Here is a 142,076-nt window from a genome sequence, read left to right as displayed (position 1 = left end):
GGGATTATTTATGTTCACCTCAATCTAATTAACGCTGCCGTTCCAAGTATCCTTCCGGGGGACTGAGGACCGGTGTTGCCGTACGCTATGTCCACTGGTGTTTCAAAGAAGTTGAAATTCACAAAGCTCGCTAAGTGCTCCGTGATGCCTGGCGGCAATTACATGTCACTCAACGCTACAAAGTGGACTCGAGTTTTACCATGAAAGCATTGCTAGTATTTTCAAGATGGTGGCCATGATTACACTTAATTCATAACTAAAACTTTGTATGGATCCAGCTGAATCCAGTTCGATTTAGGTGGTGCCTAAAAAGTTTTTGGTCAGCTATTCAAGTTGGTCAGAACAACTGGAACCTCGAACAGCAGGATTGTACTGTAGAACAGTAAATGCAATTTGCTCTGATTCGATCGTTGTTTGCCTTAATTTGAAGATGGAAAAACATTTCATCTGATTGGTAATTGGCAGTATTTCAGCTCAAATATGTCAGATCTTCCGATCATTTTAAAGCAGATAAGGATTGGTGAGTCGATATGTGAACGCCATGAATGGCAAGCCTGTACAGTATAGACACGTATAATATCTTGTACTTTATTAGAGTAAAAAGAAAGGGTTGGGTTGTTTTGCAAAAAATAAAAAAAGGAAGTTTGGTCCAAATTTTTAACTTGAATTGTGTTTTTGACTAAGCAAATTTAAGCGTGTATGTTTATACTTGAATATGTGCACACTGCAAACAAATGTAGTATTTTATAATTTAACTTTGGAATTAATTTAAAACAAAAGATTGACAACATTACTATATGTTGTAAGTGTCTGCTTAGCAAGCTTTCCGATGATACCAATCTTTCGAAAAATAGGGTAAAGCTCAACAAGGGTATGAATGTTGTGAACGCCTCACTTGCAGCTTCAGATCTCCACAGATTCACAGAAATCATAATGGATGCTTTTCACAACCACAGCAAAAGCGTATGCGCTTGTATAGTATGCTTTTAATCGACTACTGTGTACAATCAACAAACATGTCAAATGTTCATTTTGACCTACATTATGCATGAAACACTGGAAAAAAAATGTTTTTGGATGGCATAGGTACCTTTAAAGACCCAACAGCCATCCGTTGGATACTGAAGCACATAGCAAATGTGTCCCATTCGATCAAAGAAAAAAAGGAAATTGGGTCCAACATGGGCATCTTTTCAATCCCAGTACAATCTGGACACCACATTTCAATTTAACCTTTAACTCACTCTTCTACTCGTACTAGGTGAGATAACTCCTCTGTATGAAAAAAATAAGCCCTTTCCTGTATCCCTTAAACACCACTCACTCAATTTAGCTGGAGGGCTTGAAATTGGAGAGCAAAGCTGAGGGGCTCAATATGAAGAAGTGGAAAGGAAATGAAATTTTAATTAACCTGCAATGTGGTGGCAATGAAAATAAAGCAGGGTGAGAAAACAAGGTAATTCTAAAAAGAAACTTATTGAAAAGAGTTAATAAAGAAAATACATACCTCTAACGGTGAATCACAGAGAAATCGCCGGAACTATAGTGGGATGCAGAGGAGAGAAAAAGTGAGTCATCACCAAAACATCAGAAAGAATATAAAATACGTATTTCTACTACTGTTATAGAAACAAGTCAATCATCAAAGTTTTCTTTTTACTCAACCTGGTCTCTATTTTCTCCATCCTTATAGGTCTAGGTAGTCGGGACAATAATTGCTATTTCATCAGGGAGTGCGAGAGTTCTTTTTCAACAAATGTTTGGCAGACTCACATTGCATGACAACAGTAAAGAATTCCAATTTGAGTCTTTTGTGCCAGGGTTGAGAGCAGTGTTTGCAGGTGATCTACATCTTGAGGATATAATTCTATAAAGAACCGGTAAAAACAGAAAAGCCCTTATGTTAATTTGTTTTGATATCATCACGACTTTAAAATGTATAGACGCATACGTAGTGTGATCACATTTTAAAGAGATACAAGTACACCACTTGAGTTGGCCTGGCGGTTTGTGTATTTATCCAACAAGTGGCTCTTGGTGGAAAAGGTTTGGACATCCCTGCTTTAGATTATGTGAATGGTGTGCTCAATTGATATTTTCATGACAAGAACAATAGTTACAATACTAAGAATGCCAGTAAACTGTAATTTTCCACAACTAATTTTACAGTCAACACATTACCAACAGTAAAGAACCCCAATGGGCAGTACCCTCAGAAGGCAAAAACAATAACACTTTTTATTGAAAACTCACAAAAAACAGTTACTAAAAACAGCTATGGGTAATGAATTGTCATTTAAACTTTACTGTGCTAAAGTAAGCGGTATGCATGAGTCTCCAAACAACAACTTATTCATCCATTTATTTGATTGTAAATAAAAGAAACTTTCACAAAGGCATTTCTGAGTTTGTAAAACCCTTAAAATAATTGCCACACCTCTACTTTTGCTTGTGTAGTGATTTCGCAATCACTGTCTGGTTACTGGACGACATTCAGTTCGAATTAAATAATCTTAACAGGGGTGCAATATTTCTAGCATGAACTAAGTGTGTAAAAAAAAAAAGAATATTTTTCAACCGTTTAATATGCAGGTCCAGGGCCTGCTGTGAATACAATCCCAGTCTCCCATGTATGATGCAACCGCACAACAGTCTGCAAACAGATTGTGTCTCGAGTACCCTCTGGAACATCCTCATTGGCAACACATGGAGCACATCACTTCCTATTTTTTCCCCTTTCCAACAGTAAACACTCATCTGCACACGATTAGAGTCTACAATGCACACATACGGTATGTATAAACACTCATTTGTTCAGACCTAATTCCTCGGACCCTACATAATTGTGCTCTTTAAACATGGTGTGTTTTTCACAATGGATTAAACGCACACACAAACACAGTCAGCGTACTTCTCCAAGGCTATATAATGGTAGATTCATCTGTAATGGTGCTCAGTGCACCAGATCATCAAATAGAACCAAAATAATAAAATAATAACAATAAAAGAAAATTCAGATTTATTCTGTGCTATATGACTCAATTAAATTTGCAGAGAAAGGCAGTGTTTTGTTTTTTTATATGTGCCATATGAGAAAAGGCGGTGGACACAGATCTTTGTTTTTATACTAAAGTTAAACCCATTTCTTAATAGCTTTGAACATCCTACTAAACTAAAAAGATAATCTTAATAAATGAAATATTTTCTTTTCTCCCTCACCCCATCTACTTATCCGCCTTATCACCATTCTTAAGAGTTTTTGCTCCCTTTCATGTGTACCTCTTTAAGTTAAGGTTCTTTTCCAAGAGTGGGGATACAGTTGCAACCTTTTTTTTTTTTTTCATTTCCTGACAATGAAAGCCACATGTATGGAAGCCAGTCACGGCTCACCAAAACAGGTAGGCACGATAAGTGAACTGTGTGCTTTGTAGTGCTTTTTAAAGCATGTGCATCAACTTTGAGTGAATGTGGAAGGAATAACGCCTGTTGCCTTTCCAGGTATGTTATGACAGCAAATATATGACTTCGTATCGGTTTGGGGGAGAAAAGAGATGAGACAAACACTGCCAATCAAAGCAGTTCACCTCTGCCTTGCCTTCATGAAAGGTTGGTTGGCATTAAAATGCATCCCATTAGCAACTGTTACATTCAGCTACTATAAAAGTCACTACGAAAATCAGTCAAATGATGAGCCACCTTGAAAGCGGTTGCTGACCAAACATCTCCAACTAATTTGATGGTTATAAAATAGAGCTGAAGCTGGTTCAAGTGTAAAGCACTAGGAAAGAATCTGCCATTGCCTCCTTCCCAAATCATGCTGCCATTATAATTAATAAATTGCTTTATTTTTTTTACAAGACAAAGAATTTGGTTGTTTACTCAGCCCTTCTGGCAGAAAGTTTGGGGAGTTCGTTATTTTTCCAGCCCTCAGGAAAAATTGGCCTACTCAGGTTTGTGGAAAATGTTTCACAGTTCGGCATGCTGACTGGACTTTATGTTCTCCATTTATTGGGGAAGGTGCACACAGGTACAAACCATAAGAAAGGTTGATATTTAATTTATTGATCACGCACCGAGGATGTAAAGCTCACATTGTTTAATGGGTCTTGGTTTAATATGCATTCTACTTTGGAATTTCACTCTTTTGCAGTAAATTTTCAAAAAGAAGTACACATTATAAGTAGAATAGGAGAATAGTATAACTTTGTTTGGATTTATTTACCAACAGATTCCCACAGTAAATTAAACCCAGGTATGTATATCCGACAGAGAGTGCAGAATAAAAATCGTGCAGTACCTTACTCTCACTACATTCGCTGGGGTCATCCCCATGAATGGCCATCTGGTATCGGCTGTACAGGGCCACAGACTCCTGATAGGATGCGGTAAATTGGGGGTCCTCAAAGTTGACTGGTACTAGCCTCACCTTCAAGCACAAAGTGTAAAAGGGGAAACAATGAGGGTCAGCCAGTGCTGTGTTACGTTACTTGGAGGTGGATACAGCCAGAATTGATGTAAAGTATATTTCTTCTTTTGCTGTAGAAAAAGTAGAAATGAATGGAATAAAATGATCGAATTCTAGGTGACTGAATATACACTATTTTTTTCAAAAGGCTCACATTTGGACAAGCAACTTGAAGATGAGGCTAGTGCATGGACCAATAATTTTCACAGACTGAGCTATCTAGCCCTTTATCTGACTTGACCCTTCTTATAGAAGCATATTGTGAAGATGTAATAACTCCTTTTCCACAAACGACTGGACCGTAGACCATGAACAAGACTCCAGCGCTAATCTGAGACTCCTTTCTGTGTCACTTTTATGGAGTGGCAAGCTGCTACTGTGGCATAACATTCCCAACATGATTGTGTAGAAAGTCCTAATAAAATTGAATTATTCTGCCCTTTTACCAGATATTCTATCCACCTAATTTAGCATGAATTTGGGCACAAGAAGGAGCACCAATGAGATTATTGTTAAAACTGGGAGGGGGTTAGGTTGTCAAGACAGCCCTCAAAATCCAAACCACAACAAATAGCCTACCGACTGACTCAAGGCCAAGTCGAGACACCTGGAGAAACACTGCTCTCAACCATGGCGTATGGAAACATTTTCATCTCATTAACTCCCTTTTTGGTTGTCGGGTTTTTTTTTCCCGACACGTACATGTGATTTCAACTGAAACGTAATGGTTTTCACTTATACTGACATCTTTGATACTCCGTGAAGAGGTATGAATCATCGACAAATATGTAGTACACTTAAGTAAGAGTCGAGACAATACGTCTCTCCCAAATAAAAGAAAGGACTCCTTAAAAAGACCGAAGGAATGATTGTACTCAAAATAATTCTGATTATATAACTATTATTATTTTGTTTTTGTTCCTCTGGATGCCGATCTATCATCTCCCACCCGCAATGGGAAGGCCAACAGCAGCTTGACCTATGCCACCCCCTGACCTGGCTCTCGGAGGGTTTGTCAGGAGGGTCCTTGTGAATTGCCATCTGGTAGAGTTTGTACACCTGGTAGGAGGCGTCGAAAGAGGCTTTGAATTGCGGGCAAGGGGGATTGGCGCGCACTAGCCTCACCTTCAAAAAAAATGGGCAGATAATAGTTAACATCAAAATGGGGAGCAGGGAGGTACAAATATTAAAAAAAGAAACATTTCAAAAGCATTGTGACATGTGTAAGTCAAAAGTCAAAGTATTCACTTGCTAAGACTCTTCCTCTGTGTCACTAGCCACTCCTTCAACCAGAAGCTTTTACTGGCCAAAGAAGACACTCTGTCAATTGAGTCTTCTCAGATGATAGAATGGGGGCTTGAAGCTACAGTTTAATGGGTTTGGACCGAAGAAGGCTAGTCTCATGTGAATATTGGCATCCATTTTTCTAAGTTTAATGGTTCCTTATAAAAGAAAGGAAATTTCCCAAGCTCAATCTTTTTAATTATGCTCCAGTGCTGAAGATGTGTTTTGACAGGATGAACTACTTGAGGCTCGCCACAAGTCACACCATAGTGGTGAGATGTTTTTGGATGTTGGGGTCGGGCTATCATAATAGTACTACATTACACAATTAGTTGGATACTTGACAGGCCAAGAATGTTTAAATAGAGCCAAACATATTCATGTAAGTTTGATTATAAGTTGATGAATTGAAAATGTCATCCAACTTGCACCTTTCCCTATCCATACATGGACAAAACCCCAGTCTATAACAAAAAAATATATTTTTTTTATACTAGTGGGGACCGACAAAAATAATTACTCCGCTGAAAGTTTTTCACTCTAGATTTCTTTATTATTTGCTCATTTGACCACATTGTAAAATGGAGTTAGTTAAGAGACCCTTCTAGACTGTGTTTCACTTCATTTGAGGTGTCACATTAACGCCAAATCACTGACTAAACTATTTTGCCTTAGTTTTTTTTTTTTTTTAAACAAATTATAAAGCTGTATTACCAGTGAAAATGGCATTTGAAAGCGTTATCTTGTCATGAGGGCGCAGATTTCATGACATCACATTGCCCTCTAGTGGCTGAGAGCTGAACATCACCAGCACAAACGGACACAGGAAAAATATATTGGGATACATATATACCAATTGAGTTAGTGACAAACAATAACCCCACGGATTTCACAGCAGTCATGTTAAAATGTGAATGTCAATTAAGCCATCTAAATTTCACGCAAAGCCACGCCAAACTTTTGTTTTGTTTTTGCTTTTACTGCTTGCCGATTGTTTTTAAATATGGTCAACATTTCACAAATATGTGGTCACAAAATCTTGATTTTTTCAAATCCATTTTACAAACTAACTTTCTAACAATTCTCTTGTCAGTGCTTTATGACCATTCCCAATTTGTTTATTAGACAAAGGCCTTATTCTAAAGAATAAGCATTTATTCAAAGCATTGCGTGTTGTAAATCAAAAGTCTTGATCCAGGATTGCATACAATATTTTAGACATGAATGTCCAGGAATAATGAGATACATAAAGTATAGCATGTCAAGAGTGGCGATTAAATTAAGAGTGTACTTTTCAGTATAAAGTGTTGTGCTTGGCCAGAGGTACTCATTCTGAGCTAGTAAAGTTAAAGGCCCTGAATTCAGATTCTTTATGCATCCTCAAGATTCCATGGGAAGGGTGTGTCAACAAAAAGAAAGCGTTTGCATCTGTTTTGAGTCGTGGTTATGACCAAGAATGACGTGACTATGCCAACCTCATATTAGGTCCTTTGCCAGGGATATTTCCAAAATCATTTGGACTCTCTACTAAAGGTTCATTTTCATGTCTTTTCATTTATACTGATGTGGGATCTGTGGTTTTAATGTCCTCATCGGTGTAACGTGACCCATTCAGTGATGCGTCTAATTCCATTGATCTTGATTGAATGGGAACATGGCCCTTTTTTCTCCCTCACTAGGCTTTGGCCAGCTAGCTTCTGTATATAATAAACATTGTGAGGTCACTGAACCGAATGATGATGGATGTAAGAATTTAGCTTTGTTGGAATCACCACGACAGACAAATGCTTATTGCAAGTTATACAAAATCAGAACGGAAACCACTATTGTTTACCTCAAAGCGATGAGATGAAGTGTCAGGGCATATCTCTGTGAGAAAATCTTCCAGGGTTTTGGTTCGGTTTGTCTGAGTGGCAGCAGGAGGGCGAGTGGTCAAAGTGGAGGAGACCCCAACGCTGCTATGTTTCATCTGCTCCTTCTGGTGATGCCGCTCTTTCCTTAACTCTTTGGCCTTTCGGCAAGGGGGTCGGTTGGGGTCTAGTCCTATACCTGCACCCCAGAGAGAGCAGACAGTAATAAATCAATGCTCGTGTGTGTGTGTGTGTGTGTGTGTGTGTGTGTGTGTTTGTGTGTGTGTGTGTGTGTGTGTGTGTGTGTGTGTGTGTTTGCGTGCGTGCGTGCGTGCGTGCGTGTTGCCATTATCATAAAAACACATTCTCCAGTTTCATTATCTGCTTTTGACGTCACCATCACAAATTGTGACTTATAATATTAACATTCTCTGTGGTGACGCAGTCTTGTCTCCACCCCCTTTTCTTTTGCTCTTCCTTTTCCACCACCATCTTTTGCCAAGACCTCCCGCTCTCCGGGCATCCCATGTCAACAGTTTACACGCCCACATCCTGTTTGGAGCAATAAGGAAACGAGGACCATTTCCTGCTTGTCAAATTGCCAGACGCAACTATCAGTTCACTTTGCAACTTTCCCTTCCGTCAACGTAAGCGAGGAATATCCTCATCAAAAGGACAATCACTAAGTCATGTTAAGTATTACGTTTGAAATATGATTTCCCGTGAAAGACAGCACAAAATAAAGAAATGACATTCACATTTTCAGGCTCCCCTGTCGGTGCAGCCTGACAATTTTTAAGTCTACAAAGGGGTCAGCCAGTGTCAGTTCCGGGCTCAAGTGTAGAGTTTGTTTATGCTTCTCTTCTAATTCGTGAGAAGTGAGCGCAGTCTTCACACATTAAAATGTAGAACCGGAACTTCCTGTGTTTAATGGGACTGTATTATCTGTATTAACTATTAAAATAATAGCAGAGGATTAATAAGAAGCTACACACATATAAAAAGTGGCTGCAAAGTTATAACACCGCCTCCTTCTGGCACAAACCGGTATGTCACAATAACGCAATCCTCCAATATGACAAAGTCTGATCACATTTTTAAAGCGTAACTTTAGGATCAGAATAAATGACTGTTCAATACTTGGTAGTTTAGCTGTGTTTTTGGAGGCAAAAAAACTTTTTGGGGATGACAAAATTTTCCTCAGGTAGGTTAAAATGGAAAATCATCCTCAACAAAAGGATAATAACAAAGTCCATTAAGTATTACATTTGAAATATGATTTTCTGTGAAAGCTAGATTCTTCCACACCACCAGTTTTTTTTACCTTTTTGTTTTTGTTTGTTTGAAACAGAGCGTGGGCACAGTGATACTGAAAAAAATTTGACTGAGCGGGTTATACATTAATTACACAGAAGGCCTTTTGTTAAACAAATAAATTGTGAAAGTGTAAATAGAGCAGTATTACATGATTAGACAGACTAGTATTAGGCATGTGAGTTGTATTGTGATAACTGCATTGTAAGAACTTTGCACTTACAGTGTGGTATCAAGAAAAGGCTGATGTGTGATTTGTTTGTTGTGGTATATTTATTTAAGAAATATGCTTGAAGCCAGTTCTAATGGGTCAACTTGCCTTCAGAATAAACTAAACCTCTGTTCAAAATGAGTGCCAGAAAGTACAAAAGTGCTCAAAAAACAGATTGTTGGTGTCTAAAGTGCACAAAGGGAAATCAGTTCACCATCTGACTGTCTGCTGTATGCACACTTGCTCCATTTCAACCATGTTGCTCTTACCTATTTATTAATTTATTATTTTTTATTCATCTGTGTGTCTTTTATATACCCACTCTGTGTCATGAATGCTGCTGGGAACCTGATTCCCCCCGGTCAATAAAGTATCAATCAATCAAACAATCAAAACAAGAACCTAGAAGTACTGCTTTCACTGTGGTCACTGTAACTCTACTATTCTTTGCCTTTTTTCTCCACAACCCATCACATATCCCACACTGTTACCTTCACGACATTGCAAATTATTGAAACGTAGAGCTCATGAACAACTCCCTCAATGCAACTGCAGGCTTGCAACAATATTCAATAATTATTTTACATATCGTCAGAGAGAAGCCCTGCATACCATTGGTACCAAACTTTGAAAATCGGATTCACTGGCTATTTACACAGTCGCGTTGTTTGCAGCGTTCATGTACTTTTGGTGATCTGACATTAGCGCCGCACCCAGAATTGAAATAGAGTCACTCTTTGATGGAAACATACCAAAATGTAATTAAAGCTACCTAGTGGCACCACCTATAATTTTTTGGGAGATAAGATGACAATGTAATAAGGACATACAATAAAACCGCCGCTCCAATTTCAGCTACATTTACCACCCAAGAGCAGGACTGTTACATAATATGTAACTTGATTTCTTACCAGGTTTTGGGGCTGTGGTTGTTCTGCCCTCCGTGACAGAGTCTAGCTCTTTTCTCGATGGCTCTGAGCCAGTTGGAGTGACGTCTGCCTCATTCCTCTCAACGTTTATCACAGCCGGACACTCTGCTAACTCCTTTTGGACGTCCGTAATAGCACATTCCATTTTTTTACTTGGCTCTTTAAAACCTGCAACTTCACACACTGAATCCATTGGTTGCCCTACAAAAAGTAAAAAAAAAAATCTACATAATACAAGTGGGGGATAAAATTATGCAATAAAAACAGGCACAAAAAATATTCACAAGAAATATTTACAAGAATACTCACCGAGTTCATGCTCTTTTGGTATTACTCCTTTACAAATGAATTTATTGAACTTTTTCAAGATTTTCTTATGGGATTTGGAAGGCTGAAATTTCCCAGCTTGGCATCTTGAAGAGCACAGATAATCAGTTCTGGTTACAATGCTTTCAAACAAATATTTCCAGTAGTCATCTAATTAATAGAAATATTGAGCATACAAGATTACACGATTATATTTGGAGATCCATTACCTGATAGGATATTGTGGACAGCATGTCTTGTTCAGGATGGGCTTGTAAACATATTTTCCGCTTCTATTCAAAATGAAAAGAGAAGGATAAAATCAAGCGAAAAAATATATAAATAAGCTTAAATTGGGCTTCACTATGGTAGTGTGTGACGTTTGTGAGTTGAAAATAGTTGAAAGCCATCAATAAATTGCTTGGTACCTTCTCCATCCTCGGTCTATGAGGTCTTGGTAGTCTTGTACTGTCATGGAGTGAGACCACATACCTGAAGAAGAAAAAATAGCATCATCAAGCCACGATGCTGAAATACATTGTAATTGTTGTTGATCTTCGAGATCAGAGCCAAAGAAGTCATATGAAAATATATTTATATGCTCTTCATAATTCTCACATTATAGTACATTTGCCAATGGTCGAGTCTGCCTACATGCACATTATTGCTACCTGCGCTCTAAATGAATCAAATCCAAATAAAAAACAGTATTTTGAGATGCACCTCAGGAAAATAGTAGTGTGTAAAAAGACTGGCATGACCATGTTTGGTGAATCTATATAAAATGGAAAAAAAAATTGGAATGTAACTTGTCCATGTTGATAAACCGGTTGACGAACAACACCCCGCCCCTCCGCCCCCACGTCCAAAGAAATCGTCAGCCGATACACCGATGAAAAAACATCTCGCTATTTGTCACGCCGATGAAAAGGAAATCTCCCTATTTTTGTATATCCGGTGCAAGTAGGCTAGCTCGATGCTAGTTGCAATACCAGCTGTCGATGACTGTTCATGTTGCAGCGTTTGTCATGAGCAAACGAAAGCATCAATGTGCCAAATAAATAACATTGCACACAAGACTGATCTGATTTTAAGCCGCATGTTATCTGAATCGATGCTGACGGATTCGTATTCGGGATGGAATTAGAAAGTTTAGGGTAAATATAAAATAATAAAGGTTAAAATGGTAACATTCCCAGTCCTGCCCGAACAACGTCATCCGTCACTGCAATATGCATTTAAAACATATTTTTTCATATTTTAATGATTGACAATATTACAACATAAAAGGGATTGGCAAATATGTTCGCTGACAGGAAGGGCTAGTTTGTTAGCATGGTCATTTCTAAATTAGACACTGACTTACCGTGAGAAAAGTTTCCCTTTTCGTTTTTGCAGTAACCACAGCGGTAACCATAGTCTCCTCCAAAATATTCGACAATAGTATAATTGTTTAGTGCCATGTTTAGAGCGAAAACTGATGACGGATGAATGGAGGGGGACGCAGGTCAGACAACTACAGTAGCGCAGGAGCGTCGTGCAAAAAAAAAAAAGGAAAAACTTTATTTAGACAATACCTACAAATGCAACTTTGCAAAGAACGCTTTGCCGTTATAATAAACAAATCAAATTGAAATGAACCGATAGGGTTATGACACCATTATGAAAAACAAAAATGCGTTTAAGATTTTAATATTTTATTATCGCTATTATTTTGTTCCCGAGCCGGTGGCAGCCCACACTAGTGACGTCATTAGCAAGCAACGGGGATTTTCCTTTTTCCTCATAATAAACTAGGTTAAGTCAACACAGACCCTCACATTCTTTCTGCACAGATAATTGTGGAACTACAGCGTGATCAAAAATATAAAAATAAAATTTAAAAAAACCAGTGATTCAACCTTTCACTTAAAAAAGAGACAGAAGTACAGATGTACAAACGAAATACATAGTACTACTTAATTATTAAATTGCATTTTGCTCTTACAAAGAAAAACAAGCTGACTGGAGAATCAGGACTGGAGACAACAAAATTAAACAGCAAAAAATTGCTAAATTAGCTAATAGCAACCATAAAAAAAAAAACCTTGCCTGTATGTTTTTAGTTTTTTTGTTTTTTTTAAATGAGATGGATGAATTGAGTGAATACCCAAAGCTCGCTATGAGGCTGTCACCAGACAACGCAATGGGCACAGATCATCCTCACAGCTGGGACGTGGGACGGTGGGAAACGTAATTTCGATCTCTTTGTGTGTCTTAACATGTGAAGGAATTGACAATAAAGCAGACTTTGAGCTGACACACCATAAGAAATAATCTTAAATTTAGGTCACCGTTGGGGAAGATCTCTGTTTAATGTTCATATTTCTCCATGGTTATATTGATTTGTGAGTGCATAATAAAACAGGAACTATAATAACTAACAGGAATAAAACAAGAAATAAACAAATTAATCAAAGTTACCAAAGTAAATATTTATTCAAATAATCCATAACAGGAAGATAGGGCGTAAAACAAAACCGGCAACACAGCACTGCAAAATTCTCTCGTTAATTACAAAAAGGCGACAATAGAGTTTGTAGAAAAATAAGTTAAAACCCCCCACTGTGTCACTGATGACCTTTTCATCACTGGGGATAAAACTGAGTTGTTGGGTGTATATGCTTGGACATCCAATTTTTCCTTATTTGAGTCCAAGTGTTTGCACAGGTTTTCAAGAACCATCATTTGCTACAAGTAACCTCGGCTCTGCACACAAGCTTTCTGCAATTACACTTGATTCTTACAAGGAATGAAGAGGTAGCAGCTAACATACTTGCTACTCTCAGACACAAACCTTTGGATGCGACTGACATTGGCAAATTAGAGTCAATGAAAGTAGTTTGGATCAAGAGCCTAGCTGAAGCTCCCCTGTGGAACAGGAATGTTTTCATGAAGGTATTTCATACTTCCTTGCTCAGAGAAGTCAGCCACAGTATGACCTTCTCCTCGAAGGACCCATTTGGTGGTGAGAAGCCCCTCTAAGCCCACTGGACCTCTGGCATGGATGCGTGCTGTACTGATCCCCACCTCAGCACCTGCAAAGAGAAAAATTCAATTGACTTTTACTATTTTCTTTCATCAGTTTTTTTTTTTCCAACTATAAAGTTAAATCAATATCATCCGTACCGAGACCAAAGCGGTAGCCATCGGCAAAGCGAGAGCTCGAATTGAAAAATACGCAAGCGCTATCCACTTGCTGCAGGAACTGCTCAGCTGTCTCTTCGTTTTCTGTAACGATGACATCGGTGTGGGAGCTGCCGTATTTATGGATATGGTCCACAGCCTCCTGCATGCTGTCCACCACTTCGATGCAGCACTCCAGATCGCCGTATTCTGTCCGCAGGGACTTCACCTCAGATGGGCTGAATGTTAAATACGATGCAAACCGGGGACCGGCGTGAATCTTTACCTGAGGGAAATGAAAATGAGCTATCAGAACAGTTCTTTGTTCCAAGCTAAATAAGGGGAAGTGAAAAATATTGCAACCGAATAAAGTTGAATGAAAAGTCGCAGAAATTACAATGTTTGTCTCACTTGTTCTGTTCTGAGCATATCGATGATCTGATCAAACATTGGAGTTCGCAACAAGTCTCTATGAACGAGGAGGGTTTCCATGGCATTGCACGCCGCAGGATAGTCACATTTAGAGTCTCGGACTGGAATCAAATTATACAGAAAAAGTTGATGGTTGCATGTCATACATAAATCACATTTTATTTCTAATCTTTCAAGTTCATTTATCGGGTTTGCACACAAGCCAATTGTGTCTAGAATAGTGATATATATATTATGTAGACACACCAAGGGACTAGTACATACCAATTTCAACAGCTTTGTCAATGCTTGCTTCACTGTCAATGTAGACATGGCAGACACCCTCACTGTGGCCCAGTACAGGAATCCCCTTTGCTGCTCTCTGGATGTCTCGCACCAATTGCGATGAACCTCTCGGAATGATCAAGTCAATGATCTTTTCCAGTCTGCATAAGTCTTCAACTTCTTCTCGTGTGCTAACCTGCAGGATACGGAAAACAAGAACATTCGGAAAAACGAATGTGCCTAAATGCACGTAATTTAACACTTTTATTCTCACCAGTTGAATAGCATCTGCTACGCCATGAATGGAAAGTGCCTCCTGCGTGAGTTGATGGAGAATTCGGTTGGTGTTGGAAGCTTCCTTGCCACCCTTCAGCAGCAAAGCATTCCCGCTTGCAATAGCTAAAGCAGACACCTGAAACGCACATTACAGATACGATTGCCATGAAGACACGATACTATGAGCACAAAAAGCTTCCAGTCATAATTACTTGTGGGAGGCAGTCAGGGCGTGACTCAAAGATCACCAGCAGGACACCAATAGGGACAGTGATCTGCTCTAACTCCAAGTTGTTGGCTATCCTGGTCCTTCGCAGCACCCGGCCCACACTATCCCTGGAGGACACGGCAAGCTGACGCAGGCCGATGGCCAGGCTGTTAAGTTTAGCTGTCGAGAGACTCAGCCGGTCAATCAGAGCCTGGGATAAACGACCTGTGAAGAATTCCAGCGAGAACATGAGGATAATAATTTCAAAATGCCACATTTAGAAAATTCACATGGAGTACTTTTTTGTGCCTGAACTCGTGCATGGGTGGATTTCAGACATTCACATAACCTGTTTATCATCTGTACCTGAAGATGTTGCCAACTCCATGTCTCTCTTGTTGGCACTGAGAATCTCATCTTTTTTCTCTGTAAGCAACTCGGCAAGACTGCAGATGATTTCTCCTCTCTGGGTATGCATAAAATGTGCACAATTATACGACTGTCACTGAAACCGTTTTGAATGGGAATAATTGATTTTAGTTGAGTCTTATGCAAACCTAAAAAAAAATCACAGGTTTCTAGCACTCCAAAATTCTCCAACTATTTTGGAAACATACCCAGAAGGTGTCTTTTTTCTGTAGCTGTCATTAGCTAAATTGCTTGTTATTATTGAGTCAGTTCACAATGTTGGTAGAGCTATAGCAAAACAAGTGAAACAAATATTGTGAATAATTTAAAAAAATCTCTTTTTACATTTGTAATGTGTATGTTTCACATGCTCACCCAATCCTTGCCAGCAATTTGGCAGGATTTTGTGCTGGGAATGAAACTGATTATTTCAATTTCTTTCAATAAAAAAAGAAAACCACAGCTTTTGTTCACTTACAAAGTTTACAAATTTTGTGAACGGAGTTTTCACAGTACAAGCACAGGTTTGGAGGTTTGGTGCTTTGCTCAAGGGCACCTTAATATTTACCAGGGTGACAAGCATCTCTTACAGATAATCTACTGCCACCTCACATGAATTTTAGCTAAATAGGATTTTACGAGGGAGGAGAAATTCACCTGCTCTGGTAAAAGTGAAGCCAAAGTTCTTCCAGCATGACGGGCCATCTCTGTCTGCTGCTCCACAGTGGGACCTGATGGTGACAAGAGTACAGGTAAAATCCACAAATATTAAAAGACCTCATTATGAAAATACATGAACAATTCCCATTTGCATTTAGCCCAACACACCTGCTGGTTTTACTTCGGAGAAAAAGGTCCCGACTTTCTTCCCCTCCACGATGTCTGTTATGACATGGCCCGTGACTTTGGGATCCGTGCCGTTGGCAATGACCACGGATGACCCACCCTGGAGTGCCCACAGTGCTGCTTTTACCTGTATTGGAAAAAATTGTGGAAATTTCATCATCAAGAGCCCATCCTTTTTTTATTAATTTAATCTACAATTTGCGATGAAGTATTGTGTTTGTTGCATGAACCTTGGCTTCCATGCCACCAATGCCAACTCTGGACTTGGTTCCATACGTGATGGATTGTTGGTCTCCGGGGTAGAAGATATCAATAAGTTTAGCATCATCTGTTCCTGGTGGACTGTCATATAGGCCTGCAGAAGAAGGTATTTTTCACAGTTAAGTCTACATTCAGCAATACAGACATTGGCTGAAAAGCAAAAAAAGACCAATTGAGCCATTTGAAGATAAAGACAAACATATTGGACAGATTTTTTTTTTTGCTTTGTAAACGCACTATATTAATAAAGATGGATTGAGTTTAGTTGAATAATGTGTTAATAACGAATAAATATATATATTTATTTTCTAGAGCCATACTATCTGACCTTGGGTGGTAGGTGAGGCACAACTTCAACTGGTTGCCACTCAATAACAACTGAAATCTCCTAACAATAATATTAACATTTCGGACAACCATCTGTACCTTGAACATCCGACAGGGCAATTAGCAGATCCACTTTCATTTCAACAGCCAGACGGGCGGCTAAGCTGTCATTGTCTTTGATGCTTATTACCTGAAATGCATAAAATCATTTGGATTAGGCCAGAAGGAAAAAAAATCTAATTGGAAAAAACAACAACATGTTATTAGACAATAAATGCCAGCAAGTCTCATGAAGTAGTTCAAAGTTCTCCTCCTTCAAGATTACACAAGCAGGAAAATTGAAAATTACAATCCCTGAAAATAAAACTAAACTGGATGTTCCCAACAATGGTGTAACGAGTAAAAACGTAGTGATATTATCCGTTTTTTTTGTTTTTGGCCTTCACCTTAAGAACCCCCCTACCCATACACAACATGTCCCACACTTAGCATTCCCATTATGCCCTTCACACAGTACCCACATTTACTCCCTGTAAGTCACTGTTGGGAACAGGGGGGGGCACAACGGCATCATTGGTGTTAATGATGGGGACAATGTTCATCCGCAGAAGTTCAAGAAGTGTGCTGTTAAGGTTGCGCCGCTTCTGCTCATCATGAAAATCCAAATTTGTGACTAAAATCTGTAGGAATGAACACACATAATAAAGCCTTTAGTGACACTTACTTTCAAACACCTTTTAGCTTTAAAAAAAAAAAAAAAACTCAAATACATACTTGTGCAGTGCAGATGCTATATTGGGTAAACATAGCTTCATACAATGCCATCAGACCACTCTGTCCAGCAGCTGCACAAGCCCTTGCCTCCAAAACTGGAATTGCCTGCAAAAAAAACAAAAACAAATACTCATGAAAATGTCTATGGAATATTTAACAGATGCTTATCTAATAAACTTATACAACACCATTTCTTTCAGCTGGTTCTGGCCTGAATGTAAAGCCTGTCTGACACTTTGGGACAGAAGGATTTCATGTCTTAATCTCTGCTTCCCGAATGCCACGGCACCACTGGTGACAATCATCATCTCCCTCCCTTGATTCTGCAACATGGCCACCTGATGGGATACAGCAATGATGATGAGTTAGTATCTTGAATTGAATTTCTTAACTCGAATCGTGCATTACCTGCTCAACTATGGAGGCAAGTCGCCCCAGCGCCAGGCCACACTCATCTCCTCGTGTTACCACAGCACTTCCTAGTTTCACCACAATGCGCTTGGCTTGCTTCAACTCACTCCGATGGGCAAAAGACTTGCCATGGGAGCGTGGGTGTGAGACTGGAAGTGCACAATGGGGATGAAATGCTTAAAAGTTTACCGGTAAATCGTGAAAGTCATTTAAAAGATCAACTAAAGCTAACTTCAATTCATGAGTTAGCTTGTTGTAAAGCTAGTAAATGCGTGTTACTTACATTTTGCTTGGGAAAATGTTCTGATAGAGGAAGGATTGACTTTCACTTGCCGAATTCTGGATGGCAAGTGAGAACACAAGTGGAGTCTGGCAAACATGGCAGCAAAACCTAAAACCAAGTGTGAGAAACGCAAAGCATTGCCCATTTAATGCAGCACTTCTGGACAAATTTAAAAAGTTGCACCTGCTGGATATGATGTCTGGCCATGAGCAGCAAAGTGTACCCCCGTCTCTCAATCAAAATTTGTAACCAGCTCTAGTTAAAACAAGACCCTAATAGAGACACGCAGTCTAGAAAACAGACAGATGAATGAATGCATGTTTTTTGTCAACAGTGATGATGCTTGAACTTGAGGAAAAGAACTTGACAGGATCTACTGATTAGGGTGTTTTGGTTGATGGACTGCTCATGTAAAGATATAATATCCAGAGAGTTTGTGCCGCTCAAATGAATAAATCTCACGGTGCATAACATAAGCGTGTTTCAGGTTGCACGCTATTCTAAACATGCGAACCCTAGGTTTGCATATGTCAGCTAGCTTAGCATTAGCTCAAGTTATTTTGCCACTGCATGCAAATAGTAAAAAAAAAGAGCAAAAATTGAGGGGAACAGTCCTTACCTCGCAAAGATCAAAAGTGAAATCCCCTGCCCAAACGCACTTTAATAAACTTCGGGAGCAAAGACACGTAGTCAGGCTGGAGGCACAAGCTGCCACATCCACAGCCGGGGTGGCCACGTTTACGGTTAGAACGTTGTGACTTCAATTCACAAAGGAAATTTGCGTAAGATTTCCCGTTACACAGCACCGCTTACGCTATTGTATTTTGTTGTACGCAAAAATACAGTAGTAGAAGGACGTAACTACGGAAATACGTACTGTAACCTTGCAGCTGAAAATTAAAGCTAAATGGATTGTTTCACATAGTGTGGCAAAAAAATATTAGCAATTGTTACCAAGGATCTAATAAATTTGAACGTGCATGGTTAGTTTTTATATTTAAATAATTCAACGTACTGTAACTTTGTTGACTGATAAAGATTGGTGGTTGACATGTAGAGGCTTGAAAATCGACGAAAACTATTATCAAATAGTAGAATTGCGCATAAAATTTATTGTAAATATGCATTATTGCACAAAGTTACTCAAACATATACATTAAAAAAAAGGTATACAAAATATATGTACATTGTGTGTACTGTACATTTGTAAACTGTAAAGGGGGTGCAAAAAGTATGAGTTACATTTAATATGATGAATGAATCTGCATCAATTCAGCCACACTCACGCTCACAATCATATTTGATAACAATTTGGAGTGATCAATTAACCTATTACAAATATTTTTGAATCTCCATCCCCATCTAAGATCATTTATATCTCATTATTTCAATGTCTTTTATTTATGTTTCAGTGTGCAATAAAAATATGTTTTAAATAGTTTTAAAGTCTATGGATATCATCTATCTAACTAACTGTTGCTTGCTAGATCAATATTTGAGTTTCAGTGTACAAAAAAAATATTTGTATGTATTGTGTCACAGTGAGCCAGACCAGGAAACATATCAGCACATTTATAGTAAGGTGATACAGAGGCACGTGATTGGTTGTGCATGCAGAAAGAGGCCTGTGAAACATTCATGAGCAGGAGAAGCAACACAAGGCATTTTTGCTGAGCCACCATTGCAATTCTGAGCAGAGCTATGGGGACTGTCGAAGAAACTCTGAAGTGCCCTGCTTGCCAGGATTTATTTACAGATCCAGTGAAACTCCCATGCAGACATTACTTTTGTCTGACCTGCATACAAGCTGTCTGTGAGGGGGCTCCACTTTTCTGCCCAGAGTGTCAGATCCTGCTACCATCCAACCTCACCCTGGAGATAGATGCAAGCCTACAAAGCAAAGTGAAGGACTTCAGTATCAAATCATCAACGTCGGCGCCACTGACAGAAAAAAAATTGTTGTCAACTATCCGTTGCGACCACTGCATAGAGACGCCATCAGAAGCTATCAGGACCTGCCTGACCTGCGACGCATCTCTGTGCCAGGCTCATGCATTGTTGCACGAGCAAAGATCTGCGCTGAGGGAGCACACTGTGGTGGAGGTGACACAGGATCTGCTGTCTTTGAAATGCAAAGAGCATCGTGATGAGCTTAAGCTCTTTTGCTTGGAGGACAGAGTTCCTGTTTGCTGTTTGTGTGTCCTGGTTGGTGCACACAAGAATCACAGAGCTGCCCAGCTACATGAAGCCTGCAGCGACTTAAAGGTCATTCATGTGTTTGGCATGGCATATTTCCAAGCCAGGATTTCATTCAAAAGAATAACTTGTATTTCTCTTTTTAGAGCATGTTGGAGACAACTGTGAAACAATTGCTCCAGATGAGATGTGAAGCAGAAAACGCCATTAAGGACTTGGAGTTCATGTATACACAAACAGTGGTACAGTCAATTTAAAAAATATAAATAATATGGACATTTTTGTGTATTCTTTTCTTGTTTTTCAGATGTCTGCAGCGGATTTTAGAGAGAGGATCTCAGACAAGTACAACAGGATCCGAGTTGTGCTGGATGGCGACGAGCGTCTGATGATGCAGATCATTGATGCAGAAGAAGAATGCATGAGCGAGTGGCTGGAAGCGCAGAGAGGAATCGTAGAGGCCCGCATCAAGGAGATAGACCAACTCAGAGTTTCTAGTAAATTACTCTTACAAGAAACACATGACTTAAGCTTTATACAGGTATGTTGACACATTGTGGATCACATCAAACATTTATTCCAATGTCATGTGCATACCTCAAGTTCTTTTCTTTCTACAGCAAGTCACCACGCAGAATCTGTGGTGAGTATATTTGTCATTCATGTTTTCATTTTTAAAATCGAGGGACACTTGTTTTGACATCCATTTAATTGTAGTGACCCTCCAAAGTTGGCACCCATTCAACAAATAGACCGAGAGCTGTGTGAGCCTGACAAGTTGAGAACAGTGGAGAAGCTTGTGGATGACCTGTCAGTGGCTCTGTCGCAACATTTTCCTCGAATGTGGTCCTGTAAGTAAAATTATCCTGTATAAGATAATTTTGGAATGGAATTTACAATGTCTTATGCAATCATTTATGTGATGCTGGGTGACTACATGCAGACTATTTGAATTTCAAAATATTTGACTAACAGTAAATGTAAATGAATTTGCTCGGGCTTCAAACAGTTACCATCGTAGAATATTCCGAACTGTACGTAACATTATATTTCAATTGATAATGTTTTGCATTTCAATGAGGAGCCAGGCGCTTTCATTTCATTCCATTTGATTTTTTTTCTCAAAATTATGAAGCATAATTTTTGGTTGTATTCCAAATTGTAACACATTTTGCAGCTTAGATGTTCATTGCGCTGGTTTTGAGTGACAAAGGTGATACCAGCTGAGGTGTACCTACAGCTCAATGATGACAGGAGGCGGAGCTAAAGCTCTGGAAAAAAAGTTGAGGTTCTCAAAGATTAACTTCTTAATTGTCCCCTGGATATTCATTTGTTCTTCCAGATCTAAGTTGCCCTTCTCTCGACTTGAAAACAGCCCACCCAAAGCTGGAGGTATCCCAAGATGGAAAACAAGTGTGCTGGAGAGTGCAACCAAACAGTACATGGGCTCCAACCATTCAACCATATGATTCCCAATACAGCGTTTTGGCTCAAAAGAGTTTTACTACAGGCCGACACTACTGGGAAGTCATCGTACAGGAGAAACCGTACTGGCTGATCGGTGTGACCACCGGTCCAGTCACTAGAGACATTTGTCTGAGTCCGAGACCTTCTGCTCTGGGTGTGAATAAGACTTCCTGGTGCGTCTACCATAGTGAGGGACAATATATGGCGTGCCACGACACGCAGGAGAAACAACTTCAAGTTGGGAAGAAAGTCAGAAAATTGGGCATACTGGCAAATCTCCCAAAGGGGGAATTGTCGTTCTACAATGCGGACACCATGACTCTCCTTCACTCTTTCTACGTGGAGTGCAAAGAGCCACTTTTCCCGATGTTCAACCCTTGCATTGATGTGAATGGACTGAACAGGCAGCCCCTGACCATGTTTTGGATCAATGACCCCTGGGACTGGAGTGTAAACACAGATGGAGGTGACGAGTGACTTTTTAATTTGTCATATTAAAGTCTAAAAAGAATGTTGGATTATTGGATTAATGTTAATGATAATTCTTTTCAGTTTGTGTGTTTTATTTCAGTATTTTACATGATTAGAGTCAGTAACAGACACCACAATAGACTGTAAATATTTAATCCATTCATTTCTGGGGCAAACTACTCTCATGCATGTTTGTGGAGTTACTGACCCCTCGTGGTTTGTTTGTTCTTTTCACTACATAAATGAACACGGAGGTCATTTGTGCCTTTGGTGTCATATGTCAGTTTACCTTGTAGGGGGCGACCCACAGGGAAAATTTAACCAATCAGTATGAGTGTGACACTGCATCTTTGTGTGTATTCTTGTTCATTTCATCAAGAAAATGAGAAATAGCATCCTATTTCATTTTACTTTGAGGTCTTGTGTGCTCATTTGTTCCCTAATAGTTTAATAAAATCACGCGTGTGAACATAGTCAAATTCATAAATCCCTTATAGTCAATTAAACCAAACATGTAAAGCAATTTCTCGGGCATGACTGACTCAAAGCTATTATGGAATTGATGTCATCATCAGAAGCGTCACATTGTTACCAAATATAACAAACCAAACAGTCAACCTAATGAGTGAGGTTCAGTACATCATTGGCCCCAAGTTCTACTGGATGCAGAACGACAGTAGATCCCCCTCATTAAGGTGATGCTTGAGTCTTTGATTTGATCCAGTCCAGGAAGTGAGTGACCCGTGCATAGACCCCCGGCTTATTTTTCTTTCCGCATTGGTCTCCCCAGCTCACCAAACCATAAATAAAATGGGTGGTGTTCTGCTCACAGGTCAGCGGTCCTCCAGAGTCACCCTAGAACAATAAACCCACAACCAAGCTCAACAATTGAAATTGGTCAATCACATATTTCTCTTCGCTCACCTGGCAGGAATCGACCCCTCCTTGTAGATGGCCAGCACAGAACATGCTATCATCCAAAACTGCGCCATAAATACTGCTGTCAGAGCATTTCTCTTGGTTGATCAGCAGAACTTTGGCCTCCAACAAATGGTTGGAACCATACTCAGCTGCAAGTAGAAATGGTACAAGACAACAGGTGTGAGCTGAAAGCACTTTGAATGGAAATGTTTCACCACTGAATTCATCATTTAAGGAAATTAGACTTACATTCTTCAGTAGCACCCCATCCAGAAATGGTACATTCCTCCCCATCATCTAGAGGACCATCGGGCAGACAGGCTGCCTTCACAAACTGGGTTTCATTGGCACAAACACCATTGGTGTCTTCCAGTCGCAGCAAAGCTGTACAGATGCAGTTGTTTTGCATTATTAGGTAATATACAACACAAAAAAATGGTCCCAGAACACCAAGATGTCATTTTAAATGCAGAACATTAAAAATAAATCAAAATGTATCTTATCATTTCAACATACTTCCTTGACACCAATTACACTACTTTCAATCAGCCAGCGCTCAGTGCTCACCGATGTCATTGTGAACTGACGCTGGAGTCTCCCGATAGTTTTCATGCACAATAGCCTCTTCAACATCAAAGATCTGTTCAGTGGGCTCACTGGTGTCCAGAGAGAGTCCTCCCATAATCACCTTCATGTCATCTTGTTTGCGACTGTTCAAATACATAAACCTGATAGTTGAAAAGCTGAAATCCTTAAAATGTGCTTATCAAAAGTGCTCTTACACGCAGTGCCCAGCTGTCAGTATCCAGCAGCTATCAATGAGAACACCTCCGCAGATGTGCTTGTACTTCTGAGTAGATCTCTTGGGTCTCCCTTGCAGGGAGACCTGCCAGGGTAATGCCCCAGGAGGTACCTTCAATCCCCCAAAGATTCTAGAAAAGCGTCTCCTTGGCTCTGGCTTCCCACAAGTGCTGAACCGTTTTTCAGAAAGTGAGGGAGTGGGTGAGGCATCACTAGGTTGTGAAGGCTTGGTTGGCTCTTGGTCTGGGGTAGCTGGTGTTGGCTGGGCCTCTGGAGTAGGGGGCTTAGGAGTATCTGAAGTATCTGAAGGAGCAGGAAGGGCTGGAAGGGCCGGGATAGGTGGAGCATCTGAGGGGGCAATTCCTTCTGATGTCACCCAGAAGAATTTAAAGTCACACATGAATGTAAGTCTTTTGGTTTTGTGTGTGTTAAAAGTTGAATCTTGAAGTCTATGTACCTTCTGAACAATCGTCTACATCGCAGTAACTCCACAGCAGTTTTTGGCCTCTTCTGTAGAAACACCATGGTGACAAGTCGCCATCTGGGTTTCTGGGGTATAGAAAACATCACACTCAACACACATCCCCTTTCCTTTTTTTTTTGTAACTAGGCATTTTCAGTCACATTTAAAGCTGACCTGCAGTGGTTGTGAGGGCCAAGGCCATCACTGTCCTCAAATGTTTTGAAAGGATCTATTCCTCTCTCCAGGATGAAATGAGAGTTCCAATAGAGGCATTCGTCACCATCAATCGTTTCACTCACGTTGCCACGGTATGACTCGCCATCATCCTCATAACAGTCATTAGGGCCTGACATCATAAAACACCCACTTTAATAATTTGTACTATAAAATTCAAACGATGGGGCCGTATCTTGTCCCCATCGCTTGAACCATGAAAATTAAATCTTAGTACTTTCAATAAAGTATTACTGTCATAAGGATGTTAGCATACAATAGTAAACACCATAAGGCTAATGGAAATTAGCATTGCTATGTCAGCCATTTTAAACCTCCAAGTAACTGTGACTTTAACACACCCATTGCCATGACACATACGAATAGAACATAAAACAGTACAAGCAGATGCCAGAATATTGTTCCTACTCTGTAGAAAAAAAATGAAATAGTGAAGTTTAGCTTTCCTTTAGTACAGTGTTGCTGTATCACATAACTACTACTGTCAGGCTATGGCTTGCACACCATATGTGTAATATGTGTGATTTATCAACCACTGCAAAAAGTTCATGTGTGCTGAATAAAGCGCATTTTATAATATGTTGCGGAACTTACCAACGTTGCAGAAACGACCACTGAAGCCTTCAAGACAGTTGCAATCAAAGTCATCACCATCCTTGATGCATTCTCCACCATTCATACATGGATTAGGCTCACAAGTACTATCTGGAGAATAAACGTTGTGTAATCCTCATAAATAACCTTTTGGAAATTAGGCCACTGGTGTGAATAGAGCAACGGTTCCTCACATGTTCTACAGCGTGGCGGCTGAAAGGGATGCTTGCATTTGCACTCAAAATAAGGTGGAGTGGAAGTCAACACACACTCGCCACGACCGCATTTACCCTTCCTGCAAAACTTTGGTCCTGTAACATTGATCGTGTCTTGTATTGGTTATTTCTTGCAAACCACATTCTACATCTGCATACAACAAATGCTTGCTAACGTTTCTCGCAGCGTCTTCCCCTGAAAGGTTTTTCACAGTCACATTTGAATTTTCTTTTCCTTCCTTTTTCCTTGCAAACGCCATTATTTTGGCAAGGGTTTGGGTCACATTGGCCTAAGGAAAAGAAAGGAAGTTAGAAATAGAGCTCTTTATTATATAATGACTGGCATTTTGGTTCTGCAGTCCTCACCCGCTGAGTCTTGAATCTCAAAGAGCCATTCATTTGGGTCATCATCGTCGTCGTCGTCATCTTCTCCAGATATTCCAAAGAACATGTCTAAAAAGCATGACATGATGAACTGTATATGCATCTGTGCCGTGTTAGACCATGAAATATAAATCACTCTTATCACCGTTAATTATGTCTTTAAATAGTTGTCTCCTTTTTTCATGTCGTCCACGTTTATGACCCCTGATTTCTTGACTACCATTTCCATGGTCATGGTCATGGTGGTGGTGGTGATGGTGACGATGATGATGATGATGATGCTCATTACGTTTGTCAGGTTTCGTCTGAGAGGAAAAAAAACAGTTTCAAATAAGGTATATTTTCAAGATCGAAAACATTGAGTGTCTTTTTTGTCTATTTTCACAATGGTTAAATATTTATTGATTATCAATGCAAGGGCATTTTGTGAGGGAATTTGGGAAAATGATTAACTTTTGCAGATCTCCCATGTTTATTTCTGTAATTTCTCATACCTGAAGGAAAACAGCTGGTGAATGGTTCCATTTTATTTCAAAGACATGGCAACAGCAAAATAATAAATAAACAACTATAATAAGCTTCAGTAGTGAATAAGGAATACATACTTGAGCTGGGATGAAGATCACAGCAAGAAAGAGGCAAATGAAGAGGAGCTTCAAATTCATGTTGGCACCAGATGAGAAGACACTCAGACAAATGAAATGAGAGTGTGCAGCAGCAAATCGCTCTCACTTGTGTAAACATTTGCATGTACACAAACCTTTGATTCACCTTAGTCTGGCATCCTAGCGGTCGATGATATCGATTGTTTTCGATAGCTACCTTTCAGGATATATTGCTACAAACACAATTTTGTTCAGCTGACTCATTTTAATCTTGTGCAGGCCGAATTAGATTTCTCTAGAGTTTGCAATCAAAGGACTAAGTAGAAGTTTTTCAAAACATTCACGTCATAGTATTTATGAAATATTACTATTGGGTTCTGATGTGTTTTTTTTTTTTGTTACATTGCAGTTATCGGCTCATGGAATAGTGCATGTCTGCCCCGACAACCACCCCATTTTGTGACCCTAGGGGAAAAGTTCATTTTCAAGGAACCTATTTGTTTGACTGTAGACTTTGGATCAACAAACACTGGCTGACTCTCAAGATAAACGACCACTTCTATTTAAACTCATTTCACCCCAAACCCAGTGCAGTGTAATTTAAAATCCAGACTAATGGACAAGAGGATTCGAGGTGTTATTTATTATATGGTTTGGTTGTATCAAACTATTATTAAATATTCAGAAATCCTAGACATGGGAAAGTATTGTCTTGCAATGCCCCTCTATAATTATTTTTTTTTAGAAGAAGAAGAAAGTAAACCTTTATCAAAACGAAACTGGCCACAGTGTCAACAAAGCTAACAGATTCTTCAATAGATTATCTAAAACACTTTATATAACTGTTGTTATATTATTACGACACTAATAAGATTTGAAGGCTATAAAAATATTGTCCGACTTGTCTGAGGCTGACTCATGTTTAGTCTGTCTGTTAAATATTTGAATTCCAAGAGAAGCTAAATCGACAGACCGCCAGACCACCGACCTTCATTGTTGTTCAAGCAGCATTTGAGCCACTAATTTACCGTAAAGTTCATTCAAAAGTCTGAAAAGTTAAGACGATTAACAACCCCAGTTACTTTTCCTCAAAAGGAGTGATGGAATGGTACTAGGTTATCTGTCTCACAGTCTGTGGTTCTGGGTTTGAATCCCAGCTGCATGTTCTCACTATGCATGTGTGAGCTTTCCCTGCGTTATTCGGTTTCCTTCCATATTTTAAAAACATGTTTGGTGAATTAAAGACAAGCTTGGGAATGAATCTCAAACAAGTGGAGCTGAAGATATTGCATTACATATTACAATAGGTTTTGCATTGGTTCCATTGTGATCGTGGCCAGGACACAAAGCCAAGTGGAGTCTCTCGGAGAAGCTCCCTGCGCAGAAGCAGAACAGCGGTGACATATCGTCTGCACCCAGAAACATCACTGACCCGGCTTGGAAATTACACAGAATTCCAATTCGACAGTACTGTTTTGTGACAAGCAGTCGATGAGGCACACCTCGATGCCAGGCTGTATACTCCCCACCGAAAAACTCCACGCACCACGACTCATCTCCTCGACCCAGCCAGCAGTCCTCAGCGATGCCCTTGCGTGGAATGCTGGGATACGTGACACCAAGTTCCCAGTAGGTCTTGCCCGTCACGTCCATTTCCCAGTAATGACAGCCAAAGCTAAAGCTTTGCAAGCTGATGACATTAAGAGTGGTGTCAAAGCGCAAAGGGGTGTCAGGAAGCTCCTTCCATGTGTCCGTGTAGGTGACACTGTCTCCTTGAGGAGATATGAGCAGCTTGGGATGGGCTGTGTCTGGATCCAAGCACACATCACTTGAATCTGTCGACACATAGTGAGTGAAAATAAACCATGAAGAAGTTATGATCGGTAAAATTTGTGATTAAACTCACAACTTTTCACAAGATGCTTCATGGTAGGAGTGAGAGAGGAGATGAGCAGAAGCATGTTGTCGGTGAGGCTGAGAATCTGCTCAGCTTTGGCGGCGTCCAAGTTCACGCTGCAACACTCTGTCCCATTGAGCGCATGTGGCTCTCTGGAGGTCGTCATTCCGCAAAAGAAACACGGTGAGTCACGCTTAAGATTTTAAATTATGCCTGTTATTTATCACAGTTTAATTGTGGTGATAATACACACCTATCCATCACCCCTGCATCTTTATGGTCTGGCTGAGAAGGAGCAAGAGAATGGGGATAAAATAAAGTGTATTGTACAATCATCATTATAGCTGTGGCTTTTGGAAAACTATAATAATTACACAGAGTGAGAATTTCACTCAGAACAGCACAGCTCATTTATGGATATGCCCCATCATGCTTATTCACCATTGCATGAGCAGGTAAATTCACATGGTCTAGAGTTGCTGTGATTTCTGCCAGGTCCTTTTCCGTCTTCTGCATCAGAGACCAGTTCCTTTCCATGAGCCAGTCCAGAGCTGAGACAGCAGCTCGCTCCTCTGCTTCCAAGTGTGACAGCGTTGTCCTCAGGTCCTTGTCCAGGATGGCTTGGATCTCCAGATGTTTTCTTATTATGCTCTCCTTTATTAGATAGGACTTTTTCTGAAGTACAAACACTCATCATTTTAGAGAATTATTAATGTTTGGTTTTCTTTAAGGTTAAATAATTTAATAATAATTAAACAAATAAATAACAAATGAATTAATAACTTTTTCTGAAGTACAAACACTCATCATTTTAGAGAATTATTAGTGTTTGTTTTTCTTTAAGGTTAAATAATTTAATAATAATTAAACAAATAAATAATGAATTAATAATTTATTGTCACACGAACATCATCAGGGAAGTGAACATTCTGAATGGTCGGTGTAAATTGAGCAACCTAAACTCCAAAGGCTATTACGTGACAAATGAAGGAATATCACTTCATTGTTGTTTCTTGCAGTTTTCAATATATTTTGTGGCAAGAGACTTTACTCATCGAGAACTTACAGAGATTTCCGATTGTTGCTCGGCCAGGTTCTTCTGTCTGTCTTTTGCCACCTCCCTCTGCAACTTTAGACATTCTTGATGACTTTTTAACAACTCCTGTAGAGAATGGTGCAAATATTGAACATGCAACATCTTCAAACTGTTGACTAAACAGTTCATGTTAAGCCTTATTAAGTTGTAACGCAACAAAAAATTGCATTACATTTCTTCGTCAGTTACTCCACTTCTGACCTTGGCTAGGTCATTGATGTTGCTTTTGACAATATACTGATAATTTCAAGAATTACTATACTGCACTGTATGGTCTGTACTACATGAAACAATTATTTGGTTACTATTTTTAGATTATCAGCCAAAGCTATTAGAAGGACCCCTTAATATGACAAATTGCACTCCACCATTGCAAATAATTATCATCATCACTAGATAGCTAACCGTGCCAATCCAATTATTTTGTTATATTGATTTGGATCTCATTTGTCTAATTGAGTTTAGGTGGACGTCACCTATAAATTCAAAATCTATGTCGTACTTTTTTCAGATTTCAATCAACTCAAATCAGTCAACAAATCATTTTCTGTTGATTAGCACATACACACACTGTGTCAATTGATCAGATACTTGCAGAACTAAACCGATTAAAGAATGCCATATTTTAAAATGAAAGCCTCAAAATGTTTACGTGCAGACATTGTGGTTGGCTCCACAAAAGTCACCTAGTCCTCAGACAACGTCTCACCCAGTGTATGTGTGCTTGGTTGAGAAACATGAAGTAAACAGAAGAGAGGCAGTGAGCAGTTTTGGTACAGCTAGCGACGATGTGGTTCATGGTGATTTTAAAGCTTTATTGGCTTTGTGTCCAATACAACAATCGGCAGTGTGGGTTCTCATTTACTGTATAAAACAAGATTTTCAAACACAGGCTTGCTTACATTAGGTGCATTTTCTAATTATCTCTTACTGTATATTGGGTATGGCAATAAAATATATTAAGATTTATATTCCCAATACATGTAAAGGGTAAGCTTCTGGCCATGTTTCAGAGAGCCTGAGAGGACAGCCATTTTCTTTTTTTAAGGATTTAATGAAAGCTGCAATGTCCAGGATTCGAGATGTAGGCTTAATGTACCTGTAGATGCTTGGATCGTTCATTATCATGTAGAGGCAGCAAAAAACTTTTTCACCTGGTCATGTGACTGCTTTTCCCAGGTTTTTTTTTTTTTTGACTCACTGAGCCAATTGATGCAACCTTTGGACCAAATATTTTTTTGGTCCAAGCAAAAGGAAAGCAGATGTATGTTCAGGCGATAAGCATGGACATTCTGTGGCATCATAAGGTTCTACCACACTTACAAAGTTCCACAGGAGTCAACAGCAACAAACAGCAGGAAGCAACAAGCATACAAAGGAAAAAAAGCAAAGCAAGAAAAAAAAAAAAGCGCTATCAATACAAATATCGCGAGCCTATTTAGCATTCATTCTTCGTCACTTTTGAACATGAAACCGATTCTAGATGATGGGTTTCCTGTGGAAGGAGTCGCACCATTCAGCTGACAGTCTCAAGAAGTTCGGAGGAAACATAGTTCATGTTAGAAGGTAGAAAAAAAACAAAAACAAAAGGAAACAAACCAAAGCCTAGCCTACATTATTGTTTTGAATGTGTATGTGTGGAGATGCATGCTGCTGTGAGCGCTAGAAAAGCTTGGCCCTCTTTTTCATGTCGTTGCGTTTCCACAGGGGAAGCCTGTCAAACTCCTGGATCTCCATTCCAAAGATGTCAAAGAACGTTTCAGGTGCTAAGTGGCGCTAAAAAGGTGGAGACAACAAAGGAGGGGGGGAGGTGGGGCGTTAGCACCAAAGCCATTGAAATGATCACTGCAAAAATGATGAGAAGCAATATACTGCACATTCTTGCTAATGCTCTATTTGTATAACATGCTATTTATACAAAGTTTGAAAATCTCGCTTTTAATGGCGGACAAACACCGATACCTCCAGTCTGGTTCTGTCCACGTCCCTGGGCAGTTTAGCTCTCCCTCTACTGGTTATCATGAGCATTTCATAGGGATACACCTTCAGAGGGAAACACTCATCAGTGTACAGGGTCACACACCCAAGTTGCTTAACTATTAACAACTTTAGTTAACTAAAGTTAACAAATTCTACGTGAATTTGATTGTGATCGTGACAGAGGGGAAACTGGGCAAGAGGTATGTGAGAGGAGGCTGACTGAAAGTGAAAGCAGTCGTTTAGTTTGTTGAGGAAATGCTAGTTGGGTGCATACTCTAACGTGCAATAGGTCAAGAAAGAACGGGTAGACATGGTTATAAAAGGGTCACATTAGTAATGCTGGCCAAGTCAACCCTCAAAAAGGAAACTACAAACCTACTTTGTATGAAAAGAAAGCGGCAAATCAAAATTGTGGCGATGTGCTTGATAAGCAATGTGTTTATATTTCTTCTAATTTTCTGACCACACACAAGTGGGAGCTCCATTTCGAGGTGTGTCAGCAAATTTCCAAGACTGCTGTCACAAATGATACATTTCAAACAAGGACAACAAAGTACATGTTTCCCCTTCACTGCCATTGTTATGAAGTACGTAACTGTGATATATTGTAAATATCTTCTGAGTCAGGTTCTCAACTAATACCGGTGTGATTGAGACCAGATTTGCTAGGGAGAGTCAATCCTTCAAGTAGGTACAACCAAATGCCAAAACTCTTAGTGGAAAAGTCCAGTCTGAAGAAAGCAAGGCAAAGTGCAAAGTCAAGTTGATCGCAATTTTCGATGTGAGGAGCATCAAGGATCAACCAGCACGTCCCCAGAAAGATTCTGTAGCGTTAGCTTCGTTCGGTGCATGAGAAGACTCGAGACTTGTGGCGGGAAAACTTGTGGCTGCTTCACCATGTCAACACGTTGGCCCACAGTGCCCTAAGCATCCGACAATTCCTGATCTAGAAGAACATCGGTGTGCTGCAGCGACCTCCAGACTCAAGGGGACTTGTTTTGAACGTGTGGGTAAAAACAATAAGTATGTTCCACTTGAACTTTGAATTTGAAATATATCTTTTGTGACACGATATTTCAAATTTTCGGACATGCTTTATGTACGATATACTCAGTATATAGTGGTATGAGTGCTTTAGATGGGATTTTAGGTGCTGGTTCTCCACTGTATAGCACATACAGTATCCAGCCCCCAGAAATCAAAGCTATGTGCAGATGAACATGAAGAAGCTGGCATGCTAAGCACTAGAGAAATGATCCTGAAGCAGCATGCTAAATCTGGAACTTCTCCAACTTGGATGCTCGATTTAATGTCCCTGCGTACAGTAATTGACTTCTATCAACATATAGGGAAATATTATGTTTAAATATTTTGGTTATATGACAGCTGAAACTTTTAGATATTGACATTGTAGGCTCGCTGTACTTTTTTTTTTGGTTTTGTTTTACACACAATATATGAACATAAGTATTGGGACGTCAGGCCATTTAAGTTTGGAAGTGCGCAAGATTTTGGAGTGTATGGGGATGTTTGTGTCCATTCCAAATGGAAGAACACTAAGACTGTGGGGACAGTTAAGAGTTGTACTTAAAAAATGCCGACACAGTTAAATAGTGAACTAGCGTCTCAGAACGAATTGGGTTCAACTTTGGGGTTCAACTGTCCATTCGAATTCCTGAATTTCTCTTGCAATTTCTTCAAAATTACTTTTTTATACAGATCCTCTCATATAGGCCGGCACAAATGGTTATTACAAGGGCCTGCAACTGAAAACAAAGAATCTTCTTCAGCCTCATCTTTCCTTGTTTACGAGTGTGCCGTTTTTTATATTCTATTTTGTGCAGCTAATACTGTCGGTGTACTTATTCTGTATAAAGGACCAAAGCAAGGTCACAGATACGTATTGTTCTACAATGCATTGAGCACCATGGCAACATGGTGGAACACAGCTTTTGAACATTTGTTTTTTTTCATTTCAGGTCATTTCCAATGTTTTAGACAATATTTCCAAGACATATGAGTAACACTAGAGATGAATGAAGGAATGAATGAATATTTAGGAGTCAAGTCCAACTCCTGACGGACGGGACAATTAACAAGGTGGATGTATCTCAATACTTTTGCCCATACAATGTAGTTCACATGTTGCCATCAGTACAAAAAGAAGAAGATACTTGCTTTGGGCTCCAACATATTAGGCATAGAAACGCCCCTGTCCATCCTTGCAAGTGCTGCACGGCCATCCTTAATGTGCTAAAGAATAGAACATACACAAATATAATATAGTGGGAGGGGACTGGAAGGTTAATGGCATGAGTATTTTGTTGTTTTATGACAGTGGGTATACTTTTCACTGGATGGAGCAAGGAGTTTGACTACCGCTCAGGATCTTAGTATTCATGATTGGCAGGTGTTATTCAGTTGGATGTTTATGTGTCTCTGAGGTGAATTTGTTAAAAAAAAAAAAAAATTCTAAATTTTTTTTAGCCCGGGTTATGACATTGGTATACAGACAAACACAACAACACATGAGGTGGTGCTTGCACTTTGCACGTAGAGTACACTTGCTCAGCTACTGGGCAGTGTATTTCAAATGACTGCATGCCCCGTAGGTGACATCTAGATGACGTACATGTGCGACGACAACGCAAGCGTGTAGCGCGAGTGGATAGTGTGCATTCAGGGCAAAAGGCCTACTGCAAGCAAATCTGTGGTGAGGAGGCATGCCATGTGGAAAAGCAGATGGGGGACATACCTGAAACTCTGCAGGACAAAATGGGACAGAAAATGAGACTCACAGTTAATGGTTTTGCTGTCACTCTCTTATCTCGTCAGTACTAGCTACTACACCGACGTTTGTGTCCCTGACGACACATTGGGGGCACCGTTAAACAGATTTTTAAAAATGCACGGCAAACTCACGTCGGCTACAAGCTATTTCGGAATATTTTAACGACAGGAATATTTCTTGTGAAATATGTTCGGTAAACATGTTTTGCTAGCGATGCTTACCTCTGCCTCCTCCGCACATGTCAGCGTAGCTGTTGTACTGTGTGAAATCTGTTGACTGGGGCTGCAGAGTGGAAGGATGTTGCTTAGTTTGGTTTAAGATATACACCATTGTGAAAATAATATGACACGCTTGAGAGTTCTTTATTCATGCACATATTCTATGGGACAACAATGCTGCCAGAACATGACAATCACAAGGGTGCATAAATAAACATCTATATTACTGAGGTCTCACCCGATGAAGGCCATTCCTCCCATATCCAGGCAAAGAGTTTGTTCTAGTAGGAGAAGTTGGATCTGAAAATTCCAAACATTCATATATACGTTCTATGAAATCATAATTGGATTCAGTTAGACGACGTTGATGCTTCTCTTTACCTGCATCCCCGTTATCTTGCTTGGTGTCATAGCGCTGAGCAGATACACTCCTTACGTGGCGTTCCCGAATCTGCTCTTTTTCCATTTCCTCCCTGAGAATTAACTTCCCCAAACCTGACTGAATCTAAATATGAACACACTTTGGAGTCAAGTACTATTCTGAACAGGACAATTAAGGATACAAAACGTGTACAGCATATCTAATTGTTATGATGAGGACTATCTGATTGACCTTGTTGAGATGTTCTTCCTGAAGCTGCTTTTTTTTCAAGGCATCTTCCTCCTCTTCTTCTCTGGATCGTCTTCTTCCTTCTGTACCTGCAGGACCCAAATATAGCCCGGACAGAATCAATTTCTCAGAACCCCATGTCCATCCCGCAAGACAATATCATGATGCACATTTAGTTAGATAGTGCAACTGATGTAACAATTATAAATAACAGAACGAAAAGGAGCATTGCCACTGGTTGTACGTTATTCATCAAGACTTGGAAGTAAATCATATACAGGGTTTCAAAATGAACACAAATGTGAGACAGAGTTGACAGGACAGACAAACAGGGGACTTTTTGGAATCTTTGGGTGCGCTGACATGATGTGAGTTCAACTTTGGTTCTCCCTGGATTTACCGCACATCTAATACAAAGAACAGCACAGATGTATGACACATGGACACATGTCAGTTTGAAGTCAGTCTCAGTTATCTCTGTCCAAGCCATTTGTGGCTTTATTTTGTACATATGTACATATCACACCGAAGAGGGAAGTAACATAAAAAAGTGAAACTGAAGCTAACGCTACCATAAGCAAAACAAAATAATGTGGTAGCAAAAGAAACCAAGCTTTTTTTTTTTTTTTTTTGTGTGCAAGCGGAACATAATAAATGTGCCAGATACCAAATGTGTCTAAAGCAGGGATGCAGTTAAGAATTTAGAGCAACGACAGGGGGGGAAACAGGAATTAGTTAAGCGAGGTTTGCCATTACATGGCTGCAGTGCAAGCATGCCCGTTAGAAGCCTACTGTACCTAATAGAATGTTAGAGCAGGGCCAACAATCACCCTGGCTCTGCCAGCTGTCATCTGGAGAGGGAGCATGGGCGGCAGGGAAGGTGGCAGATCTGATGATGTCATCAGCCGACTTGCTTTGACGTGCTATGGCAGCTGTATGTATATAGGTTGGTAACCATGGCAACTGAGCTATCAGCGTTTTGGACACTGGCTCAACCGCATAGAGCTTCAACATAAGAGCAATGTGTGCAAAGCCTTTCTTCCGCATGACAAGTCAATAAATGCTACATAGAGTCAACTTCATCTATGTAGGTGACAGCGGGGAGCAATTTTCATAGTAAATGTCACTTCAGATGTGGATTGTCAAAAGTATGGGGACACCTGATGATTAGCAATGTACATAGAAAGAAAGTATAGTGAGGATTTTGTTTTTGTTACATGCTATTGTTACTTTGAAGTGAGAGAAACAAGTCGCAAAAAATGTTCGGGATTAACCTAAACTGCAAGGTAAACCTAATTTCACTTTCTCTATATTGTATGAGCAACTTTCACTTCTATTTTTTGCACAAATTTTCAATTCTAAAGAGGCGTGAGCCATGAAAATTTCCAAGGATGTTCACTTCTATGCCTTTCTGTGACTCTACCAGTCTTTCTCTAAAATCAGTGGTCACTTCCCTCTGACAAGATCCTGTCTGAAAGGTACTGTTGATCGATTGTAAGATGTCTTGTTCTCATGAGATCAAAATTGCAATTCAACTGGAAATTGTATTCGTTGTTCCAAAAGTGCTGAAACACTGGAACGTTGTAAATGTATATTCCAAAAGTGTAGAGAAACTTAAGAAGTTGTAACTTGTCAGGAAGTGCATTGTGGGTTCATTTTGACACTTCACTATAGAGCTAAATATTCCAAACGTTTTGTGAGTAGTGAACTTACCCCTAAAAAAGAAACAGTTCAAATTTGATTTGATTGCCCAAATTGAACAAATTACAAAACGGTCTTCTCAGGGATCACTGGGAAAGTATCAGAGACAGACTTCAAACATACATTGACGATGGGCTACTATAGGTTAAATAAAACGTTTTCAACACAGAACATTCATCATATTATACATTTTGCCTCATAACCCCCTCACATTAGTATTCAGTCACAATTCAGAAGAGAAAACAAGGTAAAAAGAAAAGAAAAAGAAGGTACCATATTGCTTGTAGATGGGTGGTTTTCTGTAGATGTTACTGCCCTGATCTGTAATTTGTCAAATAGAAGAAATCACATTTAAAGAGCCTTCAGCATTTATGTAAAGCCCACTACATAAATAGTTTTACCCATAGAAGCAGCCTAAATAAAGTTCATCTCTATGTTTTTAAATAAAAGAGTTTAAAAGCAACTTAGCAAACCTTCGTATACAGAGAGAAAGAGAGAGAGAGCGAGAGAGAGAGAGAGAGAGAGAGAGAGAGAGAGAGAGAGAGAGAGAGAGAGAGAGAGAGAGAGAGAGAGAAGAAAGGAGAAAGAGATATTGACAAAGAGATAGAAATAGATGAGCAGTGACAGGGTGTGCTCCGACTCCTACCTGGGAGGTGAAAATGTTTAGGGGTCATACAGAGAGGCGGGGTGCCCGGCCTGCTGTCGGGCCTGAGCGGGAGAGGGGAGCTCCGGCCGCTTGGTGGGTCAGTGCCTCCAGTGAGAAGAACCAAAAAAGGAACATAAATAGGGGGATGTATAAGGGCGACCCAAGTGGGGATGGGTGAACAGACAAATTGGCCGAATTTGGGCTCAATGTTAGTCTTGATGGAGCAGATGAATGCTGTTAGGAGAGTGGTAGATTATGGAGATGATTATTGTTTGTGACATGTACGTGACATTTTGCTTGTTCTATGGATTGTGAGTAAAATATGGAGAATGACGTCATTCAACTTCCATGGTAGAGAGTGATTTGTACAACCTCTCAATGGCATGCATGCCAGCGGAAAATACACAGACACCAGGAGTCATGACAGATGGCACAATTTGTCTTTGGAGATTAATGACGGATGAGACCAGCGTGAAGTTGCATCACAGGCTGCAATGGAGATGATGTGCTTTCTTTGGGGGAGTAAGAAGGGCGTGGTGGTTTGGGGGGGGCTTACCTTGACTATGGGGTAGGAAGTGGTGTCTAAAGGGGGAGGTGGGGCGGGAGTCACTATTTCTGGAGCCCACACTGTTACTGCACAAGGAGGAGCAGAGCTTCTGCATGCCTGTCAGAGCTTCTGCGAGGAGGAAGGGAGTGTGGGCCCCAGCAGCAGTCGCCGGCAGAGTGGCCCATTGTGGGAGGGTGGTTGAGGTTGAGAATGTGAGGGGGGAAATGAAAAGGGAAATTTGCAGGCATTGAAAAGAGCAAAGAAATTACAACCGAGGTAAAACTAAATAAATTAAACTGCACTCTTGTATACAATTAAAAAAGGTAGTGTGATGCTGGGGAGGCAAATTGGCTGACTGGCTGTTAGTGAAATATGTTCTTTTAATGACAAAACAACCAATCAGTCAATTTCAGTGAAATTTATTTTTAACATGGTATAAAATAAAAATAGCAGGAAGTGTGAACCCAAACTTAAAAGGCTAATGTTATTCCCTAAAACCACTTCATTAGTCGCAAATACGACTGCACAAACCATTCACAAAGCGCTCACCTGGCCTGTGAAAATGCTGTGGGGACCGTGACAGAGTGGGAGTGTAACCATGGCGATTATAAACTGGCGAGCCTAAGGAACCCTGACTGGTGGACCTCTGGAGAATGCGTTCTCTCTTGTCATAACAGCCCTGTGATATAATAATATACACAGTGTTAGAGAACATAAAAATGTTGATACAAAGATGATATTTTAAACAATATGATACTTAAAATACACATACAAGATGAAAACTGAAGTTTGATAAATCACTAAGCTCACCTCATTGGATAGGGTTGGAGACATGGTTCTAAAATACTGGAAAATAAGACAAAGCAGAACTGTCTTGTCAATCACCATTATCAAATCTCTGCTCCTTAAGAGAAAAAAATACTCAGTCATGATGTGGTAGCATTATAAAATACATTTAATGGAAGTATCATGAAAATGTGTGAAGGTACGCTTCTCCTAGTTTTGGCAGTAATAACAATAAATTTGATTTGTAAACACCTTTCCAGACCCTCAATTACATTGTACATGAAAAAAAAAAAAAATCAACAATCTCTAAGTAAATTCCTCAAACTGTCCCAGCACTTGTGAGTAAATGTCTTATGTGTCCGTATCTAGGATGTACATGTGCACCTCTCTTCGTGAGCGCCTCATAGCTTCCCTATGATTCTGGTTCTAATAATCAGGTTAGAAAATGGATGCATAGATCAGCAACTGACGTAACTCACCTTTTCATCAGGCAAGGGCGAGCGCTCCCTCCTGGCATTAAGGAGCTGTGAGGGACAGTGAAGTTCCATTAGCAGATAAAGAAGGTGCACGCAGCAGTAATCTTGACCAAAAGTGAGATTATTTTCAAATGTTCCCCGGTATTTTACATTTCACAAGTAAACAGAGGATCATCTTAGGAATTAGCATTCTTGCCATTCAACATGACCATAAGGATGCAGTGCGTGCAATGGGAGGGGCATGCAGTCTGCTTTACCTCTCCTACACTTTCTTGTCTCTCCTCTCTCTCCTCCATGGAGGTGGTGTACATAGGTTCATAGGTAATAAGGTCAGGGCGCTCAATGTCATAAATGGCTTTGACTTTTGGAATGGCAGCTAGGTCTCTGTAATCAAGAATCTCATTGTCTACTTTTGCCTAAAGGAGATAAATAAAGACAAACATGCACATATAGACATGAGCAAAGAGATATAAAAGCATTCTCCTCTTGAGTACGTAAATGGGGTGGGGAAAAGATTAATAGGGAAGAAACGCTCATTGACATGCATGACTGAAATATCTTACATAGATTGTGTGACCCGGTGAGCCAGGTATGCTTGAACCAGGTCTGGAACAAATACTTTCAGATGACGACCTCGTCGGCTGCAGGAGGGGAAAGCATACAAACGCGACATTTAGTCATAGCGGCGTACGAGGGCAACCAGTTTGTTTTCACCACCATTGCATATTACACAAAACACTCCAACGTGACATCATTTAGCCGTTATGAGCATGAGTGATGGCAGAAATTTGCAACCCTTGTATTGATGTTTCAGGAATTATGCAAAGTCATTTCAAATCTTTTCAACATCTCACAATGAGGTCATTCATTTGCAAATGTGCAAAGTGAATGAGTGTGCCAAAGCGTTGCCTTGCCTGTTTATGAAAAATGAACTGTTGGGATGACAGCAGCAATCTTGAATGTAGTATAATTAAATGAGCTTTTAACCTAATGGGGCTTTTATAGAAGACAAATTAGTCATTATTCTGAATGGCTTCATGTGCAATCACGGAGAGGGCACTGCAAGCTGTATCCAGCAGATGGAAGCAAACAGTGACCTCCCTGCATGCGATACATATATGTATGGTGGAACACGATGATGCGCCCGCCTCACAGCCCATAGCGAATACAGTACCTGCCTTTCTGTTTTTTGAAGGAATAAATGGGACGGAGGCAGTAGCTGTGGAGGAAGGGAGAAGCGGTTGTTCATCTCCAGTCTGACTCAAAAGTTCACACGTACGCTCAAAGGCGCCACTTGTGATTTGGGGACCGAGAAAGATTTTATATTATTTTCTAGGGTCCCTGCCATTCATGGGACCTTAAATTTGTCATCACTCTTACGACACCCCCGCATACACTTAGCAGCCAGAGATTAGGTACACTCATGCAATCAAACAATCTAAAATGGAATATATGAGCAGATCTAATTTCTGCAATGAGAGTTTAATGATACTGGCAATAATTATGAACTTTGTTTGCACTTTTTAGTTACTACAGTGTCAATAACAATTGATCATTTTTTTCCTTCTGATACATCAAGCAGAGTGTGCAGGTGTACCTAATGGAATGTCAGATAAGTCAAACATTTCCAAAAGTGACGTTTTAAAACCTCAGAAGCTTTTTCATTTCACAAAAAGTCTGCCCTGATAGAAATTGTTTGCCCTTATAGAAATTGTTGCACATGCACAATTGCTCTCCATCCGCATAGAATGTTGTCATGGGACATGAACAGAATGCGCTTTCAGTCAGAATAACAGAACATGCGCATTCCTACCCTCTCCCTGTGTTTCTCCTCTGTTCTCGTTGTGTTCTTGCAGCCAGGATGCCATACTGTTGATCCTGAGAAAACAATGCAATGGATTATTTCCCAAACCCAAGTACTCATCTCTTTATGAGTCCTGCAATTCTGGAAAGGATTCCTGCAGAGTCAGGCTTGCTTCTACCGTGAGAGAAATGTCACTCTATTGGCTAGCCTAGCTTGGCATTAGCGATGAGGCTGGCATCAGCAAAACTGGACAATTAAAAATAATCTAGTCATAATAATATAAAACAAAGACATTCATATTCATTTAATTTGTTGCTTATGCATTATTACAGTATTATTCATCAAAGATGCTTGCGTTTTAAACTTGTAATACTTCACAGAGTAATGATGAATGTGAAGATAACATCAGCGCATGTGCCCCACCTTGCAGGTACATCTCTTCTCCTTCTGTGAACATCTGATTGCACCTGCTGCATCTCGCACAGCTAGGGTGGTAATGTTTATCTCCCGCCTGCAAAACACACAGTGCAAAGAAAAGACCTGACTTCAGAGAATGCGGGAAGATCAATGACATCCGCAGCAGTGCGGGAGGAAATAAACCCAATAATCTGGCTTCACTCAGCTATGCTCGCAACCTCAAAGCCTGCTAAACCCAAGGATGTTGCATTAGATCCAGCGAGGGGAGAGAATAGCTGAGTCAGAAAACATCAAATATCATTTAGGTAGTTATTCACTGTCACTATTGACCAAGAAAACTAGTTTTAGTGGTTGAATGTTACGCTCGATTAAACCCAGTGAACTGGCTCAAATTTGGCTATGATAAACTGAATTCAGTGTCTAATTTCTCATTTCTGTTCAAAATGATTCCACGTGAATAGCTCAGACAAATTTAAGTGTCTGCATTGAAGCGTGTAATCATGCTGGATGGTCTACGAATTGATGATAAGTGCTTTCAATTAAATTTGAACACCTTCCTGTACATCTTGAGTGGCCATTATTCTACTGGAACAGATAATATCTCATAGCAAAGACGTATTTCAAAGAAGAAAAAAAAAAAAAAAAACAGGTCTTAATCAAGTGTTGGACTAGGTCTATTATTAGCACCCTGAATCTTAAATCCACCTCTCAGCAAGATATTTTGGAAGAAGACTGGAAGCTGTCCTGAAATACAGTAAATCTGAGTAACATCTAAATCAAGAAACAATATGTTGTTGTTAGAAAAATTCAAGAATAATTAGATTTTGCATTTCAAATATTATTTCAGTTGGAAAGCTTCTCCTCACCATATTGATACATTAATAAATAACACTGTTAATTTGGAGCAGCTATGTCATAAACCTTATGTACTCTATATTAGCATGTGTTTGATACTGTGCATAGTAAGCGTGGCATTCATTAAGCCAGTAGAGTTCAAGAGATGCTTAACTTGTCGCTTGTATCCCTGATTAAATTGTCAGACAGCCTGGCATCGTTTTGACAGCACAGTTGCTTTAGCAGCAACTCATGAGAGAGATTCAGAGATCTTTTCCCATTGTCATATAGTCCAGCCTTAATGCTGGATTACCGTAAACCGGGCGAGCTGTCAGTGACGTTTTCATACCATTAAATGACTCACTGACTGATTGGATCACTGTCTGCCAGGCAATCGAGCTTGTTCGGGATACGTGTGGCAATAGGTTTGAAACATTGATTATACATTTGCACATATTAATATAGTTGCGGTAATATTTTGAACTCATTTCAGAGATGCTTCAATAATAGTTTCACTGCAGATGCAAAAAAAAAAAAATCACATTTGGCATTTTATGTAATGTTTATGTAATTGGCGGCAAACCATGCTGAGTACGTAAGCATTAAGAGTCATAAAAAGCTGAAAATCTACCCAGAATTAATCTTTTAGAACACTTTCATGTCAAGAGACTGTTTGGCTCCGTGTTGAAGAGATTACAACACAGATTAACAAACTACATTTATAGCAAACTGAATTTAGATTTCAACAGAACATTATATAAATTTTTAAAATAAAGAGAGCAACGACAATTTCACGTAGCCAAATTAGCCAAACACCCTTATCTTTAAAATTCATACTAATGGCTTTCTTTGTCTCTTACCTCAAGTACTTTGCCTGTGATGAATTGATGACACGCTTCGCACTGCACTCCAAAATGAATCTGGTAGTCCTTCTCACAGTACGGTGCACCATCCCTAAGTGGAGGAAGTCAATGTTGAACATCGAGAACATTGTTCTTACAAGCAGTTGCTAAAAATACAGGAATATAAATAAATATGCAGCCAAGTTTCCGCTGAACAGTACAGTTCAATTCAGTTCATTCAACCATTGTACAGTTTCAACAGTAAGTCAGCAACAATTGTGGCCTAGTTTTGCCTGGAATGCCATCCTCGCATAATAATGTTTTTGCGTCAACATTTTTCATGGTGCAATGATTATACTACATGTATCTTCAGTGATATGAAAAAAAAGATTTATTTTGGATCTTCACTCACCCATACAGTGTGTTAAACTTCAATTAGCACGTTTCACCTCAACCAGATGATTGAGGGGCACGACCATCACCGTACTTCATAGTTGCGACAGTGTTCTTAGTTTTAAAGTTCTTAGTTCTCCTTGACGCCTCCATCCAATAAATATCTTGTGATCGCAATCAAGAAGCTTGAGGTTTGTCTCATCTGACCATAAACGTTTTGTCCCGAAAATTATTTTGTCCATGTGGGGAGTGTTTAATTTCCGTTAAGTTTCAAAATGTTCTTATCTCCTGGTTGCCATCTAATACTTGAGCCTGGATGTGTAATTTCAACCTTGTATGGATTAATAAAAAATCTATAATATTTGTCAATATACTTTTTATTTTTACCTAATTTTCACATAGTGGTGAATGCCCAAAAAAAAACGCTACAACACAAATTAGTTATTTTGGTTAGATAATAAAGATCTCAACATTTGTCTATAAAAAAAACAAAACAATGTGCAGTTACTTACTTGCTGATGTACTCTCCAGTTAGAACTTTCCCACAGGCCTTACATTTAAAACAACCAAGATGCCACTGTTTGTCTAATGCTAGAAGAGCCTGTCCATTCTTGATATCTCGACCGCATCCTGCACAATCTAAAAGAACAAACGATACATTGGCTGAGAAAGCTGTCAACTTCATATACACATAAAAAAACATTGTCAAGTAACAAAAGCGGACTGATTACATTCTCACTTCAAGTCATCAATATTAAGACCCCGAACAGCGATAACGACTGCACGCAAAGTGAGCTCCGAGACTCAAGTTGGTGTCAGCGAGGTTCTGACAGCTGCCTCTTTCTATCAATAACATTTCTTTAGCCATTACTTTCAAAACGACCTCCATATTGAAAAAGCCTGCAGACGCTCTCAACAGTCACAGAGGTTGGTTTGACTAATGAACAGCAAACTCAAGTCATCTCTTGTTTAATGAATAGAGGATGAAAGCGCGGCAGAGCCAGCTCCCACCACAGGGGACGAAAGAACGTAAGGCATCACGGGGTTGTGGCAATGACGTGAGGAGAATAAGCATGTCTTATTCATAGGTGACCTTGTCTGAAAGCTCTTCAAATGCCAACAGGGCATACTGCTGGGGATGAGAGCAATGGTAGGAGAGAGAAAGAGAAGAGGAAATGCAGAGGGTGAGCAATCAGAGGATGCAAATTCCCCAAACCTGCCAGGAAAAGAAAATGCCTGCTTAATTTAGAATGGCATTTCTTGAGGAGAACAAATTTCCCTAAATGAAAATCCTTCATTTTTGAGTCTTCTGTGATTGATGACTCTGTTCAATATGCAATATTATACAATCAAAAGGCACAATATTAGCTATAGCTGCATAATTGAAGGTGTCTATAGGTACCAGCGCTCCCCCTCTCCGTGACCTATTCATTCTTCCTGATGCCTGTTGGGCTGGTCCTTGGTGGTCCACGAGGGTGGGGACTGTTTACCCATAGGAGGGGCGGCCTGCTGCGTTTAGAGATGGCTAGGGTCCATGCTAAGGGTGATAAGTGTGTCATCTGGCCCCACATAGATGTCCGGGATTGTGCATACTTCCTCGGATCTGTCTAAATGTGTGTTCTGGTTTCCTTGTAGCACTGCGGCTCCTGCAGGCTGCAGGCTATCCAAGCTTTGCATGATGAGCAGAGCGCTTTCTTTGCACCAGTATGAGGCATGCGGCATCATCCTGGTGCAAACGCTGTGAACCAATTATTAGAGTCAGTTGGACTCGCCAGTGGTAGCTGAGCCAATGTTGGTGGGCTATGACATCACTATCAGGCTAAGATGATGGGGGGCTATACAACAAATTAATACTGTATGATACTGTCTGCCTTTTGAAAAAAACTGTAGTTACAGTTTGTGAATAAAAGATGAGTCACCAGAGGGTTGTTGTAGGTCACAGAATGATACTGTATCAACAATGTCTTTATTATTGTGGCTGTAGTTTGATGTAACATCACGGAGGTTTTTATTTTGTGCAACATAACATATGCCACACCCAGGGACAACACAAAGATTTTTTCTCTCCTGGGGCTAATACAGATGGACTGAGAAAATAATGAATACATATCTTTTAAAATATCAATTAAAATGCTGGGGGTGCTTAATTGGGGCGACATATATTTCTAACGTGCGACCCCCCCAACTTAGTGCCACCTCTGGCCACACCTGAAGATAATACTCAAAATGCATTAGCTGCTGTGATTGATAGTAGACTTAAATACCGTATTTTTTGGACTATATGGTGCACCTAAAAACCCAAAAATTTCTCAAAAGCCGACAGTGCGCCTTATAGTCCGGTGCGCCTTATATATGGACCAAATTCCTAAATTTAAACTGGCCCAAAGCATTGTGTCATGAAATCAATCCTTGTGTCATGAAATCAATCCTAAGTGGCCCACTGAAGACTATGAATCATGAATCAAAAAGACTATGGATCATTATTTTGTGATAATAAAGTAATTTGTTGCATCTGAAGTTGAAATAGAAAAGATAAAATGGAGAATGATTTGATTTGGATTAAAAATCTGACATAATGGATTAATAATGCGCCTTATAGTCTGGTGCGCTTTATATAAGGACAACGTTTTAAAATGGGCCATTCATTGAAGGTGCGCCTTATAGTCTGGAAAATACGGTACTAGTGTGTGAAAGACAATGCCTTCCTATACATTAACCTTGAAAAACGACTTACTGCTGGCGCCCAGGATGTCTTTTGGTCCAGGAGACATGGGCTCAATACAGTACTGACACAGACAGTCCTTGCCGTTGAAGGTCACCCTGTCACCGGCAGGGAACGGCCGTCTGGATGGGGGATGACATCAATAACAAAGTGAGCTGAGATTCTATGGTTAAAATTTATTGAGCGTGGTCAGAGAGGATTGGTCAGAAATACATTAAGTATGCTGGCAATAATGGGACTTAATCTAATATTCTTTATATTTAATAGGAAATGTTTATGTCCCCAATCTAACCATCAGATGAATTCAGCTGCTATTCTTTTTATTACATTTCAACATATATTTGACTCTTACTTGCAAATGGTGCAAACAAAGCAGGCAGGGTGATACGTCTTGCCCAGTGCAGTGACCACTTCCCCCTCCACAAAGTCCCCGCATCCATTGCAGCGAGTACCGTGCATGCGCTGGTAGTCCATTGTGCAGAGATAATCTCCATTCTTCATGAAGAAGCCGCCCTGGGCCAGGTCACATCCACACGCTGAACAGAGCACACACACAGTGGTATGGTCCGTTTACTGCTCAGCCCACCACGCAAGAAACCCCCAGTCAGAGGGTTCAGTTGTCAAGACTTACTAGAGTGAAAGGATCACTGGGTGCTTGAGACAAATACACCGAATATTATTTTATTTCAAATAGAAACATGACGCGAATCATTTTTCAAAGACAAAGCACCAACAAGCTTCAATGGTAAAGGAAATGCAAGGTCCGTCTATTTTTACAGTTGGGTACCTTCTGCAACAATTGTACAATTGTGCAGCTCAGGATACTCGCTTGATATGCCCCCAAAAGATAACTTGCCTAAATATATTTCTCACCGCAGTGAGTTCCGTGTATTCAATTAAGACCTAGTCATTATGACAAACAGGATTGCATATCAAAGACCTAATTAATAAAATTATATTAGAGGGGTTGGGATACAAGCAAGATACTGGCTGACTTATATTTGAAGCGTCTCATGATGACATAATTACGTGAATCGCATTTCCCACTACGCAGCATGCGAGCTTGTGAATTAAAAGGCTTTTGGAAATGTCACACAAAAAGGGAGCAAAATATTTGGATGTTTGAGATAACTTGCTCTAATCATGGTTATGCAATGAGCCACGCTAAAAGCCTGTGGATGAATGGGAGCGAATGAGGGAATGCCTTTTTAATGCTGACTATCATTTCCTATAAAAAGATATCACATTATTGCATAAACATTTTAAGGGTATTTAGAAACAAAAACAAAAAATCCCAGAACTGTGTAGAGCACTACTCCCTCCATTCACAAGCTCTAGCGGTTGAGTCCATCACAAACTGTACCTCCCCGCTAAGGCATGTACATCCACTTGTTGAAGACAGAAATAGGTACTAATCTCAGCATTTGCTTATTTGGAGTTTGTTATTCTAGGTACTTGTTGATAGCTGTAACAGGGCATCAGTCACAGATTAACCACCAAAGGTTTCACTACGACAAGTTGAGCTTTTAAGAAGGAGACAGTGAGGCCAGCCGAGGGCACCGATATAGTAATCATGCCAGGAATTCATCACTAATACGATTCAACATTGAAGTCAAGCTGGAGTGAAGATGAGCCACATCTATTTAAGTTGCGGTTAGGTTAGAATTCAGACCGCTCGCTCCCAATACAATATAGTCGGATCATGCAGTAGCAAAATAGCTCTTCTGCGTCAGCCTTCTACGACGTAATCAGACGTCACTACTCGGTACCGTTTATAATATTTCAGGATAAGGGCAAACATATTTGGATGAAACACATTTCTACTTAACCACGCAGGATTCGCGCCAGAGTCCTACTATTAGAAAAGGGTCAAATTAGCTATGTGGTGAAAAATGTTGCAGGGTTACACCTTCACTGTTGTTTTATAATCAAAATAGATCAAATAAAAATACATCCCATAATTCACCAGAGATATAATTATATAACGTCACATAAAGTACGTATTTTCCTTTGCCTTTACGATTGCACTGAAGCGTCATGTTTCTATTCACATTCACACAGCCGATACGGGTTGTCCTATTCAACGTAATTAGACAGATGGAAATGTCAATGTGACAAATATTTTCAACACAAAAAGTGATAGCGCTGTGAGCGTTGGTTTTAAACTTGACATTTTGCCATGATCCTTACTGGTGGCATTGCATCACTATCTGGCAAATGCCTCCGGAGATTTCAACTCTAATTAGAACTTTACAGTACACACAGAATAACCAGACAGGAAAATGCTAGGTTGGACAATGTGAAAGGGGCTAATGACTCACATTACCAAGATACTGCATTTTGGACAACATTTGACTTTTTTGGGCATCCAGGATGACGGTGCACCCATGCAAAAAAAATATTTTTCAATTATCCATGGTAGGATGAGTTTGGCACGGAGGAGCCGAAAGGAGCAGCAAACATATTTGAATGAACTAATTCAGACCCTCTCACTCATATGAAAGAGTGAAATTTAGTGCTAAGGTCCTTCTTATTGATGCTTACTTAATGTAAAGTACAAAAATAAGACTTTGAGGTTTGTGTATGTTTGTTTGCGTACTTAGCAATGTGTTACTGTACCTTTACAGGTGAAGCACTTTAGGTGAAAGTGTTTGTTTTGCACTCGCAGCACCTCGCCCTTGCATGGTTGCCTGCACTTAAAGCACTGGATCAGGGGCTTCTCTGTAGAGTGGTGGTGCGTATCCTGCGCATGAGCCACTGCAAAGAGAAGACACATTAGCATCACTAATGGCTGATGATGACCATGACTCAACTCGGGTGCTCGCTGTGAGTGTCTGTACTTTTGTTGCTTTTCTTCTTTTCACCGTTGTTGTTCTTGGCACTTGCAGTTGGTAAAAACTGTTTACATTTACCTGGTCAAATGCCAAGTTGTTATTACAAAAGACTTCATTTTGAGAGGGACAGGCTTGAATGAGATTTGTTAATTCGGAATACAGCCATATTTCCACACACATTATGTCAAATATTTTACTTTTTTTAAATTACAGGTTATTAGTTACATTACTGGTGGATCTTTTTAAAAATTATTCATCTTGGTTTCATTTTTTGTGTCATAAGAAAAAGCATTTGATCAGGGGTGTGCTGACCTTTTAGATCCACTCAATGTTGTATATGCTTGACACATGTATAATATAGTTAACTAAATGTAGTAGTACCTTAAACTAACTGTCGTGAGCCTTTTATAGAAAAACGTGGCAGGTCGGCACAACCCAACCCCCCCCCACGAACTGTAATCTAAATATAGTGTGTACCAGTACTTCATCAATGAAGCTGAGAAAAGCAGTGTAAGTCAAAATCTAATAGAATGAATTCTCAACTCCAAACCAGATTTCAATGCGAGTCCAGGGCTCTTGAAGTGTTCAGTTTGGTTGTTTGAGAGCGTGTCAAATATTTGACAGTGTGCAGATTCTGGCACTCAGCTCAGATAAGAATAAAACAGGCTTCCTGTTAAGATAGCAGGGGGATGAAGGATGGAAAGGAACAGAATGTTCACCTAATATATGTTTGTGAAGTTGCATGGGAGACAGTAGGAACATTGCTTTAACAAACTTGTTTTGGACCACATTATAATTAGGGTATGTAAAATAATGTTATGAGTGTATTAAACGGGTGGATTTAAAGTCCTGGTTCAGATTGAATATAGTAGAGAGGATAAAGACACATTTATGGAAAGAACATGGTGACAAAAGAGGGGTGGCCATGTTTTCTTTGATGCAATTACACTCAGCAGGACAATAAGTCATCTGTGGATGAACTAGACAGTGAAGTCCCAGCAGCTCCGCTCCGAGTGTTACGTTGCACCTCCAAACAAAACCACAGGCCATCTGGGTTACTTAGCACTGCAAAAACACATCTTAAGGCTCTTTATCCTTCACCACATTGTAGCTGAACTATTAAAATAAAATTCAGTTCAAACCAGTGATGGGACTGTAATAATAGTGTAATACATTGAAGAGAAGTAACAGTGACAGCCTAAAACATGGAAAAGCTTTTGCTAACATTTCAAAGCTACAATATTCCAAGCGCAAAAGAGTGGGCTGAGTTTTTTCTGTCTCAATGCGGGTTGCTCGCCCCACTTTAAATTGCTGTAGTCCCTCAGTAAAATAGAGGCGGAGACACTGTGACAAAATATAACTCAGACAGGCACGCTACACCGTATGTCATTAAAAATTAAACACACAAAAAGGGCTTTAACTAAAAAAAAAAATAGATTGGGACGTGCGAGTTTAGATACAAACCATTAGCAACATCCTTATTTGCAGCAGCAAATAAAATATATTTATATGAAAAAAATTCTCTGTGGCAATCTAGGTGTTCTCGTGATATATCAGTTTAACAAGAATGTATATGTTATATAACACTATAAATAAATAACGTTATGTTTCATGTAGTAAGCTCAGCACAAAGCAACTCACTCAAATCTACAACAGGGAAAGGAAAAAAAAAAACAGACTTGCGCAGACATTCCTAATCTTTGTTGGAAGTGTTGGCTGTGCTGGCTTTGTGAGCTATCCTGCCTCTTCACCGAGGGTTAACGTGACTGATATGAGCCTAAACACACACACACGCATGCACGCACACAACCATGGTGCTGAGAAAGCAAAAACCAGCAGAGCATCCTGAAGGCTGGTGAAACGGCGTTAAGGGGCGGAGTTTCTCTCCTCACCCTTAAAGCCATTCTGCCCTTCACTCTGAAAAGCAAAACATGGCTGTGTGGACAAGAACAAAAGGAAGATGGTCTAAAGGGGAAAATGAGGAAAACCTTCAATTCCCTGAGGACTGATTCTCCTGCAACATGTGCTCATATCTTCTTGCTAAATGAAAATATTGACAGTGATAGTACCTTCATTTACAAACTCATCGGAATGTACGACCATAGGGGCAGCTTGGGAATACACCAGGGAAAAGGGAATTCAGACAAGAGAGGATAGCGCTGATAAAATATTCATTTGCTCATCGCTACTGTAAGCTATACAAGCGTACAGTCTCCAGCAGAGTCAGACGACAAGAGTGTGTGAATGTTGGTAAGAAAACAGAGAAGGAGGTTGCATCCAAAACAATAGGGACCCAGATGTGACGGATAGTTAGCCCTTGACCTTATTTTCTAAAGTGCATTCTGTGTGACACCTTCACAAAGGAGGGGACAGAATGAGGAAGATGTGACATCTGGGATGGGTCAAAGAAAAACACAAAGCATGGCTAAGTGGGTAGTCTAGGAAGAAATAAAAAATAAATAAATAAATAAATAAATAAGAAAATAAATAAAATGTTCTTATTATCCCTCTAATGATTCTTGATTATGTGAATTTGGGAGACATAAACATAAGGAATATCAATCATATCAATATCAGCATCTTTTGAATTTTTTTGGTTGCTCAGTGGAAATAGTTTGACCATGCCTGTTTTAATACAGTAGCTGTGTCAACCATGCATACAATATGCTTTAATATTCATTTGTGCATTATTTATTGATAAATCTTAGTCTGCAACGTTGGTATAAACTGCATGCTTCATTTGATTTGCACTTAAAAGATTCATAGGATCTTTCTTGGCCCATACCCCAAAGTGAAAGATATGTTAAGTATTGCAGTTTTCATAATACTCTGCTAACTAACGAAAAAACAATGAAAACAGAACATTCTTTACAACAGTGAGCAACTGTACCACACTGTTGTGTTTGGACCCTGATTTAAGTCAGGCATAGTGACAAGACCGTATTAACTGACATTGTGGTCGATGCAAAAAAATGTTGCTATGATTTGTATATTATCTCCCTGAAGAATGACAAATCAAATCACAGTATTAATCACCAACCTCAAAGGTTACAACTAGGTCATCATGGAACTGGGGGATAGCCAGACAAGTATTACGGGTGATGGCTTTTCTGATCCCTTTTTGGACACATCAGCGCTGCAACATTCCAGAGGATAAAAATTCCATTGACCCAATGCTCAAATTGCTACTGACGTGTACTCTTAAGCCAAACGCAGTTTTGGATCACCTGAGCTGGGAATATTTGGTTTCCTTTCAGCAACGAGGAATCGAAAGTCTCCAACATGCACTGTGCGTCAGCAGGAAGTTAAACAAACATGAGATGCGGTATTCAGTTGTAGGGAAGGAATTTCATCTCCTTCGAGTATCTTCACAACAAAAAGTTGGCCTTCGAACAAGGCCTTTGATGTCTAAAGAATGTTCCTTACATTCATTCCAAGAAAATGTCATAATTCGTAACTTCGAGTCTAGTAGCCACGGGGTGGGAGGATTGTTTTTTTTTTTTCACCTCCTTCATTCAAATTGAAGAAATCTGAATTCATACTTTTAGTTTTGTGTCACTGCAATAGACTCAGAACCAACACCCTGATTGTTTACTGCTTTTACACAGACCAGTAAATATTACCATAGAAATGATACCTCCCTTCTGTATAGTTTCTATCATTCTGGGATGTACCAGTAAGAACACTATCAGCTTTTCAAATCAACTGGATGCCTCATGTCCAACATTCCGTTGCTCCTTCCCGTTTTTTGACGGCCACAAGCAAAGTGAAGATTCCAAGCAGAGCTGAGTAGCGGAGTTTGGTATGCAGACATTCCTTACATTATTCAGTTTACATGATCTCATATAAATACTATGTGGTTTCCAAACACATGCTGCTAAATACATACAAATGAACCACATGTAATTTGTAATTAAAACAATACACAAAGTAGTGTCCCTAGTGTAGTATTTAGACAGGAAGTAATCAATCAGGGGTCAGTCATAAAACTTGCCCCATATTTACAGTTCAGTTCAGGCCTATAATGACAGTACTAAATCCCAATGGTCCGATGGTCAGATGCACGTGTGCGTCCATGGGGGAGGGTGCAAAGAGCTCTTTATCACCGAGCCATAACAAGAAGCTCCTAACCCTCATCTCCATGAATATGTATGGCTGCCAGCCTGGCTTCCTGGCCCGCTATACCAGCACCCCAGACAAAGCACTTCAAACACATGCGTGAAATGTGCGTGTGTGTTTGTGGGGGGGGGGTCCTATCAGACTCCACCAGATCCCCCCAAACTACTCCTCAGGGACCTCGGTTTTGGAATAATGATTTAGCAGCATGCAAAGCATTTGTTTTGCAGCAAGTACCATTCAATTTGCTGATAAACACTTTCAATTCATTGGCTCTCTCTGTAATGAGACAATAGTTGGTTCATGAACCAAAGAACCACTGCGCGTGCATACATGGAAATGATAAAAGCTATTGACTTTTGGATTTCAGAATTGACACCTCATTATGTCTCCACAAGAGTAGACAAAGAGGATGTTTGTTAACAAGCACAATGCATGATATTCTTCTGTCTGGTTTGTTATTTTAACTTGTATATTTTAGGTCAATGACTTTCACTTCCTCTCTGACCACTAATCTCATCTGTATATTCTGGTCCAGTGTGGCAGCTGTACAAATATTGTGTCTATACAAATATTGTGTGAGAGTGTGGCATGTTACCTCCAGTGGTTAGCTCTACATTCAGAACCTAGATCACCATGCACACAAATAAGGATAAGATAAATTCCATGGTGCCACCATGGCATTGATGAATCACTAACTATTTAGAGGCTTTGCTTTGCATTGAAAACAGGACAACCACCTGCACACAGTGAGAAAACGCTCACCCTGCAATCTCAACATTCTGATTCATCATTCACAGCACACAGCGTAATTGAGCTAGGTTGAGGTCAGAGCCCATCTGGCCTGAGAAATGCTGCATGATAGGCTTATTGAAAGCTTTGCTCACTTTCTTTATGCATACTAAACAAACACCGATGACGACCTATGAAGAAAAAGGCCTTTGACTGTGGATGACAAAATCAGGCAAGAATCCCTTTTGTGACAGATCCCAAGGATCCACATGGGAAGTAGCAGCTCAACTCTGTGGAAAACTTACTCATTGTGGTGAATGAACATGTGGCTGCCAGAAATTTTGGTTCTTCTGCCAGCACGGGTCTTGGTAGCAAGGCCGTTATTTTGTGGCCTATTGAGTCCACATCAAGAGAAGAATTTCAAGGCTGGACTCAGCCGCTGGCCAGTAGAGCGCTGTCAGATAAATAAACAAACCTACACGCACGGGTCAAGATATGAGTAATCACTTTTTTTAGTTTGTTATAGGAATTATTTTTTTTTCCCTAAAAGAAAGTCCCTAGAAATATCACATTACACCCACACAGCAACCAAAACCGTCTGTACAAGCTCAACTTAGAAAATATTTTGCTAAATCACAGTCAAAACTGACAGCATGACATTACTTAAGGAAAGAATGACAACTCCTGGCAATGTTATTCAAATTGTCATGATTAGCTTCACGGTAATTACTGATCAGGTGACTTAATTTTGAACCCGTGAAATTGTATTTTTCAATTCTATGTTGATATTAAAAGATTTACTGTGTGCTTGTCATATTTTTTATAATTTTAACAAATACCTCGGACGTATTTCTTTATTGTGCCACGGTACTGCTGATCAATTTATTCCGACTAACGTGAGTTTCTTTTTTTTTTAAACACCTGAATCAGTGTTACAGCTGAATCATAACAAACAATAACATCCAACCACAAATCTTAGAAAACGGACATGAAATGAGTGAAATATGCTCCTTGACCTTCATGTATCTAAACCACAGCATAGTGGCCTTGCTTGTGGTTAGTAGAAACCACCTTTTTCTTTTAACAGGGCACTACGAATGAGGCCACATCTGACAACAATGGAGTGTACCTTTTGGATAGTCACCATGGCAACGGCTGCAGACAGAGCATTGGAGGGAGAGGCAAAGAGAAGGGAGAGAGAGCTCTGCGCAGTGTGCTTCCTTCCCTCTATGTGTTCCACTTTTTTACATTTTATAGTTTTAGCTGCATTGAATGTGAGGAGGTTTCTCTTTGAATCAAACGTGCCAATTTTCCACCACAATTCCTCATAACACGCTTACATTTACATAAAGCCTGACACCGCCAAAGTAATCATACTCCATCCCGAGCATCATGCGTTAGTACTGGGAGAGGCATTGCACGTTCTAGTCAGCCAGAGCATGTTTCCACGCCACATGTTTCTTCAAAGTTATAAGCAGCACACACCCCCACAAACCACGTCAATATTCCTTTTTCGGAATCATGCATCTGCCCTATGAATTTGTCAGATCAGACACAAATGTGAGTCAGTCAAATGTAATATAAAAGACGTCGCTTCACAAAGGCACACTCATCCATCCACATTCCAGGGCCGGCAAACACACAATACCTTTTTCTTTGACCATGACCATTGGAATCCAATAAATCTGCAACAGAGAAGCTTCTAAGTATCCTTCGGCAATGACACAGAAGATGCTGGATTCTTTTCAAGTGAAGACAGCACAGAGAGAAAGGGGGAGGTGCAGGTGCTATGCTGTCCTCCTGAAAATACGGCGACAGTGAGGGGTTTGCCTCTGACTGCCTGCTTTGCTGCTACATCGCTCTTCTTCTCCTACTCCTCCTCCTCTGCCTAGTCCTCCTCCCCTCCACTCCCTCACTCTGTCCCTCTGTTGTGTCAGCCACCTCCTCACTGCAGCAATCTGGTGTGCTGCTGCCTCTGTGTGAACTAAGCCCAGAACCCCAAAACCCCAAGAAAACTACTTCCTACATATAAACTGTAAATTAAGCCCATTTGACATTTCAAGGTAATACAAACTAGGCAGAGCTATACATAGAATTAAGATTCATTTCATTTTGTGTTGGTTCCAAATGTTATTCTGCTAAGCAAATTCCTTTTCATTATTTATTGTTTTACATTGGTCATTGTCTGTTTGTTTGTGTGTATTATGCTAAGTATTATGATAAATGTGAAAAATGTGTCCAAGTGATAAATACTACTTTAGCATTTTGACACCAACAAAAAACTTTAGTATTTTTGCGAACCTATGTATAACTGCATACACAGAAATCAAAATATTTGGACAATCTTTCATTGTAAAAAAATTCTCAACATGATTACTTGATTATTAAAATACAAGGCGATTAATTTGATAATCAGTTTGTTGTCAGTTAATTGAAATATTTTGACACCTATCAGTAATAAATGTCACTTCTTGTAAGTTTTTTTATTTTCAGAATAAAGGTTGGAGTATCCACTCTTATTGATTTTTTTTTCTGCTGCCACTTATAGAGAACGAATGATCAACCTTAACGTCTGCAACCTTTTGTAGCATATTGCCGCCATCGGGTTCGAGTTGAAAATCAAACAATCTAAACATTAACATAATGTCCATTTGACCAATAATCCAAGTTTTGCTGCTTTGTGTTGCAAGCAGTCAGAGTGTGCGTAACGTTTGAAAATCTCAAATTGTACTCATGGCCACGTGTAATCCTGATGTAAGCCACCATGTCGCTTGGTCATGTGCTGCTGTTTGGCAAGAAGCAGCAGGTCTGGCCTTACGCGATGGACACACATTATATAACTATCTGTGATTAACTTACTGCCTTTCCCCATTTGCAGCAAGACTTTTGAACCTAGGGAATATGCGATTGCGCAACAAGTGCACAGGACAATTTGTGCACGTACACAGGTCAGATTTCAGCAGCCAATTAAAATGCTGTCATCTGTAACTAACAAGCAAAATAATAACGTGTGGCCACCAAAATAGACACAGAATTCAAGGCAGACGGACAGAAAGCTAAAATAAACAAAGCCGACTGAACAGAAACAGTCTGGTATGTTATTGATTTTTAACTTAGTATCGCAACTGGTGATTAGAAAGCACCCATAACTCACATCCAGACAAGTGACATCATTTCAGACAGATGGACACATTTAATTTCGCTCTCCTACCTGAAACCACATCATGTAGCCTTTCGCTCAGGTAATAGTCGTTTGGGTTGAGGTAGGGCAGCTGCTCCATGTACTGTTTGGGAATGAGGTACAAGACCTCAGCCACATGTCCATCCTCAATGATGGACATGCGCTTGATGGAGCTCTTGCGTTTCACCCGCACGCGATCTACTTCGTGGCTGCGGCTGGAGCTGCATAGCCTCCCCAGGCTGTTGAGATTGGGCAGAGTGGGCATGACGCTTTGCCCTCCCTCAACCGTGCCACAAAGGGAGGTAAAGCACTCCAGGTAGACGTTAAGCACAGTCCTCCTCGAAAACACAGCTTTCTTCCAACATGAGGAAAGTGTAGTGGTCAAAGAAGTCCAAATCCCAACTAAAAATGAACCCCAAATATATAGCGGTACATTATGAAGTCCAGCAGGGTTCTCCTAATGCAGGAGAAGTCAAACATCAGGTAAGATTCAGTGCCCAGTGAAACACTGGCAAAGAAGCTTATGAATGTCTTCAGCCCAACCAGACTGGAGCCTTAAGCAGCTTAAGGCTGACGTTGAGCTTATGATTATCTTCTGGGTGGGGTTAGGTAGTTCCACATCAGGTTTGCTCAATGTACTCTGGGAGACATGCCACCCAATGGGACCTGCCGTCATTTCTCACACGTCTGCCAGAAACGGAAAGCTTATCTGGGTTTACGGGACACTTTCAAAACATTGAAAGCAACCACGTTAGGGGGCTGTTTTAGACGCATCAAGACCAATTCAAGTTATGAATTGAATCCCCAACAAAGGCTGGGGAATTAGTGCAAAGCAAAGGCCAAATGGATGCGGTGCATAAAGATGGTGCAACATGATAATCCAAGAATTTTGTGATAGATTGATATGGAATCATAGATAATGAGTATGAGCAAAGAACTGAAATAAGACAAAATAAACTGTGCTCTTGGAATTTTACAGCAAACTAAAAAAACAACTTAGTTTTGTCCATTAGAACCCCGCCAGCCCAACAGTTATCTGTATTTATGAAATACAAATGAACACAATATATTGAACAATGGTCAATACTGTCTGAAACACACACACACTCGCACCCAAACAGTATTTTCAAAAGAAAGGTAGCACAATATCATAATAATAAAAAAAATACCATAATTGTTGTTTGTCGTTGCCTTGCGCCTGCATTTCAAATTATAAGAATATCTTGTTTGTTAGAGCAAGAACTCAGACTGGCTGAGTGTGCAATTATTAAAATAATGTTGTTTTTTTTCAAATATATTGTCAATCACCCATTCAGGCTTTTGAGAATTAATTTCATATTTAAAAAAAAAAATCTTGTATAATTAGCAGATGATTCTTTAAACGACACATGCAAAAACAATAAGAGTCCATCTTAGGACACGCTACTGCGCTGCAGTGAGGCACTGCCCTCCAACTGTCATCCTCTCCTCAAATCTAGCTACGACACATCTTCCCACATGCTGACATTCACACAGGCATGTTCAGAACAAAAGTCAGCTGAGCCTGAACGCACAAAGACAAAACCACCCCACCCCCTGCATAAACATAACCCTTTTCAGCGCTTCTTACCATCCAGTCCGAAGCAGGAGGTGATTTTTTGGGCGTAGTTGCACAGCCCATCGTAGCTTTGCTCTTGCATCACTGTGTTCCTCTCCCCAATCTCTACACACAGACAATCGCACCCACAAACCGTCCCGTCTACCACAGTGCACACAGCCTTCACTCCTTCGCCTGCTCATGAATTATTCATGCTTTTGCCAGGACACTTGCACACGCGCGTTCATGCAGAGCACCCTGCACAGAAAGTGCTGATGCAGAGGGTGTGCAGCCCTCTTCACTGTCTGGTCCTATATGGAGGAGACAGCGGATTGTGTTACTGCAGGATAAAGCTTTCTTTTTGATCCATCATTGATCGTCACATTAAGTGCAATAGATGAAGTGCGCGGGATGTACTAACCTACCGAGTAATGCGGACTTGGCGTACCAGGAAACTTGCTGGATAATGAGTTGAGGGGCATGAGTCACATGTTAATCACTTAAAATGAGCCCAAATTAAATGGAGATGTTTTCCCCAGTATGCTTTGGGAAACTAATAAAGGTTTCATCTTCTTTCAAAGGACCCAAAGGTATTTTCCTCAAGCATAAATTGAAAATAACCCAGCAAGCATAAATAGAGTATTATTATTTCCAATGAACGGCCTTGTTATCGAGTATACTGTCCGTATCTCCTTGGTCACAGGAGAGGTCAAGTATGAATGTGCTCACAATAAAACAAAGTAGATTTACAGCTGCAATTCACAGCCCAGAAGGTTGTTGATATTACATGAAATCAAATATGACATGTAAACACTACAGACCAGTAGAAGCAAAAATCCAAATGGAATGAAAAACATTGGCTCACCAAGTGTATGTGAGAAATCTGCTGAGTTGAAGATCCCATGATGGAAATGTTCCAATCGACTAAAATGAACAATAAATCTGTCTCAAAAGAGTGAGCAGAAACCAATTTGGTTGTTAATACAGCATAGCAATAAGGTTTTAAAATGACATCATTGCAAGAGGTCTGATACAACTGTAAATGTTTTGAGAAACCTTCAGCTTTCAATGATGACATGAAAATACATTTTCCTAAAGAATAACTCAGACATCAGCACGGTGGAAATATGATGACCCTGAATGAGCAGCAGCCTCACAAAGGGAATATTGTACGTTTATTGGGTCACTAATGGAAGGAAATCACTATCAAGGTAAAAACTGTTGGCCTCGCACTGACTGATACAAGGGGATGGCTAGAAAATAAGAGAGCCCAGTAATGGCTCTGACCAGTTGATGGAATGTCTGATAATCAGAAATTCGAGATCAATCACACAAGGCTCTTAAGAATTCATCTTCTTGCTAATCTTGGGCTATTGTATTTATAATAAAATATTACATTAGAGAACCTACATATAGATTTTCACATTATATAAAGAGCAGAAAATCTTAGCAAGGACACTTGCGAGGTTGCTGCTTATGGATATTGACTGGCTTGCGCTTGGTTTAAGTTGGCTCACCAGAAATGTCTTGCAGTGGACCATGGAGCTTTATCGATTGAACCCACGCAGCCTGCACGGAGGTCAGTCAAGAAGACCTCCGTGTGCTTCAGAGTGATTCTCAAAGGTAGCCTATCAATCTACCCACAAGCAGGTAGTTACACGTGCATCCTGACATTGACATACTCAAAAAGGAGCAAGCACATTGCTCCCTCCAGCATAAAAACGACCACTGGGCAATGCACTTTAGTAAATCTCCTACCTTGAATTCTCTTCATTACCATGAAAAGATGTTGCTGCAAGTGTTGACTCATTTTATTTCACAGCCTTTGTTAAGACAAGAAAAGGTACAGTGTGAATCTCAGATTGTCTTTACTGAAAGAGCAAATGAGGCAAATTTTACAAGTGATGATTTGAAATGTCTGATCTATTTTTAGACACCCGATTACAAAGTGTAGATAGACATCCTGTAATAAATTGTAGGCTGCAGCAGTGTGCTTATTCCAGCTGCAAGGATGTAACCTACTTACACAGGTAGTGTCACCGCTCCCCAGACAGACGACTATAGATTTCTATTCCCAAACGGACCCGCTCTCGAGCCCCCCTCCTAACCAAAAATGAAGAAACCTTTTTTTGCCTCCGCATCAGTTGATATGAAACCTTCTGCGGCACAAGACACTCACCTTTAGCAGACATGCCGGGTAGGTAAACTGTCCTCTGCAGCGATGAACAAGGCGAGCTCAGCGCAGGCAACATTGGACCATTTTGTTTTCATATGGACTTCGTTGGGCATTCTTAATACATGTCGTATCATTTGAACACATGCTAAACCTTGGCTGCAATTTAGCGGATGAGACGATGACACCCTGGCGGCAGGGCGTGTCATCGAATAGGCAGCATCTTTTTGGTTTTCCAAGTTTTCCACTAAATTTGCATGGTTAGATCACTCGATCCTTGTGACGATGATTTTGGAGAAGACTCGCTGTAAATAATAGTCATCGTGGTACGTTAAAATTAAAGCAGGCATTTTTTTTCTTTAATTGTTACATCACTTATATTGTCTAATTGCCGTTATCGTGTGGACGTATGACATTGCAGAATATTTCTACATGCATTTCAACTGGATTAGTGTTGGCCTGTATATGAAAAATGCTATTTTAATTTCAGTGCCGTTTGACTGCTAAAGTGTCATCACATCAGCCTTAAATTAATATAACGTTAGTTGAAAACCGAATGAATGCATTTGTATGCATTGCGAGTCGTTAGTATCAGTGTCCGTGTGTTGTAGTCGAGCGGCCCCTGCTGGTGAAAAACGGAAACGGCGCTGCTTGGTGAGCAAAGTGCCACCGTGTCCAAAGTGAGCTGAGCTCGCCTCGCTCGTGAGACGTTTTGTTTACAGCGGCTGCTGCGCTTATGGCCTGCGAAGTTACGAGGCCAGAAACCCTTTATTATTTTATTACTCACGCAGATTCTCTCGTTACAAGGGTCATTATACGAAAGCTCCAATCTGGATCGAGGCGGCAACAACAGGAAGAAGAAAATAGAGGAATTCTCTAGGTCTTCTCGGGAAAAAATAGTCCAGTCGAAGAACAAAATGTTCTCCAAATTTACGTCGATTCTCCAGCATGCAGTGGAAGCGGTGAGTCTTGAGCAAACGCACGCATAAATCAACTGGTGACTATTTTCTTGGACATATTTTACATACATTCGGCGATCTAGACAGTTTGTATCACGTCAGCAGACACAACGAACTAGCATAGGCTAACACACATTTACTTCTGTCTATTTAATTTGGGAAAGATAGCAAACAAACAATGTTGACACTATTTATTATCTCCCCCCGACATGTTGCAATTTCTCGACTATTCTCGTTCAAATGTAAGACAGCTGTTTGTGTTTAACGTAGCCTGGCAAACGGAGCTAGTTAGCCGCTAACGGCTAGCAGCTTCCTGCAGCCAAGCTCATGTTGCTGCTAGTTAGCGCAACTGGCTTTCCTCTTTTAGGTGTTGCAATAGTGAAAGTTTTCCATTGCGCAAATGTCGTTGCACTGCTGTTCAGTAAACATTCAGTGAGGAATCATGAACATCTGATATATTTTGTGTTATGTGTGTTTTGGACTGTTGTCAAGTTAATCGAGGGACGCTACTTTTCCGAAGCCAGTTTTCAACCAAAAGTCAGTATCTTATCAAGATTAGACGACAAGAAATATAATGATAAATAGTTGAAACTATCCAAACATTGTGATAAATACAAATATACAAAAAAAACGTTTTTATGTAAAATTAAAAGTACAAAACACAGCAACAACAAACAAGCATGCACGTTCACAACAGACACACACTCTTTGCTCTTGTCAGCTGATGAATGTCAACATGTATAATTTATTCTCACCGCTTTCTTTTTATTCCAGCTAGCTCCATCGCTGCCACTGCAGGAGGACTTTGTCTATCACTGGAAAGCCATCACACATTATTACATTGAAACGTCAGGTAAGATCAGTTTTAAGACAAGAAGTTATTAGATTGCATTACTGAATGAAAAATGTCTTTCTGATTTGATATAGTTTGCTTAAGTATAATCATCTATAAGGGTTAAGTGCTGAAGCGGCAGCACTTATACCATTGTTAATGAATGCGAAATGCTTGACATTCTTGGAGTGTTAAACCCTTGCTGTTGTTTCAGCTTGGTACTGTGGTTACTATCCTTGAAAATATTTTACACATGGTTTTGGAAAGCAGTACATGAGGCTGTAGAAAATGTCACTCAAGCAACTTTAGATAATGTGATGGTTGCATCAACTTGCATGTTTGTTTCTGCTCTCAGATGACAAAGCGCCGGTCACAGACACCAATATTCCATCCCACCTGGAACAGATGCTGGAAATTCTCAGTCAGGAGGAACTCGAACGGGAGTCTGGGGAGACTGGGCCCTGCATGGAGTATCTTCTGCACCACAAGATCCTGGAGACACTTTACACGCTGGGCAAGGCAGATGTAAGACACTTTCCTCGAGTGGGCTTCCTAAAACATTTGAACAGTCTAAAGTGTCGTGGGACGTTTTCAGTATAGTCATGTATTGTAAGAGAAATAAATCGGATGGATGTTTGAAGGCTGTTTTTCCCCTAGTGTCCTCCAGGAATGAAGCAGCAGGTCCTGAACTTCTACACGAAGTTGCTAGCACACATCCGTCAACCACTCCTGCCACACATCAATGTTCACAGACCAGTTCAGGTGGGGTGACCGGCATTTCCAGGACTTTTTACGCATTGCAGTTCTCCCCGATACAGTTTGTGTAAGACATTTTCAACGTGTGTCCGCTAGAAACTGATCCGTCTGTGTGGGGACGTACTTGCCGCTCCTACAGAAAATGAAGAGATTCAGTTCCTTTGTATAGTTTGTGCCAAACTGAAGCAGGATCCATATCTTGTCAACTTCTTCCTTGAGGTACGTTGTAGCATTCTTCACCGGAATTTTTACGCAACATTGGAGCTCGCCAAAGTTTATCACTAATCTACACTGGTTGCAATTGTGAACATATCTTAGATCAGCGTTTCGCAACCAGTGAGCTTTGGAACATTGGTGTGCCGCAAGTCTATCGCTAACAAAGTAGCTAAAATTAGAATTGAAAAAAAAAAAAATGTGTCAGCAAAATGAAATGTCAACCGAAAATTCTTTTCAAAAGTTGGGGTTAGAAAATGACATTTTCAAAACATCACAAATTATTTATTTACAACAAATAATGTATGCCAGTGACCTAGGGATAAATGAAAAAATGCAATTTGATGGCAGAAAGTATTAAAATGGACATGTATCCACTCTTGTTTCTAGAACAAGTCAAAACAGAGAAATGAGAACCAGAGTCCAGGCGGGTCAAATGGGCAGAAGGACGCTGTGTTGGCTCCAGACACGGGTCAAGAACACACAGAAGGCAGCGAGGCAGCACAAGCTGCTGCCGCTACCTCAAGTCCAAGCAACAATAACAACAGCAATTATAATCTGGTGACCTCGCTGCTCAACCTTAGCAAGAGCCCCGTGAGTAACCCATCGTCGCACCCTTGGGTGTTGCAAGGCTTCCTTGTCGTCATTTGTGTCCACTCCTGCACTGTCCAGGATGGGCGGATTGTGGTGAAGGCTTGCGAAGGCCTCATGCTGCTAGTCAGTTTACCCGAGCCGGCCGCCGCCAGGTGCTTGACTGAGAACACTGAGCTCTGTGAGCTCCTGACCGACAGACTGGTCAGCCTCTATAAAGCCCTTCCCCCGTCCATGGACCCTTTGGACATTGAGACAGTGGAGTCCATCAACTGGGGGTAAGTAACTTTTCATAGTTTGTTTCTTAAAATGTTAGCAAATGATCTCATATCCTTATTGTTTTGTTTCATGTGGGTTTTTTTTTCCAGCCTTGACGTGTATAATGTGAAGGAGGATGGTGCAGTGTTTGCAGGGAAGAGGCCTCTCATTTCCTTCCTTTCTTGGCTGGATTATTGCGACCAGCTCATAAAAGAGGCTCAAAAGGTTTGCTCGCTGCATTTGGATGGCGTGTCGTTTGTCGTGTGGCTAGAGTTGACTCAATTTGTCATTTCAGTCGGCGGCCTCTGTGATGGCCAAAGCAGTGCGAGAAAGATTTTTTGTTTGCGTAATGGAGCCGCAGCTTATGCAGACGTAAGTTCCCGTCATCGGTCGCCCGCGCTGTCATGATTTGTGTCTTCTAAGTCTGTTCTCGTCCGTAGGTCCGAGGTGGGCATCCTCACCTCGACGGCCCTTCTCAACAGGATCATCCGCCAGGTGACGTCGGAGGCTCTGCTTCAGGAGATGGTGTACTTCCTGTTGGGGGAGGAGAGCGAGGCCGAGACGCCGTCCACCGTGGCTCAGAATCCCGTCAGGCACATACTCATCGAACACTGTGACCACATTTCAGATGAGGTCATTGCCACTTTTCAAGCTTTTTGTTGCTTTTGTCGGGAGAATGTGTTTCTCTTATTCACCACCTGCCTTTGTACCAAAAAAAACCAAACAACAGTGTGGCTGTGACTCATGTTATCAACCAAAAGCACACAAATAACATCTGACAAAGCCAGTGCGCGCATTGTTCAGATGCGCGCGGCGGCTTCTGTCGGCTTTCTTTTCTCGTCAGAAAGCAAACATTTGACACGTTGCCATTGTGCCATGACGACAACTGAGCCTCTTTTTTTTTTTCCGTCTGCAGATCAGCATCATGACTCTGAGGCTCTTTGAGCAGCTCATTCAGAAGCCCAACCAGCACATCCTACACAGCTTAGTGCTACGGAACCTCGAGGAGAGGAACTACCTGGAGAACAAACCTCCCGAGGAACGAGAGCCCATTGAAAATGGCCAGCCTCATGATGCTGTGTAAGGACCCCGCAATGGACAATCTTCCAGTCATGTTTTTGGTTTTTGTCCCCTTCAGAAATCTCATAACACGACTCATAAAAGATCGCTTATTACAATGTAAATTCTTCATGGTTGTGTGCAGAGACCTGGAGGAGGATCCGCTGTTTGGCGATGACCTCTCTCCAAACAGCAGGATGCCGTCTTCCGATTGGCTCAGCCCGTCGCACAGTCCGGACCACTCCAAGTCTGAGGGGAAAACGGAAGTCCACAAGATTGTCAATAGGTTCGCCATCTGCCCGTCATGCTAAATACTCACGTTGAGCTTTTTTAATTTGTTGAACATCATCACTTGTAGTTTCCTGTGTTTGGTGCCCGACGAGGCAAAGTCGTCCCACTACGTGGAAGGAAGCGGCTATGACACGTACCTTCGAGACGCGCATAGACAGGTGAGCCTCACGAGACTCCTCCTTTATCATCAGAGCAGGTTCTAATTCGTACGGATGGCTGTTCTTAGTTCCGGGACTACTGCGGCGTCTGTCATCGCTGGGACTGGAGAGGAATCCCCAAACCCTTTGAGAAATGCAACTTGGAAGTCCCGTTCTTTGAGGGCCACTTCCTGAAGGTCCTCTTTAACAGGATGGGGCGCATTCTAGATCAGGTCAGTTCAGGTCATCTCTTTGAAACATTATTATTTAGTTTCATTCCGTGTGTCATTTTTATAGTTGGTCTTCAGCCATTTTAAACCTTGTAGTTCCATGATGTGGGTCAAACAAATTAATGGTAGTTCAGGCCAATTGGCTTTACTGGGCAAGTGTCAGGACAATGAAAACTGAACTGAAAATATGACTGTTATAGAGAAAATTAGGACTGGACTCAAGAATCTTTTGGAGGCTAATGTGATTCCAAATATTTTATGAATCAGTCAATAATAATAATAAAACAAATCTAATGAATCTATATTTTTTTAATCCTTACAAGAAAGATCAGAATTGAGTTGTAGTCTTGAGCGCTCCTCTGCTCTGCGTCTTGCAGCCGTATGATGTCAACTTGCAAGTGACGGCGGTTTTGTCCAAACTGTCCTTGTTGCCGCACCCCCACCTGCACGAGTACCTGCTGGACCCCTACATTAACTTGGCTCCCGGATGCAGGTCCTTGTTCTCTGTTGTCGTCAGGGTGAGTTTAACCCATTGGTGAAAGGTGTGTGGCTTTGGCACCAGGACTAAACATACATGAATTGCCTTGATTGTGTAACTGGTGTTAAAAGTGTTTCTGGAGTTTGCCGTTTCAAATGTATCATTAATAAGAGTGTGAATTTTGTCGTCAGGTGGTGGGCGACCTCATGTTGAGGATTCAGCGCATCCCAGACTTCACCCCTAAACTGCTGCTGGTGAGGAAGCGATTGTTGGGTCTGGAGCCCGAGGGCATCACGTACGTACGGCGGCTCGTCTGTTGGTCAAACTAGCCACTGGCGTGTTTTAATCCTGCCTCTCCTTCCAGTATCGACCACATGACTCTGCTGGAGGGGGTGATCGTGCTGGAGGAGTTCTGTAAAGAGCTGGCGGCTATCGCTTTCGTCAAATACCACGCCACTGCCTCGTCGTCGCCGTAGCGGCCGCCGTGCCCTTCTCGTCGGGCCGCCTGAACGTTGACGGTGCTTCCGGGCTCTGAGTTCCAACACTGCCAATTCAGCAGAGGAACAAGATACAGACTGAAGATGGGCAACCTCTGCGTGTTCTTTCACTGCCCAGCCACTCATCATCATCATCGTCATCATCATCATAATGTGTGGGACAAACAGATGTGTGTATTTATTTGCAGTCATGGATGTCATCGCCTTCGTGTGGAAGCACACCTTTTCTTTTTAGAACATTTTTATCTTCATCAACATGCAATTGACATTCTCCTTGGACTGTAGTAGTAACAATACTACGCACACCTTTTAAAACGGCAAGTTCACTTTAATTTATTGATTTGCTTTCAGGTCGCCTTTCTTTTTAAACTGTCGTCATATTAGGATGCTTTTAATTCAGTCAACGAACTGAAGCTTTTTCTTCATCATCCAAAGGTGTCACCATCCAGCGTGGTGCGTTTAGGAGCTTTTGCACATGCACTTGTTACATTTTTGCTTGCATTTGTTCAAAAGATACAAGGCCTCTCACAGTATCCACTTCTGTATGTAAATGTTTTCCTCCCTGAGCCACTGAGCTCATTTCTTAAGTTGCTATGCCTTCTTCTACAAACTCTTATTTAAAAAGCAGAGTTGTGTCTCGGATGACCCAAACGTGTACTGTATTCATTTTATGGCGAGGTGTCGGTTGCTTGAAATCAACAACTTGCCCCACTTTTGGGAGACCTCAAGATTGTCCTCCATGTATTTTGGGTGTAGTTATTAGGTTGGTGTTTCAGCACTTGTGTGGGGACTTAAGAGAGATTTGTGTTGCTCTCCTCCTCCAGTATTGAGTTGATGGAAGTGCTCGCACAGGGTCACATTTGCACATTTGTATTTCTTCACACTTGCTCATTATGTAAATATATAACAAATGATGTGTATTTTTTTCCCCCTTTCATAAACCAAATATAGGAGTAATGTTCCTATTTTCCAGGACTTGCTTTTTTTCTGTTTTTTTTTTCTTCTTAAATGGTCAATAATGCATATTTTATTATCAGCCATCTTACCAACTTTGAGTGTTAAGTTGTGTATTGTATGTGTACAACAATAGCAATATACAAATATACTACCTGGTGTCATTGCATGCTGTGGGATTATTTTCTTTGACAAAAGAGAGCAGAAGGCTGATTGGCTGAGTTCTCAGTGACACGTGATGCCTTCTACTCTTCATCTTTTTAGTTACATCATCTCGCCTTGTCATGACTATGACTGATTAGGTTAGCTTTTTTTTAGCTGACAGTGACCGGTCACTGTTGTTTGTAATAGCATCCATACTCTGTTGTTTCTTTCCTGATATGAAAGAAAGTGAAGCCTTGTTTTCTTTGTGTGGCTATTTTGATTTGTGCAATGCAGACGTGAGACATGGTGCATGATCTTCCCTCCTGGTGCTTCACTAAGGATTTAAAACGCAAGCATTGTGTTCTCACCGACTATTTATTCCTCCCTTATCACTTCAATTCTATCAAGACAATGTTCAACTTTCTCCATCTCAATAAAAGATGTATCCCTGCTGGGTTCATTAATGTTTGATCTGTTTTTTTATTACAAAATGTCTGTACAATAAAACAAAATGTACACCTGTATAAATATGGAGAGTCATATTTTTATTTAGCTGTACTGATGACCTGTGTCACAACACATCACAGAAGCTTTTTTTTTTATTTTTTCTTGTGGTAAACTTAACTACCGTAAAGGTCTTGCATGAGGATAATGTCCAAGCTCAGCAAAGCTTTTTAAGGTGGCTTGGAGAAAACAAAAAAATTATTTACCTTTACTTGGATGGTATAGAAAAGAAAATAGGCACAATGGTGCTGGGGGAAAAAAAATCAGTACTAACTAATAAGTAAATTATTTTACTTGCATCTCAGATAAAAAATAAAAAAAAAGAGCTATGAAATAATTAGTTTCAAAGGGCATTTAAAAGCCTACTGGTGGTAAAATATTGAGACCAAAATGACCACTGCAGTTTTACTGAGAATGAAACAAATATTTAATTGCAATATTGAAGCTGGGTTGCTGTCGCATCTTTGAACGTCCAGCAAATAAGGCAGCACACTTTGCAGCAGCGTGTGTTGTGACATCACAACTTCAGCAATCCATCAGAATTAAATAATGATCAATATTAAGTAGCAACCCCTAATTAACAGTGGAACCTCCAAAGTTAAAGTTCCCACAATTTGGGTCAAACTTTAAGTTGGATGTTTCTGAAATTATGCTTGACGTCAGGTCAGTGAGCAACTTAAGAGTTTGGCCGAACGGAAGACCGTTAACGGCAACTGACATGCAAACAATCTGACTTTCAATCCAATATAAGCAACATGATTAACCAATTGGGTTTAAGTTGCATACGAGATGCACCAATTTGCAAGCAGATCCTAATATGTATAAATAGCACAGAAATTTTGCATGTTAAGATGGTGCATACATGTGACAATCATGGATGTAAAAATATGATCCAAGCCATTGCCTGTACACCTAAAGATTGTATGTTATAAACAGTCTAAACTGCATAAACAGTCGTCCATCCAATCACAACCATATGGAGGTGTTCAACCTTTGAAGATTCCACTGAAAAATCTGCGATATGTTTAAAATATGCATTGTCCACATTTGTCCAATTGTGCCTTTTAATTCCTAAAAATGTCCATTAACAGTCTGCATTCCACATCACAATGATGTCCCCCCCCCCCCCCCACATGATAAAGCTGCTTGATCCTTTGTGAAGCAGTTGTCAAACTACTTGTAGTAGAACAGCATGAAAAGCATATTCAAATATATCCCATACAATATACATGTACAGATTCACTTCTTTGTGTCATTGTCATGTACATACAAAACCACAACATAAAAAAAAACAAAAAAAACAAATACATGCCGTTACACAAAACTAAATCGGGCTAAAAATACATTTTTTTTTTTCCTTTAAAAACTATATACACGTTAGCAAAAGTCTTAGTTCTCCATTTACACACACACAGACGTGCGCGCGTGTGTGTGTGGGGTGTGTATGTACATTCGGACAAACGTCTTTGGTGGGCGTGACACTTTGTGACACCCAACTGACTGAGTGTTCATGTAATTGTATCTTCAAACCAAACACAAAAGGCACACGCACACAAAAATACCATCTAACGACATCGAAAATAGAATTCTGATGACAGGTGTAGTGATATACTTCCTATACGTTTGCGCACATACATACATACATATATATATATATGTGTGTATATATACATATATATGTGTGTGTGTATATACACACATATACATATATATAATATATATATACATATATATAATATATATACATATATATATTATATATATATAGGATAATTTGTAATTTATATTTTTCTACATACCAAAACATATGGGAAAAGGGTCAACTCACACACAGGCCCTTGATGGTGTGTTTGTGTGTAAGGTCACATTGCGAAGTGTGATGTTGGAAGGCATCAATAAATAAAGAGAAAGACGCTCATACTCGGCTCCATTAGTCACTTTTGGAGTTTTGCGCTGCGTCCAAGTTGACCACCTGCAATTCAGTCAAGTTAGTGCTGCTGCCTCCGCTCGACTGGGGCCCAATCACCATCTGGAACGCAAACACAGCGGGAAAGGGGGGGGGGGGCGTTAACCTGGGCACAGCAGCCAATCAAAAGGCATACAGTTTAGTCACTCACAGGACACTTCATTAGGAACGCTGCACAACCCAATAACATTCATTGTCAGTGTGCTTTAAATGCTATTTTGATTTTAAATTTCATTATATTTATGTATTAGTGTTTGATAAGTGGTAGGAGCTGGGCGTGGGTAAATGCTGGCGAAGAAAGGCCACAATTGAGTTTTAATATGGATTGACGAGGTTTGAAAAAATACCGATGTGTGTTTTTTTCAAAATAACAATAACTTAATTATGTTATGGTTAATTAACCAAATGGAATAAATGAAAAACAAAACTCATGTGGAACCATTTATTTTTGGAGAATTTCTTAGTAAATATAATAATGAAAAAAGAGAAAAAAACAGCAAAATTATTTCTACAAAATATGATAGGCCTTGATAATGTAACCAACTGTACACGGTGGGCCGGATTTAAGTATGAATGGACCGTATGTGGCCTGCGGACCCCACTTGCTCCTCCTGCCTTCTGGTAATACACAACATAAAGAAATCCATTGAATATTTGAAATATTAAAAACAGCACTCAGCATCTTGCAGTAAAGTTGCACACCACTGCCAACAAAATTCACATAAAGAAAGCATATTGTTAGCCTCACGACAATCATCTTTTCACAGCTCCGCAAATATATGAATATTATGTTAGCTTGTGCAAGTGTACTTTATGTTCTATAAGTGTGTTAATATCATGTTTCTATTTATAATATGAATAGGGTTGGTGACTGGAGTTTGGATTTGGTATGTTTTGTACGAAAGAAATGTAAGTGGAGTACTTTTTGTGGTGCTTAACTATTTCCTGTATCCACATAAGCACGGTGACACCATGGCAACCAACTCCACGTCGAATTGTCTGTGCCCGGATTTTGAACCCTGAACCTCAGAACTGTGTATCTATAAAGTAGGCTGTGAACTGCATGCGCTTCAATGCTGCGTGCTATGGCCTTGGTGGCGTTTGACTGCGTGACACTGACACGACTCGGCACACGGGTGAAGCGTGGGTGCTCTGTTAGCGTGTGGCGAGGTCACGTGACATGCGGGTTGCAGAGGGAATAGCAGAGTTTCACTTGTGAAATGCAGATCTTGCCGTACTGGGTGTAGCTGCACCGCCGAGACTGGGATCTGCACCGTGCCCGGAGGGGCCGTGAGGAACACCTGCGGGACGGATGCTGCCGAGGGTGGGGCAAGAGGGAGAGGATGATCATCCAATGAATGCTCCATTGGAACATAGACATGCATATGCGTGCGGCTTACCTGGGTCGTGGGCTTGCGCGTGGGACACCTGCATGGCTGACGTTCCCTGGGAGAAGGCGTTGAGGACGGCGAGCCCCCCATCGCCCAGCGCAGGCGTGGAGGCGTACATGACCGTGTGGGGGCTAGGGTACATCATGTGACCAGCCACGGACGACGGCACCGTTGAGGTGACGATAGTTGCGGGGAGACTCACTGTAGCTGACAGAAAGACACGCTCACATACTGGACGTGTGCATGCTTGTCTATGTTTATGTTAAAGGTTTGTATATTTGAGTCTGGGAGAGGAGCAAATTTAAGTCTCGAACCAAAAAAGATGTTACAAAAAGGACAATAGGAGTTCAAAGTGCAAACAATCAGAGGTCATGATTTGCACACATTTCACTTTTAGCTCAAGACTTCTTGTTACAAGACAAATACCATTATTGTGTGTATACAAATACTTTGCAGTTGCATCTCAAGAGTTTCATCAAGTGTGAAATTACACAACTAAGGTCATCTTCTCTGAAAATGCATGTTGCGGTTCTAAATTTTGCAAATTGTGACTTTTGCAGCTGATTTACATAATAACCGCCCCCATACTGAGTTTTTCGGTGCTCCCCCGCCACTTTCACCATGCCACAGCCAGACGACACTGCTTGAAACCTTTTCACGTTCAAGCTCAATATTAAGTAGCGCTGCTTTGTATTTACCTTTCATGCATAGATTAGCATTAGTCTTAATGCGTGGCACATAAAGTACATGGTTGCGCAGTTATGTTGTTTCTGATTATTTGTTCGATCCATGTTCCGCCAAATACACTGACTAATTGATTAGTATATCACACAGTGACTGACTGTACAAGCAAATGTGCAATCCTTCCTTTGTGGGGTCTTTTGACGAACCTGGGATGTTTTAAAAAAGGGAAAATATACATGTCTTCTTTCGGTAAATATTTTGATATCACATTTGTCTTCACTGCCTGACAAATTTACTCCAGGGTCGAGTAAACCTCAGCGTATGGGCCACATATAGCCCAAAGCACTGAGTATTTACAAAATGAAGCGTACAGCAATTTCTTACAGGTTTTCCCCCAAAATTGGTTGGGTAAAACTGTACTCGCTAGATATACCTGTGGAGTTTGTAGAGGTATGGGACATCTCAGGGCTGCTGTCACTGTTAGACATGGGCTGAGCGTTGGGGTGAACCTGAATGGCCTGCAGCTGCTGAGGGACACCTGGCCCTGGGAATGGACACACACACAGGAAGTCACTACGAGGAGATCTTTCGCCGTAGATGTGTGTTAGTTGAAGGCATGCACATTTAGGCAGGTGCTTGATTGTCAGACAGTCAGTGCAGCATCAGTAGGAGAAAAAGCAGGAATGGTGGCAGGCTAGAGCAGGTCACCTGTGAGGGAGACAGCAGCAGGGAAGCGGAAGACAGCCTGCTGGCCTTGCTGAGGCTGAGGGGCGGCAGTCAGAGTCTGACCATGCTGCCCCTGGAGGGTCAGGGAGTGCTGCTGCAGCTGGCTCAGAGGAATGGTGGGGGTGCCGGGGGGGAGAGGAGTGCCTGCTGAAGGAGGGGGGGGGGGGGCACGCACCCACGCACAACAGAGTGGCAGAGGACTGAATGTGAGAAAATGCTGCTGTGTGGAGAAAGCAAGCTTTATAGAAAGACAAGCAGTAAAGACGGGATCACAAAAGCACTTCCCAATCACTGCACACAAGAATATTGAAAGATCAAAAACATTTGGTGATGATGAGGAACCTTCTGTACTATTAAAAACCACACAGTCACGCAAATTGGCATTTCGGCAATGGCGTTTGTTTTTGACTGTCACTGTTTTTGTCTCCGGAATAAAAATGAAAACTGGGCATAATTAGGTACTGCCGAGGCAGAATTTTAGATAGTGTTGGATGTCTTTTGTAGCAAGCAGACTGATGATTCAAACAATCTGTTGCAGTATGTGATATTCTGGAATATTTGCATAGCCCCTCCCTCCGTCCTCATTTGTACAAACAATTAAAGTGTTGGAATAAATGTCATGTTTTGTTCAGATGTGTCACACCCTCACATTTGGTCACATGCTCGGCCGACAGGTGCCGAGGTCGGTCGGGTGTGTTGTTTCGCATGGTGCCGCCAGATAGGTGGCATGTCGGAATGGGTGATCATTTAAGGGAAGGTTGCAGGAAGAGGAAGAAGCAAAGAGACTGAAGAAGGAACAGGTAGCATGGCTGTCGATCAAATTGATATAGTGGCCGCCATGTGACAGCTTTTCAGCTGCGACAAAGAAAACTGCGACAGCGACCAAGTGACTTTGATGGCAACTCTGATAACATACAGGAGGGCGGCCAATCAAAATCCTTAGTAGAACTCTCCTTGGGTTTTATTGGGGAAGGTTACATCTGGTTCAGAAGCAGAAAAGCAGCAGCTTCACCTAGTATGTTTCGAGTCATTACAAGCCATGATCCTTTACTGAATATTCATGACTAATTATAGGCCAAGTTCTACAGCCCTCATTGCCTGGCCTATTGTGCCGCCCTTACCTAATTATCCCAGTATAAAAATGGAAATCAAAGACTGAGTGTGACTAGCTTTGAAAGGCATCGTGATGTAAGCAGCCTGGCAAGAGGAGCACGACCGCTCCGAGATGACGCTCGAGATGTCGACAAGGTTCCATTTAAATTCTAATCACCTCACCACGCGAGTCATGTTGCCAAACATGTCTGTGCGATTCAGAAGGACAACATGACGCAAATCCAGAAAACACATGAACAACACGACGCGTTTACATACCGGGCATGAAAGTGAAGCCGCCGGGGAGTTGCATCACCCCAGTGGAGGCGCCGGTGGTCTTTAGGACAGTTCCGTTGGCGCTGACGCTGGAGCTGGCCGAAACGGGTGCCAGGTAGTTGGTGATGGGAAAGTTGGGTCCGCTGCTCACCTGCATGCTGGTGGAGGTGGTTGGCACGGTGGCGCTGCTGGTGCCGCCCGGTAAGCTGGCTACTGTGAACGTGGGTTTCAAAGTATCCTGAGGAAACAGAAAATAGGAGTTAATCATTTGGGTTCTGTCAAAGGAAATACGATTTAGAAAAGAAAGCCGTGAAAGAGTTTTAATTCACCTTTTTGACAAAGGTAGGTCATATTTAGTCATTTGATGAAAACAAATAAAACACAATACATTTTGAACAACGAGATTTTGTGGTTTGTTATACTAGCAGAGAGTACTTCAAACACAAAACAAAACACTTTTCCGTAACGAAATGAATATTTTGTTATGTTTTAATGAAGTAAAATATAAAGCACACTGAATATAATGTAATCTGGTTATTACTGTACAGATGTGGGACAAGCCGGTTTCCTTGTAACCCTGAATGGGATCAGATGTGTATAAAATAGATGCCCAACTGTGGGTTGCATTTTTGTTCTGCTTCTCCACACATTGTGGTAGCACTTGTGGGGAGCTGCAATAACAACCTTAATGGGGCTTTTCCTCCCAAAAGCAGCTGGATTCAGGCAAAGCAAGTAAGAGGTTGGGGGGTTTAAAGTAAGCATAGTATTTTCAAGGATCAATGGACGGGCGACAGGAACCAGACGTGACATAAACATGGTCCAGAAAACAGCTAATTGCAGCCACATGTACGTACAAGTTCAGTCTTTTGCTTGGCAGAAACATAAAGTTGTTATTAGTGATGTAGGTTCAATTGAATGAATATCTCGGATGAATTGAGTTGTTGTTCATTCAGCCATTAGAGAGTTTAGCTCCATACAAACAATGTGGAGAAACCCAAAAAATGTGTTGAGTTACCATGACAACCCTGGCCAACCTAACATCCCTTGAAAAGGCGCAAATGCACGCAGAAACGTATGACGGAATGATATGTGTGACCGGTGACCGCACAATATGCTAATGTGAAAATCCATTGATGATTAGAGCAGGATGTTTTGCTGAGTGGGTTACACAACAAGACTAGAGGATCAGATCCTACTGTTCATAAACAAGCTAGTTTCCATCAGCCAATCAACAAGAATTGTACCACGGAACACAAGACTGCAAAAACAGTGTCCCTCCTTCCCACCTATACTCACACGTTCACCTTCTTCCCCAGTTATTTGCTGTAAAACTCCCATATTTGCTTTTCTTGTACTCTTTCCAAAACACCATTAGCTGCCACAAGGTGGAACCAAAGTCCAGTCTGGTAGAAAGTGCAGTTGGCCTACTTTTCTATTAGACAGGGTTTTGGCGCCATCTTGTTGCCAAGGAATTTAGGGCGGAACCTTGACCTGGAACTTCCCTTTTTTCCATGACTGAGCTACTAATTCAATTGACATGTGCAGTAGTACTTTGACTAACCGATGACCTGACCTTTGTGTTTTCAGAGATACAAGCTTTTTTTGCAAGTCAACAAGTAAAAGATAATAGAAAAGAGCACAAAATGAATGCGGTCCTCAATTCTCGTCAAAAGAAGCGGCAGTTTGGTTCGGCTAAAAAAGGCTTCAAGATGTACTGCACCACTCCCTGTTGAAGTTTACTGTCAAACTAAACATGAAACAAAGAAAATTACAGTTACACTTTGTGTATTTAAAACCACAGATTTTGCCTTTAGTCCACTAATTTAATGGTAAACCGTAAGAACGCCACAGATAGGCAAACGATTACAGGTCATTGCTGAAGGACCGGTCAGGTTTAGTCAATGTTTATCCTCAGATTTGATGGATTAATGTGTAATTAAAATAGCAACTGACTTTAGTCAATAACTTGGACACACATACTTTACTCTCTACTGCCTGCCCATTCATCAAGACTAAAATTCCACAACCGTGCCATTTTTTTGTGAGCTATAGGATGTCAGAAAATCTTTCTCCAAAAAAAGCACAGCAATGTCAACCTGAGCAGCAGGAGCGAGATAAATGCTGCTTTTTATTTATGATTGATTTCCAGTTACACAGCCTGACCTTTTATCCAATGAGAAGCTTGCAGACGAGGGGATCTCATCTCTTCGTCACAGAGCTTCACCGACCGCAATGGCGCTTGTGTTTGATGGCGCTCACAAGATTAATAATTAATCAATGTCGGCCTTCTCACACACACACATAGCTGCACATGCATGTTCTGCTGTGAGTCACTACACGTATACACAAGCAACGTGGTGAGTGTGGAGTCCATCTGCAGATCTTGGCTCTCCTCAGGGCCTCTGACAGTTCAAGGTCCTTAACCGCTTTAGTTAGTTAAACAGCAGCGGGAAACCAAAAAGTTGAGCGGGGGGGCTCACAAAAGGACTCACAGTTGTCATGTCCTTGTAACAGCAAAGTGACAATACAGTAGTAATTCATGAATTATTAACTACTGAGCATCCGGGAACAATTGGCTAGGAGACTTTGCTTTGAATTATGTAGTGACAAGTAAAAATCACACAGCTGGACAGTTATTAACCAATCGTGTTGAAGAAAATGAAGTAAGAGGTGAAAGGGAGGAGGAGAGTTCCAGTGAGGTGACCGTGGCATTTATCACACCCCCTCTCTGCCATTGTGCCAGAGAGTGTCCAGTGTGTGTGCGTGTCAGACCAAGCTGTCTAGGCTGTAGGGACAGGGGAGGGGACAGGAGTGCAAACAGCTGAGGGTACCGACAGCTGGCGGGAAACCCGAGCACCGAGCAGGGGGAATTAACCCCTTGCCGGCAAGCAGGAGCCCCCCACCCCCTTGAGAAAAAGACGACCGCAACCTGAGGATACGCTAATAGAGTCAAACTGTTGAAAATCTGTCCTGACAAATACGATCCTTCAGATTGCTAGACCCGCAAAAATGACATGAGCACTTTGAAACATTCGAATCTGTTTATGACTCATATGTGTCCAGACTGAACATTTAAATCTAGCCAGACACTGAACGACGCAACTAAACACCACAGAACAATTTAACCGCAGGTTAATGCGCAGGTTTCTGCGATTGGTTTTTATGAGACGCCAACCGCTTGCAACTAGTTCGGCTTACGTTCCAAATGTCAAACCAAACGTGAACTTGATAACAGCAACAAAGCAAAAAGGCAGGTTGAAACACATTAAAAAAAAAAAAAAAAAGTGCTCTCGGAAGGTGAGTTCTCGAGAAATTCTTTTTTTTTTTCTGTCATGAAAAATTGCCTTTTAGTGGAACGTTTACCAAAAACGTTTACCAGGTCCAAAAACCACCTTCAAATTAAAGTAAAACAGAAGAACTTCAGTATTTTTCAACATCGCCTCAATCCTTTGGATTTGCAATACTGCAAATTGGCTTTCGCATTTCAGTTGCAAATATCCATCAATAATCTGGCACAGGCTGAAACTCTGAGCAGTTCTCCAAATCTCCAAATTACTGTGACATTTCAAACAACATCACTTGCTCTAAAAACGACAATTAAATTGCACAAACGGAACATTCATTTTGAGAAGACCAGGGTGGAAAGTATCACAGGTCCAATACTTTAGTGATTGTTTCCCCCGCCCCTCCCCTCAAATTAGTCACTAAAGAAGATTGTAGAGGCATTTGAAGTGCTCATTCCATATATTCCCCCCCAGATAATTCCGCAAAGGCCACTTGTCACGATTCTACTACAGCCTTCATTCTTTAATTTGGAGATGAAACAGTATATGTATTTACAGTTTAACAACAGTAAATCAATGGGCAATTTTAGACCTTTGTGGGAGGATGTCAATAGTGTGCGTGCGTACTCTTAATTATTAGCCGGCTGTCATTGGGTACATGGACCTCCATTTTCCGAATAGACTGGGATGCAAACACCTGCTTTGCTATCAGAAAGCCTGTTTCGTTGGCGACACTATCAGTGTGACCGACATAGTTAATGTTAACCGGCCTAGTTGCTTTGTTTGACCGTATACTACTGTTCAACAGGCTCTTCCTTCAACTAGCTGACTGTCAAGGCAAGGCAAGTGCATTATGCAAAAAGTAACAATTCACCAATGTCCACAAAATAAATGTGCACACTGGAGCCCAGAGGTTGCACAAGTTGATTTTTGAAACCAGAGGTTGAAGAGATGTTATGAATCCACACACTCTTCCATACTATATTTTGCATTACTGTGGCAGTTGAGAATGCTAAATTGTCACTCAGGTGTCCCTGACATCTTACGACCTCCTACCCCTTAACATTTTACGTGCACTACAAAAATCTAATTTGTGCACCAAATATACCTTCAACATGATGATTTAGTGGCCTGGTAAGAAACTTTTGGAAGAATTCCTATTTGGTTGTGACGAATGAGAATGGGGAGTGGTCACCTGCACAAAGTAATAAATCACACTGCGTTCACAACAGAATGCATTACAGTGGAGACCACCTCGATGCAGCACACATTGCGCAACATGGATTTTCTAAGGTGGCGACCACTCAGCTCGCTGACTCAATATCAAAAGGGCAAAGGCAGAAGGGCCCAGTTGTAATTGATGAAGCATTCATTCAAAGTTTAGGGTGACAGCTGGCAGACAGCTCTAGTGTTGGTCGGACGGCCCATTGTACAGTGTGGTGGTGGCCGGCCAGTTGGCCGGCCAGTCGGCCGGCCGGCTGGCCAGTCGGCCGGCCGGTCCTCGTCTAATCTCCCATTTGCTGGATCCCATCTCCCGGCCTGTCACCCTTCCAGCAACATGGAATTTGCAGCTCCATTTGGGACTGCTAAAAAAGGCAAGGCAGACCAAGTGGAGGAGGTGCAGCCAATGACTGCTGACCTGTCCAGTTGCTTGCTGTAAAATAAGGAGGTGGAGGGGTGGGAGATTGCGTGAGTGCGTGCGTGTTGTGTGTGTGTGTGTGTGTGTGCGTGTTGTGTGCGTGTGTGTGTGTGCGTGTTGTGTGCGTGTGTGTGTGGGGGGGGGGGGGGGGGGTTACTCATTCTAATCAAACACTCCAACGAGTCTATTATCATTATCAGCATGGCACCCTCAAAAGACAGATAGATAACCTAGTTCTAATCTCCAATGGAGGGACAAATCAAAATAATTCACATTTTCCATTTTTTGTGTATAATTTTTTGCTCAACATATTGTAGATTTTGTTCAAAAATGTTTAAAAAAAAAACAAACAAACAAAAAAAAAAACTTAAATCCTTGTCCACAATTTGGAGATTTTTGCTTTTTCAAATGCTAACATTCTGATGCTTATTTTTTAAACCCATTAGGCCCAAATTATAAATTAATTTCGAGATAAATCTTAACTTTCTGGGGATTCATCTGGAAAGTGATTTTAGTTTGGAGTGGGAATGAATCCCATAAGATTAGCACTACACTACTAATCGATTTCCTAAAAACGTACTATAGTATGCCGAGTGTGAACAGTTCAGGAGCAATGAGACCATTGCGACCAGGGTTTCTATTTCATTGAAAGAATTGGAAGTCATTTGGCTATGGTGCAACATTGGCAAATGGAAGCAACAGGCTCTTAAAATGAAGGAGCGGTGTTGATAAATAAATCACAAATGTAATATTGATATATAGTAATCACAACAATGATATTAGATACCAACACCACGACTTAACATTTGCTACATTGTATTGTGTGACTGAACAGTGTGAAGATTTGAAAGAGATTAAGGTTGTGAGCATATTGGGTTTCATTGAAATTGCTACCAAGTGATTACACGGATCTGAGCACAATGACACGTGGCTTCGCATGCGCTACATACAGGTAGTACAAGTTTATTTTTAGTCTATCCTGAAAACAAACTAACCCATGCTGATGAAAATCAATTTCCTCGGTGGATCAAATGTTTCAGGCATAAAATATCAAAGTGGAGAACTTCTTGTCCTGCCATATGTTTAAAAGGGGACATTAGGAAACAAGTTTTTAATTGCTCGTAAAACAAACTGTTGGGTTTCTGGAATGCCCACCCACACATTAATCATGAAATTAAACAACAGATTTCTGCCTATTTCTGAAAATCAGTTTGTAAGTGAGCCATTCAGAATTTACATCCAACTGTTTTGTAACAGTGGTATTAATTCGATTATTATACTCCCCTACTAAGTTTCTCAGCCTGTGACTTTAGAGCGAGGTTGAGAAACTTAGTAGAGAGGCCAACAGTGTTTGCTTCTGATACTAAGCCACACATAATTGACTGTTTGATGAAGTTGTCGACATGGTGGGGATGATCGCGGGGCGATATTTCCGCTGCATGCGTCACTTGCACGGATCGGCAACTCTAGCGGACAAATGTAAGGGGGGGCTGTGTAGGAAGTTTGGAACGACTATGCCAAGTGAACCGCAACAGTCGAAACACAAGATTCTGCCGGTTTTCAAGAACTACCCCTCCTCTTATGTTGTTTAACTGTACTTAAATGTTTACAATCTTTTTTTTATATTGATGTCACAGTAATGTTTTGAAGACACCTGAGAAGTGTGTCTTGGAAAAAGTAAATACATAACGACTACACAGACATCAGATCATGCCTCCCTCAGTAATCTTTGGGCCCCTCTCTTCTTTTTTTTTTTTTCTTCCTTTTGCTACTATCTAGTTCAAACCTAACTGTTTATACAACTTCAGACTGTATGATGTACTGGTTCAAATAATGGCCAGACAGTGCAGAGGTGCACACACTAAGCAACCGACATTCTGCACAGAATTGTCTTTTTTACAGAAAAACACCACTTTCAAAATGTCTACAGACGCAACAGGCCATGTAATGTACTGTATATTTACAGACTATGGAACAATTCAGCAAATAGTCTCTAGCTCATTACGGCTAAAGGTCGATTTTACCCAGACCTTAGGGTCCAGAATTCGGGAATTGCGTTAACCCTGAAAGCGTGTTATATAGAAAATCTTGTTTTAGAAAAGCTGGTTTTTAGGAAGCCGAAGGTGTCTTGTCACGTTAATTTACGTCAGGCATAATGTTGGGCAGCGAAGGAGTCCGTTCGCCGTTCGTCACCGTGAATGCTCCGCCCTACATCTAAGTCTGTTGACATTTATATTAAAAGAGAAGCAATATACATATGACAATATTAGGCACACCGAGGAAGTCATTTTGATGCTATGTGAATTGGATGGTTAAAGCAGCCACTAATTCTACTACTGTGCCAAGCCACGCTCTTTGACTTGAGTTCCTGTGTGGATGAGATGGTACGGCGTACTTCCCCCTTTCCGAATCATATGCAGTCCTAGATATCCGTAACACTGTAATAAAGCAGTAATAAAGATCAAACAGCTCAACTACTTCTTATCAAATGCAGCCTAACAGCCCAACTACTTCTTATCAAATGCCTTTCAATTGGTCGTGGAAATTAAATCACTAGAGGTTTACGCGCTAGTCATTTAGCTTTGTTCAGTCTTTAAATTGTCAATTTAAAATACTACATGAAAACGTATTTACGGAAAAAAAAAATGGAGTCCATGACCAAACCGCGTTTAATAGACAGTCCCGTAAAATTGAGCTTCAGCTGTACTATCTGATACAAATTTTGAAACTGTGAGGAAAAGTTCAAACACAACTTTGACGGTACCAGTATCATTTTTAGGTCACGCAAACACCACATATTCAGCATGTCAGAGAAAATAGCTGATAAGATGAAGTGATTCCAATTGGACGGTTCAAAGCTAAAAGCTCGTACATGCAACAACAGATGCAATCTCGACTTGTCGTACAGAACCTTGACACGCTCTTTGCAAAGGTTATCAAATATTTTATTCTCATCAGGGTTTGTTTGTTTGGCAAATTTGGAGGCACATTTTTCGGACTCATCTTGGGTGAATCCTGATTTACAATCGCATTCCACTAAGGTTCCTGACAAGATGCATACAAGCTGAGACATAAGCAATAACTGGACAAAACAACCAGTTGAACAATGTACATGACGAACTTTGCGGTGATTTCATTTGGGCTTTGCCCCCCCCCCCCGCAATCCAAGAGAAACACCACCAAACTGGACACAAAGCACGGCTCAAATGATCCCATCGTGGCGGGCCGCTCATATGAAAATCTACAATCCATATCATGATATGAACGGTGGGGTCGGTGGGAGGTAGGGAATCACAGGACTCCAAAGACAGCTGCAGCTTATAAGGAATGTGAGGGGCCTCACGCCAAGAGAGCAAGCAGGGAAACCATACCATATATGGAAACAGGCGCAATCTAAATTTTATCAATGAGCGGAGCGGGCATGAGAGTGGCTTAACATGTAAAGCTTGGGCTCCCATCCTTGACGGAGTATGTACGCTTTAGTGAGGGCCTTGGAAAAACAGGCAAACAGGCCTGAGAGTGTCCATCTCCAATGGGGAGAACCTTAACCGTCTAAATAGTGGCGACGATCTGAACTTCGGCACGTGACTGCATGAAGGTCTGCTGGGTAACGGAATGACTTCACTCAGAACTCTGACACCATGCAATGGGAAATAAATACTTGCAAGTGCATGATGAATAAAGCAAGTTGAGTCAAAGGAGAACATAATTTTTTCACAATTTAAAACCGTTCTCAGGTGTCCTATGTCTTTGGCATGCTTTCGTCAAAATAACCCGAGGATCAAGAATTATATAATTATTTTCACTGCATACATCGAGGATGAAATTGGCCAATTTTAGGGTTGGAGCTGATTAATGCAGAGAGCCAGCCAACAGTAAACGGGCTTTTGTGAGACTGACAACCAGTGGATCTCATCCCTTTTGCCTCTTTCAGCAGCAAGCGTTAGTAGTGGCAACCTTCTTGCTTCTCCTTGTAGAAGTAGCTCAAGTGTGGAAAACAAGTGAGCGCCAAAGAAAATACAATTATTTTCCTGGCAGACAAACAGAAAGGCAGTTTATTAGAAGCTAATGCTGTTATTCAACACTACCACAAGAAACTGGCTGTCTTAATGCTAACTGTCCCAACCCTGCAGCATTTCATCATTGAAATGGACTTGTCAATTATTGTACGTATTGCCCACGCCGATAAATGACAAGTTAAATGCCAACAACTTAACCTGATGCTACCAACATTGTTAGCGAAGACATGTTATGCTTACCGTTTTGGCTTTAAAATGATGCTGCATCAAAGTATTTTTTCCTCTGAGACTTCAGCCAGCCTAGCATTGACAATGAAACTTTACGTGGGTCTGGTTATTATTCTATCACAATAAGATTATTATTATTTTTCTTAAGAGGACCAAAAAATACTTGGTTGTTGACAGTACTTTCATATTTGACGTGTAGGCAGGCACTCCGGAGACATCGCTATTTTTATACAAACATAAAAATGTCAATTTTCCACAATATGTCTCCTTTAGGGAAACACACTACTCGGTCACAGCTAAACATTTTGAGTTTCTTGTAGAAACAGACAAGACCCCAAATACAGCATCCAATAAATTTAGCTCCCATCTCAGCCATCACCCTCTGTGGAAAACCCCTTTTTGTGATGGGTTGATTTTAGGAAGTTAGCCAAGGGGTAACCTTTGTGCGCTTTGTCCCTGTACGTCATAGATGCAGCGTCCCTGGAGTAGACTGTGGACAAAAAACAACTGGGATGATCAAAAAATAAAAACAAACACAAAATATTGGGAAAAAGTTTGGAGGAGTTGTGTGAGCAGGTTCTCCCTGCTAACTTAAAACAATTCAGGCTGATGGGGATGGTATGCAGGGAAGGTTGATATGGATGGAGGCAATTATGGTAACACAGCCTAAATGTTAGTCGAGCTCCACACCAAAGCAGACAAAGCCCAAATGAAGAAAAGCGGTTCATGATGCTGCAGCTCAAAAAACAATCAGCACACACTACTCTACGTTAACACACCACTCTGGTTCATTTAGAGCCTTAGAGCTCGTTTACACCAGGCAGTACGGTTTGATTACATTTGGTACTGTACGCACATTTTCTTTTTGTTCTTTTTGCTTTTCTATTGTCAATAATTGTGAAGAATACTAAAATAACTTATCTGTACTGGCATCAAATGAAGTGCTACACTTCCTAAAGGGTGGCTCTAGACCTCTGCAGTTTATCACCTTCAATGTCACTCCAGGCGTGTGGGAGACGACAACACGAGACTGCAGTGTCCAGAGAAACAACAAGAAATAAGTGAACGCTAGCCTGTGTATTTTTTTGCCGTCGTCAAAAAAATAACGATGATGATTGTGTTCCACCGGTAGCGCTCAACCGGCCTAACCACGTACAAGAATTACCACCTAAAAATACTTTTGTTTGCCAACGGAAATGCACCAATAATGAGTAGAGATGAGCAGTATCCTCAGCATCAACATGTTGAGAATAAAGAAAGAAAACAAAATGTTCACTATTATTCATTCTAGTTTGTGATCCATTGATCCAGGGCGCTTTAGCGTCCTCTTCCTTGGGACCCGAGAACTATCATCCCGTGTCTGTCACTCTGAGTGATGCAAGACCTTCAGGCTGGATTTAAAACTGCGTGGTTCAAGTGTGAACAAAATGTGATGTGATAGAAAGACATTGACTGGAATATCTTCTGATTGAAAAATACTGATGCTGTGTGGACTAATTAGATTGCAACTTAAACGGAAAGAAGCAATCTCCTGCGTTAACTCTGACGGCCGATGTGCACACACTCGTGTCTGCCTGAACAACACCCATAAACACACGACAACAAAAGCGTACGGCCGCCAGTGGAGTTATCGTGCGGTACACCGCTATGAAATTAATGAGGAAAAAAAAAGTCAACCCAGCTCAAATCAACACTAAATTGTTCCATGTACAATAAACGTAGCCATGATGGATATATGTAACTTTAAAAGTATATGTATGTGGCACTTGCATTGTAAATCCAGTTTACGTGTCAGATCAGTCACAGCTCACGAGAAAAGATTGAACCTGATCGCTGGCTGAAGGCAGCATTACAATGCTTAATCAATTCATAGCATGTCCATTATAAATGTTACCATTAATCCATATAACAACTTTGTGGGTGAGGACAAAGTTTGGGAGACACTTAACTGATTTTAGGGGCTCTGTGTCTCATCCATAGCCAAAGTAGATAAACACGGAGGCGCTTCATATAGCAGGCTACGTGTTTCTCAGCCTAACACAAACCAGACCTGCCATGATTTATCTTGAGGAGTGTTACGAGGCTTTCCTGGAGGAGAGGTCAGGAGGGTACAGAACTGAGAGCTACCTTATCGGCTTCATCCCCGGTGCATTTTTTAATTTCATTTTCTCAAAAAATTATTTGCCGCTTGTGTTTACAATAGGACCAATAATTTTCCAAAGGGGCTTGCGGGCTTAATTTACGTATTTATCAAACATTTTGCGGAGCAATTTCCAACCAAATTAAGCTTTATTTATTTATTTATTTTCAAGTCCACGCATAGTGAGGTTAACATTTAAAAAGCTGCGACTGTTCAGCACACAATCTAAGATTTGAAACAGTGAACTCTAATCTATCTTGAGGAAAATGACAGCGCAACGGAAACACCGATTTCATGAGCTTTTTTTTTTTTTTTTTTCTAACCACAGAACACGTGCAGTCCTAACGTGAGGACACTGACCTTCATTTCACAGGAAACCGCATTTAACTTTTTATACTTATGTGATGGTTAAAAATGTAGAATATTATCGAAAACACTGCTTTTACGGTTAAGGTTTTTAAAATCCTAGAATGAATTAAATAAATGTCCATAAAGGGAAAAAAATAAATAAATTGGAGGTTGATAAGCTCTTCCTTAAACAAAACAGATGATGTTTGTCCTTGGAGGTTCTGCAGTATTTGAGCACATCTAGATCCACCCTTTAGCCAGAGATAACTTAATTTAGTAACCTACACTTGAAATCAATATCAAACTAAACCAAACGATACTACTTGGTGGAAACAGAGCTTTAATGACTCACCTTAGTGTCGCCCATGCTCTCCGACTCAGACACCTGGTAGGTGAGGTCTGTCTCCTCGAAGCCCGTCGCGCTCATGCGCTGGTCTGTGGAAGGGTCGGAACGTGGCGGCGAGTCTGGCGAGTTGAGGCACGTTTGGATCAGCGCTTTGCCCGTTTCACTGGTGATCATGGGCTGAAGTTTTCGGGTGGCAAACGTGTAGACGTGACCCGTTTCGCTAGCCACAAGCAGCAGAACTTGGGTTCCTGTCAGGGTGGACAGCTCGTAGGCCTGGTGAGGACAGACGGGGTTTGCGCATTAGCACTTCATTCATGAGAAATTATGCCACTCTCATTCAATATATCATCAAATAACACCAGTACCATTCCGCAACTTTTGTATGATCACAAGAAAGGTAATCATTCATAACTTGTAGCTGTAAAGACACCAATGGAGATCACCAAACAAATGGAAATGTTTAAGTTGGAGGAGGTTGCCTACAGACTGGAAAATATTAACTTTGGCTATGCTGACACATGGAAACCACACGAAAAGTGCTCAATGGCTCTATAATATTTACCACATTAAGCATTTGTTTTGTGAGGGAGTTTTTGCAATGATAGTGTTTCATCTGCTATTATTTTGTTTTTGAGTGTAATTTCGGTGTCATTTAAAAAAAAAATAAAAAAAATCAAAGACTAGTTTCGGTGCTTACGTATTATCGGGAGGACCTTTGATTTTTACTTTTTCTTTTTTTTCACATGGAAAAATCAGGCTTTCATCACCTCAACGTCAACCACAAGTACAACTTTGTGGATCCGAACACCGGGGCTCATACGCAGACAGTGGAACGCCTATGGGGATCGGCAAAGTGGCGAAACAAGAAGCACTGTGGCACTGCACGTCACCATTTGGAGTCGTATTTGGCCGAATTCATGTGGCGGAAGCATGTTGCCTGTACTGATGTCTTTGAGTCACTTTTGGAAGCAATTGCGACGTTCTGGCCTCCGGAATTACAAATGTAATGTTATCGTTTCAATAAATAATTTACTTTAATTTTTGAGTCGTTTTTTTAAAGGTCCTCCCGATAATACGTAAGCACCCTAGTTTCTTTGGCAAGTAGGCGGGAATGCAGTTGACCATAGGTTTCAAACTCAAGGCCTGGGGGCCAGATACAGACCGCCACAAAATTTTATGTGGCTCGCAAAGACAAATTATGCATGTCAATACTAAAATTAAAAACTAGAGATTATTGCTAGCAATATTTATTACCATTCAATTCTTTGAAATAATTTAACAGTTTTTACTAGTCTCTGACTTCAAAACTAGTTAGTCATCAGTTTGTTTTGTAGCCTATACTACAGGATGTTGACAGTCATAATGGCCCTCTGAAGGACACGTGAATACAGCGCGGCCCGCAACAAAAATGAGTTTGACACCTCTGCAGTAGATCCTAAACAAAGGTGAACATCTGGAACAACCAAATGATTTGGGAAAAAAAATTACAAATCTAAAAATAGCTTGGCGGTCCCAGTGTGACGTGTGGTCCAAATGAAGCCAAAATAACATAAGATAAGGCTTCCAGAACAGAGTGTGTGATACCGTTGAGAGAGTGATTGCAGCAGGGCAGGAAAGGGGAGTGACAGCGGGCCAGCCCAGGGGCAGGACGCGATTGGCTGAAAACCACGAGGCCATCAGCACACTCTGCGTTGTTGTAATATATAATGCGGCATGCAGATGCTCAGCCCACCCAGTGCACAAGACAACAGATGAAACATGGCAAGGCTGCACTCACAATGAACTTGTGAAGAAGCCTTTCTATCTAAATGAGTCATCACTTATATGTGGAGGATGAATGCCATGCTGCCAAGGCACCGAGTCGTCGCCATCATCTCGCTGCGCTCAGCGTGAGCCGTCGCTGCAGTTAGCTGATAGAACCTAAATTGTTTTATTACGCCGTAATGGAAGCATGTAATCGAGCATGGTACTTTTAATATTGCTATGCTGTAATGATGCTGGTACTGTTGGCTCAACGATGGCAAAGAAGATGCGGAGGGCGAAGGGAGAGGCTCTACAATGGTGCCAAAAAAGGACTCATTTGTCAACAGAGGGAGCTTTATCTCTACAAATATGAGAAATATCAATTACATTTTATAAACCGACCAATTGGTCACTGGTCATTCAGTGAGATCTGATGACATCACGCAGAATAGCGGTTTACACTGCACTTTTGCAACTACTGGATGTGGACATTGCACTAGCTGTTGCGGTGCAGTCCGGGCCTTGCAGTATCAGCTTGGGCATGACTTACAGTTGACAACAGTTCAAATAAAAAATAAAATAAAGAGTGCTGCATCTTGAAAACAAAGTTTGGAAACATTAAGATGCATTATCAGGCTGTGCAGGGGAATATCAGGGTATAGAAATGTCAGACTGCTGTTGACAAAAGAGGAACTCGGTTCCTTCTGAAGCAACCAGCCACATGACAGCAACTAAGAATTCCATCTTGCTAGAGAGGAGATGCCTGAACACACCCGTCAAAACGAGACTAAGCCTCTTGATCCTAAAAAAATAAAACACTGAGATCTCTCTACCATGTCCGTATACTGCACATCTAGCAATTTTCTTTATTTGTTATCAACACAAGACTTTTAAACAGTCCATCCTCAGTTCCTCACAGTGTGTTAAATGATGTTCATGTTTCCAAGAGCCTACGTAAAGAAACCTCAGTTTCCACGACAACGATCTGAGACACATAGAAGAGGTGGTGAACAAACAAGTGAAATGCAGCAGGCTACACTCTGCATGTGCATAGTCAAGCTTAACAAATAAAAAAAAAGATCAAACAATCACAGGATCAAGAGGATCTGCACCTGGCTCCATACAGAACTGGTTTGGAGTGGTGGCCTTACACAACATACCAACACATCAGAGGCCATGAAGGTGTGCACAAGCAGCCCCGCCGCGCTTTTCTGCCATCCTCTGGAATGTGCTTGTGTCTCGGGGGTTTAATCAGCTGCTGGCACCTAAAGGCCTACTGCTGCTTTGCCCGCCACATGGACGCCGCCTGCAAGCAGCGTGCAGCTTTGATGGCACTGGGAACCAACAGCCTGTGCACCGAGGGCTGTTCTGGCATCCCCTCACTGCATTAGGTGTGCCGGCGGTGCTTTGTGTTTCGATCACATCAAAAGAGGCAAACTCAATAGTTACCGGTGAGTCCTAAACCATCGAGTGTAAAGGAGTCTGTATGTCAATGTGTGGTAGTTGGGGGTTGCCACGGTCATAAATAGAAGTGTCATTTGGCCGTGTCTATTTGAAACCCGGCCATTCCTTGCCCTGCACTTGCGTACGTAATATTTCAAATACATTTTTGACTGATCACTTCCTAGGTTATCTCATCTGCTTCGAACTTATGAGGCTCCAGGTTTGGATGTGGGCTGCGGCCTTCCGGTGTGGCACTTGCATGTTCTCCCTGTGCTTGCGTGCACATTCTCTGGCTTCCTTGTACATTCCAAAAACAAGCATGTTAAGTTTACCGAAGACTACATTGTGTGTGTGTCAAGAGTTGTTTATTTATATGTGCCCTGTGATTGGCTGGCAACTGGTTCAGGATATGCGAATAAAAAGTGATTGCAAGGGCAATCGTTAGTATCGCTGTAATTATTTCTGCTCATGAACAGATGCATGAATCCAATATTATTTATACTTGCAAAATGTAAAACAACAATTCTGCCCTTACAGTGTCAATCTGTTCGAATTTACGAGGTACTGCGTGACAATGATAAGTATCACCTAAAGCGGTCGTTAAAATATCAAACAAAAACTATGTGATGCAATGCAGTACTACCCGAGTGGAAACTACATTAACCTGTAACCAGAGTAAATTGATTTATGTTTAGCCAAAACTCATGCATAGGTGTGCCTCAAGTGAGGGGGGCCCCTACCCAGCGGTGTGTTGGATATGCCAGAACGAGTGGCACTTGAAAACAAACGACTGCAGCATGCAATGTTGTGACTCACCTTCTTCATAATACCAGTCTTCCTCTTGCTGAAAGTGGTGTAGCGTCTCAACTTGTTGTCAATAAATTCCATCTTGATCTTGACGCGACCACGTGTCTTCTTCCCCGGCTTGGCTCCCGCGACCCCACCGGGAACCAGGCCGTACCCTCCGGCAGCTCCTCCAATCTCCTGGCCCGTGACAGCTGATTCCATTTCGGTTCTCTCCCGCTTCACCCCTCTCCTATTGTCCCCGAGAGAACCCACCGGGTCGTCGTCATCCCCCGAGTCAGAGTCGTTGTCCGAGCCGCTGCAGAGAGGCACACTCTCCCTGTCTGGGTCGAACCTGGGTCCGTGAGGAAGCACCATCCCCGCGTTAAGACCAACCATGCCGCCCTGGATGGCGGTCTGAAGCGAGCTCACCCCGGTCCCGTTCCCGGATCTCACACCTCGTGGACCCCCCGGACCGTTCGCCCCCAGCATCCCGAGCGCCTCTCTTGTTCCGTGCCGCCCGGCCCCGCTCACGCTCTCGCCTAGTCCGACTGAAGCTTGCCCTGCTCGGATCAAGACGGGACGGTTCCCGCCAGCGACGGAAGCCGAAACAAGCCCGACCGTACCTCTTGCTGAAGCTGACGCGTTTCCCTGTGGTGCCGACCCAACCTGACTCGGTAACATTCTACTTCGTAACGCGACTGTGTTTGACGCCAGCCCACAAAGCTGGTGCTCGTAAATGACTGATAAAACGCATGCACGGCCAGGTCACAGAATGTAAACAACGCGCCTCAGTTAGCGTTTCGGCAGAGTCTGGGAAAGAAGGGAAACAAAGTTTGATAAGTGATGCTGCCCACTGGGTCCTCGTAAGCCGCAACAGTTCGCTTCGCCCTCCTCTAATGTCCAAAAACTCTCAGCACTTTCTCAAAAAGGAAAAGGCGGAAGACGCCCGCCATGTTGCTCCGCCATAGCACATAGTCCCAGTTGTGAACTGAATCCAATGCAGACACTGACTAGCTAGTGACATAGTAATACTACGTTGTTCATCAATAGCAGGACGCGCACCGTTTAGTGTTTTGGAATGGTTGAATAATCAACATTTCAGGTCAGCGTTGAAGCATGCGGAATAATACGACAGCAGAAGAACTACCTTCCTCCTTATAAAGAGATACTGTTTCCTTATTTGGTGTTGTCGCTCCTTATTTGGTGAGTCACAGTGATGCCTCCCGATTGGCTGAGGATTATCACAGGCGTGCAGCTATTGGTCGAGAGGGCAGTCGTTAGCATAAATACCAACATGGTTGCGCTACTGACAACGTCATTCTGGCAGAGGCACCAAAATAACGAAACGTTCAAGTTTTGTAGCCTTCTCACTATTGTTCCTAACAGTTGAAAAGAATATTTAAGTACTGATTAGCTTAAATTTGGGTTACTGTAGGGTCAACTGTAATACGAATACAGGATACAGAATTGTATTTAATAGTTTTAGCAATCAAGGTGTGTCTCTCTAATTTTATTGGACATTAAGTCTAAGAAGTAATTCCGTATATAAAAAAAACCCTCAACATTAGATGGTTAAATAAAGTGGAGAAGAGTTAGTCGGGTCTCACTGTTTACATACCTGGAATCTGGCATCAATAACAGCGCTAGTGAAGTATTACATCATCACCTTCAAGAAATGAAAAGTTCGATCTATGTTTGCAGAATGCCAGATCTTGTCCAGACAGCATGGTCAAGTTTATTCACAAGGGAGTCAAAACATATACCGCCCCCTAGAGGCACATTAAGGACGTGACACCAGAAGGCTGCTTGAAGGAAAAACTTGTAACAAAACGTCTGCTTATCCTATTTATTGCTTTGTATTATTAGGTCAGTCCAGTCCGATTTAAAAGTTTTAATCCACTGATAGAAGAATGCAGGATATTTTGGTCATTTATAGCTGTTTATCCAAGTCTTTTAAGCGTGCAGAGGCTTGTCTGAAATATGAAGAAGCAGTTCCCTTCATAATGACGCACCAACATTTGCCAAGAGAATTTGTCAAGAGCTCACAAGCTCACTTCACAGATTGCAACATTTTATAGAGAAGCCATTGGCAACTATTGCACCACGGAGAACTACCAGATGGATTGTATGTACACGTTCATCTGATCAGATGGCTATAATAAGAGATTGTATTAAAAACTCTGCCTAATTACTTTTCAGCCCTTCTACATGTCAGACAAACTAAGAATTATCATTGTAATGGAAAACCTTTAATAAAGATCACATTCAGAGTGTTAAAGTGTGCCTCATGTTGTGGCCAGCCGAGTACACTTCTCTTGCAGGTTGTTAAAAATACAACCTATTAAAACAACTAATCGGGTAAAAACTGTGAACCTTTATTGACAGCAGTATGTATACTTGTGTATATATATATATATATCCATATATGATGGTGCCCTTCTGCTGAAGCAGATAAAAAAAAATGCCTACATGTGAGTGTCTAGCATTCATTAAAAAAAATATTACACTAACAACATATAAAAACTATTTTATGCACAAAGGCATTTCATTCATGTAGGAAAAAAAGTGAAGCGTTTTTAGATCATCCTTCATTTACCAGGCACTTAGTAAGTACTGGTGACTAGTAGTCACTCTTTTGACCATCTTTTTTTGTACTTTGTGATAGTTGCTTAGCCAGGCTATGCACACACTGAGCTGAATCATAACGAGAAACATATAGCAGAACTACCTCAGATCTACTAATATAAAAAAACAACAACACAGGACCTTCATAATAAATAAACAGGCACCTGCATGGAGACAAAGAGGGATGTTTTAGGTGAAGTTAGTGCAAGGCCTCTAACATTATGTACACTGGTCCCATTTTGTAACATTGCACACAGAAACAAGTGGACCCAGAGGAAAAGTGATTGGACCTCTGCAAAGTTAAACATACTCGAATGGATTCCTGCTATTTGGACACCATCACAACAAGTTAACGTGTTATTGTGGTGCACTGGGAGAACATCGAGGTTAATACAAGAACAAAACACACTCATTAAAAGATACAAACTCTCCACTGGAACAGTCTTATTTCTTGGGTGCATTCTAAAAGATCCTTTTTGTTTGTTCATCATCATGAGACGGGCTCATTTTTAAAACAAGTCAATTCATGTTGCACATCACATTTGTAACAGTTACACACCTTCATGCTGCACATACTGGAGCTTACATAGTCCACAAAAAATAAAAACCCACACGCACACACTTGGCGCATCCGTATGGTATCGGGTGATGATGAGGGCTCACTGAGGATGAGTTCAAGCACAGGCGTTTGTTTTGGGCCGTTCAAAATGGAAGCTTTGTTTGACAGGTTGTGCTTGATTCTGATTTGAGCTGCATGTGTGTGTGCGCACACAGGTAGAGGCACCGAGTTTGTGAAGAGTCTCAGCGTTCACACAGACAGGGAATTGAACCGAGCGGTCATCCATGTTGCATTTAAGGCAAACGTAAACTCCCGGCGCTACTCCCATGTAAATAACCATTCGGGGAGGAAAAAAAAAATAAAAATAAAAAAAATTGAGTGTGCATCCTCTGATATGGCAAACTCCTCCACACCCTCCTTTGTCTGAAATGCATATTTAAAACTCTTGTTCCCTGAAATGTCAGACATTGCTGTCTTTATTGATAGGGGAAAGGGCGTTCCCCTTCTCGGCGTCTCAGACTTTGCTGTCCGAGGGCGACTCTCCCAAATTTTGGACGATGTCGCTGAAGGAGGGGCGCTCCTTGAGGCTGGGGGCCCAGCAGCTGACCATCAGCTTGTACATTTTGGAGGGGCACCCTTCCGGGGGAGGCAGTTTCAGCTTGCCGCTCTGGAGGCCTGCAAGAGGACGGCGCCACACACAAGAGATGATGACATTATATTAGCTAGTTAACTGGATAGATTCATAAGATCCGTAGTCCAAAAGGCTTGATAAAAAAAAAAAAAAATAATAATAATCAATCATTAGACAGCTAGCTGTATTATCTCTTTGTTAGAACGTCACAACACAACCAGAAAGCCGATGCTGACCTTCGAGCACTTCATTGTCTCCAAGTTTGGTGTACGGCATTTCTCCGTGACTGAACACCTCCCACATGAGCACTCCGAAGGCCCAAACGTCAGACTTGGTCGAGAAGTCGTCCTCAAACACAGACTCTGACGGGAGCCAACGTAAGGGGATCCATGCTTGTCTGTAGTGATAGTACTCACTGTGCACACACAAAAGACAAGCACGGTTAGCAGTCAACCAACCGATGCTTCTTAGCACTGACTCATCTAACCTTTTGTAAACGTCTTTGCTGAGGCTGAGCGACGACACTTTGACGCGTCTCTGACTGCTGACTAGGCAGTTTCGGGCCGCCAAGTCTTTGTGAACAAAGCGGTGAACGGACAGATGCTCCATCCCGCGAGCTACTTGGGCACAGATGGAAACCTGGCAAGAGGAAGGCTCAAGTCATTATTGGATGTGGCGCTCGTGATCACAGTGACAAAATAGATGGACCGCTAAGTAAGATTGAATTTACAGTCAGTAAATAGGATGTGAGAATTCAAACCTGCCATTTGGTATTTACTCGATTGAAATTGAATATCTGCTATTCCAGTTAACTTTATTGTATGATTTTGTATGGCCGTAATCATGTGAATTAAGTTGTTTAACATAATTCAATTTCATTTTTTAAAATTATTATCTTATTCCAAATTGTGCTTTATCTAAATATTGTGCTTTTAATCTGATGATCATAATTTAGATAAATGTATTTCGATTCAATGTTGATGTGTAAGGTTATATTGTGATCTCAGCTAATGTAATGTACCATAAATCCTTTATCTAATGGTGTATATTTGTTTTTTTATTTTTGTTTTGGGAAAACATTTGAATCAAAATCAAAGCATCACATATTTCAGTTAGCAGTGTTTATTACTGCAAAATACCTAAATCCTACCTTATCTATACCCAACAAATTCAAACATTGACCTATTTTTTTTTTTCTTGTCTGCTTGTCCAAATATTTTGACAATAAATTAGTATTGGGAAACTTTGAAAGGCAAATTTGAGGATCAAAGTTTGTCAGGTAACGGGTCCTAATTTTGAAAAGTGTGTTAATTCAGAACACTTACTTTGGTCTTGGTGCTGATAGGCTGAGATTTCACTTTGTCATCTTTGTTTTTGGAAATCCTCAGGAACTGCTTTAAGTCTCCCTGGTTTGACAAAAACCCAAAAGACTAAGTGAAGCGTCAAATTCTCCTGAACCATCGACCGGCGTCTTTCAGTAAGCGTACCAGGTCGTAGTATTCCAGGACCATGTAGTGTGGCTCGACCTCTCTGCACAGACCCAGCAGGCGAACTACGTTGGGGTGGCTGAGCTTGCCGAACATTTCCGCTTCCTTGCGGAAATCAAGCTGAAGTTGCTCGTCTCGAGTCTGGAGGCTCTTCACCAGCACCACCGTCTCCTCCTCCCTCTCTTCGATGCCCTTGGCTTTGGACAGCAGCACCTCCCCAAACTCTCCTTTACCTGCACCGCACGTCACGGTTTGGGTCGATGTCGTACTTCGTGTTTGTATGCAGCAGCAAGCGAACGTTACCTAAGGTCGTGATTGTTTGCAGGTTCGCTCGGGGAAAATGCAGCTTGTCGCTGTTAGCGTGGCTGTGGCGCTTCTCGGTTGTTGCCATGGTACCCATGTTGGTGAGTGCCACCTCCTCCTGGATCTCAGTGGCGGTGTGGCCATTTTGTTGAACGGCTCCTCCTGACAAGCAAAACATGAAGGCCGTGACCATTTAAATATTCCTTCAAGAAAGTGAGTGCTAACATAAGTTTAGTCATACAATATGAATGACAAAAAAACATTGTGAGAGTGCAACATCATCCTACATACTACTAAAGGGTGAACATCTGTCACCTGCAAGAATCAATGCTTTAGGAATCGATGCTTCTTGTGCTTCAGGCTCCGATTTCTCAAGGGAGCAGGATACAATGAGAACAAAAACTACAATTTCACCTACTATGGTTTCAACATAGTGAGGCTGAAAAGGAAACGTTCAAATTTAATTGCTGCCAAAAGTGAAATCTGAATCAAAACTATGGTTTAGCAACACAGCCTCATCCTTACAGCTAATCTTTTGCAAATATTTAAATTATTATTAGTTACTTCATTACTGTAGTTACAGTCTAAGGTTAGAATTTTGTTTCAGTTTGATTTTTACAATGCCATCATAGTATGCAAGAGACTGTTAATTCACGATAATTTATGGCTTCATGTTTTTCTCTGAAGTTCACAGAATGAACACAAGATGGCAGCAAACACCTTGACTTCTCATGTTTGTAGGAAAAACTGAGGAAGTTCTGGAGTTTCCAAATTTACACAAGACTGCATCTCAAAAATCATTTATGCTCTCAAAACTTAACAGCAGTAGTACCTGTATTCTAGTATCTACTGTATTTTACAACAAATTCCAACAATATCCAAATCTTAAGTTTTCAGACTGCAACACCTGTTTGAGAATATCTGGCTCAATAAAACAATAAAGATTGAAACGTTTGTCTGAATTAAAGAAGTATACCATTAAGACACTCCATCTCTGGCTCCTCTCCATCTGGACGTTTGTGCAGCCTTTTGGCGTTGCGCCTCTTCTTGCAGTAGAACATGAGGCCGAGCACCACGATGATGTACGCCACAGCCGCCCCCACAGACAGGCCGATGGTTTGAATCATCTTGTAAGGCGCTCTGTCCTCATCCTCGTCGTGCGTCTGTGCTGGTTTATCTAACGGCCGCACACATCCAAGCGGTGTGCATTAATAAAGAACAAGAGTAGCCAATTTCATTTCATTTTGTCAGAGCAAAATGTCATTTGTCTCTGGCACATGGGATGTGAGAAAGTATGACTGTATCGTTGAGCTTCTCTAACAGACAATCTTAATGAAAGCCTGACTGTATATTTAAGCTTCAGACAAGCCACAGGAGACAAAAGAGTATTCGATCTATCGCCTGCCCAGTTCCATCAACCCACTGACAGCTGTGGTTATAACAAAGGTAGACATGGTTATTAACCTGTCAGTGCAATGAGGAGACGAGTGGGAAGGTTTAATGAACGTTTTCATCCAACACGTGGAATTGCGCCTTGTGTCCACACTGTGCGTGCTCTGATTAGTGTGTGCGTAACTTACCTACGACATAGAGTTGAGCCACGCGGTCTTTGATACTGCAGCTGTTTCCAGCCACGCATGTATATCTGCCCGTGTCATCTGTTGTGACGTCTGAAATCACCAGGGAACCATTAGCCATCTTCTGGATCCTGAGAGAAGGAATGACAATTTTAAGGAAACAATCTTTAGCACCACTCTAAAGGATCCTGATAACTTTTAATCACTTCAGCAGCTCAACCATACATTTTGACAAATGGAAATAGAATTCTTTGGTAAGAATGGTTTCACGCAACTTCTAGTACAGATTATTCCACGTATGAATTATAAAGTGTATTTTTGACATTAATCTTTGTTACCTTCTGTTCCGACTGATGTCCAGCGTCTTGTCTTTTACCATCCAGTGGATGTGAGGCCCGGGATTTCCAGTGGCCTGGCAGTGCAGTATAGCCGTGTGGCCCTGATACACTGTCGTATTCTCAGGCTCTACTTTAAAACGAATGTACACTAAAATGTGTACATGGAAAAGACACACACACGCACAATACATTATCTTCAGTTACTCTTTGTTCTCATGTGGGCGCAAACTAAAAGGCTGTGGCGACTGTGGTTGCTCACAGTCACACTCTGCTGGCCAAGTGTAATTTCATTACGAGGTTGTAAAAAAGGCCACAGAGAGCCAGTAAATGCTGCCGCTTACTGAGAATGATCTCTAAATGTTTCCTCATCAAAGTACCCTCAAATATAGTGAAACCACAACGACTTGCAACATGGGAGAGGTGGCGGGTATGTGGTTGTGCAAGTTTCTCTCAAAGTTGCCCGCCCGCGTCTAACAATGATGAATGGGCTGTTTACCTGCCACTGTGAGGGACACCAAGGCTCTGATCTCCCCCTGAAGGCTGTTGGAGGCGATGCAGGTATAATTGCCAGCGTCACTGCGGGTGACTTTCGAGAAGCGAAGCTGGCCGTTTTTCTGCTCCACATGAGGTGGAAGGTCTCCTCCGTCTGCAGGGGGCGACAAAAGACAGCAGAAAAGGGACATGAAAAACAACTGAATTTGTCTTCATTTTTCTCAATACATTGCAAACAATAATTTATGAGGCTCATCTAGTCAGAGATCAGCGCATTTCTTGCGTCAGCCACAATTGTTTAATTTATATAGACATAAAAGCATCTGTGGAAAAAAACGGAGTACATTGGGAAAACCCACACAGGCATAGAGAGGCGTGCATTAATGTATGCATGAGAGCTACATTTAATTGCATTTCCTGAGCGCTTGTTAAACTGATACTACACAGAGACAAGTTGAGGAATTTAGTTTCTTATTTTCCTTGCCTTATCTTGAACTCCATTTTCCATTTTGACCCAAATATTATGATCTTAGAGCATACCTGCTTTAGTCCAGCGTATGTTGGGACTTTCTCTGCCTTTAGCCGAGCACTGGATGGTGATGTCATTATCCAGCTCCAGGCACTGGGAGGGTTGTGGGGTTGGGGTGAACTTGAGTTTCTCTGAAACAAGTCAAAACAACACACGTACACGTATTACACACACGGCGGACACAAAGGGGAAGTGGCGTCGCATGTCGAGCTGATTGAATGTGTTTCAAGCATTTTCAAAATCAATATTCAAGTTTTTTTTCCCAGCACTCTGAAGCAGTGAGATTTTGTATACTTTGATAAAATGTTAAATTGTTAAGGCAGAAGAAATTGAGCTACGTGGTTGTAGATTAATAGAATGTACAGTTTTAGGCACTCTGCATATTAGGCTTGATTTGAATAATAGTGACGTTTCTCAAGATTCTCCCTTAAACTCTTATAAACACGTTCGTGCCAATAATAAGGTAAGATATACAACTTAAACTCGTTCCACATAAAAGTGGGGCCTAACAAAACACATGTGCAGCAGACATGAATGAGTCAGTTCACCATTTTTTTCCATTCGACGGTTACTATTCCTAACACTTCAAACTGTGAATTAGCCTAAACTGGAAATTGCTCTTTAAAAGATTCAAACACACCTGAGAAAGCTGTACAATGTGCACAAGCGAAAATAACTTATAAGCGAAGAAAACTGAAAAGTATCAGAGGCGAACATCTTAGAAATAGAGAAAGCAGGCAGACATAACAATGGCACGTCATATCATCTGCAGAAGCATTCATTTTAGAGAAAAGTGTTACAAAGGAGGTCAGACGAAAGCTGCTGCACATGAGTCACATTTAACACCTCCGTGGGTGTCCTCCAGCTCTTCCTATTTTAAGAAACACACACACAGGCCCAAAGGCATGACCACATTTGTTTTAGATTTTCTCTTGAGCACTGCATTACTGATCTGTTTTGGAATTACGCCAACAAGGCAAAGCAAAAATAAATATTGCTGTCTTACCCAGCACTGTGACTCTGGCCTGGCCAGATAGTCGGCCACCCACTGTTTTGCTCTCACAGCCGTACATCTGTCCGTCGTACACCTCGACGTTGTTGATCCTCAGGGTGCCGTTTGGGAATACTTTAAAACGAGAATCCTGGCAAGAACATTTCAAGACAAGCCCAGCTAAATTATCTGAAAATGAGCATGACATTGTGGAAACATTTAGGGGGAATATATAGCAACAAGAACATTTTTCTTTATAAATATTAATGGGGGAACAAGTTTATGTTTGACAGCCAATAGGCTCAAAGAAAAAGTCAAACTATCCCCAAATGCCAAGCTATCTACAAAGCCTAAAATGGCGTCATCACACAGGCCAGTGTGGAATGTGACCGTGACAACTGACCTCTGGTGTGATCATGATGTTGTTGCGAAGCCATGTGACCTCAGGTTCAGGAGTTGCTTTGGCATGACAGTGCAGATAACCCGCTTTACCTTCTTCCAAAGGACTGTCTTGGGGACGTGTTACCCACACGGGGGAGGCTGAAGGAGAACACACGTGTATATCACATGAGCCAAGACATTTTACAGTCCCACACACTCACACGTTATAATTGTAACAGCCAAGTGATCAACTGTGTGACTCAACTCCATGTATTATTTGTGTATGTAATAGGAAACTGTGTGCTACTCTAAGGCATTATTTATTGTGATCCTTAGTTGTATTAATAAAAAAATATATGCATTTACGTTGTTGATTTACAACAAGTGTTGCATTTCAACATCTGACATGCACTCAGATGCACTTGCAGTTCTGATTTACATTGGATTAATAAATACATATTGGATAGGACATTTGATGGAGGGTGGGCTAGGAGTGCCCCAGCCCCCCACACACTGTGTTTACTGTGTTATGGCAATATGGTGCCAATGACTTGGCAATGTTGAAGTGAGTAGAGGAACTTCTTGGGTCAACCCATAGCCTTGTCATATAAACCAGTGGTTTTTTTTTTGTTCCATCATGTGGAATGAAGTATACAAATAAAAAAGTGGATTGAGTCATCATTGAGTATGATTCTAATTTCTTAAAAATAATGGTCAACTAGTATGTAATGTATTGTTTTGGACTCACTGGCCACAGTGAAGTAAACTTCCTGTGTCCTGCGGCCTGCCTTGTTTTGAGCAATGCAGTTATAGATTCCAGAATCTCCCGCTTCCGTCGGACTGAAAACCAGATCCGAGCCATCCTGGTACACACGTCCTTCTGTGGGCAACCGCTGACCGCCTCTCTCCCACCAGACTTCGGGCTGGGGTCGCCCCCGTGGGGCGTCGCAAGTGACTCGCTGCAAGGTGTCTGCTGTGAAAACCTTTGACGTCTTGGACATCATGTTATCAATCTCTGTTGTGTAAAGAAGAGAGGAGAAGGGAACAGAACTGTGAAACTACAGTTGTGATTCATAATCATCAAATTATCTTCTGATTTGATTTTGCATAAATTGCGTGCCCTTGCGCAAATCTACAGTATATTTTAATCTGTTGACAGATTTCCGGTGTTTTACTCAAACTCACCACACCCCCAGTAATTCAAGAACAAAGGGAACAGTAGGAGACTGAGAATATAGGTTGTTTTAAGTAAGAGAATTAAATGAACAAGGGTCTTTGTGAGTTGAGCCATATCAAAGTTGGCAGCAGCTATACAGCCAATGGAGTGTGATCTTTGACCCAAAGACCCACAAGACCGCACTACTGTATGATACATTATGGGCTCTTTTTACCTAATCATTAATACTTTATTGGGCAAGGAGACTCAAGTTGGTCACCAGCTCCAACTTTTTCCTGTCAAAATGGTTTAATATGAACAGAGGAAAATGCACATGCTGTATTTCAGCATATTAAAGAGAAGCTGAACTGGGAAAGAAGGAGATGGTTGGGTATTTGGGGTGTGAAATGAATGAGGTGGAACAATGATGGAGAGGCTGTTTAAACTTGTCACCAAATAATGACTTCTATTGTGACACAATCCCCTTTAATGCCCGGAGGGATTACCATCAGATTAGGTGAATTAAGGTATTTAAATGGAGCTGCGGTTCATTGGGTTAAAACTCCAGATGCGGTCTTATTTCATTGAACCAAAAAATAGAAGTTTGAGAGGGGAAACATTCCTCGGAACAGTAAAAGAAAGAAATTCCTGCCTTAAGCGGGTTCAAAATATTTGACTTGCATGTGCTTGCAAGACGAATACAATTCAGCCTGGCCTGAAACTGCAACAGTCATTGAAGTAATTTTTTGTTGGTTCTGTTCAGAGCTCATATTGGACTCTGTGCAATATCGTATAACAGTTCTCATGTGTCTAGACAATGTTTTGATTGCACTGCCGAGTCAGGCAGTTTTTATTCTGAGTGGGTGTATTTATTTACACAATGTAATTTCAAATACTGCAACTATTTATTTCCATTCCATAAGAGAAATACTATTAAAATTGAATAACTTAATGAAGGTTAAAAATAATAATAATAATTGCATTTTGGTTCAGCAGGATCTGATTATCTGAATGGTATATTTTCATAATCTCAAAGGGCGAATAGTGTCAATTGTTCCATACTGATGTTATGATGACTAGCAAACGTGATAGGCAAAACACACAAAGAGGAAGAGGTAAAGTGCTCCAGCATGAGTGAGAAGAATACAGCTGGACCGGATGCCGATAAGGAAATGTGATTATCTGGCATAATGTGGCTCAATGAATGAGCCGACAGAAGGTAAAGCCATACTGTACCTAATTGAAATGCCCTCACGTCACACCTTCAGATACAGAATGTGCTTTATCTCCAAGCAAGTCAATTGGTGCAAATGTGGATGAGCGTGTGTACCTGCAATGAGTAGCGAAGCCTCGTGTGTGACTTGGGAGCCGCTGACACCGCGGCCGACACACTTATACAAGCCCGTGTTCCTGGGTTTGACCTGGGTGATGAGCAGTGACCCATTGGACAGCAGGAATATACTGGAGGGGAAAAAAAAAAAATCCCATATAAACCTCCACCAACTCTGCTTAATCATTTTTCTTGCCACCAGTGTGCCAGAAACGTCACCAGAAGCCCCAGTACACTAATAGATGCCAAACAGGGTTTCCTAACCATGCTGACCAAGGGAAACATGTGGTACACCAAGTCAGTTGTAATTAAGGCAAATAAATTCCCTCAACACACAGATAAGTGTCCTACATAGCAAGTTATTTTTAAAACGTCTTGTGATGTTGGGAGGCCCATCCTAATGGCCCTATTTGACCTCTGGCAGGCTCAACAGTCATTCAGTGGCATTGACAGACAGGGTGGGGATTAAATATAGGCTGACTGTGAAGTCCACATCTGGGGTGGTTAGGCAAAAGACAAAAGTACAAACAAGTGAAAATAGAACCAGCAACCTTTACTCGTGATGTAAGACTTTCTACAAACAACATGCATGTTCATGTTGATATGGTACGTTTTAATTTTGCGACAGTGATCTAATTACTAGAGTGGCCAAATCGGGTTTAAAAACTATTTTTATTTGACTAATGAGTGAACGGCGCAGGAGATAAGTGAGTCCAAACACACCATCAGTGTACTTCATATTCTAGAGAAGACTCTCCCAAAAGCTGTTTCTCAGTGACATATCTCGGTTCAAAGAAGTTTGGAAATGCACCTTCAATGGAGATTATATTCAATATAAAACAAAGGCAGCAGACGTTTTTTTCATAGCGACATAAAATACACACTGGGAAGTGTTTTCATGTATTTTCCTCCAGGGAGAGGGTTTTATGCTGGCAAAACTGCCTTGGTCATGTTTTTTTTTAGTAATATTTTATGTACCGAAAGCAGGATTGGGATGTGGTGTGCAAGTGATGATGCAGGGCTGTATTTTCTCCCCTAATCAAAAAACAGGCTACTTCAGAGCCCTTACTTGAGTGCTAATATTCCCACTGTCGAGTCACTACTACCTTGGTGATGTGTGAAGATTGCACACCATGTATACAACCCGAGTTCTATTTTCTGCAGGGATGACATGACTAATAAAGCATTGGCTGGATACATGAAGCCCCATTTATTTCCCGTTTAACAACTTGCAGTTCTACCAAAGTGTGGTCCATCTCCTTGTGACTCTTATGCAGCAAACCGTGAGAAACATAAACTGACCAGTAATTATTAAAAAACTTCAATCATCCAGCAGGCCAGATGTTTTTTTTTTTCCCCCCACAGATGACCTGCAAGTCTTGCTTTTTGACACACGTGATTGAAAGTGTCCGTGTTTATAGGGTACGTGCTGGTAAGATGATTGCAGTTTGATAGGCCGGTAGGAACGGTCACGTAGAAATGAAGTACAGCAGGTAGCAAAGGAACTTTACAACATTCTTATTAGTTTCAGTAATAACATTCTTTAATGTGCAATTCATCTCAAGCCTGAGCTGCAGAACAAAATGGAAGCTGAAAGTACCACTCCAGGGTTCCAGGTTATGGTACTCAAGGGAATGCACCGCAGCTACGTAGTAAAACAAGTAGAGCTGATGCGGAGAAGGTGGAATTTTAAGCTAAGGCGAGGGAACAATGTGGTAACGAAAGGGGAAAAAAAAAAAGAAGAGATATTGCAGTAAGGATTTACCGAGTTTTGTTAACCAGCAGCTCGCTTTCATGGTACCATTCCAGAGCAGGAGGCGGCACGGCTGTGAACTGGCAGTGGAAGACAGCTTCTTCGTTCTTCAGAACCACCTGGTCCTCGGGAGTGACTACTGGTCGAGGAAAGCTCTTATCTATAAAAGAGGCAGACAAACATCTCCATGATTATATCTGCAGGCTTTTGGCCACCAAGCACTACCGCATGTGTGCGCTTATTAAAAAGTGCCAACAGCCCCCAGGTGCTGGTATATGTCAGCACCTCCGGGGCCCACAGGTAGACTTAATTAGGTCACTGGACCATTGACCAGAAGCTTATCAGACCATCATTTTTATGACAGCTGGAGCACATAATGGGACTGTCTGTTGTACAGGGGGAAATAATCCTTGATTTAAATTCAAAGTTTAAGGTACCAAATATTTTTTGAACACCCTGAAATGTATGATGTAGTATTATGAACTTATCAGATGATTACTGTAGATGGCATTTTCTTCAAAGATATATAGTAGCTCTCTAATAAAAGATTTTTTCATATGTGTTGATATATTTTTAAGTAGAGTAATAAGATTCAGCCGAGAAAAAAGCTGGCTAAGGGCTGATGAACAACGAGACCACCTGACCACAAGAAATATCAAATTTACACATTTAAATCAGGGATGTATAAAACAAATGTTGATGATATTTTCTTTGGGTTCAGATTGAAGACAGAAAATAAAAAGGAAAAGGGGAAAAAAAAAAACTTTCTACTGTATAACTGATAAGATTTCAAAAGTTGAGTAACGAACATGCTTCACTGGAGATGTTTGAAAACTCAGCATTAGTTATCTTGGTTATATATGTCCTTCAGCCAGTTTAAAAAAAAAAAAAAAAAAACGTACGCAATTACTGTACGGGAAGTCAGTAAGTCTGCCCAACAATCAGACATGGCAAGAGAGCGGAAATGACAGTTGCAAAATGATTTATGACAGCTCACAAAAATGACTGAAATCCTTTATTTAAATGTGTTCTTTAAAAAAAAAAAATCACAAGCTAGGAACTCATTTAATTCCCATTACTGTCATCAGCAAAAAATTCCCAGTTGCCACATAAAAGAGTGAACTTGTAAAATTAAAGAGCTCGTCTTTCATTTCTGGTTATGTCCAGAAACGTATCCGATTATAGGCCATGATATCGTACAGAGCCCTCATATTATACACACACGGCCCACCCAAGAACTTTATGACGAGACGGTGATGACACTGAAAACTTGCTCAAATCTGTCAAAGTTGTCTCATAGTGAAGCCCTATGGCAGTGTTTATGAGGTAACCGGAAACTCAACGATTATTCACCCATGCGCCCGGGTGCTAGCGCTGCGTACGTGTGTGGTTGCAGGTGGCTAATTAATGTGATGCAGGCATCAAGTTTCTCAAACAGATGCTGAATGTACGTCTCTACTCCTCTTGGTGGTGCTTTCCTCTTCCTATTCTCTCTGCATTTAAAGTGCATCTCTATTTCACTACATGAAAGCAAAAACTGTCAAAGACAACAAACGACGTGGCCCGACTCGTAATTGGATGTAGAGCTCACCGATAATGTTGAGAGTGAAGTTACTGTTGCTGCAGACGTGTCCGGCTGCGTTCTTGGCACAACAATAGAACAAACCGTTGTCATCTGGAGTGGCGCTTTTGATTGTGAGCGTCCGCTCCTTGTTGTTGATTTGATGACTCTTTTCGGTCAGTTTAACCCCGTCTTTGAACCACTGGCAGGTCGGCCTGGGAGTAAAATGTGAAATAGGGATGAGGAGAAGGCGATGAAGCGGAGCAATAAAGAAAAATGGAACATTAAGCTATGACAGAAGGAACTTCACCATCTTTATAATAAAACAGCGATCTTGGGGTGAGAGGGGAGACTCACCGTGGGTGTCCGTCAATGTGACAGCGAAGCGTGACGGGGGCTGAACTCTCAATTTCCCCTTCTGAGATGGGCTCCTTTAATGTCACGCCACCGCTTTCTAACCCTGGAGAAGCAGAAAGAAAAACAACAAAGATGTCAAGTGAGAGGAAAGCAGACAAGACGTTATGGAGAAATTGTCAGGTTGATACATTGACTTAAATGCTCTCCTGTTATTCCCTGTCATGGGACATAGATGACCCAGTAGGCCTGCAAGAATGACACTAATGGAACATCATATTGACAGCAAGAAAAAAAAAAAAAAAGGAAGTGAGGATTCTTAACTACCCTGTGCAATGTTGAATATATTGATGCACATTCTTGTTATATTCCTGTCACATGTTTCTTGGAAAACTTAGAGGTACAATAAAATCGAATGATAGGGACAACGGGTCAATTAATAATCCCTCAACGTTTACCATGAGAAAAATAAACCGACTCGTACTCTACTCTTCTTTCAGGCACCAAAGGGAGGAGTGAAAGCCATAGGAGAGTGTCATGAAACCTGATCTATTGAGTCACAGATGAAAGCGAACAATGTGGATGGAAAGAAATCAATCCTCAGGTCCACCTGAATGCATTATATGGAAAGATTGGGGGTTTTGACTTGAAGTAAAGCTGAATGATTTCTCGTTTTATGACCGAAAGAGCGATTACAGACGAAGGCATCGTGATTGCCAAAGCTTAGATTTTTTTTTGCAGTGCTCCTGGCTCACCCAGAATCTGTTACATGTTTATCAACTACAGTATTTCACACACAAAAAATGAATTGAAATTGCAAAGTCTGTTACAAAAACCCCAATTCAATCTTTTCCTGAAATAATTTATCTCTATATTGAGGGCTTTACCTGTAATGTTTGTACTCCTATTTGAAAACAAAAATAACTGATTGTTTTATGATGGACTCAAAAAGTTGGGTCAACTGGATTTATCACATTCACGAATTCTAGCCACGGCTGAAGCTACATGCTTCATACGGTTTATGAAAAAAACACCAAGGAATGTTGATCATTCAGAGGCCAGACATATTTTAAATTTGTTTTCTATAAAGTGACACTATTTTTGTTTGAGTTGCCCTAACTCAGACCTTCTTTACAAACTGTGGCTGACTAGTGTTAGCAGCCACCGCTCTTTATATTATCTACTAAATATGCATGGCATCACCTGAGACAGCCGTGAAGAGACAGGAGGAAGCCGACTGAGGCGCTACAGGGAGACCTGTCAATATTAATATGCTTTCACTAAATAGCCTTCACCTACCCTGGAAAGGTAGTATTTCAGTATTTCTGAAAGCCCTTACTGTGAGCAAAAATGGCACACATCTCCCAATAGTTTACATACATTAGTGTGCGTCAGTCAATGAGTGAGAGGAAATATCCAAGCGCCCTCAAGCATGCTTGTTGTGCTCACACGTCTGAAAGCCTTTGACAACTATGCTAATTGTTCGGTCAAGGTCGCTCTGGTGAAGAGAGGTGAAGGCTATATAGGGATTTCAGGCCAGACGCATTGGTTTTTACTGGTTCAAAGGGACTTTAGGGTTCCGACAAAAAACAGATGGCGTAAACGCTGAGTGTCAGAAAGAGTTCAGCGCAATGACTAGCAGCATGTCGGACTGAGTCAAAGCTTGCTTGCAAATAAAGGCAGTTGTTTAAACCTGCCTAGAAGAACCGGTGGGCGTTAAAGGGCTTCTAACACTTTCCTGTGAGTCAGTGTTTATTTTTTTGGGATTTTTATTTTTTTTCCAACACTGTCATCATACCAAGTAAATGTGCATTTAGAGGAATGATGGCCCACCGTTGACCTCTGGTGTACAAAAAGCTATTCACAAACACAATCAACTATTGGACACATTGGAACTTATTTCGCCATCCCATTATTTTGGTTCAAGCTTAAACAAGATTTTTTCACACTTGCACATTCTAACACTTAAGTCCTTAGCTCAAGTTTCTGCAGCTGTCCACTTGACAAACAGAAGGCAGTCTTTCATAACCCATTAAGAGGGACACATACCGGTACTTGCTCATAATCCATATCAGAATGCATGACTAAGTGAGTGAGTGTGTCCCTTAAAAACCATAAGCAAGGTTGTATAATCATTACGTTGGAAGCGGAACAGAAAGACGGATCAAATCAAGGATGATAATAGATCAATTGAGACGATATTACCGTTAAGGCAGGACTTTGCGAGTGAGCTTGTTTGTTCTCACCTTCTGAAAAATGCCATGGCAGATTGTGTGACACAGGCGAGGTATTTCGGGCTTTGTATTTGACTGGAGGTACCATATGTGTATGTAAATGAAGACTGGACTCATGCTGTGAAAAGGATGGATAAATAAAAAACGAAGGCCAGGGAAAAGTGTGGTGTCTCATTTGATCAGCTCCGCTTGACAAAGGCCAACAGGCCTACAACTTGAAATTCAATCAGCAACCGGAGATGATGTTGCTGTCACAAGGTAGAGCACAAGGGTGAGGCTGATGAGCAGCTGCGTTTTGTCAGCACGCGTGAAAATGCAAACCAAATGTAGGAGGACAGATGGACAGGATGCGAGCTAGTGGACCCTCACTAGATATTTGTAAGGATGCCTTAAGAGCACACATGGCTCTGACAGAAATGTAGGTTAGGGACACTCGCTGTGATTACAGCAAGGTGACGTGTGTTTGGCTTTGCTCAATGCAGGTTTTGCAGATTAAATAGTGAGTGCAAAAAACGATCAAGTGTGTTTCTAAAGTCTTGCCAACGCATGCGACGGATTTCAAGAGTCCGTCTGCATGTTGCTCCATGGCGTCGGGCGAAACGACCAACAAACATGCTGACAAAGACGAGGCACGGCCCCGACGCCTTTGACGGACGCGTCTCGCCATGGAGACCCAATGACCAGGCAGGTCAAAAGGACGGAGGGGGGGCTGAACTCCTATTAGTGAACACAGAGGGGGATAATTACTCTGAATAACTCAACTGACAAGATTTGCTTACCCACCATTGAGAGCAAGATAAATTAACTCTCTCCCTCTCGCCAGAGGCTAGGGAGTCGGGGGAGGGTGGACGGAATAAAATCCCACTGTGGTACAGTACATGTAGACCGCCCTTGCCCCTCCCCCTATAGCTTATATTTACCACTATGCACGCAAAGTAGCATACACATGAGTGAACACTCCAGTAGAATTAGAGCCAGAGGGGGTCTTTAAAAGCCGCGTGGGGCTTTATCACCCGTTAAATATATGTTGGGGAAATATGAGAGCATTTGTCATAACACGGTCTGATCTATGTAAAGCGATCCATAGAGAGAAGCTAACCTGCACATCTTGACAAAGACAAATGAGTTGATGCAGTAAAACAAGCATGGCATACAAATTCATGCTGGAGGATTTATTACTGAAAGCTATTTTATGATATCAACAGAGGAACATCTAAATTGCAAGATGAAGATGATACAGTATTTAGTAAGTCACCTTGCATGAAGCTGGAAGCTAGGTTTATTTTTTTCCACAAATTTGAAGCCTCAATTTATATGATTACAGAGGTTTTTTCTTTAATTCTGTTTTGGCTGAATTGTTAACAATAACAGCACAAGACAAATTTATATATACATTTACTATACAGGGTCAATTGAAGGTTGACCAGCTTCCCAGAACAGATTACGTTTGAATATGAAGGTTTCACTGGAATTGGTCTGGGTGGGCTTTTTAACTGGTTTACTATTTGCACATATTTACACTACGTGAATCGTAATGCACTTCACTGTTAAAAAGGGATTACACTCGACTATAAACAAATGGGGGGGAAAAAAGGTTTTAAATCTTGCATGGATATGCTAATGCCACCAGAAAGAATTGTTGACTAAAAATGTCGTGAGAGCTGGTCTTTCATCATGTCCGACATGTTTGCTAAGCTTTATTAACACACCGGATCATTTTTAATGACACGTCATTAAAGCTGCTGCTTAGACATTCGACAAGCTTTAGAAAATGGATGAGTTTCTTTTGGCGACGACACAATTGAAGTTATCGCTCCTTCAGTATGACAGATTGTTTGCAAATAGGTCTTTTTCATTGTAATCATGCTTTGATAACTGACACCCCTTCCCCAAAAATAGAAAGAAAATACCTTTTTGAATGTAGTGAGGAAAAGGAAAATGCAATCTTCCAAATGGAGGTGGTTTAGTCCAAACTAGTACCAAAGGCAGCGCCACAATATGTGATCAGCTTGTTTATTTCAGTTTATTTCTTAGAGACAATGATGACTGGCTATGTTGTATGTTAAGAAAGAGACAGAGTTTTGTGCCTGCTTCTGAAGAAGCCTTCACGACAACGATGCCCAAAAAATCCCTAACTAAGCTAGAAGGTAAAAGCAACTCCATAATGTCCAGTCTAAAGACACATGGAAAAAGAGCATGTGTTGCAATCTAGAAAAAAAAAAACATTTAAGCAACAAGAAACACATGCTTGTATCCAGTTTCAATTGGGCAAAGAAGAGGAAGCCTCAAAGGAAAAGCCAACAAAGTGGAACCATTCCCTCGGCTTTTTAGCCGCCACCTACACTGCAACTTTTGTCTCTCGTTTGTGATCCAGAAAGTGGACGGATGCACATCCTTTTTGCCATCATGAAACCCTGTCAACTGGTAATTTTCACACAGGAAACCCAGGCGCTTTCAATGTGTAACTTCAGAACCTGGCCTGAAATGGAACACTTACATTTGATGTTGAAGGAGGCGTTGGTGGAGCGGAGAAACTCTCCCGTGGCCGCATTTTGTGCCTCACACTCAAAATTTCCTGCATCCAGTCGGCGATCCACAGTGATGAATTTGAGATTGCTTCCCTCTTGGTGGCGGCGCTCGCTGTTTTCCAATCGCTGGCCATTGTGTAGCCAGTTATAAGTGATGTCAGTGGGATCGCTGACCTCACAGCGGAGCATGGCGCTACGGCCATGCAGGGCATCCTGGGACTTGGGCTCCTTGGTGAACTGGATGGCAACAGCCTGGATGGATAAAACTGAGAGGAAAAAAAAGGGACAATAAATAACAGGAACAACTGACCTTGAGTGTTGTAATTTATGAGGCCGTGATTTTTCTATTCTAACACACATGTACCAGTCATGTGCCATCAGTGAGCCCTCAAACGCGACACCAAGTGTTCCACTCACATCCTCACGCACGCTTGAATCTTTCATGACGCATCTACGAGGGCTGTGAGATACATGTTTGCTGCTCTATTTAACCTCAGCTCATCGGAAGAAACTATAGGTGAACCCTGAACCAAAGCTCTAAGAACACAATACAACCAGTCATTTTAATGTACGACATTATTTTCCTCGGTTGTGGTGGATTTACTTTCATTTGGAAGGGAATTTTTGTGGACACTTCACGAACATTTGCCAGATCAGCACAATACCGAAAGTTCAATGCAAGATCTAGTCCTGCTTTGACAAAGATAATGCTCAATTTGAGTTTTAAGTTTCACAAAATGTTATTTTAGTTCAGTGGTGTAAATTTTATTTAGCTACATATTAAAAACATTCCTCAACGTCAAGTCCAGTTGGTTTCACCATGTTTGAATTTTAGTAGTCATCTCTCTTCATGTTCCAACACCTACCTCAAAGGACCTCTATAATCTCTCAAGGGAGTTCTCATCTGCGAGTTAGCATACCTGATGTCAACTTTGTTATCATAAGGAACGGTCCACTGCTAAGAGCTGATGAAGCGTACCACCAGCAGTGTGTGGGTGTTGTGTGTTATTGGAGGATGGATGTGTCTGCACATATTGAAAAAATTGGAGAGTGAAGCCAAGCCATGTGAGAAATATTTCAATCAAGTTAAAAGAGCTTCTCGCAGTCGATGCAATACCTCAATGTTTGACCCACACCACCCCTAAAAAATGTAGTGTCCTATTCTTCATCTGATGAACACGCAAACTAAAATCTGCGACAGAACTGACAGTACTCGAGAAAGACTTACCTTTGTTTCAAAGAGAACTAAATGAGTGGAGCAACAGCAAATTGTGAAAACGGTCTTGTGCAGAGAGGTAAAAAACTACAATGGCACTCAATTGAGTGAAGTAAAAAAACCTACTGTTTGGTTCATACCTTCCAAAAACTAAAGAATCACACCTCCTGCAGATATGACACGCTGCAACTGGTCAAGAAACAGGAGTTCATAACATTGCACAGAACATTTCTGTCAAGCCATCCAAAATATCTTTGTTAATTTTCCCCATGGCCAAGGAATGGAAACAGTAACATACCTATCCCCTACTTGCCACAATGTTTGGGCATCCTGCCGGGTACAACTCTCTTAAGAGGCTATGAATTTGATTTGTGTAAAAATAGGACGAGCGAGCGTCCTAACATGCAGTTCGCATAACAACAACGAGGCCTCGACGCCAGGCATGCTGCTGAGTTGTGAGACAGCCAAGTTCCCCCGAGCTAAGGCGCATTGGCAAAGTATGATATTCGGTGTGCCGTTTTGAAAAGTAGCGTACGAGCTGTGGAGTGACGTTTAGGTCAAACTATTTGATGTCTGTGTGAGTGTGTTCCTGAATGCACAAATAATAACTTCCAGGAAAAGTCCCTGCAGAGACGGAGAGCACACAAAGATGAGGTGTTTACACCAACCGCACGATGAGTGACGAGAGGCGGAGAGTGATGAGGCACCGTCTATCACATCTGAGGACGTCTGCCAAGTTCACAGTGCTGCAGCTCGAACCAAGAAGGGCAGGTGCCATGACCTACATCTTTGAAACACATTGAAGCCCTGCCTGTCTCATAGGGACACCCACCAACACACTTGAAAAATAGATGCGTACTATAATTGCATGTACAGAGGACCTCCCGTCTTTCTTTGCCTGTGCACCAGATTGAAAACTGTAATGTCGCTCATGCTTTCCCTGTGAGCACGTAAGGAATGCTCGGACTGAGTGCACAGAGGGACAGGACACACAAAGAGATAAGCAAGACAAGCAACATCCTAACATCTGAGGGAGCTTCAAAGTGTGGGGGTTGAAAGGGAAAATTTGAGTGATAATGCGGGAACAAACTAGGATTATGACTGCCAGACTTGAAAAATTGTGAAACAAAATTACAGATGTCATTCACACGAATCTCATCAATTGCAGATGTTGACGTTTAGCGTGTAATTGACTCGGGGAAAGGGTTTTATTAGCATTTTAATTTTCGATTAATCTGTCAATTATTTCCCCGCTTGATCCGATTTTATCCAAAAGATCGTCGTGACCCTGTTAATCCGTAAGGAGACCGATCCTTACATTACACGCCAAAACAGTCCAACTAATTGCGATTTTGTGGGTGGTAACACCCGAGAATGCTTGGCTGTTTGGCGTGACAAGCTATGATCATGATCCAAAAGATGGCTGTCAGGTACTGCATCTGAAGCAAGCAAGTCTATAATGAGCATTCAAAGGGTGCAATGCTGCTGATCACAGCTCATTTGGGATCTGAGTAATTGCCACAGCGCAGAAAAACAATGCGTACAAGAACACGCTAAACATCACGAGTACATAAATACAATGGCTTTACAATTTTTACACGGAATCCAGTCGCTTGTGGCAAACTGACAGTCAAAGTGCCATTGAATCAAAATAAGTCACTTTCACTTTTTTGGGTTCTTCTATCACAATTTATTTTAGGTTGCATTACCTATTAAGACATCGGGTGGTTGAGTTACACTTTCAGGATCCTTTCCAGACACTCCTGGGAGGCCACCCATGGAACGACTCCTCCCTTTGTTTCCCTAATCTGCTGCTATGGTGACCCAAAGCCCAGAAAATTAATGGATGGGAAAATTGGCTTTGCAACTACAAAAGGCTGAGTGGGTACTCCTGGCTATTATAGGAATCGATATGCACTTTCCGGGAATTGTTTACAATAACACACTAATGCACCGGTGAGAGAAGCAAAGCAGGTCGTATGCAATATTAAGATCCAGTGCGATGAAAGTAACTGGCAACAAAGTGGAAGTAAGAAGTAGGCTAAAGACTGATGGCTAATGCTGAACGGATAAAATGTCTACGCAGGGGGATTCACCTTTTTGATTCACTGCACCGATGACCCCATTAAGCTTGCTTTGGCTGGCCACCGTATCAGGTAGAAGTCACCCTCAAGTCGACTTGGTGCATAAATTCACCGTACAAGGATCAGCATGAGTTAATACAGAATTCAGTAAGTATGCCTGTTAGTAAACACTGACAGAAGTCGCTGACTTCACCGATCTGAAAAATTGCGCAGCAGTGCAAAGAAAATCAAATTAAAAAAGAAATCTCAGCATTTGACGAATGATGAGTTTGCGTTAAAAGTCGTTTTGTCTCATACTCTCGCCATTATGGAGACATTTGGAATAATGGTGCTTATGGTATTTGTTTTAACAAGTGATAACAACAAAATGCTACTATCGAAGCATTACCCATATCAAATATCGACAATATGTGGGTTGTATCAGTGGACCACGTCGAAACAAAGCAAGATCATAGTTGTGTTTTCCAGTAACGATGGTGGAACAGAGTCTTGGTTTGAAAGAAATCAGCCATGCTGGTGCATTGACTGGAATAACCGCCATTGCTATGCTCAGATGTTTATCGCAAGGACATTACAGCCACCGACTGGCACACAATTTTAAAAGCCTAAAACATTAGCCTACTGTTTACACTAGCGGCAGCATTGAATAGACTAACCGCCATTGCTGTGCTCAGATGTTTATCTCAAGGACATTACAGACACCGAGTGGCACACAATTCTAAACGCCCAACACATTAGCCCACTGTTTACACTAGCGGCAGCAGTGTACACATCTCGTCAAGTACCAAGAATTTCAATCATTCACAAAGATTTTCTGCCACTGATAACAATGAACGACCGCCAACAATGATCAGGTTTACATTTGCAGACTATACTTTAACCAGCACAAGATCAATATCACCAGATAAAATGACACTAAAAGACCAGGCAGTCGATCTTTCCTGAATACACGAACAAATGGGGAACCTGTTAAATACTAAGCATGAAAAGAAGTAAAACATTTGACACATTCACATCAATATTCAACAAATCATGGATTTGACAAGTCATTCCCAGCTTGATTTGGATTTGTTTTATGCCTATTAGGAGGCTGGACAGGGGGCTTTCACTGTGAGCACTGAATGGAAAAGATCCTATCCATTTTTTTCCAGAATGCGCGGGAATGCTAATGCATACAAGCTATGGGAACTATTGTCTCTTTAAAAGCATCTACTCCGGTTGCCGGAGTGCCAGGAGCAGCAGACAGGACAGTGAACAACACGGTCAAGGAAGAAAAAGAAACCGACTGCCCGTGGCCAATTAATTCTAACTGGAGCAGTGAATGATGGAGCAGTGGTCAACTGAATCAGTGAAGTGAAGACATGATTAGATTGTAATAGTCAGATATCTAGGAAGATGCAGAATTGCTGCTGCACTGGAATGTAAAGTAAACAATATCATCATTCTTGTCAGTAGGGATGTAAAATGGAGCGAACCATAGAGATAAAAAAAAATAAATATATATATATATATATATATATATATATATATATATATATATATATATATATATATATATATATATATTAAGGTGAAACATCGATTTGGGAAAAATGAGAGCCATTTTGATGATTCGGAATGATTCTATTAAAGTTGCTTTTTAGAACCACCAACCTGAAGCCAATACTATGGTTCCTTGCAAAGCTGAGTGTCAACATTGGCTTGGTACTTCCAGAAAGAATCTCACAAAGAAATCAGCAGAGCATGAAGCTGAAATGTAGCCCAAACAAAGAGGCCGGGCGTCCTTATTTATCTTGACAGCGGAGATGTTTAACAGGAGACAATCAGACCAGGTACGTCTTTGTCAAACCATTGTAACCAAAATGACAGTTAGGTTCACGATAGACTTGTCTCATTATTGTCATTTGTGGGCTTTTGTCAACAAGGTTTAACTAAAACTTGCAAAACAGAGAGCACCATTAAATCCAACATAAACACTGTTAAATTTGTGTACCAACCATAAAAACAATAAGGAGACATGAAAGAAAAGCAGGATATATCTTCAAAAAAAGCAATTTTTCTTGAAAAAGCATTAGTCATTACTGTTAAATAAACATCAAAATTTTAAATTACACATCACAGTTATTTGATGAGGTGAATCTAGAAAATCTAATAAATTACAATAAAGTCAAAATACAGTATTTAGAGAAATTACAATAAATTAAGAATAATGTGCTTTTTAAAGATGGTAGTACTGTTCTTCATTATTGCCACCGAATGAGCGGTAATAATTCATGTATATTTCGTAATTTCAGTTGCACATGTTAATGGCTTGATTCTGATTGTCTAGAATCAATCAGATTTCAACGGAATCAACTGATTTCAAATGGAGTGCGTTACTTGGCTGTGAACGGAACCAGCGTTGTCGATTCACTCTCAACTAGAGGTTGTGGTATAAAGAAGAACATAACAGCTAAGGCCTACATCCACCTCCTATGAGACCACACCTCCGGGCAGTATTATTCCACTCAGTACAACTAGTTAATTAAATCCCAGTACATCATATGAGACAAGGGAAGAGCTAAGACTAGATAAATGGAATTCAACCTTGAACAATGAAATTCCTCAAAGAAAATGTATTAAAGGAATTCCCAGTTGCCTCAATCCAGATCGTCTGTACAAAGGTACCTGCTGGTACTATTTTAAATCAGCAGGAGACATCATTCGTGTTCAATCCACTGGTCATAGAGGAAAATTCAACTGAAAGAAGCAAATTTTTTTCCAGCATCACGGGTGTGCATACCTGTTATCGTTTTGCAATCCATGCTCTTATTGTACTAGATAATTGCCCTGGGTAAAGTGATAACGCTTTGGTGCAAAAAAAAAAAAAAAAAAAAAAAAAAAAAAAAAAAAAATAAGGGCCAAGCTTATGTATTATGATGAAGCTTATAATGAATGAAAGCACTTCCATTTTCTGCATGGTGTTCTCCTTTGTACCACTGACAGCAGGCGACAACCTCTGCACCAATGATCCCAATTCCCTTGCCAGGCAACACTGGCATGGCAACCAGTATGCAAACTCTCCGGGTGGACCAAAGCCCATAGCGTTTTGCTTTGCTCTTGTCTGTATGTGATCTACATTCTGAAACCTGATACTAACAGCCAAAAAGTCTTGTTTGTAAGTAGATTGATTTCTCATAAAAGCTTCTGAAGTTGACAAATGTATGTCAACCCTCCCACACCGTTTTCCAAAAGGACACATCTATCCTACTAAATTTTAGCATGCCTGCACTCCTTACTTTTGGAAAGGAGGATGTGTTCCCACATGGTCTTCATAAGAGAAAAAAATAAATAAAATACTGATGCAACAATGTGCAGAGGAAGTGGAACAGGCGTCAGTCATGAACATACTAATTACACTAGGAGCCATCAAAGTTAACTAGGTGACTACGACAATTTTGCGACAATACACTAAGTCTAATAACGATTGATTTTTTTCTGTAATTACTTAAACACAGAAGATTGCGACCTCAACACAAGGCTATGCTGCGGTATAAAATAAAGGTGTCTGCCTCCGACGTGACAGCTGGCTGCACATGATCCATTTCATAGCAAATATGAGCACACATAGCTCATCACGTCCTCCTACTGTGTCCGTCCCTCCACACCTGCCTTTATAACCGTCAAGATGAATGTCAAAGCGACATCTAAAATACAGTTCTACTGAGTCCGACCAGATTTCAACACCCACTCATAAGAGGCCAACTGTTGAAAAACAGTCTGCCTAATTCTTTGCCATGTAGCCGTTGAATCCTGAAGACAAATGCGGGGTTAGTCAGGTTGAAGGGGGCAAGTAGAACAAAGAAATTTGACGGCGATTTACAAAGAACAACCAAATAACAGCAGTGAATAACCTTTGTGACATGCAGAGAGGTGTTCCTGAAAGGAGCCATGGGTATTATTACCCAGGCTAGGCAAGCCTTCTGAAGCAGCCGCCATCCTGAGGCACAGCTTTTTTTGCCGACAGTGAATTTGGAAGCAATTATTAGATTAGACTGGATTAGGTTTTGCTCAGGTGAGGAAGACTGAGCTGTGTTCTGTCTCAAACATTTGGCACTAATCTGATAATGAGACTTTTTAGTGGGAACAAAGAAAAGAAAGGCTACTATTCCCCCCTTGTCTGATAATTTTTTTTTTTTAAACACACAAAGAGTCTACACAAACATGAAAGCCGTTTAAGTGCTCAAACTATCACGCAAATGGCCTAGGCAAAATTTAACAGAGAATTTAGTGTAAAAAAAAATATATAAACCACAGTAATGTCAAACATCTGGGGGTCACGCTCCGCAATATTTCCAAGATTAGGAACCAATGGTTGAAGTCTGTAATGGAACCGAGACGGTAAGCCATTTGCATCCAGGCTAAACACATAAGTCTGATATATGTTATGGACCAAAGAGTCCACTTTTTAAGTGGGCGGTTTACGAATAAAAGCTGGCTGCACATTTAAATCTGTCTCGGTGGGATTTTGGACACAGTTTCAACAGTGTAATATGGCCGATATCAAATATAGCAGAGGAAAGAAGTCGGGTACTGTTCAAAAGCATCCCTTGTACTTGAAAGCGTTAGGCGGTCGATCTGTGGACAATATGGGAAGTTTGATACAATTTGTAAATCTTTTTTTTTTTTTTTTTTTTAAATTAATGATGCAGTCTGTTTTGACACTAGTTTTAGCTGCTGATTGGATGACTTCATATGTTATTCATTCTTAATTACTGTTTTATATGTAATTGAACAAATAAAAAAAAAGTACCCCATGTAGTACAGTACAGTATAATGTGGAGACAAATGTCCACAATGGCTTTCACAACCCATCTAGTTTGGCAATGTGCATTCAGAGTCTTTTTTTCCCCAGTCCTTATGGAACTTCATGAATGAATTTTAATCTCTGGTTGTAGAAGCATATGGCTGGAAAGTTTTTTGGCTGTTATCGCTGTTCTGTTCACTCCAGGCGGTGGTGACTGATACGTTCACCTACTTCAGTTGTGTCCAAGCGAGAGCTAACAAAGAATGAGATAGCAAATGAGCCTCTTCCTCACAATGCCCTTGACACATGCACACACATTCCTGAAAGCCCTGCCATACACATAGTTGCCACCCTCTTTAGACATTTAATTCGACTCAAACGTGAGCAGATGTTCTTGCTGGCACAGGCTAAAGTGGCAAACTTGGCATAAAGGTTGTTTCCAGTCAGCTCTTTGGTGTTTGCTTGCAGAATTTTGACAACTATGAATGAAGAAGACGGATACATATTTAGCTATGTAGTCATTTTGGACTACATATAGCCAAAAATGTGTTCTGTCAATGGAGTCTTGTTAATTTGAGTTAAAGAGCTCAGAACAATATTGCAATATTTTCTCTTGAGACAGGATGATTCTAATGAACTTGTAAAGCACATATATTAATGTTGACGTTATGATTTTCATTGTCATCCAGATTTGTAGTCATTGCTTTAGTCTGACAAGAAATAAAAATGGATGAATCAATAAAATGAAAAGAGGGTGTGAAGACATTTTGGACACAATATAGACTCATTTGCAAGATTTTATCACTCTAAAAAGAACAATCTCGGTCCTGGAGTGTAAACAAAGACTACAGAGATTACGCACACGTGCGATGACAAAATGTGTGAGGAAACTATTTGTATTTTAAATTTCAAACACCACTTTGATACCTTTGCATTTTATGGATGGCTCGGTGTGCTGCAGCGGGGACTTCAACTCCTCTGATCATTTGAATAACAATAGTAGGGCAGGATGTAGCAGACCCCCTAACGTGCTTTAGCAATTACCTTTGACAGCTATGTTTGTATTAGCATACAGAGAGCGAGTGGCATGCACCCCGCACATGAGTGGGCAAAGTAAAAGAAAAAGACAAAACAGAAATATATCAAATGAAACGCCATGAAATAAACCTTCAAGAACCACATTGTTTTCTATTTCTATCCAAATACTCTTAAATATGATTTAATGTTTTAAAGCAATACAGTCACCCTGGCTTATTCAATAACTATGGAGTAGACTACATTATCATCAACAAGCACTTATAGATTCCGTTACTTGGCAACATGGGCCACTTGTCGCGTTTCCGCCCACTCAGCTAGGAATGAACACCGCCAAGGTGATTACGTCGCTTCTCTGAACGGTTGAACTGCTCAGCACTCGCCCTTCACACATTTTTAAACATGATAGAAGTGAGGTAGCTGCAGTTGGACAAACTAAAACCACAATTATTCTTGGCATGTTTTTTTGTTGTTTTTTTAAATTAGGGGTTTCAATACAGGAAATGGATTTCTGCAGGAAGCTTAAAGCAGATAATATGTATCTAGTGGAGGAAAGTGCAAGATATAAACACCCTGAGGCAGATATGAAAAGTATTCAGTTATTTACATTTGAATTTGCTATGGCGGTGGGTTATATGAGGGTTGATAGGAGCAATACACCTCATTAAGATCAACCAGCCACTGTAATTAAGATGTATTTTCACAGGCCTCAGGTCCACTGAAGATTCTCTGTTGGTCGTCGAGCACTACTGATTGGTTCGTGACAACTGAAATTTCAGCCCACCTGGTAACATTGAACACTTACAACCATGCGAAAAGTGCAATAAAATAAATAAAGCAGCAGTCGACAGGTTGGTTATCTAAGCAGACAAGTCTGCTCTTCCTTAAATAGCATTCGTCGGTGTAGAGTGTTATTATTGTTCTATGTACACAACTGTTCAAAAGTTTGAGGTCACACCAAACTTTGGAACGGAAGCGTATGTGGAGTACTGAGTGGGATTTACACAAGGTCAAGTATCTGACATTAAACTGTTTGGAAAGTTCGTTTGGAATCAAATCTGTTGATTGTTTTTTTTAAAAGGGGGAAAAATGTGAAACAGTCTGCTCCCATTCAAAATCCACCAGCCCCCTAATCATTTTCCAGTCATTTGTGAAATGAGGACCGTATTGTAAAAGGATACATTCACACATCAACAACAACATAGTGACTTCCTGTCCTCGTAAAAGTGGAGCGCACCGGAAAGCGTTGAAGCCTGACTGGCACAATGACCTCCCTCCGAGTATGCCGTCACTCACATTCTGGGAAGAGACCTCGCACTGCTGGAGATGCTGCAACCCCCACGAGACTTTGCGAAATGACACCTTTACAAGCTCACACACTCTGAGGCCACTAATTGGCTTGCCGTGACTATGTGTGAATACGAACTGGACGAGGGGGGCAGCAGCTGTTGTTGTTATGGACGAATTCCCTCAAATGTGAAAGGACATGGAAAAAAAACAAAAAACGAGGATGCAAAAAATAAAAAGTTCACGGCAAAACATGAAAGTGGATCCTAACAAAAAGGGTGGCAGGAGCAATGTTGATATTCTGAATGTCTTAACCATGAGACATTTGCCACCATGAGAGATCTGGCCATCCTGCTCACCCTGTGAACCTCACCGACAGGCTCGGAACACACTGCTCCAATGCCTATATAATAGACACAGTGGCCTATTTATAAGGAGGATTAAGTAAAGAAAAAGTCAGCAGGAGGGCTTTTTATCTCTGCCAACACTTTCGGCCTCAGGGAAAGAGCCCATTCATATTACAAAACAGCACATACTACTGTAGCCTGACGTGATCCGTGACTCAAAACAGAGCTCTCAGAGTTCAGCATGTGCAAAAAAAAACAAGGTTGGGAGGAGCTCGCATTTTGTGAAAGACGGCGGCAGAAAGTAAATGCTCAAGGTAACATCATCCCAAACGTGGCTTCGGGGCACTGTGACATCATTGGAGCACTGAGATGATACACAGAGATACTAGGAGTGTCAAGTTATTTTGTAACTCTGGGTGCTAAAAGGTAAAGTAAATTACTCTGTCTTTTTTCAGAACTACTCTTTGTATCCAGGGGATCAAGCAGTTTCATTTAGTATCAATTACTGGTCTGCTATCAGACCATTTTTATAGCCTCGAAAAGGTGTAAATAAAACCCACCATGTTGAGACCGGCACCAGCAATAATGACTACTTAGCTATCAGTTCCAATTAAAAAGCAGATGTGCACTATTGTACATCAATAGTGGAAACATGACCTCAGTCTTCAGAAACACTACGACCAGAATGTTCCATTTCTCAGCATATTATCAATGCTTTGAATGCAAGTCAACATTAGATTTACTTATAGTGTAAAACAGGAGTATCAGCTAACTGATCTGTCGAACCATCTTTTCTAGACCCTACTGCCAGACTAACAACCATACCGCTATGTTCTACTTTTGATGGGATTGATGAGGCAATATGGGGAGTAACAAGTGGAGGAAAGCATAAACCCTTGAGCAAGGACTTTGACACATAGGTACTTGTTTGTTTTCATCCAACACTTCAGACGGACCTATTGATCCAAAGGCGCGTTGCAGCTTGAGGTCTAGACCTAGACATGCCCCTCTTAATGGCCACTGGGCAAACAATGTGAGGGGGATGTGAGCAGCATAACAAAGAGCTGGACATTTTTTTTTTTACAGGAGAAGCCAGTGGGGATCACCAATTGTTTTGTAACGCAAGTGTCAAAATTAAGAAAAAGTTGGTTGCATCATAAGTGAAAGGCAATTAACGAAAAAAAAAAAAAAAAAAACACTCTGAGGGAATGGAATGCACCCCCGAGTATATTCATCATGCCCCAACAGCGTCTTCCACCATTTCCATGGCAACCACAGAAAGACAGACACTTCTCTCCCTCCTGGGAGATTATGCCAAAGGTCAATCAAGGATAATTTATTTTACTGGGGGAAGTGATGATCTTCCTATCTTCAAGTGGCCATTGGATGTAAAATTGTGCAGGGTAAAAGCAAGAATTCCAGTGGACAGTTGCAACTACATAATTGTTTGGGAAAAATACTTCGCCTCAATCTCGGGCAAATGCATTGATGAAAGTTTTGGGAAAATTGACTTAACTCTCCCAAGCCAAGGCAGCAAACGAAGTCAGTCTTCACATATTACTAAAACAGCAGCACTCACGTGCTTGTCCAAACAAAATCAAACTCAGCACAAACACGACCATATAGCTTACAATGCAATCTGTCAAACTCGCGAGATACTATACACCTAATTCAGGCAAATGACATTTACTGAAGAGTTATTTAGATGCTATCGGTGGCCCATGTCTTTGTGCTAAAGGGATTAGCACCAGTGTGCCCAGAGCTGAAAGGCGCTTTTGTGCCTTCAATCTTTAGCGAGATGCTAGTGAGGTTCAAATGCCTGTGTGGAGGGTGTCAGTTATCAGGGATCCTGCCATGCCTTGCTAATCTCTGGCTCTGCAGAGCTCCTGAAACATTGCCAGTCTCCAGAATTTGCTCAAAGTAGGTGGACAATGATAGGTATTCACTATGAGAGCCACTAGACGGGCAAGCTTCTCTACTTTCGGGAGCCGTGTATGCTTGTATGGACAAGGCAAAGGTTGCAGGGCTCAACCACAACTGCTTTAACCACTCTATAAATCTCCCAAATTCGTATTTTTATAACATGGAGCTCATGGATTCAAATGTGTGGACACTGCGTTAAAGTTTAAGTAGTTGTTGCTTGGCTGTTCATGTTTACCCTTTTCAAATCTAACATGGTGAAGGTCAGACCCAAAGTGAGAGTCAAGATGCAGTACTATGATGTTAATGCTCAGAAATTCAAAATGACAAATAGTAACCAAAATATAACTACAAAGCTTATCTATAAATACGATGAAAGTTTCAAAATGGGACTTCAGATTCAGAAAAACAAGTCTAAAAACGTTTTAAACAAAGTCATTGATTATTCAATAATATGCAAACACGATTGTTCCAAAATTAATACAGAATTTCTGCAGGGTATAGTGATTAATGAAAAATTAGGTCACAGAATCACAGTACAATGTATTCACCAAATATGAGCACTGCTTCGCTCTCCCATCCCTTCTGAAGTCTGATGCTTTAATTAAATGGAGATGAGAAGGAGGAAGAAATGATAAGCAACAATGTTAATTAACAGCTTGTAATGCTTGCTGATGAAGATTAAGATTGGGGAGTAATGGGTAAACCAAACAAGGATTTTTTTTTAAAGAAAATGTTGAATTTATTGGTGTCGGTCTTTTTTTTCTCCTTAGAGTGCTCTTGTGAGTGGGAGAAGACCTCCTTTCCACTCAACTGGAAAGGAGACGTGCCAAGGGGGAAATCGCAAATGCCTGGCTGCAGAACTTCACAGAGCGGCATCTCATCTCCTCAGGTGTCCTGTTGTTCTGCTGGCCAGTTCAGTGGCTTGGGACGACCCTTTGCCAGTGATGCGGACACACACAATCAACCCCTTTCAAAGAAACAAAGAGCTAAGAGATTGTTGTCTAGTGTTTGTGACAGTAAAGCCTTTTGATATGTTTGAGCTTGAGGCCTAACTTCACCTGATTCCATTTAAAGGTACACACAACAAATCAAATTAAGACAACTCGAAGCGTCAAAATTAACCAATTCATCGACAACAAATCGATTAGCAAATTATCGTATTTTATTTGCAATTAATCGTTTACCATTTTGAACCAAAGATCGTTTAAATTATCTCATCATTCATGAAAGCGGACTGCTTTATCTTTTGTGTTCAATCAAAAGACATTCGCAAGCATCTGCTTTTTTGGGTGAAAACAATGACTATGAAGCATTCTTGTGTGATATTACTTAACGGTCGTTTAGTTTTTTTTTTTTTTAAATCACTAAATAATACCAAATAATCAAAAATAATTAGTTAATGAACAGTTATTGGGGAAATCTTTTTGGAGTACACTTTAACTGCAGTGGAGTGTCGCTTGGTCCCATCCCTATGCTATGTACAATGTCTCTTTTTAAAAGAGCCTTCCACATAAAGGAGTGGACTTAATTGCCTTATCTACAATAGAAACCACCCTGCAAGGACTTCCCATTTCCCCCCGGCAATTAGGACTAACTTCCCTCCAGGTACTTGAGAACAAGGCGTGGGGTCGCACTCATGTGGCATCACCGGCGGGTTCTGTCTGTCATCAGCTAACCTATCAGGGGTGTAGCTTATGATGGTGTCTCGAATGACTTGTCACAACACGCATGTAGGTGGTAATGAAAGCAGAATGTCACATGAAACATTCTGGTTGGTTGTAAAGCCAGAGCACCCCGTTCTCTCTGAGCGAGAACAGCGCGTCGCTATAAACAATAATTACACGGTGAGAAGCCTAGTTAAGCAACTATGCTCGTGAGCAGCCCTACTTTTTATGATTACAGCGCAATAATTCGAACTAATTACTTCCTGCTTTACACCCCCATCTTATACGGATTGTGCACACAGAATGAACAATGTTTCACTTTTCCCAGGATAGAGGGGGTAATGGGGGAAGGAAAGGACTGGGCGTAAAGACTGGCTGTCTGGCTAGCTAGCTTGAACACTTGTTAGGCGACTCGCGAGGATGTTTGAAATGTGCGTGAATTGTGAGAAGGAAATGAGTCACAAAAATGTCCGTCACTCGTTCATTTGTATGTACACCACAGTCTTCTTTTGTACTGGAGTAAGATGTGTTGAAGCGCGCTCCCCCTTATCCTCCATCAGTCAGCTACAATACTGCCTTCCTCTCCTTTCATACATCCAAAAAGAGCTCTCTACAGTTGTTCTACACAGAGACATGACTATGGTTAAAAGCTCGCTCACTCACAGTATGACATCGTACACCAGCATACCTATATTGTGGAAAAGAAGGAGATGCATTCATAAAATTGTTAAATGATTGAGTACTCCTTCAGAAAGTATTACAGTAAGGGACATCTACGGTTGAATTTGTCTGAAGTCACCTCGGTATTCAGCGCAATGTCACAGCTTAATTAGGATTGAAAAATATTTTGAAACTTGGTACGAACAAGCATCTAAATATCGACAGTCATTAAGGAAAACACAATTTTGACTATCCAGACCACCCTAAAATGCTGTGAAAATTTTACAGTTAAGAAAAGTTTGATTAAGGATTTTTAAGGGTGATGGGGTATGTGTTCTTTCACAATAGTTCTATTAATGTAAGAAGAAACGTGCAATGTTACAACAGATAACTGCATTGATTGGTGCGTATTAACCCAGTTATCTCACTGCCACAGTTCTATGAGGTCATGTACAATTCTTTGGGACTTTGGGAGTCATTGTGGTCCGATTTATAAGTTACTGCTTCAGCTGCCTCAGGTTTAAAAGATATCTTCCCCAGGTCATTTTTCACTCCTTCCAGAGATGTGGATTTAGGATGTGGGATATGCAGTTGGTCACTGAACCCTTCCCTTTTTTCTTTTATGGAAGTGTACAGACAATTGTGTTATTCTTATAAGAGTACAACAGAACACGGCAACCCAAAACAATCTTCACAACAGATATTGTGACCCATTAGTGACACACGAGCACAAGTGCATCCATCATCTGAAATACGTGATAATCCCGTAGGCTCTCCTGCAAGAAAATTAGAACCCGAGTCCTCAGTTTCATTTTCCTCTATACTAATGGGAATATTTTTATTTTATTAAGGGGGTGTTTTGATGCGGTGAGCAGCTGTCCCTACAGCTGGAACGATACCAATGGGCCATTTGGGGGGTGCATTAACATGAGCTCTGTGACCCACAAAAAGTAATGTGTGATAAATGTACTCCTTTGGAGTACAAATTTCTATACCTAGGTACTTCTTGGTTGAAAAACATAATGAACCCAAGTTCGTATTTATACATTTTTACATTTGCATCCTTTTATTTTAAAATGAGCAATTTTATACATTTTGTCCGGTCCAAAAGGAACTTACATAATTACAGTATTTCAGAGAAATTTATCTTGATATTTTTTATGTTTAAACTTTTTTGTTTACGCCCAAAAACAAATTATTGTGATTCAAACAATTGTGAGTTCACTCATTACCAAGACTATCGTGGTTAATAATTTTTTCCTACCATACTATCATTTCCGATTTTCTGGGAAAATACTGTATGTCATCGTGAAAAACTCGTGACATGCCTAGTTACACGTTTTAATAAAATAGTCATGCCCATCAACACACATCAAGCACTACTCAAGACTTTTCACTCCTCCATACAAGCCTGAGGCACCACAATGTAACATAAATCTGTCTCGCCTATCTCCACCCCTTTCTTTCTTCCTCTAGCTGCCTGAACGGTTGAAAGTCAGACACCCCGAGAAGCTGGCGGTGGCTGCAGAGGAGTCTGCTCATATTTCAAGACAAAGCCCAATCCTCTCTTAGAAAGGAGACACTTTCTAAACCGCTATTTATCACCCAAACCTGTTTTTCTGCCTTCTTCCCATTTCACACCACGTAGGCAAACGCTCCAACATTAAGTTGTCGTTTGACATGGGAGATTCTGAGGGTTAGGAGATGTTTATCAAAAAGTATTTGAGTTTTTGGAAAAACGTTTACTGATGGGGCATGATGTGCTGTTTGTAGAGGCCTGTAAAAAAAATTGTTGGCAATTTGACACAAACAAAGAAAGTCACCTTGTCCATCTTGTTCAGTTCTCACAATACTGGGTACGCCTCCTAATACGTTATATTTAAGGGTGTAACGATTCAATTTAACAACGGTTCGATTCATACCGTGATTCATTGTTGATAATGTGATTCAAGGAATGAATGGATTTTTTTAGAATGATACAAGGCTTGAAATAAATTCAGTAATTTTTTTGTCTTCGAGCTGAAGTAACAGTTGGTTTACCCGTCACTTCAGCGGCCGTTTTTCAACACAAACGGAATATTAACGCAAAGAACCAAGCCCAACGAACATTTCTGCAGGTGAGATGCGCAGTGGTGAACACGGTAATAAAAACTCTCACTCTGCTGGCACACTTGTGCCAGAAATACACAGCCACTGTTTGGCAAGAAGAATTTAGGGCAAAGAAGGGGAAGATGTTTTTTGTTTACATGTAGCCTAAAGCATGCTCTAGAGTGAAAAGTGACAGTACTTATGCTCTGCTGCTGTTTTTCTGAAAGTAGTGCTACCCAAACAAACACAAAGTCTTAGTATTTTGTATATAATGTTAGCCATTTGGCCTATAAATGATCATTTTCACAGAATAAATGAGAATGTTTACGTATATGGTACCAATTCATTTAGAGCATTGTATGGCGGTTGAAATGGAGGCAGAGTGACTGACTGGTTAGGCCATCTGCCTCAATTGTCGGAGGTTGTAGGCTTGAGTCCAAGACTTTCAGATTCCACTGAAAATGATTTTTGCAATAGGAAATATGATTAAAAAAAAAGAACCTCTTGAAATGCGTTTGCTACACCTTAAGAAATGAGTTAACATGATGTTAAAAATGCAGAGATTATTTAAAAAAAAATGTAAGTTCACCTAATATTTATTTTTTCAGACGACAGGCGAGTTTGAGTTTCAGTAAAAGTGGTTGAAAAGGCTTAGTCCAAGCAATTCTATTTTTCTTTCCTGTTCTACACCATCTTGAGAGTCCCTAATAATAAAACAGCAACAAGTCAGCTTTTCTGTCACCAACACATGTTGAATGAGAGCAGAGGTCTGTCGGCAAGAAAAGTGACAATTTGTCCGATTTAGAACCTTATTAAAGACAGAGCCATCTTGCGGTTGGTTAAGATGGAGTTTCCTGTGTGAAATTACACGATGGGGATAACCAGATAATGACCCTTTAAGTAGCAGATTAGCCTGGTTTAAGGGTGAGAGGTCATGTCAGAAAGAGGCCCCAGTGTGTCAGGACCTGAGGTTAAAACAAGTAGTGGCCTTTGATCAGAAAGTTTTACCTCTGTCCAATATGTAGAACATGCAGCCTAGAAACAAGACTGAAACTTTTAGCTACGGGTCAAGATACTTTTATCTGAGCATACGCTAACAAAGAGCCATTGATCCCAAAAACTGATTTTCAGTGTTTTGAGGCACACCCTGACTCCCCAACTTCTCTATCGGGTCATAGCAAGTCTATATCGTAAATTTGAATAAAATGAATACAAACAAAGCTCTTTAACAACAATCCAGCTCTGTAGAACTAGAAACATACAAACATCCATCAATCAATGCATTTTATGTACCGCCAGACATTCACCTTTTAGTTCCTGGTCGTAAGACGGCCACAAGATGGCTGCCGACATAGGTCAACATCAAGAGTGCCAAAGCCTTAAAATAAGGTCAGGTATCGGCCCGATAACAATACTGATACCTGGTATCGGTACTTGTGCCTTAACCCAGTGAAAAAACAACCGAGATTATTCACCGGACAGCCAAATCAGATAAAATTTCTTCTATCTAATTGATGTTGTTCGTGATGACGTGATGTTCAACATTCAATCACTTAACAAGTAGAGGAAAGGTGGAAAAACAAAACCAGTTGTTGAAAGTGAAATCAGTCAAAGTCAGTCTTGAAATTGTTCTAAATGTTCTTTTTAAAACTCCACCATAAAAGGCTGGAAACAATAATTTGTATGTGGAATGGAAAAGTGAGCTGTCTGGCGCGGCTATTTAACCTGATCTGAAGCAAAGACACATTTTTCACAAAATAAGAAGCATATGGCTTGCCATTCAATTACACCTATTTTCTCTCCAGCTCACTCCTAACAAGAACCACTTGTTCCCCCCCTCCCGTACTTGTTGAGGAATCATCCCGCTACACAGCTTGGGCTGACCATCAGAAGCTCGCCAACTAAAAGCAGCCCTTCATTCATAAACAAACCTTGAATGGACATCAGACACACCACAGGAACAGAATTTCACAAAGTTTGCCTCACAGACATACAACCAGAAAAATGGACGAGGAAAACTGAGTCACTGCATTAAATCAGCATAGTTGGCTTACAGAAAAGCTAAAAGTAATAAAACTCAACTGCAACTGTTTCCATTTGAAAAATGAAATCAATAAAAATATCTTCACTACATGGCGATCCATTGCAGGAAGATGCTTAATGGATGATTATTTTAAAAAATCCGGAAAATGATTCATGTTGAGATAGTTACAATCCATCAACAACAACCTCAGTATGTTGTTGGTTAAAACCAAGCTTATCGTCCAGTCTACACAAGTCTTTTAATTAAGCCAATGATTTCATGGGAGATGGAAAAATCCAGGCGTCATGCGGCTTTTCACTCTCACACAACAACAATTTACTGCTTTATTTGTTTAATTGCGTTTATGTCAAAAGTGGGTCATAATAAAACTCAATGGGATCCAGTGCTACATCAAAAAACTGATTTGCACATCAGAATGACTCATGGCTTAGCTTAGCCCAGGCTCGAGTTAATGAGAGACAGAACCGCAGAGGAGAGCAAGTGAAGGACAAAAAGTTCCTGGGATATTCTCTTGGCAGAGCAAAGGGTCCAAATGCTTTTATTTAAAGAAATAAACAGATGCATTTCCACACAGACGTATGGTAAATAATTTAACTTCAGGTCAGTTTTTTGCTGACACAGTTGTTTCTACAAGGATACAAATGGAATAAAGACATCTCTTGGGAGGAAACCAAAAAAAAACCAAGCTTCTGCTTTACGTACATTTTTGGTTGGACAATGATCTGTCGGAACTGATTGAACTTGTAAATGTTGGCATAGTTCCACATGGACGCCCACGCTTCCTGCTGTAGACTGGTCTTAAGTCGAGTTGATGCCTGTCCATCTGCACTGAAATCTGAGCGGGTATTTTTTTAAGGAGAGGGGGGGTGGGGGTGACCTTAACTTCCCTGTGACCTTCTAACCTTGCTTTGCTCCATCATGGTCTTGATGTCCTCCAGCTGCCCAAACCACCGTAACTCTTGCCTTAGATTATAGGGCACAATGAAACACTGTCTACTTTATGCTAACATTTCCAGAGATTGTGCGTAGCCAAACCACAATTTATTATTTTTTTTCCCCCTGTGATGGCACGTGTCCATTTGCAAAAATGAGAGTTGTGGCTGTATGATTTTGGTCACAATCAATTGTATTAATTTTATTTGATATAACTATTAAATTAGAAATTATAATACTGTCATCAAAATTGGGACAGATTCTTGCATATGCACTCATTTGCTCAACGACACTGATTTTATGACCACATGGCAAACCTCCACGCTGAGATTTTTAAATACGACTTCCCAAAATTTGAACGTAAACAAAATACAACAAAACTGTACACAAGAGAATCTTTGCGGGGCCGGATTGGTGGATGGCTATAAATCTATTATAGCCCCACGGTTTTCTGATGGTGGATGTCCAGGACACACTGCCAAAATAGTAGCTACTTGATTTTCAATTCAGTCATGAACTAGTACGCAAAATAAGGTACTGTGCAGTGCTCCGCGAATATATCCAAACACATTTGCTGGTCCCAATGGGTTTCAATGAACACAACGCATCTGTATGAGGAAAATGTGTTTACTGGCGGGTGTGTGGGGCCCACAGCTGTGGGAGACTCCGGTCTGGTGTCTGGCAGCATATTTTTTAAATGTCTCCCACCATTTCCGTGCACAAGGGAGCCCCACTCATGTTTAATGCCTTTTGAACCAGTTTGGCGTTATGGAAAGAGTAACTGTGCCAGAGAAAAAGATCAAACAAAAGGAGGAAAAGCTGCAGGACATCCACTCTTTTACAGTTGGAAGAGATGAGAAACGATCTCGGTTTACGAAAAGTACTGCTCTCCTAAATCGTTAATAGTCTCATAAAATACAGATGTCTTGTCAAGTTGTGCCGAGGCGGGCTTTTCTAGGAAGCGCATAAAAGTACAACTTGGTTCTGGGGGCGAATATGGATTTGCACAAATTGGAAATAAGTGTAATGACTCAAATCAATGTACTGTAGTGACTGACATTAGGCATCAAAAGAAAGAAACATTTATATTTTTTTGTCATGTACATAAAATTTAACTTGTGCATTTGACCCATGACAGCCAACACACAATGTTAGTGTCACTCACTGGAGCAGAGGGCCGCTTAAGTGCCCGGGGAGCAATTTGGGGGTATCAGTGTCTTGCTGAAGGACACAGCCATGTGTTGGAGGGGATGCTTTGGAGCCAGGGGTCTCCACGACGGCAGGTGACGAGCTTAACCACTTAGCCATGGCTGCCCAGACAATATTTAAAAAAAAAAATGTCTCCTTACTCTCCTTCATTTAACCACTGGAAGTGAAACAACTGATTAATCAACAACTAATCTATTATCAAATTAATCAACAACTACTCTGATAATTAGTTATTTAGAGGCTGTGTTTAGCTAAAAAAAAAAAAAAAAATGCCAACATTCTTGGAATCTTAGCCTCTTAGTGAATATTCTCAGATTTTCTCAAATAAAACCGTAGTGTGAAAAACTGTGATTAACATTTATGGCAATGTTTAGACAAGTATTCAAATTTTGATTACCATTTTGTACACTATTTGAAATAATGTCAAGTTTTGAATAAAGGGCTGGAGATATAAAAGAAGGCTTATTTTATCTGATTCATCGATTAATCACAAAATAATCAACTAAACACTATATTCTTAAAAACATTAAATACTGCCCTACACAGACATTTATGAATGGTAGATGAAAAAAAATCAGGTTACTAACACGATACTGTGCACTGAATTGCTGAAAAAAATGCTTGAAACTAAATTATTGATGTAATTCACGTAATTGCATATTAACACACAATTCTAATTTGTCAAAAAAGCAACTGGAAGTCAACGACTTTCTGCTTGCCTTTAATGCGGGTGACAACAACAACAAAAAACTGAATAGTTGCTGTGACAGACTATCGTATTTTTCCTTCATAGCATGCAAGTAACTGGATGATAAAGGCAACGTTTCTTTGCTTCACAAGAGATGACAACCTTGGAGGAACATGTGCAAAACAGAATATCACGTCTGCCTGGGACCCATCCACACTCACTAAAAAGGGCAACTAGCAAATTACGGCATGAAACCGGAATGTGGAACAGCTCAATAACCTTGTAATGAATCCTCACAAAATTGACTACAAAGAAATCAAAGTTCCACACAATTTTGCATTTTGTGAGAACAAATGATTGATTCTAGTCTCATTTTTTCATTTAAAAAGATTAACGCTGGGCATGGATGATTTTTTACACATTATTAACCCTTTTAAAGAGTTGAAAATAGCTTGGGACCAAATCTATTCATGCTCTTGAATGTCTGAGTGCTCTAAAACTCTTCCCTCATGAGACAAAATTGTCGCCTCAAGATTGAGAGTCCGACTGCTTTTACACAATAAAGAGTTTTAAATAGTTTGGATACATTTAAATGAGCTTGTTTTGTCAAAAAATGGATCCCTGTAGCGCTTCTGTGCACTGAACTGTGTCAGCCACAAAGGTCAAGTGCACACTGATTCATTTCATACATATTCTACCATTTTAATCAAGGACATAAATAAAAACAAAGATTTTGACATTTACTGGTAGTTCCCCTTTGTAAAAAAAGACTGCACTTGTGATTTCTCAGCAAATATAAGACAATATTATTGAAAAAAAGTATTGAATCAAAGCAACTGTTAATAGTTGCAGCCATTCTTCTGAATGATCCATCCATTAAATAGGCAAAAGTCCCATGTTAAACATTTTGTTTCGACACACTGTGAGTACGCAGACCTGAAGTGACCACGACACCACCAGCTGCTCCCCTGTGGCCACACAGACCAGAGCCAACAAACACCAAAGCCACACACACATACTGTATACAAAGAAACACAAACACACACACACACACACACACACACACACACACACACACACACACACACACACACACAAGATCCTTCCCTGCATATTGTCAATGCGCGCGATGACATTTTGGGAAATTCCTGAGGCGGTGAGGGCTCTGTGTGTTCTCCACTTTTGAGCTACCATCTGCACCTCAGGAAGCCAACAGCAAAACACACAGCCGCCATCTCCTGCACCTGCTGTCACTCAGATTCTTTGGGGAGAACTCAACTTGGTCCTTACATTCTGACCACACATACACACACCATTCACAATGAGGAAGACGAAGCCATGGTCTTTTGAGTACACTTTTTGACTTGGATGAAGGTATACACTATGCAGGGATGGCGAAAAATGAGGTGTGTGGAACAAAAAGGTCCAGGCGGAGATCCCCGTCCACTGTGACACAACACTGAAAGGAAATAATCGCAACAAAATCTTTACTTCCTGTGCTAGCTAAAGCACGAGGGGCATTCATGTCAGACACAACACTTCATCTCTCATCACCTCAACTGATAACAGGAAATGTTGTCCTGAGCTTCAGCACCTGCACAGACCACTCCATTGTATTGTAGCAGGACCTATTCACTTTGTCCATTGAAGGAATTCAACTTGCTGCTAGTAATGAAATGTAATGACTTAACATGTCATCCAAAAGGGGGAGTATGATGATGAAGAAAATCTAGTTAAAAAAATTCCAGTACCATGTGATGGAAACTTTCTCTAAAAAAGCAATTATCAACAAACAACAACATTCTGAATATTTGTGGTAAACAAGAATTTTTCATAAAACTACAAAAAATAAATGTATGGACAGTTCGTAAATCTCCGCCATTTTTGGCTGCAGTGGTGAGGAAGGATGGAGAGAAGAATGGAAGACAAACAGGAAGCACCTTTGTGTGCAAGTTGGGACATGGAATTAGATTTTCTATGTTCTGAAGGATTCATTTGGAAGCATATAGTACATTGAGCACTCATTTGGAAGCAATAGACAATGAGTTTGGTAAGGAGAACTGCCAGAAGGTGCCCCCCCCCCCACAGAAAACACCACCCATGTGCTGTCGATGTGCCAGAACTTGATACACACTCCGAGGAGGCGTAAATTCCGTAAAGCAGGCCAATCTTTAAAGGGATCCATTCGATGGCACGGTTTGTGAAGCTACAGCGAACAAATTGAATGCAAGCTGTGGAAGGTGAAACAGAGTGCAAGTCGCGCCACAGAGAGAGGGCAGAGGATGAGGCCAGGGAGCTTGTTTCATTAAAACCACAAAAAAAGAAATGACCGGGTGGGTAACGAGCTTCTTTCTCTGCTGTACTAATTATTTTCGACAAATAGAGAACAATGTTGGACATCGTGTGCTCATGCTGTAGAGATGCATCATTGTCAGAAATAAAAACTGTACGTCTGTGATCTGAAGTCACAGAAATATCAGTTACAAGTATTTGTATAATATAGTAAATTCAATTAAAAATAATGCACCGTATGAACTTTGCTATTGTGCACACTGATTTGTGCTAGGAAGCTAAAAGAGTACAACCATGCTTAAGATTAATGTATTATATGCTGAGGAAGGAGGGTGGAAGAATTTAAGCAGTTTATCAGAATGTTTGGAGTTTTAAGCTGTAAATAGTATAAAAGCGTTTCCCACAAGGCCCCCGACACAATAATTCAGACCAACTGCAGTGTTTTGTCCAAAGACTTTAAACAGTCCAGCCAGCAAAGTCTGAAGTACAAAACCAAAGCAGACCTTTGTTTTTCTCTCGCCGACAGCTTTCCAGGCGTTTAAGTCGAGAGGTGGAACATAAAATCACAGAAAGATGCGGTAGAAATGTGAGCTAGGTGATTTTAGCAAAATACACTTCACTGTTCTGTGTCTGACGCTCGCAGGGCAACGGACTGAGACAAGCGTCGCTTTTCAGGGGGAGTCGAACAAAGACAAGTGACCTAAAAAGATAGAAAAGGGCAGCACTGTGGAACTTGCTTGACATTCAAAATAAGTGAGCATGAAATCATTTATTCACACACTTTTTACCTGTGATGATAAAAACGAGAGCCAGACACCTTGCTGGCGCACATACCAAACTGTCCAGTCAACTCAAGACATTTTCATTTCATTTTTTTTTTTTTTTTACAGTACTCCTCTGCTCATTATCATTTTGACTGGCACCAAAAAAAAAAAAAATCATCTGTACCAGTTTTTGAATATGACACTACCAAACACAAATACCCCGTTGACCCTGTGCACTTGGAGATGAAACAGCATTAAAGGTCCTCCTTCCAATTTAACACCAGTGTCCTCGGTTCAATTCTACTGGTTTGTCGGTCCGATTGAGAGGTGCTCCGCTGTCACTCTGCCTGTGGCCCTTTGCTATGATGAGTTCATTCAGACCCGGCACACAAAGAGTTAATGGCTGCCGGGATTATGCAATGACAAGCCAGACGCCTTTCTCCTCTCTCGGGCCTTTATTCTCTGGCCCTTCTAATGGTAGGGCGCCAAATTCAGCATTCCTGCACGTTTCTATCCACAGCATTTGAATGCGGCGCCAGTAGCGCGCATGCTTGGCATCGGTGCGGGAACAAAACAAGAATTGTGTTGCACTGTGAGGAGACTCACACCTGCCCTGAAGGAAGGCGTTGTCGTAAAGATTTACAGCAGTGCGTGACATCCGGAGGGGGGTCAAACTAGTAAAAACATCAATGCTGGTCGTGTCTCAAAGAACCTGATATGATGTTATCTCTAATAGCTGAGAAATTGTCCAGAAACAGCAGATTAGGTGTTCCTATGGTGAGAGATAACATTATGAGAGAAAATACAAAGCTTAGCTTTGTGTCTTTGTCTGAGGTCTCAGTTTATACTCTTGTGTATCAAATCTAAATAGTTCTATAAATCTATTTTATCTTTCCATCTTTTTACTTCATGCTTAGCCAATAATACAAAGTACCATAGCGTTAGCTATGGAAGATGTACAAGGCTGATTACACTTGGACCCGCAAAGTCTATGAAGAACTGACGAAAAAGCCACACGACCACAAAGTAGAAGACGCAGTGTGGCGCTTGTAGACAAAAGCTTTAGATCGCGTGCCAAGCGTCGCTCAAGTTCACTCTGCGGAGAGGTTATCTCTTCGGCTCGAGTGTGGATGACGACTTACAGCCGAGGAGGCCGATGAGGAAAAATCTCATGAGAGCGGGGGCGTTTAAGTGGATGGGTGTGAGCTGTGGCCAAAAGCAGCTTGGATCCAATTAAACTGCATCAACAGTGGCTCCCCGTACCACATGCAAAAATTATGACTTCAGATTTACTATTATCACTTTGTGAATAGTCAATAGATTAGTCCACGTCAAGCTCTAAATATCATTGTGGGGTAGTAAAGTAAATTAGTAAACCGTGACAGCGGAGGGTATCTATTCAAAACAATAAGTCCAGAGTCTGTAAGGACTTTTGTTGCCAATTTTTTTCTTTTCTAAAAAAATCTGACACTGTTCATTTGTGGGCAGTAAGAAGACGAGCATTTTATGACTTTGCTTAATTACAAAGCTCCTCCGGTGTACAATACAGTTGAATCATGGCTGCAAAGAACTGAAAACAATGTAGTAACACCTCCAACAAAATAAACGACCAAGACAGAGAACATTTTACGACACTACAAAGACGGCTGTGGTGGAGTCTGCAAGTTAGACAGGAGACTTGGATGCAAGCAGGCACCGGGGTCAATAAACAACAGAGATGCTTCCAGACACAAGACTGGCAACAACAGAACCAAAGAGACCCGCGACCGCATAGGAAGGAGATCAACGAGGCCCCGACTCTAATCACAACCGCAGGATCCCAGAGCCAGCACATACACTTTCTCACACACACCCACACGGGTCATTAGGTGCAGTAATCATCATTTCAAGCAAACCGCTTGGCTGTTGCAGTCATTTTGTTGGCTTTTGTTGCCCACAGAATGCAAGGCTTATTTTTCACCACAGAGATTTGATCTCACTCAAAAAAACGCACAGCTAGTTTAACCACCGCACATACTGGCATCCTTTCTTATATTTTTGAAAAAAGGGAAAGAAAATTGCTGAAAAAGCACTAAGACTATTTATGTTTGGCGTGCAAGAAAAAAAATCTATCAGACCAGAGAGACGCAAACTTGGCTCCTTGAGTCTGAATGCTTGCCTTGATGTGAGGGGGGGGGGGGGGCCTTGTGTGGTCTCGACCTACCTATTTGGCCGTCAAATTAAGGCAAGATGCGAGCATGAGCGTAACACTGCCGTCCGTTCAAACTCGGCCTCAAATGGAGCCACGTTTGATTAAAGGTTGAGGACACACACTGCGCCTTTGAGGATCCATTACTCCTTTAAAAGAAATTCACTTCACCAAGCTCAACATCCTTAAAGACTGAAGACCTGGATTGATTTCAAGGTCACAGACTGGAGGGAAGAGGACAGCCACGCATCAGTTTCCAAATGACAAGAAAGCCAAATCTGAGAAAGCGGGCCATGGTGATTGGAGTAGGTGCAAGAGGATCCTCCCTTGGGAGTGAATCCGTCATAATGGGGTGAGTGCACGCTGCGCACATCTACCACGCAAAAACAACGTCTCTTGAGTTACAAAAGGTTTCACGTAAGCACTTCTGATAAATGACCAGAAAAACGAGCCACCGAAGACCTTCAGAATTCCTCCCGCAGCCTCACATTCTTTGCAAACGTGATATTCACAACCAGATCTTATTATTCACGTCTATTCAGCGGCTTCTTTCTGTTCCTCTCTTTGTTTTGTTGTCACGCTCAGGTCCTCGATTGGAACTCGCCCGTCTAACTAGGACGCTGATCCTTGCCTCGGATAAAGCACAACTATTTAAGCGCGTTCCGTTTTGGAGTGCAGGTTGACCACAAAACAAGCAGTTGTAGGACGAGCTACTTGTTTTGTTGTTTTTGCTTGAATTACATCATTGAATTAAATATCGAATACAATCCACTGACACGTTCAAAGTATGGGGATCATCATCTCCAAGTATGTGGGCAGTCACTAACTATGCTTATGGTTGAAAAACTGTATTTTAAAATGACACTATGATGACACGACGAGGAAATCAGGAGTCATTCATAGAAAAGAAACTACATCAACATAAAAGGAGAGACCATAAATAACATTTTGCATCCACAGTCTTTAAACACACAAATTTACTAAAACACAATTTGCACGAGTATTTCTTTGGGTCATTTTTGACTCTCTCACTGTGAAGAAATTGTATAAACAGACTGAAGACTATAGCTTGCATGGTTCGCCATATAAGAAGCACACCGTGCTTGCTTCAGGTTTGGCACTTCAATTCAAGTTTATTGTAAAACTGACACAAAAGTAAAGATAAATAATAATAATATATTTAGATATAAATATTCACCCAAACCGGATCGTTATTTACACCCTCCTGTGTGTCGACCACATTAAATCAAGATGCCATTTCTGCGCCTACGTATTTAGAATAAACAACTAAATAGGAAATTCCGAAAACGGGCAAAAGCCCTCTCGGCTGTCACGACGGTACCTGGCTTGGCTCTATTCATGCATCTTGTAAACAGCCGCCTGGTCCCCCACTGCCCCGCATACAGAGCTCACATTCATCCCAAAGTGGGCACCCTGATGAGGATGGCGGGGGGCGACAGGCATACTTTAACTTAAGAGGACACGCAGCCATTTTGACGACGGCTAACGCAAATGCAAAGTGTGATGCGCCGTGTTTAATGTTCCTGCTGGATTCGGTTAAAAGTGATTTTGATACAATAAGTAGCTCGCAAAACTATTCGTATACATTATTATTGTGCTTCTTTTTCTCACAAGCAAAGAATCCACAAACTAAGCATTAAGAATATCGCCCAAGGTCTGAGAGCCACTTCCATCATGCAATATGATCATGAGAAATGGCATCTCCAGCATATTGTGAGAACATGGAAAGAAAAGCATACATTTAAGCCACTGTGAGGATGTGCTCACTAAAGCTCTCGTCTTGCATTTCCTTGCTTACAATCACAACCATACAAACATTATATCCAACTGTGTGATGAGAGACTCTTCCATGTTCTTCTACAGTAATGGCGTGCTCCACTCCAGACAGCATTAAGGGACCCGAGAGAGATAATCAGCCATTTTGAGGGGAAAGGTGTGGATTCACTTCCATAATGATAGGGAATCAAGACCACTCCTTAATAATTTTGTGGCAACTATTCATCTTTACCCAAAAAGCACTATATAAATCTCCACAATTCACTTATACATAGTTCCTTAGCATAAAAATATCATAAAATGGCCCCAAAGCAGGAGTTATGCTACTACAGTATTGCCTGAGCCCGCAAAAAATAAATAGGCGAGTTTTATAGTTCTTATCGTAGAAATGGTTCAAAAACAATTATGAATAGGCGAATCCGCAAGTAGCAAATCTCGGGGGAACACTGTAACCCGTTAAGCAAGTGACAAATAATTCAGTATATCCATGAATGCTGAGAGGCAGAAAAATAAAATGTTCTTCCGTAAAATAACAGATGGAACATCATTAACCTGCATTTCAGTCTTACTTTATTTTTTTAAGTCCATGTTAGTTTGTGCATCTGTTTTATTTATGGATACATGCTAGTTTGTGCATGGATAGTGTATGAATCATATAGTTCACATTAAGTGAATGTACCAACCTTGTAAGCAAATAATGAAGACGGCGTACAGCGGGTCTATTCGGAGTCTTCTCCCGCCCTCTCCTCGTTGATTCTCGGCCACTGTTGTTAGATCCATGTCCTGAGCGTGGAGCTCGGCGGCCCCGCGGTGCTTCTCTCCAGAGTCGTGAAGCGTGACTGGGAGCCTCAAAGGGATCCGAATGTGTTAAATGACCGCTGTTATCTGCTGAGGTCCCCCGTGTGATCCGGACTTGAAGCTCACCTGGTCGATGAAGTTGACTAGCTGCTAGAAGAAGGCATGTGGAGACGGGTCACTCGTTTCCAAAATCGGACAGGAGCCCACTCGATAGAAGACGCGCCGAAAGTTTCTCAAGGAAACCTGAAAACTTTTAGGAATGAAGAGCACCTGTAAAGTCGCGCCGTGTTTTTTTTTTTATATCACAAAGCGGACTGTGCTGTTCCCTTCTACCCGGTCCGGAGATGCCGACCACGGAGCCGCTCGAGTCTTCACCGAGTGGGACTTTGTTTCGCTCCGTCCGCGGTGTTTCCAAGTTGGTTTCCTCCCACTTGCCTTGTGAATGTTTGTACAAGTGTGCCAAGTTACAATAGTGATAAATTCCCTATTCCGTTTAGATTTTCAAAATAAACTTAATTTTAACCTTATGTCTAAAACTTGAATAAGCCAAATTTAATGAATAACGTTAGACTCCAAATTGGTCATTTTGTCACAACAAAATTAAATCACACAGTACTTTGAAAAAAATAAAGTTAATTTTACTCTAATACAACGACGGTGTGTCAAACAGTTTAAAATGTTTGGTTCCTTTCA

At 40.9% G+C, this 142,076-nt stretch overlaps 9 protein-coding genes across 24 annotated transcripts in view; 2 read left to right on the top strand and 7 right to left on the bottom strand.

The window, feature by feature from the left end:
• ate1 (arginyltransferase 1) overlaps positions 1–11,878 on the bottom strand; it is a 30,205-nt gene extending 18,327 nt beyond the window's left edge. Inside the window, exons 1-9 of one of the 3 annotated variants that reach the window (XM_085922247.1) lie at positions 11,726–11,878; positions 10,788–10,851; positions 10,590–10,652; positions 10,363–10,466; positions 10,036–10,254; positions 7,584–7,798; positions 5,462–5,590; positions 4,298–4,426; positions 1,508–1,540 (exon numbers count right to left, since the gene is read on the bottom strand). In XM_085922247.1, the coding sequence (XP_085778373.1) occupies positions 1,508–1,540; positions 4,298–4,426; positions 5,462–5,590; positions 7,584–7,798; positions 10,036–10,254; positions 10,363–10,466; positions 10,590–10,652; positions 10,788–10,851; positions 11,726–11,822 (1,053 nt within the window). In that variant the 5' untranslated portion in view covers positions 11,823–11,878. The remainder of the gene's footprint in view (positions 1–1,507; positions 1,541–4,297; positions 4,427–5,461; positions 5,591–7,583; positions 7,799–10,035; positions 10,255–10,362; positions 10,467–10,589; positions 10,653–10,787; positions 10,852–11,725) is intronic. The other 2 variants (XM_085922246.1, XM_085922245.1) reach the window with 2 other exon arrangements.
• Positions 11,879–12,812: 934 nt separating this feature from the next.
• aldh18a1 (aldehyde dehydrogenase 18 family, member A1) lies at positions 12,813–18,796 on the bottom strand. Its single transcript, XM_085922815.1, has 17 exons — positions 18,634–18,796; positions 18,015–18,122; positions 17,729–17,880; positions 17,509–17,658; positions 17,321–17,425; positions 17,068–17,226; positions 16,646–16,736; positions 16,189–16,313; positions 15,941–16,085; positions 15,770–15,843; positions 15,071–15,170; positions 14,709–14,929; positions 14,495–14,632; positions 14,221–14,416; positions 13,936–14,057; positions 13,528–13,810; positions 12,813–13,436 (listed from the first exon to the last, which is right to left on the bottom strand). Exons 2-17 carry the CDS (start codon positions 18,109–18,111, stop codon positions 13,255–13,257), a joined length of 2,340 nt encoding a protein of 779 aa, XP_085778941.1. The 5' UTR covers positions 18,112–18,122; positions 18,634–18,796; the 3' UTR covers positions 12,813–13,254.
• Positions 18,797–19,715: 919 nt separating this feature from the next.
• Positions 19,716–22,838, top strand: LOC147050343 (E3 ubiquitin-protein ligase TRIM39). The gene is made up of 6 exons (XM_085922555.1): positions 19,716–20,279; positions 20,357–20,452; positions 20,518–20,751; positions 20,831–20,853; positions 20,928–21,061; positions 21,553–22,838. The coding sequence occupies exons 1-6, from the start codon at positions 19,716–19,718 to the stop codon at positions 22,152–22,154; spliced, it is 1,653 nt and encodes a 550-aa protein (XP_085778681.1). The 3' UTR covers positions 22,155–22,838.
• On the bottom strand, positions 22,210–26,461 carry LOC147050342 (factor VII-activating protease). Of its 2 annotated transcripts, none has more exons than XM_085922553.1 (13): positions 26,366–26,461; positions 25,906–26,065; positions 25,743–25,829; positions 25,553–25,666; positions 25,356–25,472; positions 25,162–25,272; positions 24,508–24,679; positions 24,328–24,419; positions 23,852–24,236; positions 23,637–23,779; positions 23,319–23,453; positions 23,073–23,218; positions 22,210–23,003 (listed from the first exon to the last, which is right to left on the bottom strand). In XM_085922553.1, exons 1-13 carry the CDS (start codon positions 26,423–26,425, stop codon positions 22,839–22,841), a joined length of 1,887 nt encoding a protein of 628 aa, XP_085778679.1. In that variant the 5' UTR covers positions 26,426–26,461; the 3' UTR covers positions 22,210–22,838. The 2 variants fall into 2 exon arrangements, with proteins under 2 accessions (XP_085778679.1, XP_085778680.1); XM_085922554.1 differs by having other exon boundaries at positions 23,852–24,233.
• A 1,167-nt stretch (positions 26,462–27,628) lies between these two features.
• On the bottom strand, positions 27,629–29,487 carry LOC147050341 (putative E3 ubiquitin-protein ligase TRIML1). The gene is made up of 5 exons (XM_085922318.1): positions 29,329–29,487; positions 28,704–28,937; positions 28,516–28,547; positions 28,272–28,414; positions 27,629–28,200 (listed from the first exon to the last, which is right to left on the bottom strand). Exons 1-5 carry the CDS (start codon positions 29,485–29,487, stop codon positions 27,629–27,631), a joined length of 1,140 nt encoding a protein of 379 aa, XP_085778444.1.
• Positions 29,488–30,391: 904 nt separating this feature from the next.
• On the bottom strand, positions 30,392–55,619 carry LOC147050340 (actin-binding LIM protein 1-like). 3 transcript variants are annotated; one of them, XM_085922317.1, is made up of 25 exons: positions 55,456–55,619; positions 48,745–48,882; positions 46,478–46,661; positions 46,138–46,247; positions 43,916–44,042; positions 43,029–43,122; positions 41,341–41,428; positions 40,927–40,991; positions 39,677–39,754; positions 39,371–39,529; positions 39,117–39,161; positions 38,662–38,697; positions 38,401–38,530; positions 37,861–37,977; positions 37,305–37,409; positions 36,932–36,979; positions 35,755–35,889; positions 34,961–35,046; positions 34,729–34,852; positions 34,586–34,647; positions 34,351–34,411; positions 34,094–34,101; positions 33,517–33,591; positions 31,321–31,401; positions 30,392–31,134 (listed from the first exon to the last, which is right to left on the bottom strand). In XM_085922317.1, the coding sequence occupies exons 1-25, from the start codon at positions 55,475–55,477 to the stop codon at positions 31,021–31,023; spliced, it is 2,292 nt and encodes a 763-aa protein (XP_085778443.1). In that variant the 5' UTR covers positions 55,478–55,619; the 3' UTR covers positions 30,392–31,020. The 3 variants fall into 3 exon arrangements, 2 of the variants coding, with proteins under 2 accessions (XP_085778443.1, XP_085778442.1); XR_015067429.1 differs by lacking the exons at positions 30,392–31,134; positions 34,094–34,101; positions 35,755–35,889 and having other exon boundaries at positions 31,353–31,401; XM_085922316.1 differs by lacking the exons at positions 30,392–31,134; positions 31,321–31,401; positions 35,755–35,889 and having other exon boundaries at positions 33,567–34,411.
• A 5,791-nt stretch (positions 55,620–61,410) lies between these two features.
• On the top strand, positions 61,411–68,600 carry fhip2a (FHF complex subunit HOOK interacting protein 2). Its single transcript, XM_085921712.1, has 17 exons — positions 61,411–61,699; positions 62,471–62,549; positions 62,884–63,053; positions 63,186–63,290; positions 63,381–63,503; positions 63,888–64,091; positions 64,170–64,366; positions 64,457–64,571; positions 64,642–64,718; positions 64,787–64,979; positions 65,263–65,426; positions 65,551–65,691; positions 65,764–65,854; positions 65,923–66,066; positions 66,441–66,581; positions 66,733–66,836; positions 66,906–68,600. The coding sequence occupies exons 1-17, from the start codon at positions 61,655–61,657 to the stop codon at positions 67,015–67,017; spliced, it is 2,205 nt and encodes a 734-aa protein (XP_085777838.1). The 5' UTR covers positions 61,411–61,654; the 3' UTR covers positions 67,018–68,600.
• On the bottom strand, positions 67,347–92,437 carry srfb (serum response factor b). 10 transcript variants are annotated; one of them, XM_085921719.1, is made up of 8 exons: positions 90,782–91,914; positions 86,786–87,052; positions 74,779–75,013; positions 73,390–73,554; positions 73,115–73,225; positions 72,007–72,204; positions 71,820–71,921; positions 67,347–70,669 (listed from the first exon to the last, which is right to left on the bottom strand). In XM_085921719.1, the coding sequence occupies exons 1-8, from the start codon at positions 91,430–91,432 to the stop codon at positions 70,629–70,631; spliced, it is 1,770 nt and encodes a 589-aa protein (XP_085777845.1). In that variant the 5' UTR covers positions 91,433–91,914; the 3' UTR covers positions 67,347–70,628. The 10 variants fall into 10 exon arrangements, with proteins under 10 accessions (XP_085777845.1, XP_085777844.1, XP_085777843.1 ...); XM_085921718.1 differs by having other exon boundaries at positions 67,350–70,669; positions 71,845–71,921; positions 72,007–72,198; positions 73,390–73,551; positions 90,782–91,913; XM_085921717.1 differs by having other exon boundaries at positions 67,352–70,669; positions 71,845–71,921; positions 90,782–91,912.
• Positions 92,438–92,591: 154 nt separating this feature from the next.
• On the bottom strand, positions 92,592–141,808 carry ptk7b (protein tyrosine kinase 7b). Of its 2 annotated transcripts, XM_085922548.1 has the most exons (22): positions 141,717–141,802; positions 141,510–141,633; positions 141,269–141,432; positions 111,550–111,846; positions 106,822–106,924; positions 106,495–106,679; positions 104,916–105,063; positions 103,151–103,281; positions 101,413–101,679; positions 100,687–100,823; positions 100,299–100,434; positions 99,304–99,423; positions 98,768–98,917; positions 98,272–98,419; positions 97,937–98,064; positions 97,333–97,533; positions 96,357–96,518; positions 96,054–96,286; positions 95,892–95,972; positions 95,054–95,205; positions 94,803–94,981; positions 92,592–94,610 (listed from the first exon to the last, which is right to left on the bottom strand). In XM_085922548.1, the coding sequence occupies exons 3-22, from the start codon at positions 141,363–141,365 to the stop codon at positions 94,450–94,452; spliced, it is 3,216 nt and encodes a 1,071-aa protein (XP_085778674.1). In that variant the 5' UTR covers positions 141,366–141,432; positions 141,510–141,633; positions 141,717–141,802; the 3' UTR covers positions 92,592–94,449. The 2 variants fall into 2 exon arrangements, with proteins under 2 accessions (XP_085778674.1, XP_085778673.1); XM_085922547.1 differs by having other exon boundaries at positions 141,510–141,808.
• Positions 141,809–142,076: the final 268 nt, after the last annotated feature.

The sequence above is a fragment of the Syngnathus leptorhynchus genome, chromosome 10 (genome assembly GCF_054491065.1).
Source record: "Syngnathus leptorhynchus isolate UIUO chromosome 10, UIUO_Slep, whole genome shotgun sequence".
NCBI lineage: Eukaryota > Metazoa > Chordata > Actinopteri > Syngnathiformes > Syngnathidae > Syngnathus > Syngnathus leptorhynchus.
Note: the sequence above shows the minus strand (reverse complement) of the source record. Positions and strands in the feature narration are given on the sequence as shown.

What these genes read in the sequence shown, in the direction of transcription:
- fhip2a (XM_085921712.1), top strand. Translation starts at nt 61,655, where the DNA reads ATGTTCTCCAAATTTACGTCGATTCTCCAGCATGCAGTGGAAGCG. An exon ending in GTGACCACATTTCAGATGAG is followed by an intron (nt 64,980 to 65,262) that starts GTCATTGCCACT and finishes TTCCGTCTGCAG; the next exon opens with ATCAGCATCATGACTCTGAG. An exon ending in TGTTCTCTGTTGTCGTCAGG is followed by an intron (nt 66,582 to 66,732) that starts GTGAGTTTAACC and finishes TTTTGTCGTCAG; the next exon opens with GTGGTGGGCGACCTCATGTT.
- srfb (XM_085921713.1), bottom strand. Translation starts at nt 91,432, where the DNA reads ATGTTACCGAGTCAGGTTGGGTCGGCACCACAGGGAAACGCGTCAGCT. An exon ending in AGACTGGTATTATGAAGAAG is followed by an intron (nt 87,053 to 90,781) that starts GTGAGTCACAAC and finishes TGTCCTCACCAG; the next exon opens with GCCTACGAGCTGTCCACCCT. An exon ending in AGAGCATGGGCGACACTAAG is followed by an intron (nt 75,014 to 86,785) that starts GTGAGTCATTAA and finishes CTGTTTCCTCAG; the next exon opens with GATACTTTGAAACCCACGTT.
- LOC147050340 (XM_085922317.1), bottom strand. Translation starts at nt 55,477, where the DNA reads ATGGTCATGGTCAAAGAAAAAG. An exon ending in CACCGGGTCACACAATCTAT is followed by an intron (nt 39,530 to 39,676) that starts GTAAGATATTTC and finishes TATCTCCTTTAG; the next exon opens with GCAAAAGTAGACAATGAGAT. An exon ending in ACAGCATTTTCACAGGCCAG is followed by an intron (nt 37,978 to 38,400) that starts GTGAGCGCTTTG and finishes TCCTCGCAGAAG; the next exon opens with CTCTGACAGGCATGCAGAAG.
- LOC147050343 (XM_085922555.1), top strand. Translation starts at nt 19,716, where the DNA reads ATGGGGACTGTCGAAGAAACTCTGAAGTGCCCTGCTTGCCAGGATTTA. An exon ending in ATGACTTAAGCTTTATACAG is followed by an intron (nt 20,752 to 20,830) that starts GTATGTTGACAC and finishes TTCTTTCTACAG; the next exon opens with CAAGTCACCACGCAGAATCT. An exon ending in GTCACCACGCAGAATCTGTG is followed by an intron (nt 20,854 to 20,927) that starts GTGAGTATATTT and finishes ATTTAATTGTAG; the next exon opens with TGACCCTCCAAAGTTGGCAC.
- ptk7b (XM_085922547.1), bottom strand. Translation starts at nt 141,365, where the DNA reads ATGGATCTAACAACAGTGGCCGAGAATCAACGAGGAGAGGGCGGGAGA. An exon ending in AGAGATGGAGTGTCTTAATG is followed by an intron (nt 96,519 to 97,332) that starts GTATACTTCTTT and finishes TTTGCTTGTCAG; the next exon opens with GAGGAGCCGTTCAACAAAAT. An exon ending in AGCAAAGACGTTTACAAAAG is followed by an intron (nt 94,982 to 95,053) that starts GTTAGATGAGTC and finishes GTGTGTGCACAG; the next exon opens with TGAGTACTATCACTACAGAC.
- LOC147050342 (XM_085922553.1), bottom strand. Translation starts at nt 26,425, where the DNA reads ATGAATTTGAAGCTCCTCTTCATTTGCCTCTTTCTTGCTGTGATCTTC. An exon ending in ATTTAAAGACATAATTAACG is followed by an intron (nt 25,830 to 25,905) that starts GTGATAAGAGTG and finishes CATGCTTTTTAG; the next exon opens with ACATGTTCTTTGGAATATCT. An exon ending in GAGGGGTCGATTCCTGCCAG is followed by an intron (nt 23,004 to 23,072) that starts GTGAGCGAAGAG and finishes TTATTGTTCTAG; the next exon opens with GGTGACTCTGGAGGACCGCT.
- LOC147050341 (XM_085922318.1), bottom strand. Translation starts at nt 29,487, where the DNA reads ATGAACTGTTTAGTCAACAGTTTGAAGATGTTGCATGTTCAATATTTG. An exon ending in ATTTACCTGCTCATGCAATG is followed by an intron (nt 28,548 to 28,703) that starts GTGAATAAGCAT and finishes GCTCCTTCTCAG; the next exon opens with CCAGACCATAAAGATGCAGG. An exon ending in GATGCAGGGGTGATGGATAG is followed by an intron (nt 28,415 to 28,515) that starts GTGTGTATTATC and finishes GACGACCTCCAG; the next exon opens with AGAGCCACATGCGCTCAATG.
- aldh18a1 (XM_085922815.1), bottom strand. Translation starts at nt 18,111, where the DNA reads ATGTTTGCCAGACTCCACTTGTGTTCTCACTTGCCATCCAGAATTCGG. An exon ending in TTGGTGGCATGGAAGCCAAG is followed by an intron (nt 16,086 to 16,188) that starts GTTCATGCAACA and finishes TTTCCAATACAG; the next exon opens with GTAAAAGCAGCACTGTGGGC. An exon ending in CTCCGAAGTAAAACCAGCAG is followed by an intron (nt 15,844 to 15,940) that starts GTGTGTTGGGCT and finishes TGTCACCATCAG; the next exon opens with GTCCCACTGTGGAGCAGCAG.